Here is a 141382-nt window from a genome sequence, read left to right as displayed (position 1 = left end):
CCCCTCACCCTTCCTCAAAGGAGCCAGGAAAACACATGAGAAGGCTCAGACCATAAACTCAGGGGATAGAGCCAGAATGAGATGGCCACAATGATTCGCCTGCCACCCTCTGTATATTACAAGTCAGGACAAGGAAATGAAAGGTATCAAAGATGGCAGGTAGGCTGTCTTGCTTAAGATTTGGGCGGGGAGGGGTTAGGGGGAGGTTGGATGGAAGGGAAGTGAGCCAACTAACCAGTTTCCCCCCAAACAAGCTCCAAGCCCAGGGCTGGGAATTTCACAAAACATCAGAGCTGTGTGAACATTTCCTGCCCCACCCCAGCTCCCTGACTGTCAGAGTTACCACACTGCTCACCTGTGAAGCAATCTTCCCCGAGATAACCATGTATCTAACAAGGAGCTGCCTATAAATACTGGGCTTACACTGCTCTTACCAACATCTGTGACTCTTTAGCCTTGGTAAGTAAGCTTCATTTTCCGTGGAGAGGAGTCTCCCTACTAGATCTTTTGTTCCTTCCCTTGGCCAACTTTCCTCCAAGCCTTCCTCTTGAAGCCCTCCTAGGTTGATCTATTCATTTTATATCTTCCTTCACTTTTTCTAAGAATGTTGTGCTATAAAATATTTTTGTTTTTTGCATTCCATCAATAGTCAAAATTCTGTTTTGTGTATATGTGGAGGGAAGCTGTCTCTCCATTATGTAGCACCCTACCTGTTCTTTTTATTTTGTGCTCCCCTCCTTATCTTGCCTAACAGTGGCCAGAGACTAGGTCAGGGAAGCTTGGTATCCCATTCTTTTATTTGTAACTTTTGTTTCCCCTATTTTCAAAGAAGAGCAAGAAGATGGCCAACAAAGCACCTTCTCAGATGGAGCGCAGCATAACCACCATCATCGACACCTTCCATCAATACTCTAGGAAGGAAGGACACCCTGACACCCTGAGCAAGAAGGAATTCAGACAAATGGTGGAAGCACAGTTGGCAACCTTTATGAAGGTGAGGCTTGGCTTGTGAGAGAAGAGGGTGCAATCTGCAGCAGTCTGAGAACAAATTCTAGCACCGGGGGCAGTAGGGCTCTGCCATTAGAGGCACTCAAAGTTAGCCATGAGTCAGGAAATGGTTCAGTTGAACATCTGCAATGTGTGGTGCCCTATTTGGGGCAGAGGGCTGCAGAGATGATCTAGGAACCCATATCCCAGTGTTGGTGACACATAACTTTAAGAACACAAGGGAATTCAATGACCTAAGAGTTGGGAGGATGGTGAGACAGTTCTGTGGATAGTCTGGGAATGAGTGACTATGATTTATAGATAGATAGATGAAGAAGAAGAGGAAGAAGAAGAAGAAGAAGAAGAAGAAGAAGAAGAAGAAGAAGAAGAAGAAGAAGAAGAAGAAGAAGAAGAAGAAGAAGAAGAGAAGGAGGAGGAGGAGGAAGATAGATAAATGATAGATTGATAGATAGATAGATAGATAGATAGATAGATAGATAGATAGATAGATAGATAGATGATAGACAGAGAGACGAATAGATATACCGACAGATAAATAAATAATAAATAGATAGTAGGAGCCAGGCAGTGGTGGCACACACCTTTAATCCCAGCACTTGGGAGGCAGAGGCACGAGGATTTCTGAGTTCGAGGCCAGCCTGGTCTACAGCGTGAGTTCCAGGACAGCTGGGACTACACAAAGGAACCCTGTCTTGAAAAATCAAAAAAATTAAAATTAAAAAAATTTTAAACAATAAATAGATAGTAGGTAAGGAGAAAGAGAGAGACAGAGAAAGAGCCTTTGAGGGAGTAATACTTTAAATGAAACCTAGTCCCTGGTTAAAGACTCAAGGGATCTTAAAACAATGAGATGACAGGTTCAGTTAGTTCCTGGAGAAGGAAGTTAAAACCCACTACCCTTCAAGATGGGCTTTATTACAATAGAGATCATCAAGACGATGAAGGCCATAGTCCAGCCTTTAGGTAAAAGAACTTTTATATTCATTGTGAGGACATTAAAGAAAGTAGCATGAAGTGAAAGAATAGCAGAGATGGCCACCATGACCAACATGGAAGGGGACAACTAAAAGGAGGGGGGAGAGTGTCTGTGTGTGTGTGTCAGAGTCAGAGTAAGCCTTTATTTTTTATAACTTTTCCGCAGAGAAGTGTCCATAATATGGCTAGCCTCTGTCGGCTGGTCCCCTGCCCAACTTGGGACCAAGGAAAATCAGAGAATTGTCACTATGGGAGGTATTAGGGGCAGAGATATCTCTTAAGTGAGTACATCAGACAAGCAAGATACTGATTCAGGGTAAACAGAGGTTGCACTTGAAGCTATGTTAGAAGATACCTTCTCTGTGACACCCCCCCATGGGCTTTACTTCCTATATTGACATATTCTACCAGAACCATGGAAACAGGAACCTCAAACGTAAGTTACTCATGAACTACTCAGTTTGTGGAAAGGGGTACTGCTTAGCCAGGGTGTCCCAGCAAGTGAGTGCAAGCCTTGCAGCTAGATGATAGTCAGCAACCACATCTTGATCTTTTCACTTTATCTGAGTCTCCATCAACTGTATCACACCCTTTGTGGTCAGCAGAGCAAACTATGCTCTGCCCCTTTAAGACCCCGTGCTGCCTGGTTTCTTGGGTGCCTCCTCAACTAAGTAGACTGAACAAGCTTTAACAACTAGTTGCCTCCCAGAAAACGACTGGGGTGGGGTATGACTGCAAGAGATACTGAGAAGAGTAGGGGAAGAAAAATCCTCCAGGAGGAAAGAAAAAAAAAAAGAGCCAACAACCTGTGTAGTACTGTGCCTCAAATCAAATCCAGATTTATATCTCCTCTCCTCTACTCCCAGGGCCAACGACCTACAAAAATGACCTACCTTTTAGAAGGTGTTTCCATTTCTATTTGTTAAAGTAATTATAAGGATAAACAATGGATATTTCTATATTTATTAATTGCCTGGCCTTTGAGATGGCAAAGTCCTAGTGCCCACGGCAGAGGGCTCTCTGAGGAAAAAATGAAAAGTGTTTAGCAAATGTTTAGCATCTGCTCCATCATGAGCACTCAGTACGTTATTCTTATTCTCAAATCTAACCCTTTGGAGTAGGTTTTCCTGTGCCTTTGCTATCTAGACACTCCCTGTGCTTCAGAGTTCTCTTCCTTAGCCCTAACAGCCTCCTCTATTTCACCCACAGAAAGAGAAGAGAAATGAAGCCCTCATAAATGACATCATGGAGGACCTGGACACAAACCAGGACAATCAGCTGAGCTTTGAGGAGTGTATGATGCTGATGGCAAAGTTGATCTTTGCCTGTCATGAGAAGCTGCATGAGAACAACCCACGTGGGCATGGCCACAGTCATGGCAAAGGCTGTGGGAAGTAATTAAGAGGTCAGCCATGTGACAGCTGCCCAACCAAGTCTAAAGGGAATGGCTTACTCAATGGCCTTTGTTCTGGGAAATGATAAGATAAATAATAAATAAGTCTTTATCCATTCCATCGTTCTTCATGTCCTTTCTGCCTCCTTTCACACATGTCCTTCCCAGGCTCTGAGTGATAAACAGCCCTGCCCTTTTCTGAAGTGTACGCCTTCCGTTCAGTCATAACAAAAAAGAAAAAGAGCCAGCAGCCTGTGTAGTACTGAGCCTCTAAGGCTTACCTCCTTCACCGTGTCTCTATCCTTGACATTAGGCCTCACCACTCAAATCAAAGTACTTTGTCCAGCTTGTCAATATGTCCCTTGTCACTGCAGAAAACAGAAACATGTTGTCCCTTCCCCAGATCCCCAGATCCCTTCCTACCTTACTATGGGATGGTCTTATTTCACAGTGTTCTCTGTGTGTGTGTCTCTCCCTCTGTCCTTCTCTCTCTGTCTCTCTCTGTCTCTCTCTGTCTCTCTCTGTCTCTCTCTGTCTCTCTCTGTCTCTCTGTCTCTCTGTCTCTCTGTCTCTCTCTCTCTCTCTCTCTCTCTCTCACACACACACACACACACACACACACGCTTCCCCTCCTCTTCCCCGACTTCCCTTTCCCTTTACAAAGTCTTCCCAAAATGGACCTAGAGTGTTCCGTGTCTGGGGAGGTCTACTGAGTAAGGATACATGAAGAATGAACACAAACTCTTTTCTGGATTCAAGAGAGCAGACAACTCTCCCAACAGACTTAGAATCCTAAATGTGTGCTGATGGGTCCCTGTGGTTCTCACATGAATGGGAATGGCAGTTACCCTCAAGTCTACTGGCTGTCCCAGAATGATGGAGTGAAAACATTCACTGGCCTAGTAAAAGGGATGAGCTCTCATCCTGGCTCTGCATTTCAAATTCCCTGAGTCCCATAAAGAGCTTAGACTTAGGTCATAGACCCTCTGGAGCCTGAGGAGTCAAACTGTAAGTTACAAGAACCAGATGGTCTCCATAAGGTGGTAGAAACTCTTCCAGTCCCTAGTCAGTGGATAGGAGCTCAGCCCAGCAGGGACATTTGCTACACTTTGTGAGTCTTGTTCCGCCTCCCTCAGAGCTGCTCCCATCTAAGAAACACCAGTGCAGTTGTTACCAGGGTTAGTGCCTGTCTTCATGCAGCCTAAGAAGCCATGCTCAGCCACCTGTCCCATAAACCAATAAACCAATTACAGAGGCAAATTAATCATGAAGAAGCACAAAAATGGGTTTTATTCAATGTTACCACATTGGAGAAAAGACCAAAGAGATCAAGTGACCCCCCCCCCCCAGAGAGCCTATCTCCAGGGCTGACTTAAGCACAGGGCCAGCTGTAGACACCTGGTGGTCCTAGTCGGACTGTTGTCCTGCCCCTCACTGTCTGGCTCCAATCTCTCCTGCAAAGCCACCTGACCAGCCGCCAGCACTCTGTGCAACTTCTTTCCAGGAGACATGTCCTCCTCTGACTGGCAGCAGAGTTCAACCTTTTTCTTCCCCCTTCATGAAATCCCAGGAGGAGCTTCCAATTCTTCAGGGTGCATTGTTTCAATAGTATGGTGGCCAATGCAAAGGGTACAAATGTCTTTTCAGAATATCCTTGTCCTTCCAGGCATACCAGCTATAGCTCTCCTTTCATCTCTCTGACCTCCAGCCATAGAATCCCTTCCAGACTACAAATGGCTATGGTGGGTCTTCCAAGTACCAGATCTTAAACCAGTATCCTCTAAATACACACCCATGTCCTCAGCAGGGTGGAGAGTTACAGAAGCAGACTCCTAGATGAAGACTGGCAATCATCAGTTCTCTAAAGCAAAAGAAAGCGACTAGCCCAAAGTCATATAGTAGTAGAGGTGGTCAAAATTGTGCAGTGGGAAAGGGACTTGGATTCCACCATTTTCTCTGGCTGGAGTCTCCCAGTCGATCTCCAGGGCCAAGCATGAAACAGCAAACCTGCCAAAGTACGATTTCTACTATTTTCCAAAAGTATTGGGTCTGCCTAAATCTGCCCTCTGCCCTACAAGTCTGTGAGTTTTTAAGTATTAAAGGGCTCAAGAACTAACTTGTTGGAAACTTGAGTAACCAATTTTAGAAGGCTTCAACACTTCTCCAGTGCCTAGTTTGTGCCACATCTCTTCTGAATCAACTTGCTTTTGGGAAAGAGATAATGCCTGAGAGCTGGGAGGCTGGGGGATAACAGGGCAGGCAGTGCTTACTGCATCTCTGCCACGACAGCTCATCACAATGTAGCCTAAATACATCTCTGACTGTCTCCCACAGTGAACTAGAGCCCCCAACATTAGAGCCCAAGTCTCTGCCTTACTCTCAGCTTCATTCCCAACATATATAATCAGATCATGAGCAAATCAGGTTCCCAACAAATGGCAACTTATGAATATTCTAAAACTTTTGCTCATGTTCCATGCTGTTTTCTCAGGGGAAGGTGTGAGAAAGGGGGCCAAGGAGAGTGAGATTTAAAGCCAGCAACTGGAAATCTTCTGAATGGTCACCTCGACACTTGAACATCAAAGTAGGGGACAGCACGGCACTCTCATGGAAATATTAAACTCCTCCCCATTTTGTTTCATCAGTCCAGTTCTACTTTAATGGCACGAGCACTGGAAGTTCAAATTTAAAGAAAGAGATGGGAAAACAGAGACTATTGACTATTTGTCTAACCTGCTCCAGCCTCACCCTTGAGTACTTCACTCCATCATCCCTGCTACATGGTTGAACCAATAGTGCCTGCATTTCTAATGCTCAGAACCTTCACTACACTCAGCCCAAGGTGCCTTCTTATGCCTGTCCTAGATTACTTCTAGTTAGTCTCCCATCATGCCTTATGGAACTCCACCCCACAAATACACTCACTCATGCCCCTCTCTTTAGGTGACTCCTAAATATCTATACCCATCCCTTATCTTTTTAGTATACTCCCCTCTTTTTCTGATCTCTCAACACCCACATTAAAACTAAGCATTCATTATCTCTTCCTTAATAAACTAAAACTTTCAAAAACAATAACCCTGGCCTTCTTCAGCTTCTTCATTGTGCCAGCAATGTTCTTCCTGCTCCTTATACCTCTAATGTGTCCCTTAGAATCCATCAGTTTTCAGCCAGTATCTGCCCCCACAAAGGTGTGCCCAGGCATCCACTTCTCAAGCATATCCAGGCTCCCTCCATCAGGCCTACAAAATCCCAAGGCATTTCTGCCGTTACCCTTAAAGTACTGAATTGTAATCTATGATGGTTGCTTTTGCTTTGATTTGACTTGACTTTTCTTGTCACAAGTCTAGGTCTTATGAAGCACAACTATAAACGTGTTTGTTAGAGTGTTTCTAGAGATGTGTGGCATATGAGGAAGTAACTTGCAGGAAAATTTCCAGCCTAAATGTAGGTAACATCATCTATGGATCTGGAGCCTAAATGGAACAGAATTGAAGGAGGAAGACATCCATGTACCTGTACACTCCATTCCTTCTTAGCAACGTGTCTGCCACCCACAGCTATCAGACCTTAGCTTCTTTAGCCTTTCGACGGGTATTCTCCAAGGATCGGACAGGCCTTCAGCATCAAACTGGGACTCCTGAAGCTTCTACCACTTGGGTTAAGTAGCTATCACTTTCTCAGCCTCTCCAATAGCAAGATAGTATTTTTGGACTACCCAGTAGCCTATCATGTAAGTCAATACAACAAACCCTCTTTCATGGTGTATGTCATTCTATTACTCTAGAGGACCCCAATCAGCAGGTCTGACTGAGTTCCTGAAAGTAGGAACTCTAGTGATCTTTTCCACACCCCTCGATTCCCCCACACAGAAAAAAAGTCTTGGTTATGGCTAAAGAAAAAAGGTAGGAATAGCCTAGAGACATGTGAAGCTGGAGGCAGAGGTTCACACACCAAGGAAACAGCCACTGTGGCAAGTGGCTAGCTGGGACAGCTTTGAAGCTACACCAGCTACCAAAAGGCATGGCATAGGACTTTTTATAAATAGCTAAACAGAGACAATCGTGGTGAATTAGCCCCCTTCTCCCCATTAGGGAAAAAAAATGGTCTGTTTAGTAAAAATCTCAGATCCAAATGTGTGAACACAAGTGTTACTTTTTTTAACATAAAGCCACAGCTCATGTCTTAAAAAACAAGGAAAGGATAGCTTATCATGGGGTCATTTTGATAAATGAATCTTCTTATCAGTTCACTTGGCCACTTGTTTTTCAGAATACATTAATTGGACACTTACCAACTGAAAGACACCACACAATACTCCAAGAAGCCACTGCAGTAAGGCTTGGTCAGGAGTTCCAAAGCCTGCAGAGGAGAACCAAGCAGGTCCTTGGGTCATTCTAGCTTAGAAAGAGGAAAGTAAGGGTTATGATACTAGGTGAGACTTTGAGGCTGAAATTTACCCTTTTGTAGGGCTGTCTCCACAGAAAGGAGATGGCTTTTCTTCAATATCAGATTCTGCTGATACACCTACCACTATCCTTAAAATACTAAAATGCAATCTGAGTTAGTTGGCCTTAGCTGGTGAAGTGCACTTGAATGTATCTGAGGACTGTTTGGTTCCATTTTCACTTTTCCTTTTTCCAACCTTCTTTCTTTAAAAACAAACAAACAACAACAACAAAATCGATATCTTGGTATGTAACCCAGTCAAGCCTCAAACTTGCTGAGTTCCCCCTGCCTTTGCTTTCTGAGCACTGGGAATTACCCCTGAAAGCCACCAAGCCTATTTAGGAAGAGGATAGACCAAACTGCATTGAAACTAAGAGCTGTAGACATCTCAGAACAGACACAAAAAATGCCAGATAGGGGGCCTAGGAATTCACTTTTCACTTGGGAGAGCAAAGGGCAGAGTAGAAAAGGATGCAGGAAATTCTATCATCATATTTGTGCTTTGTACAAATCAACCAGAGGTTTATGGAATAGGCTAGGGGTTTAAAGAGGCCACAGGTACATAACCAGTTAGGAGGTGATGGCAATGGTACCATAGTCCAGGTGAGAACTTAATAGACCTGTTGTGGTGTCAACAGTGCCTGTTAGGTCAGAATATAAAATGTGCCTCAATTAGATGAGGCAACCTGAAGCTCCTATTGTAATGAGCCTGACAGGAATGAAGATATTGGGAAAAGAGACTTGTGTCTCACAGACTACTGAATCAGTGCACCAGACAAAAATGGGAATTTTCCCACACTGGGAGAAGGAAAAGCTCCCAGCCACAGCGGTACTTTAGAAGAGATTTCCCACAATTCTAACACTTTGTCAAACTACCTTACAGGACGAGATTGAAGCAGGACCACATTTCAACCTGTGCTTCTGAGATGTAGACATACATGACCCTTCACATTTCAATCTCACTTCAGGGCCCCAGAAGATGGACTTGGGTGTTCACTAGAGCCCCTTATTCCTCTTTGCACTGTGACCATATCAAACAAATCCCCTCTGTCTGCTTTCCAACATCAAGTTTACCTTTTTGATTGGCTTAAAGAGCATGGGTTGCAGGACCCAGCTTCGGCTCAGATTGTAACCACTAAGTTTGATTCACAGGCATAAATAAATTTCTGTAATTGTGTACTGTTTGCCAAGACCTTGCTAGGAAGAGGCCCCTGTTTTAAGCAGTTCAGTGAGGCAATCTTACACAACCTCAGGACCCAACCTCAGAGTTCTCCTCACCCCACCTCCCCGAGTTCCCTAAAATTTGTATTTTAGAAAGTACTGCATTATGAATTTTGACATTCCAATTACCAAGAGAATAGCATGAATGATGCAATTGTTGCTCAAGCTTCTTGGGCTCATGCTTTGCTCAAGACCAGGTAAATTTCCCAGCTGTATTAGAGGCAGGTCTTCAAGAGACCAAGAAATGGACCCCAGGAGAGAAACCACAAGCCTCTTGCAAGTTTTCTCACTTTCTATTGTGAGTTCTCCATAACTTGCCTTCATAACTTGAAATAGCAGGTGCAGACCTTAGAGTGGAGCTCAGAAAACAGAAGAGCACGGGAAGGAACAATAGAGGTTCAGGATCCCCATGGTCCATAGCCTAAGGCAGCCACACCTTAGTGTTAGTCTCTTTCTCTTCTCTCCTCTTCTCTTCTTCTTTTTCCTATTCCTCCTCCTCTTCTTCCTCCTCTTCCTCCTCCTCTTCCTCCTCCCCTTCCTCCTCCTCCTCCTTGAATTGCTCCTCTCTTTCTCCCTCTATCTTCTCTTGTTTTTCTTGGAGCACTTTCTCACTTAGAGCTTTCTGACCTCCAATACTCCCTATTGAAATGCATCCCTACACTGTTAGGGTGCTGATGTAGGGGTTTTGCAAAGTAATTGTGAGTATATCTAACCATGAAGAAGTCTCCTCATAATATAAGAAGGGGCAAATCACCAGAGGGAAAGACAGTTGTTTGTCACTTAAAAGTTTTGGATGATTTACTACTGTGCAAACATCAAAGGATGTTTGATTTAGAAGAAATTCAAAGTAATAGAATTGATGCTATTTAAGATTTACCAATAGATTTTTCTTAGATTATCATACAATGTAGAATTTAGCTAAAGGAATGATGCCTCCAAAATACCCCAAACATAAATAGAATGCCTGCCAGGCCTGTGAGAGCTAAGCAAAATTCACAGAGCTAGGATGGGAACCTTTGTTCACCAAGATTGAGCAGCCATTAGACCTATCCCCTAATAACACACCACAGACAGGCAGCTCAGGGGGCATCGAAGGTCACAACCACCATCAGGTCCTGCTCTGCCATTTAGTTCCCTGTTCACTCTTATCAAGAAAAGCATAATTCTGACAGGTAAGCAAGATGATCCTGGCTAAAAACTATTGGAAAAGAACAACACTGGTGTGCTTAAGAAATAATTCTGGCAACAGCTTTGCTGTGTAAATTTCTCATCTGTCCAAGTGGCCAGACTTGTAGTCTCCTGTGCATATTTAAATTGTAACCTGGGGCTGGGACCTAATGGAGACTTAAGGATGACAATGCATGTAAAAGGCATAACCATAAGGTGTGTATGTTAGTAAAATCTTCTGTTCAAGGTTGGCTTTTCCTTGGGCATTAGCCACAGTCAGCAGTGATTTAGTTGCTTATTTGTTTCTAAATAGCTTTTCCTTTATTAAGACCTAAGTGTAAGAATGATTTCTCACCACAAAGGCAGGTTACATGCTTACACAGCGCTAGGTGGTACAGGTCAGTCCCCTGACTATGACCTCATTTTGCAGTTGAGAAACTTTCCACACATGAAATGTATGCAGCTATTGCTGGTAAAATACTATTATTTTTCAGTGAACATTTTTTTATCTTTTTCTAATTTTTTTTTATTATTTTACATGTCTGAGTGTTTTTCCTGCAAATATACCTGTATACCACATATGTACCTGGTGCTGTTGAACACCAGAAGAAGGCATCTGAAACTGGAGCTACAGATGGTTGTGAGCTGCCATGTGGGTACTACGAGCCAAACCTGTGTCCTCTGGAACAGCCAGAGCTCTTAACCACTGAGTTATCTCTCCAGCCTCTCAGTAAACCATTTTTATAAATAGGAGGAGCACACTTTTGTTGGGAGCCGCCCTCACATTCGCCGTTGCAAGATGGCGCTGACATCCTGTGTTCTAAGTGGTAAACAAATAATCTGCGCATGTGCCAAGGGTAGTTCTCCACCCCATGTGCTCTGCCTTCCCCGTGACGACAACTCGGCCGATGGGCTGCAGCCAATCAGGGAGCGACACGTCCTAGGCGGAGGATAATTCTCCTTAAAAAGGGACGGGGTTTCGCCACTCTCTCTCTTGCTCTGGCTCTTGCGCTCTTGCTCCTGAAGATGTAAGCAATAAAGCTCTTGCTCTTTCTCTCTTGCTCTTGCTCTCTTGCGCTCTGGCTCCTAAAGATGTAAGCAATAGAGCTCTTGCTCTCTTGCTCTCTGGCTCCTGAAGATGTAAGCAATAAAGCTTTGCCGCAGAAGATTCCGGTTTGTTGCGTCTTTCCTGGCCGGTCGCGAACGCGTGTAAGACACTTTAAACTAGTGAGCAACAATAAATGCATAAACCAGTAACATGGTCATTTGTTAAAATTACCAAGCATTATGTACAGTATATAGGTGACTGTTTTGTCTTCTACATGACTGACATTGTGGTGATTCTTTTTATACCAGTGTCACCAGAAGCATACAAATGAGACCTTGTACCTTATGCACATTACTCGTCACTAAACAATGAATATTTAGCTCCATCATAATCTTATGGGACCACTGTCCTATATGCTATCTGCCATTGACTAGACATCATTATGACTATTCTTGAAAGACTTAGGAGAAGTGGGGTTTTCATAATGACTGCTGGTGACTAGAGAGCAGCCCAGGTTTGCAGGATCTTCTGAGATTTGAGTCACTTGCCGATCATCTCCCACACTCCACAGTACTAACCAAAAGCATCTTTCCTGTATTCAGTATCAGCTGTTACTTCTTTCTGCCAGAGAATAGTGACTCCATTAAAAGAAACTTAACACTCATTGGTTATTCACGCATTCTACAGAGTCACTAAATAGCCACTGATGCAAGATGCTGCTAATGACATTGACGTCAGCAAAGCACATAAGATCCCTGTTCTCTTAGATCTTGCATCATGGGGAGAGTAAAATATCACACAGTGAGAAATATGTACCCTAGACCATCTCAGAAGGTTACAATACCTGCTAAGAAAATAAAGGAGGAAAACATGTTCAAATTACTGCTAGGCAAGACCCACTAAGGAGAAAAGAATTATCATGAACCTTCAGTAAAATCCTGACTGTCTCCATGAGAATGTATTGGGTTGGAAAATGCTTGAAGGGGCTTTCTCAGGCAGATGAAATGATAATTTTTGTGTGGTGCTTCATGAAAGGCAAATTTGGGGATTCCAGAGTAGAGGCGTGGAAGGCACTTAGAAATCTGTTACAGAGGCTCTCTGAGCCTGATCATGGGTCAAACACTACTAGACCCATACCAAACGCTGCTAGAAACCCTTCAACTAATGGAGGGCTGGGGGATGGCAGACAGCTAAAAAGGGATTCTCAACCCTAGCTTATGGGCAAGACATAAGAACGACTGGGTGGCAAACACAAGATGGCCTGGGAACACAGAAGAGGAACATTGCTTCCATCTTCTTGACTGGGATGGGCAAGGTGAAGAAAGGGTTCCTCAGATTGAGTTCTGGAAGGACAGGAGCATCATTTCTGTATTCCCAGTGCCATGCTAGACAATGTGAGAAATCAGAGCCTTCTAATTTCAATAGTCGAGCTTGCTTGCTTTCAACTGTGAAGGCTTCTTGTATTGGCCAAGTCAAAATTATGTGGGCCCCAAGCATTCTCATATCAGGGGGCCTGTGGCAACTGTTTCTCTGACTCTAGATCCTTTTGCTGACTCCCAGGGCTTTGTTATTACTGGTCAGCTTGGCTTATGGTATACAAAAACCTGCCTAAAACATCCCCCTGAAGGGACAAGAGATTAAATAGTTAGCACTGAGAACTGTATGAGTGGCATTGCAATAGCTGATCGACCTCACTCCAGAAGTGCTAGGTTCAGAGATGGACTGTGACTTAACTTTCAGCACTCTCTGATTGCAAAGAGGCCACCTACAGTCACAAGCCTGTGGAACATCAGCCACTAACCAAAGTAAAGGCACTTATTCCTCAACACCCAAATGTGAATTCTGGGAAGAAGCAAGTATTACTGATAGACACTAGGCAAGGAACTTTTCATATGGCTTTAGGTGAAAAAATCTCTTTAATTCATTCTGAAATGATTTAAGGAGCGTGCCAAGAACAACTTCCAATCTGAGGCTCTGATTCAGCAATGGCTGCCCAGGTTTTACTTACCCATGTCTCACAGTCAGAAGCCTCACATATTTCCACTCACCTACACCCAACTTCCCCAAAAGGTTTCAGACATAAGACTGGATCCAGCTTACATGTTCAGCTCCACCCTTGCTTACTAGCAAAGGCCAAGACAGCAAGTCTCACTGCTGGGAAGTTAAGAACAAGGTGAGGCATTTGCTGAATGTTTATGACAATAAAAAATGATGACATCGAAAACATTCAGAGTGAACTTGTAATCCTGGAAGGGCAGAAACTTCAGCTGAAAACTAAGGAAATCTAAATGAAAGGAATTCTTACAATAATGTATCAGTGGTGATTGGTCAACTTTAACAAGCATAATAGATGTTAAATCACACAAGAAACCAAGCACGGGTGTGTGGGAACTGTCTACGGTGCCTTCTCAATTTTTTTATAAATCGGCAAGAATCCCCTTTTGTTAAGAAGTAAAGAGGTCTGGGGCAATTACAACACACCAGACACCACCTTGCAAAAATGCTTTGAGGCAGCCTTGGGGGCTGGGGGCGGTCAGATGACTATTTCACAACGAGGAATGGGTTTAGAGAAGTGAAGTAACTTTTCTGTTTTCTAACTCACCTGTCTCCAAACCCTTTGCTGTTATAAAACTCCCTAAGATCAGGAAACGTTTTTATTTCAGAAAATAAAACCTTCTCAACCTTTTCTTAAAAACGATTTTTGTAAGACGCGTTCTTCTGTCAGGTCCAACCTCTGGTTTTCACCTTGTCTTTACAGTTAATTCCCTATTTTACTTTTAAAACCCCTTTCCTCCTAGACAGGCTTGAGTCGTTGCTCTCTTGCCCACTGGAGATATATAACAAACTCTCGGGCTCTGGTTTACAGCTCTGATAGGTTTTATTTTAGATGTATAAGTTGTTGGCTCCTGAATTCAGTCATATTTCTTCTGGCTGCCTGTTCTAAATCTTTAGAATATGTTCCTGTAAGCTACACTTTGTGAATCAAATGGCACGCATGATTGTGCATTTTGTACATACCTAATTTGATTTAAAAAAAAATATCCTTCTAAGATATCTGTTTTCAGGTCAGAAAATGAGGAAATGTAATTGTGTGACACTCTGAAATATTTTTAAACTGCAAATGAAATTGACTTAACAAAAAAAAAAGTCTATACTCAGGGTCACAGTGTGAAAAGTCCTAGGCTAAGTTCAAGAACAAACTGGCACCAACAGCTGCCCTCTGAGACTTTAGAACTGAACCTTTCATGCACATTTCTCAGCAGTAACACTAAAGTCACTGTGGTGAAGCAGAGCATGGTACAAAGAGCTGCATGGCTCCATTCTGGGGGCAGGGGTACTCAACAAGGTATATGCCCTGTCAATGAGAAGCCATGAGAAAGTAGCTGGGACTAGCTTGCAGCTAGATATTTATGGGGCACCTCTGAAGCTCTGGCTATTTTGCCACTTATAGGAGGCCAGTAAGGCAGGACACTCACACAGGTTTAAGCAGAGTTTAAACAGACAACAGAAAACTAAAATGTGTGGCAAGCCAGTCCCTCAGAACCACCCAAAGCAGATGGAGTTTCATCTATATGTGCCCCCATGATGCAAAGGAACTGAGAGTCTCCAAAAGAACTCCTTGGGTTATATACCAAGGTCAATGAGATCACTGGGTCAGCCAAAGCCATGTGGGACCAATCCCTCAACTCATAGAAAGCAACCTAAGTCCATGTGCCTTCATATTTCCCTAGATCTGATGACCAAGGTTTGTCTCTCAGATCCACAATACACAGGGACTGACACTGTATCACTGTGGAACCAAAGCCAGAATACAACTCACTAGACCAGGAAGATCCTACAACAGACAGGATGATTGGGTCTGAAGCAATGACTCCTTCCAAAATCCCATATATCCAGGAAGGAGAAACTACTACAAAAAGCCAAAGGGGCCCTTTAAGCAGTCCCATTGCTTGCAACTAATAGGGGTCCCCTTTCAAGGTTTCTCCTACTGTTTCTCTACAATACGTGAGAAGTTTACCTATGTACAGCAGGGGGTGTTATAGTAACAAAATGTGACACTCTTCTGCATGAGAGAATCAGAGTTTTCAATAGACCAGGTGGTAGTGTAGATATCCCACTAGGGTCAGTGATAGGTTGGATACTGCTTTCCCAGGGCATATGTGACTATTCCAGATATGATGACACATACAGCAGAATATAGTCATCTGTTGGATTGTGTTCCTGGAAGGATGTTTCAAGCAACCATGTGATGTCAGACGATCTGCCTGACAAATCATTTCAGACAAATGCCTCCTGATGCAAAAATCCCAAGAAACATGTTCTACCTGGGTGTGACAAGCACCCTACAAAGGAATTTATAAGCCAATCCAGTGTTTGTAACTTCAGCCAGGGAAAGCTTGTTTGTAAGAGTCTCTAGTCCAAAGCCATGAATTGGGTAGTGGGTTAAAACTACAAAATATACTTACCTTGCACACCATGGGGATGTGTAAAACCTGTCTAACTTTATGTTTGGGTTTCAGGTAAACTGTACTGAGCTGTCCTTCTTCAATCAGGTTGTAGGATTTGCATCAAACTAATGGTAGGCTGCATGTATGCTGTTGGAGTCTGGGGTGGGGTACTCCAAATGGAGAAAGCTGAGCCAACAATATTTCAGAGCACAGGAAAGACTAGAAGAAAGGTTTGTACATCTGAGGAAGAATAGGGAAATCCCCAAGAACTTAGGGAAATCAAAATGCCAATTTCCTTATTCCGTGTGCGGGAAATTATCCTTGTCTGGAGGATTTCTCACACCAGGAAAGAGTCACCAGGACTTCAGGTCCTGAGGCATCTTGGGTGGAGGCCTGGGCAGAAAAAAAGAGCCTCAGAGACAAGTTCACTGACACCTGCCTGGCACCCTGTGCAGCAGAGGCACTAAAGGGAGAAGATAGGAAAAGGTTAGAGAAGCAAGCATGGAGAGGAGGGAAGCTAGGCCCTGTCCACTCACTAAAATCTAGTGACTAGAAGAAAATAAGCTAGCAGAGAGCACTACACACATTAAGCAGCCTCTTCCACCTGTGGTGAACCTGGGTCTGGTCTGTACTCTGCACTTGGTAGACCAGTTAACAGGTTTTCAAGTTTCTTTACCTCTCTGGATCTCTTCATAAGCAAAATGAAAATCAGGATTCATTCTCTCACAAGGTTGTTATGAGAAATACATGAAATACATTACCACGGTATCTCAAGCAAAAGTGAAAACTTACCAATAAGCATGGGAGGCCTGTGTCAAAATTGTTGTTTAATTCTTAAGTAAAAGAATCATCAAATATTTTCTCCTAAAAGAGTGGCTGGAAGAATATTCAAAGTAAGTAAGGACAAAAAAAAACAAATATCTAAGGTTCTTAAGTGACTCTCCAAGCTTTAAACAAGATGAAGGCCATCACAGTCTGAGGTTCATCATCTTGACCAATACTCTGCTTTGTCCAACAGATAGAAAGCAAGCCCTTATCTGCTGAAACTTTGTAATCAGACACACTTTGCAGTCCACTTTTCTCAAGTATCAAACAATAACAAGGAACAAGACCTACTTTCTTCTAAATAGATGACAGTAAGAAATAAGGAGTCACCATTTGTCTTTTCTCGGGTTGGAAATTATTTTCTTTTTCACACTGCCTCACAGTTGGATCCCAATAAGTCCCAGATTGCCTGGCCCTCTTTAACCATTTGAATTTGGAGGTCAGCAGGTGGGATAAGGTCTGGACCAATATGGTTTCTCCCCCAAGAAGAATGTGTACAGAATCTCCCACTAGACTACCCGCTGTGCTCAGCTGCTTGAGACTTATGGTCCAGTTCCAGACCCTCTCTATGCCCTTTTGGACCATTACAATCAGGAAGATCTTGGCTGAACTCAGCCTTGGGTAGAGAACCTGGATAGACAGGAAAATTGCAAGCCCCGGAAATCTCAGTGGCTGGAGGTTTCTCTGTGGCTCAAGTGTTGCATGAGGTTTCCTGCTGAGCCACTTATCCTCAACTTCCCACTGCATTGTTCTTCTTCCGACTCTGAGGAAACAGGAAACCAAATCACCTTGCACCAGACCACAGTTCCTATCTGACTCTGCCCGTTGGTTCCTATGATGGACACAGTGTTGTCTGTAGTGATAATCCCAGACCACTCCTTCATGGAGCATCAAGGACCTGTCTCTCTCACCTCATTTTTCCCTGCCCAAGCATGAGCTTGGAATCAGTTGTTGGTAACTTGGTAATCTAATTCTTCACAATTGGGGCCCCATTCATAGGGCAATATGGTCCACCTTCCTTAGAGTTCATCTGGGTGAGCTCAGAGAAAGCATAACTCACTAGAATTTCAACTAAAGGTAAGCATTACTAAGAATACATATCCTCCAAAAATCTGGTGACAGCAAGTTCAACAGAGAATTTTAGGAGGAATCCAAACTGCTGAGACATGTCCTCCCAGTCCGAGAGGGAGAGAGAGAGAGAGAGAGAGAGAGAGAGAGAGAGAGAGAGAGAGAGAGAGACCACCAGGACCACCACCACCCAAGTCAAGTAGATAGCTGAGAGGCATAAACAGGCTGCTCTCTTCTGTGCGTTTGGAGCTGTTTTCCATATACCATACTCTCTCAGTATTGAATGAGGTGAGGATGTGGCTTGGTAAATCCAGAAGCTCTCCGATCTTTTCCCTAGGTCACTTTGACATCAGCTGCTCACTTTTGAATTGTGAGTTAGAAAAACGTTAGCAAACAGAAGTCCATCTCCAAGCTGAATTATCCTTGTCTCTGTATTGCACAATGCGTTCCATGCTCCTGCCTTAGGAGGGGGATGAAAGAAGATATCCCTCCGTAAAACTGAAGAAAGCGCTTTACTCACTTCCCTGTTAGGTTTTAGGGAGAGAGTAAAGAGAAGGTTGGGAGAAAGGTAATTGACTCCGCCTTTAGGAAAGGTGTTTATTAATGCCAATAGCATAGAAGAGAGCTGAAGAAAAATCTTAGCTCCCCACCACCACAGAACAAAGCGAGGCGTGTTCTTTTATGTCCTAAGGAGAAGGAGGTGGTAGAGAGTGGTCAAGTCCCTTTGTATGACCAAAATACATTAAAACAACCTATCCACCCTGTGATTTGGGCTAACACTAAGTGCCTAAAAGGTCCAGAGCACATCTGAGAGTAAATGGGCCCTCAAAGCAATGGGCCTGGTTAATATGTGGCACATGGGATGTATAGGACTGGTTAATGCACAATAGTGAGGCATGATAGTCACACTGCCTCTGACATTGGACATTAGGGAGGCTGGTTGTGTTCTTGTCAGTTCCTTTGTTCAGGAACTTAAGGCCTGTTTCTCTATATATGTGACACACATTCCTATTTCCTATTCTGTGACTATATTCCATACCTACTTAGGCCCAATCTTTTAGCAGACTGGCTGTCCACTGGCTGTACAAATATGTTGCTGATAGTCACCTGACGATTGACTGAAACGTTGCTAAATAAAAAGGTGCCACTGTTTCCTCTACATTTGCATTTAGAGTCTACTACAAACATTAACTCTAATGCACAAAAATGAGCCATCCTACTAGGAGCGAGTTAAATATCTGACAGCATTTTATTTGCCTTTAGGGAATTACATATCCTTGTGTATTCCTGTGTCATTAGTCTCTCTTCTCCTTCTCTTGGACATGAAACACATCCATATTCTCCAAAGAATACTCACTCTGACCACCGCAAAGTCAGCTCCTTTCTTCAGCTCAGCTTAGGGATCCAAGGCACAGTAGCTATCCAAGCAAGGGAACAATTGTCCAAGCAATCATACAGTGGCTAGGATACAGACTTCAAGATGCTGTTCACCTCCCAGATCAGGACACCTTAAGCTTCCAGAGCAAGATCATGAAGGGCTGTGGGCAGCAGGTAGACACTGATCCTACCCTTGGAAACACAGGTTCTTCCCAAAGGCTCTAACCACCTATCCAAAATACAGCCCACAGCCGTAATCCACATGCACTACAGAAATCCAACAGCTAGGGTTACTGTTCGCAAACTTTTGAAGGCTTAGACACTTTGTTTAAAATTATTGTTACCATGAGAGTGTGTGGCTGTGTGTGCCACTGTATGCCTGTAGAAGACAACTCAAGGAATCTGTTCTCTCCTTCCACCTTAATGAGTTCTGAGGATCCAACTCAGGTTTTCATGTTTGATGCAGATCCATCTTTGACACTTTTGAGAATGTGGTGACTGCTATGGAGGAACATTATACTCCCATGTATTCCAAATGCAGCATTTCTCTTCAGTTCAACTTCTGAGATACCGTCAAGTATACCATAGACTCTGGCCAAGTCAACAACCCTGGTTTAATGATCATAGTAACAGTTCTCTATCTTCAGCATCACTAACGCACAAATAAGAACAATGCAAAGTTTCCCAAGCCACAGATCAGAAATCCAGACCAAGGGGTCATCTGATCAAGTGCTTGCTGTACAAGTCTGACAACTCAGGTTCAATTTCTGGAACTCATGTAAAGGTGGAAGATGGAAAGGAGACAAAGTTGACCTGTGACCTATATGTATGTTATCATACATACACACACAAATGGTGACCAAAATAATTAATAATAATTTATATTTTTAGTCTTTCCTAACCCCAAGGCTTGACCTTGGTCCTATACCCTGTGTGCCAGCCCAGTTTGGTCAGATTACCTGACATTAACTTACCTGAACCATCTCCAGACCGGAAGTAGGTTACTCATTCTGTGGGCAGGTACAGTCTGGTGACTTTCTCAAACCCTAGGCTTCCTGCACCCTCTCCAATCTCAAGACCTACTTCAGGTCACACTGCACATCACCCTAGTCTGATCAGTCTCATCTACACCATCCCAAACTCCAGGCCTTGATTTAGTTGCACATTGCCCTAGCCTGGAAGAAACAATCAGTCAACTAGAAAGGAAGCCTATGAAATAGAGAAGAACTTTTGCCGGCTATATATCTGATAGTGGATTAATATCCAAAATATAGAAAGAATTAAGAAAACAAATGACCCAATTTTTAAAATGGGCTATGGATCTAAACAAATTATTTTCAAAAAAAATTAAAATGGCTAAGAAATATCTCAAAAAGTGTTTGACATCCTTAACAATTAGGGAAAATGCAAATTAAAACAACTTTGAGATTTCCTCTTACCCTAGTCAGAATGGCAAAGATAAACAAAACAGCTTACAACAAAAGCTGGTGAGGATGTGAGGAAAAGGGAATGCTCCTTCACTGTTGGTGGGAGTACAAACTGGTGCATCATTATAGAAAACAGAGTGGGTAGTTTTCACAAAGCTCAAAGGAGATCTACCATGTAGCCCAGCTACACGACTGTAGGTGGGGAAAGGGGTCCCTGAAGGCTTTCTGGATGGCAGCAAAATGATACATAAAGAGACAAAAATGAAACTCGGCTCATTCCAATTTAGGTAACTGGTGATGGGCCAAAACTTCTAGAGACTGATCTCAGCTTATTTATTTTTGACATATTTAGGCACAGCTCAATTTTAGAAAAAGATTTTCTGATGACAATTAACTCAGTCCCATGAGTACAACAAAGCTTAAGACATGTCTTCATTGAAGCGCTTTGAAAAATCCACATGACTTCTGTAAAGATGGATTCTGCTGACTTAGAAAAATGTTCAACGTAAAGGTCTAAGGAGGATGGCTGATGTAAACACAATGTCTGTAGGAGCCAGGATTTTCTTTTGTAAAGTACCAATGACATCTCTCAAAAGGATGAATTTTATGGCCTACCATAATGTTCAAGATTTTGCAAGTCAAGAGGGTGAAAGTCTGGGATAAGCAAAACATGAAGGAGATATGGACAAAGACTGATTCATCAGAGAACAAAGAATTACCAGGTTGTAAACTACATTCCCAGAATTTCAGGAGGAAGGCAGGTTAAAACCTCTCCTTCCTTTGAAGAATGCCTGTGTATTTAACTGGCTTCTCCAGTGCTTATCTATATGCACAAGGACTTTTTATCATCTACGTACTACTCCTTAGTTTGTGCCCAAAGGACTCCACATCCTACCCAGCATCTACTTGCTCAGCCATGTTCATTTCTATTCTAATCACAATAGCTAAAAAATGGAAACTACCTAAATATCCTTTAACTGATGAATAGATGATGAAAATGTGCTATATACACACTATGGAAAACTATTCAGCTGTAAAGAACGACCAAGTTCACAGGTAAATGCATGTAACTAGAAACTATTATGTTGAGTGAAGAGGCCCACACCCCGAAAGTCAAATGCCACATGCTCTCTCATTTATGGTACCTAGCCCTGAATTTTCCAGTGTGAGTGCATAACCTGAAGTAACCTAAAAAAACAGGAACTATAAGTAGTCAACAAAGTTATTTCACCTGAAATGATAATGATCTCCACAAAAGGCAAAGCTAACTGAAGCCCCTCCTATGCAGGCTAGTTTTGCGTCAACTTCACACAAACTAGAGTCATCTGGGGGGAAAGGAGCCACAGTTTAAAAATACCCCTACCAAATTGTCCTATGGGCAATCTTGTGGGCCATTTTCTTGATTGGTAATTGATGTGGGCAGGCACAGCTCACTAGGTGCTATCCCTGGGCTGGTGATCTGGATGGTATAGGAAAGCAGGCTGAGTAAGCCATGGGGAGCAAGCTAGTAAGCAATGTTCTTCCATGACCTCTGATTTCCTCCTTGCCTCCTGGTTCCTGTCTTGAGTTCCTGCCCTGACTTTCCTGGATAATGGACTACAAGCTGTAAAATATAAAAAAAGAAACTTTTTGTTCCTTAAGTTTCTTTTGGTCATGATGTTTTATCACCACAATAGAAACCTAAATAAAACAGAAATTGGAGTATTGATGTGACAGACCTGGCCATGTTTTGGAGAGGATTGAAGAAGGTCCTTGGAATTTGGAACTAGAAAATCGATTGGGTATTCAAAGCTTAACAGGCTACTGTGGGAACATAATGCCGATAGTGATGCAGAGGATAGAGGCTTGGCTTGTGATGTTGCAAAGAAAAGTGTAAGAGTTTATGAAAAACTCCATTGGCATCATTCAATATTTTGAATTTAGAATAATTAAAATGAAACCTTTGCTTTAGTGGGACAATTGATGTTGGTCAGCTGGGACTGAGAAGTTAGCTGTGATTAAAAAAAGATCAGCATTACTGATGTGAAATCTGGGCAGTGTTTTCTCAGGCTCAACACTCAAACTGCTATCCAGAGAGGGTCAAGACTGTAACTTATGCTGGCAGCTAAACTTGGTAATGTGTAAGAATGTCCCAGCTGGTACTTGTTTTGAAGACATGAAGTGGTCATGGAGAACAGCTTAGGCTTGGCACTTTGAGAATCCATTGGCAAATGTGAAGCTGCAGTTGAAGTAGAAGTTCATGGTGTCTTATTACAGGATTAAAGGGATCAGAGAAAGAAATTGAGACTTGGCACTATGTGGCAGGGTCATAATCCCTTAAGAGAACTAACGATATAGCTGTCTCTTGTGAGACTATGCAGGGGCCTAGCAAACACAGAAGTGGATGCTCACAGTCAGCTATTGGATGGATCACAGGGCTCCCAATGGAGGAGCTAGAGAAAGTACCCAAGGAGCTAAAGGGATCTGCAACCCTATAGGTGGAACAACATTATGAACTAACCAGTACCCCGGAGCTCTTGACTCTAGCTGCATATGTATCAAAAGATGGCCTAGTCGGCCATCGCTGCAAAGAGAGGCCCATTGGACTTGCAAACTTTATATGCCCCAGTACAGGGGAATGCCAGGGCCAAAAAAATGGGAATAGGTGGGTAGGGAAGTGGGAGGGAGGGTATGGGGGACTTTTGGGATAGCATTGGAAATGTAATTGAGGAAAATACGTAATAAAAAATATTAAAAATTAAAAAAAGAGAGAACTAACGAAAGGTTACTGATGAAGGTACAGCCTCATTGTAATAGATACCCCACATTTTGGATAGGGCAGCACTATGGGACAACCATCAAGTTCAGCCAGCCTGAGTCTAGGAGATAAGCTGTGCATGCTGCAGAGGGCAGAGCCAGAGAAGTAACTCCGGTCTTTTGGAGCCCAGTGGGTGAGTGGATCCCAGACATTAAGTAGTGAATTTTTTACACTGTTGGATTTGGGCTTTGCTCTTATTTGATTGAAACTGTACCTTAGTTCTTTGTTCTTGAAATAAGAAAGTGTTTAACTTATTTTCGTTGATGTAACTGTTTTATGAGTCCACAGTTGAGAGCTTTGAAGTTTTAGAGGGACTCTGGATGCTTTTGAGAAGATTCAGAAATTGAAAAGGACTTCGGATGATTTGTAGAGACTAAACTTATAAAGACGGTAGGGCTTTTAATTTTATTTGTTTCATATTGTAATATTGATATTAATATGAGATCTTGGAAATGAACAAGAAAAAAATAGTTATGGTTTAACAGTTATATGTGTGTGTGTTGAATTGGTAAGGAGTCAATGGTATTGGCTAGTTTTATGTCAACTTAACACAAAACTAGAGTTATTTGAGAAGAAGAAACCACAATTGAGAAAATTCCCCAACCAATTAGTCTGAGGGCAAGCTAGTAGGCCACTTTCCTGATTGATGATTGATGTGGAAGGGCAGAACTCAGTGTAAGCAGTGCCCCCCTTCAGCTGGTGGTCCTGGGTGGAATAAAGAAGACTGAGCAAGACCCAAAAAACAAGCCAGTAAGCAGCACTCCTCTGTGGTCCTCTGTGGCCTCTGTATCAGTTTCTGCCACTAGATTCCTACCCTGACTTCTCTCGGTAATGGACTCTTACGTTGAAGTATAAGCAAAATAAACCTTTTCCTCTCCAAGTTGCTTTTGTTCATGGTATCTTAATACAGTGATAGAAACCCTAACTAAACTTCTTCCTTTAGAGTTATTTGATCATGGAAGTCTAAGCAAGTTCCAAAACAATGTACAGTGTTGCTGTTGCCCTTGACTGTCTCCCAGAGACAAATCCCCATTGCTGAAGACATCACACACTCCAAACATAAGAGTTGGAGGAATCAGTCTGAGTCTGACGTATAAGCCTCCTCTCTGAAGATGAGCTTTCATGGTACAGGAAGGCACTATGATAGCGGACAAAGGAGGAAAACAACCAATAGTCCCAACCATATGTGAGGCCTGTGAACTGCAGCAATGACCAGTCTGGTAAGATATCCCCAAAGGTGCAATAGTGGCACTTCTTATCTTGTCAGTGACCAACAATCATCTATTGGTCCACTCAACTGGAGGTAATACATCCTTTATTGTAATCCTAGCCATCTACTTGTGGATGATAAGATCATAGACCCTACAAGAGATCCCACAACTGCCATTTCCTAAAGCCAAAATGATTTCTAAGTATATTCTAGATGCTTATCCTTCTACCCACAGATAAGTGTGGCTCTTATCTCTGCTCATTCAAGAAGCTTGTGTTTGCAGCAGACAGAGAACATTACAGAAGTCACAACTAGTCAAATGCATACAGAGAATAAATGGTGTTAGGGTACCCAGCACCAAATGATACATCTGTAACACAACTCCTACACATAAGGCTCATGAAACATCACAGAAAAGGTTCAGAAATACCGTTAAGAGCCAGAGGATTAAAATGTCTACTGTGGAATTGTGTCTTCTATATATGACAGGGAAACTGCTCCCATAAAATATCAACAATATTTAGGCTGCCTAAACAAGACCTGAACAATTACGATACCAATTGACATGACAACATAAATGGGAGAATAGGTTCCCACCCCTAGATGAAGATCTATAGGCAATTAATAACTGCTAAGAGGGATTACAATAAATCTTCAAAGATGAGTCCACTGAGTGGTTATCTAATACCAAGTGGACAGCCCTAAAAACATATGAGCAATCCTAATTGAATTCATCAGGTTGTATTTATATGTTTATTCTTATATCTATCTGTAACAATTATAATTAAAGAAAAAGAGACCATGTATTTGAGAGGCAGTTGAGAGGAAATGACGTGGAGGAGATTGAAAGGAGCAGAAGGAAGACAGGAATGATATAAATACAGGACACATATAAAATTTAAATGTTTTATTTAAAAAATAATAAATTTTTTTAAATTAAAAAAGAAAATTCAGTTTAATGGCTAAGCTCTGGTGAAAGGTCTCCGAGTTCCTCATTTTACCAGTCCCTAGGAAAAATTCACAGATGTAATGATGGCAAAGGTCAACAGCTAACAGATGACCATAGCTGTCCTTTGAGCTTTATGAGTGCACTGACCTATCTACTCATTCCTGTATCATTTAACTGAGTTGGAAGTTTGGAGTAAAAATGGAAAGATCACTACGATATGGGACCAGATGTCCCTAGGAACCAGATGTACTCCTCTAGTGCCTAAGGTAGGACTAAAAACCATCCACCTACCCCAAGACAGAAAATCACTCCTCTCTCTCTCACCCTCCCTCCTTCTTCCTTTCCTCCCTCCTCCTTCCTCATATACACACCTTTCATACCTATCCTACTAATTTTCAAAAAGTCACATCTAAGACATTTAACTAGAAACTAAGTTATGTGCACAGCATCCGTTTGCCTAGAATCCTCCTGTTTCCAAATCTCCCATTTGGGATAAACCAGTAAAACTACCAAGTCTAAGTTACAAACTTTGGGAAATTCCTAAATCCTAGAACCACTGGTTCAAAGTTCAGGGGCCAGAAGAGACTGAGAACAATCTGGGGGTTGGTGACCAGAGGAGCAGTCATGGGAAAGGACTGGACCATGGAGAACAGTAAGGACCAAAACAAGACAGTTCTTTCCAGTTTTCCATCCCTTCCTTCACCCCCAGGAAAGACAAGAGACTCAAACAGACCTGAGATATGATGACTTTATTCTGTAGACATATCCAGGGACCCAGCCCTAGGCCAGAAGCTCTGCTACTCCTTGTGGCTGTCTTTGTGAGATGCCACACCCACTTTTATCACCATCGCAAGGAACTCCTCGAAGTTAATTGCATTGTCACTATTGATGTCCAATTCTCTGAACAAGTTTTCGATATTTATATTCTGTCAAGAAGAATGGGGGGGGTGAGTTCAGACTGTATCAGAGAAAAGTAAGCGAGGACTATCTGTGGATAAGTATTGGCTAACTGCAGAAAGCAACTTGGAGGGCTAGCCATCCCAGCACCATTAGAAAACCCTGAGAACATAGCACCTCCTCACCTGCACAAACTGAGGACACTCAGTAGTGACCATTTTCTTGAAGTCATTCTTGTAGAGGGCATGGTGATTTCCTTGTATATTGGAATAATTGTGGTAGACATCAATGAGGTTGCTCAAGGCCTTCTCCAGTTCAGACGGCATTGTCACGAAAGATTTCCTTTCAACTGAAAGGAAAAGTCGCAGAGGGATGGGAGCTGCAGTTACTCACGGCAGGGTGACAACTGAGTGGGCATTCAGGTTTTTAACCCAAGAATGGGCTTTGACCTGGCCTGTACCACTCAGATAACTAAACCCAGAAAATGGCTCTATCTCTGATGGGAAGGGGTAGGAGAGAGCATTGGAGAGACTTTAGTACACACACACACAAGTGTAGCAAATTCTCCACACTAAACACTTCCTGCCCTCTTCTGCTAGACACTGCTAGAAGGCTCTACGCCATTCCACTTCCTTTATCCTCAAGCATTTGATCGGTGCTGGAGACTTCCCCACGCTTTCTCGCCCTCTCAGAGGAGGCTACTCTATCCCCCAACCCTCGCTAAGGAGAGCCTACACTGTGAGACAGTCACATAGCCCTACTTACACGATGTCTTGAAGACGGAGCTGACAAAGGATATGTGAGGCTAAGTGTCAGCTGCTTTTATAGAGGAAAGCTTGGCCAGCTGCCCACAGCCTCGGGCTATGGAGACAACGCTCTTCCCTTCCAGAGTTGCCACAGCCTCTGTTTCCTAACCAAGTCCATGTGGCAATCACTGAGTACAGTGAGCATTTCTGAGTCTGAGGAAGTGGGAGTGTTGGAACATTTACCAGACAGGAGTACCCAGCAGGAAGAATCAGGATGGGGCATGGCAATAAGTCCATGTCTAGGCCCCTGGCACCTCATCCCTGCATCTAAACAGACTCTCAATCTTAACCCTCTCCTAATTGGATCCATTGCTGATCCAATGCCTTCATGTCCAGTCTACCTCTGAACTGAACTGAACTGAACTGAACTGAACTGAACTGAACTGAACTGAACTGAACTGAAGGTGTATGCTTCTGTATGAGTGTGGGTGCATAGAAAAGACAACTTCTCCAAGTTCTCAAAGTACCAAAGACCTCAGAAACATTGCTGGTTCTAGCTACTGGATATTAGTAAAGTTTGGAGTACTGCTATGGGGTTCTATTTAGATGGGTAGGTACAGTCTTTGGAGGATAGCTGTATTCCCAAGAGTTGGACAAATTCCTAACCTGCCCGTGACTCTTAATGGTCATTCTGCTCTAAAAGCTAAGGATGTCCTGAGTCTTTGGATGTAATTCCTGGTCTTCATTCTGTCCACCCTCAGCTGCCACTAAGTCACTGCATGATAACAGTAGAGACCCTTTCAGCCTCTCAGAATGGTCACTGTACCTTTGTCCCCAGGAGCCTGGGATGAAGAGAGGAGTGAACTCTAGGATGGTGAGGGGTCAAGTATTTTGGAGAGTCCATGTGAGTCTCATGCCCAAGGGAAAAAGAAGAGGGGCTTATTCCCAGGAATTCATAGGTGCAATCCCCAAGCCCAGTAGAATACCACTCGAATTAACTGGCTGCCAGTTTATAGAGGTCTATGGAGTATTTCTCATATGGGTGGGTTTCATCCACATTATCTTACAAAAGCTTCATAATATGCTTCTCAGGAAGGCAGAGAGCTGAACCAGCCAATGTACAGACGAGGAAGCTGAAGCCCAGAAAGGTGGAGGGAGTCAACCAATTTCCCAGTCCAAGTGTGTCAGAATTGCAGAGTCCCTAGCATGATCTGACAAGAACTAGAGGTGATGGGGAAAACTCATCCCTTCTCTCCTTCAGATACCAATCCTGGTTCTACTTCAGCACCCAGGCCATCAGAGCTGTGGTAGCTGATCTTTCCTATTGGTTCAATGGGATTCAGACTCACCATGAAAACAAATCTCTGGGCATATGTGTGAGGGATTGTCTAAATCAGGTAAACTAAGACAGGAAGATCCACCTTAAACATGGGCAGTACTTTTCACAGGTTGAGGTCCTGTTGGAGAACAGGGTATTTGCCCCCTTGCTCTCTGATTCCTGACTAGAAACACACTGTGACAGCTGCCTCTTTTTCTGTCTGCCATGCATTTCCCATTCTGATAGACTGTATGCTCTGGAATTGCAAGCCAAAATAAAGCCTTCTTTAAGTTGCCTTTGTCTGGTTTGTTGTTGTTGTGGTGGTGGTGGTGGTGGTGGTGGTGGTGGTGGTGGTGGTGGTGGTAGTGGTGGAGGTGGTGGTGGTGGTGGAGGTGGTGGTGGTAGTGGTGGAGGTGGTGGTGGTGGTGGTGGTGGTGGTGGTGGAGGTGGAGGTGGTGGTGGTGGTGGTGGTGGAGGTGGTGGTGGTGGTGGTGGTAGTGGTGGAGGTGGTGGAGGTGGTGGTGGTGGTGGTGGTGGTGGTGGTGGTGGTGGTGGGTTATTACAGTAATGAGCCAAGTAACAGTTTCTTGGGGAAGTGGGTGAATTAACCTCTCTCCTTCCAGTTTCCACTGCCCACTAGATTCCAATAAGCCACTTCCTTCCACTATAGCTGTGTGACCAAAGTTGAGCCAATTAATCATCCTCTTTTGCTTTAATTACATCAAGTATTATATAAAGATTGAAAACATACTATATCTTCAACTCCATGAAAAGAGAGAAGTGTCTTGTATTTTGTATGTGTACTTGTATTTGTATCTCATAATGGATTAATATTTAAAATATTAGAACCCTGAAAATTCAAAAGCAAAAATAAAACCATCCCAAAAAGGAAGTGAAAGGGGGATTAAAGTAGATGTTTCTCCATACTGTATACAAACACCCAACAAGCATTTGAAATAATGCTCAGCACCATAAACTATTAGAAAAAAGCAAGTCAACCTACAGGATATATATATATATCCTGAGAGAGAGAGAGAGAGAGAGAGAGAGAGAGAGAGAGAGAGAGAGAGAGAGAGAGAGAGAGATCACTAGGATGATATATTAAGTAAATAAATAATAAGTTGATAAATAAATAGCAAAAAATCACTGGTGTTACCACAGAAGAGAAATTGGAAGCAAGTTCCCTCTTGGATTTTTATCTAAAATGCAATAGAGAAGCCTTGTGCCCTGTGACAGAAGTGTAGAATATGAAACTGCCATTCCTTGGGCTCCAAATAATTACCACATAATCCAGCAGTTCCACTTGTGAATGTATAGACAAAAGACTGGATAACGGGGCCTCATAAAGATGTTTCTTCACAGCTTGGGGATTCTTATGGAAGAGTAAGTGGGAGGATTATAGGTCCCAAAATGGGTAGGAACTTCAAAGGAAGGCCAACAGATTCAACTAACCTGGACCCTTGGGTCTCTCAGAGATTGAACTACCAACCAAAGAGCATACATGAGCTGGACCTAGGCCTCCCCACTTATATGGAGTAGATGGGCAGCTTGGTCTTTATATGGGTCTGAAACAACTGAAGTGGGGTCTATCCCAAAAGCTGTTGCCTGTATATGCAATATGTTCTTCCAGCTGGGCTGCCTGGTCTGGCCTCAGTGGAAGAGGATGTGCCTAGCCCCACAGAGACTTGATGTGCCAGGGTTGAGGGATACTCAGGGGGCCCCACCCTCTCATATGCTCCTTCACTCAGATCAGCATCATCCAAGAGAGCCCAAGAGGGGAAGCAACAGCAGTGTGCATGGATGGATGAGTGATAAATGTGCTTTGCATACAGCGGAATACTAGTCAGCCTTGGTAAAGGAAGCAAGTTCTGGCACATGATGAAACATGGATGACCTGTAAGGAGAAATCAAGTGTGGTTCCAGTTGTACGAGGTGTTTCTAGTAGTCAAATTTATAGAACCAAAGTTAGAGAGTCTGGGAAGAGGAAAAATGAGCCACAGTTTAATGGGATGCACTGTCAATGTCGAAAGAGGAAGCAAGTTCTGGAGATGAGCTGTCCAACAATGTAAATAACCTTACTGGACTATACACCAGGAGAAGGAAAGGTGACAAAATTGCTGTCACATGTTACTGAACACAATCGAGTGTTATAATTTTCAATGCCTGTACCTATAAAGTTGGCTTCATACTCGGTCTTATGTGGGATGTTTTTGATAAAGCCCTCACCTCAGGCTCAAGGATCTATGCATGCCAAAGAGGAGGCAGGGAGATTGTAAGAGCCAGAGGGGATGGATGACACCAAGGAAACAGTGTCTTTCAGACACAGCAGGGCTGGTGCACATATGAACTCATGGGACCTACAGGACCTGCACAACTTAAACCAGATGGTCCCAGCACTGAGAAAGGGAATAATCAAGAACACATAATCAAGAAGCTATCTGCAATTCACACCCACTGACAAAGGGAAAATAAGTTTTCTCCAATGGTATCTTAACCAGAGGTCAGGGCAGACCCCATGGCCAGGAGCAGTTGGCCAACACAGAATAAACTCACTGGTATTTTTGCTGACTTTATGTCTCATTTTGGGGGGCTCTCTCTCTCTCTCTCTCTCTCTCTCTCTCTCTCTCTCTCTTTCTCTCTCTCATTGGTCTTTTGCTTGTTTGTTATTGTATTGGATTTTGAGTTGTTTCTTTTTCTTGCTCTTATACAATACATCCCAAAAGCAGCTTCCTCTCCCTCCCTTTCTCCCAACTAAGCACCTCCCGTCTTCCCCAGATCCCCTCTCATTTCCCCTCAGAAAAGAGCATGCCTTCTGGGTATTATCAACCAAACTTGACACATCAAGATGCAATAAGGCTCAGCACAGACTCTCGTATCAAGGCTGGACAAAGTGATCTAGTAGGAGAAAAAGGATCCATGAGCAGGCAAAGGAGTCAGAGAAACCTCCACTCCCATTGTTAGGAGTTCAACAAAAACCTCAAACTAAAGAACCACAGCATGTATGCAGAGGGCCTGGTGCAAATCCATGCAGGTTCCGTGGTTGTCACTTCAGTCTCTGTGAGCCCCTATGAGCTCTGCTTAGTTGATTCTGTGAGCCATGTTCTCCAGGTGTCCACAACCCCTCTGGCTCCTAAATCCTTCCTCTCCCACTTCTGTAGGGTTCCCTGAGCTCTGCCTAATATTTGGCTGTTCCTAATATTCCTAATATTCTGCTCCCATTAGGAATCATTTCATTGCTGTTGCTGCTGCTGCTGCTGCTGCTGCTGCTGCTGCTGCTGCTGCTGTTTTGTCAGTCATGTCTGATTCTCCCTAAATCTCTGAGACATCCAGCTTCCAGATCCTGGCCATCTAGGCAGTATCAGACATGGACTCCCTCTAGTGGTTGTAGGTCTCAGGTTAAACCAGTCATTGGTTGGCCACTCCCACAAGTTCTGAGCCACCATTGCTCCAGCACATCCTTCCAGTAGGACAGGTTGTGGGTCATAGATTTTGTTGCTGGGTTGATGTTCCAGACCCACCACTTTGTCGAGCCTTGATACGAGAGTCTGTGCTGAGCCTTATTGCATCTTCTGTAACACTTACCTAGTTACAGAAGTTGACTGGTTCAGGCTCTATATCCTCCACTACTAGGAGTCCTTGCTACAATCAACCTCTTATGTTCCAGGAAGTTTCCACTGCACTAAGTTCCCATATCACCCCCTAAATGCCCACCTATTTCAGTCGTCTCTCCTGTTCTCTCTGCCTCTGTCTCTCCCTCCCCAATCTGATCTCTCCTGTTCCCATCCCTCTCACCCTTATCCACCATGCACCCACAAAATCTACTCTATTTCCCCTTCCCTGGGAGATCTGTGATCCCCACTAGGCCTCTCATCTTTATCTAAATTTTTCTGGGTCTATGGATTATAGTATGATTACTCATTACTTAACAGCTAATATCCACTTATAAGTGACTACATATCATGTTTGTCTTTCTGGGTCTGGATTGCCTTGTTCAGATGGATTTTTTTTCTAGTTCCATCCATTTGCCTGAAAATTTCATGATGTCATTTTTTCTAACAGATGAGTAATACTTCATTATGTAAATATACACATTTTTTATTCATTCTTTGGTTGAGAAATATTTAGGTTGTTTTCAGTTTCTGGCTATTATGAATAAAGCCAATATGAACACAGTTGAGCAAGTGTCCTGGTGGTAGGATAGGAAATCTTTTGAGTGTATGCCCAAGAGTGAATCTTGGGGTAGATCAATTCCCAATTTCCTAAGGAACTGCTATATTGATTTCCACAATGATTGTACAAGTTTGTACTCCCATCAGCAATGAAGAAGTCTTCCCCTTGCTCCACATCCTCAACATAATGAGTTGTCATTTTTGTTGTGGATCTTAGTCATTCTGACATGTGTAAGATGGAATCTCACATAAACAAAGCTGGGTCGATGAGAACTTGTTGGGGGAACGGTCATGATCAAAATATACTATACAAAAATTTGAATTTAAAATAATAGTAAATTAAAAAATCTACTTCATGGGAATCAATACCACATGAATATTTTTTATTTTTTAAAAATTTCATCCACCTATGCAACGTATTTTGATCATATTCACTACCTACTCCCCAATTCAACTCCACCTATATCTCTTCCATGTCCCTCTCCCAACTTCATGCTCCCTTTTCTTATAATGACCCACTAGTATTATACATACACACACACACACACATATATGTATGTGTGTGTGTGTGTGTGTGTGTGTACACATATATGGGTGTGGGGCCATCCATAAAGAGTGGTCAACCTGTCAGAGAGTAACATTTTTATTATACTTTTGAGAATTTCATACACATATACAATGAAATATCATGCACACTCTCCATTTTGCCCCTCCGACTTCCCTCTTATCTCAAAAGCCCTCTCCCACTCAACTTCATGTTGTTTTCTTCCTTTTTTTATAACCCACTAAGTCCAATCAGTGCTGTCCACATGTATAAGAGTGTGAAGAGTGAGAAACCTACCAATGGCCATGCCCTCAAATCACAATAATTCTCTCTTCCAGAGAAGCTATCATCTGACAGTAGCTACTCAGTAAAGATAAAAGGCTGGAAAGCAACCCCTCTCTATCAGTTCAGGGATTTCAGCTGGCTTGCTCTTGTGTGGCTCTTGTGGAAATGACCATGGCTTATACAAGTTTATTAATGTAATATCCATGTTGTGTCCAGAAGATAGCATTTCCTAACACTGCTCCTCACTATCTAGGTCTCAGTTTATGCGTCTATTATTATGATAAAACACCATGAACAAAAGCAACTTGGGAAGGAAAGGGTTTATTTCATCTGACAACTTGTAGTCCATCATTCAGGGAAGTGAGAACTGGAACTCGAAGCAAGGACCTGTAGGCAGGAACTGAAGCAGACAACATGGAGAAGTTCTATTTACTGGCTTGCTCCCTATGGCTTGTTCAGCCTGCTTTCTTATACCCCTCAGGACCACCTGCTCAGGGGTGGCACCCAGTGAGCTGGGCCCTCCCACATCAATCAAGAAAGTGGTCTCAAGTTTTCCCATAGGTTACTCAGTATTCTCCCAACTAAGGTTCCCTCTTCCAAAATGACTCTAGCTTGGACAAGTTTGCATACAATTAACCTGCATGCTCTAATTCTTACTTTCTTTCTGCCTTCTCTAGCGTTGCCTGAGCCTAGAAAGGAATGGAGGTTGATAATAACTAGTACTCCATCACTTATTTTCAATACTTTAGCCAGTTATGCATCTCTCCATTAGCTGCTGCTCACTGTAAAAAGAGGTTTCTCTGGGCACTACTCTTATTGAATAACTAACCACTTTCTGACTGGATTTTGAAGTCTGTGCCACAGGAAAAAAATTAATGTCTAATATATTAACCATGATCAAAATCCCAGGGCTAGGGAGCTCATAGGCCCTCAGGTACAAACCACATTAAAAAAAAAAAAAAAAAAAGCTTGGCATGGTAGCAAATGTGTCTAATTCCAACATTCAGGAAGGTTGAAACAGGAGGGTTGCCATGAGATCAAGGTAACCCTGGGCTGCATAATGAGAGAGAGAGAAAGAGAGAGATCACATACACAGTAAACCATACAAAGTATTACTAGAAATGGAAGAGAGCTGAGGGCAGGGTTGCCATGAATGCGTCTTGATCTGTGATTGATCCTGTAACTGGACACTGAGCCCTCCAGAGTCAGACTGTTAATATCCAAATGAATGAAACAAGTCCCTGCACCTGGCCCAATGTCACTTCAGGCTCTTCAGGTGCTTCAGGAAGTAATACAGGAAGGGGGGCTGTGTGGCTTAAATCTAATGATTTGGTCATATTTCCTCCATGGGACTCCTTGGTCATTTCTTAGTAGTGTTATAGATGCAGGAGCCCAGGTTCCTCAGCCTGTTCTTCCAGAAGGACCAAGGAGGGGCCTTCTGCTTGTCCCATCAAGACATTGTTAGCTGACCACAAGCCAGCACAGTGTCTGACATGCACAAAGGCAGCAGCCACGACTGTAATAGCAGTGAATAATAGAGGCTAATAACTGACAATTACTGGGTGTGTGTTGTGTGTACCATTGTGAGGACTTCCCCAATGCTTTACTTACATAAACCCTCTTAACTCTCAATCCTATGAGGTACATGCATTACAGACCCCATTGTACAGAGGCCCTCCATGAGACACTGGAATAGAGGTGCCTTAAGATGGGATGTGACAACGTCTATTTCCTCCACAGCTTGGAATGCCTCTGTCCTGACAACTTTCTTATTTTAACTACCCAGCTAAGGTCGTATCTACATTCTCCATCCTGCCCTCCATCAATCTCCCCAACAATATATCTAATCCTCTTTCCTCTGTTCCTCACAAGCCCTTATCCACTGTCCAATAAGTCTCTTTTGTAAGAGGGAATGGTATGCATCCACCATGATAAAAGATAACAAAATAGAACTCAATGTTATATCACAAGTTTCTATCCAGTAATCAGCCCATAGTTTATACATATTCTCCACCAGGCATGGTTTTACTTGATTATGCATACATCACCTTACCCCAAAGCAACACATCTCTTTTTAAAGTGTGTTTACATCTGCTGATTCTTTTGATACTCTTGGAAGTCTAGTAGAGTAAACTTTACAAGTAAAATTTTCCCTGTGTAAAGCATAAGGAAACTGAGGCACATATGCCACTTAACACCTCTCCTCGGGCTCACTGAACTTAAAGGTGTTTATGAATGAGGGCTTCCTGCCAGCATCCTTGGTAGAATGAGTAAGGCGTGGGTCCATGAACAATAACCACCAGATAGCAGTCCCTCTAAGTGGGCAGCAGGGTTGTCTGACAGCAGCAGCCACAAGTGTGTGCTGAGAACATAACTGACTCAGCAGAAATGAAGACATTCTAACGAAACATTTTGTGGCTCTCAATTTGACTATCAGACTATTAAAACAATGGACTCCAACGAAATGGAAAGTTCCCCAACGATGTCATGGTGGGAGAAGTGAAAGGCACCAGCCAAAGGGGGACCTGTCTCTAGAAAAAAAGATTTCCCACCATTCTAACAACTTGTCCGACTGCCTTACAGGATCAGTGATGTGCAGGACCACACCTTGACTAGGACTACTTAGACATACATATCCTTGGCCCTCCATGTAAATTTCCATCTTACTTTAGAAACTTGGAGAGTTCATTGGGTCTCTTTGTCCTTCTTCCCAACATGGCCACATGAATAAATCTTTCTCTGATTCCCACTTGTAATTTTGCTCTTTTAATTGACTTACTGGGGATAGGTGGCTAGACCTGACTTGGGGCACTGATTATGACCTCCAAGTTCAGTAACAAGAAATAAATGAGCATGCTAGAGGAAAGGCCAAATTTGTAATTACCTGACAATATGGAGCAATCCAGGATGAGAGTGGCAGGGCTGTGTTTACAGGAAAAGGCTAAGACCCCAGGCTTGTGTCTCAACAGCCAGCTCTGAGGAAACCCAGGCAGAGGAAGCAGCACTGGTGGGGAAATCATCAGGAAGTATTGGGTAGGTGCCAAGTGCTCAGGCTGTCAGGACTTCTGTTACCCTGAAAGGTCAGTGCAACCCACCACCTTGTGTCAGTGTAACCTCTAGGACCTGCCTGGACCCTGGGGGAGAGCAACTGAGTAACTCTGGCTCTTTGATATGAACAAGAAGTCATCAAGAGGTGTCATAGGAGGGACATAGGTCTAAGTCACTAGATTTCAGTTCCATAGGTCCCCTTCCTGATTTCCTTCCTCAAAAACCTGCTGAACCAATCATGTGAGGACACTAGGCCAATTGCATAAAGATAGAGGTATGCCCTTTATGGAACTAGACTTTGGGGGGAAAGGGATACAAGCTTCTGCCCAGTCTACAGAAAAGACAGGCCACCAAGTAGGACACTAACAGTGCCCAAAGAAACTCTTCCTTCAAGAGTCTTCCCTCATTTCTAGGCTCCAGGAAGAAAAGGAAAAATGAAACAGCCAGGCAGCCACAGGGACCAGTCAGGAGGGCAGGGACCACAGGACTGGGCCCACTGAGTCATGAATAGCTCAGAATCATGAGAAATACCAGACAGTGTCATGTTATATTAGTAACAACCACACCCAGCCACTCTTTCCTCCAAGAAGCCTTCCGTGGTTGACAACTCCCAGCTTCTGTTCATCACTCTTCTCATGGCAGGTATCTGCTGCTTGGTTGGGCTAGGTTGCTGGCTTTGCAGGTACTTGCCTTGCCTCTCTGACTCAGCATACAATAAAGCCAGTGAACAGTACTCCCTAGCACACTGGCTTCCATGGTGACATGGGTCATGTCCAGGTCAACAACCAGCATCATCTTCTCCAGGATCAGCAGCAGCAGGTCTGGACCCTTCCCCCAAAAGAAATCTGTCCTTGAGGACTAAGACTTTGACATTTACACATCTCTCCTGTCTCCTCCCTTTCTTCTGTCCCTATGTACAGCTACTGACTTGTCCACACTGCACCTGTCCAGAATGGACAGGAACACCTAAGTGAGTCTCCCATCTCTCCCCACATGATCCATCCTCCAAGGTACCCAAATTCCACTACACCACTTTCAAGGATAAAATCCAAATCTCAGTGTCCTCCTGAATAAATGAAGCTCACATGTTCTCCTTGAACATTTATTTCCAGAGTGCTCTCTGCTGTTTCAGGCATACCATCTGGGTCTCTGGTGCCATTATATCTTCTTGAAACACTTCCTCCTCCCCCTCCTGGTCTTGGGTATCTCCTGTCCTCCCAATCTCCTGTGTGTGCACTCACAAAAGGACTCCTTCTATTCGCCATTATCCATGTGGCTCCCCTCCCCCTATCCCGCATGTGCAGTGAATGATCAGTCAATAGCATCATTGGGATATCTTACTTCCTTCTCAGAGGGGACCCTGGCCCAAAGAAGAGCCCCTTCCTTATAGACTTGAAATCAGACAGCAGGTCATCTCACACCTCAGATAAGATTTCTGTTAGCAAGCCTGGGTCTCTTGCATCAGATAAGGGCACTTTGTTTTGTTTTGTTTTAATGGTTTTTCGAGACAGGGTTTCTCTGTATAGCTCTGGCTGTCCTGGAACTCACTTTGTAGACCAGGCTGGCCTTGAACTCAGAAATCCGCCTGCCTCTGCCTCCCGAGTGCTGGGATTAAAGGCATGAGCCACCGGCTGGCACTTTGGATTCAAGGCCGGTATTCCCCCCGGTATTCAAGCAAGGTATCACTGAAGGCAGGAGCCATGTCTTCTGCCCAAAACGATGTTCCTGATAATAAAAACTAAACTTCTTTTACTGAACATTAAGGGATACCCAGAACCATGACCTGAGTACTTCCCAGAAATATTTGTGATATTGTTTGTATGCATGTGCACACACCTAAGAAGAAATACATTGCTGAGTTCTGTACACTGTTCATGATCAGGCCATGTCTCGGGAGAGGTTCTGGTGATGAGAGACTGCCTGTCCTCCCTCTAGTAGAGGCTGTGCTCAGTACAGTAGTGTGCACACAACTGCCGGTGGAACTGGAGATGGTAGTCCTTCACCAGCTTGCCCAAGATGTACAGGAACTCATCAAAGCAGATCTGGTTGTCCTTGTTTTTGTCAGCTGCCCGGAACAGCTCTGTGATGTAGTATGGCTGCCTGCGGCCCTGCCAAACACAAAGAGGATCATAAACACACACTGTGCATCCTCCAGACTCCTCCTGCTGGGGTTGAAGGGGATTACAGCAGTGTGGTCCCCCTATGACAAAATCACCACGTACTACAAAATCAGGCTGAAGAGGCACTGGTGTTAATGGACACCTTGGGTTACTGAACCTAGAGTGGCATGGGTACAGAAACCAAAAAAAAAAAAAAAAAAAAGTCTTTTCAAAAGAGAACTATAAATAATTACTGAATTGAAGTCCAGCAGCCTGGAGTCCCCAGAACCACTTCACTCACATACAGCCTGTATCTGTGCTGACTTCCCAAATGCACTGTAAGCCTCCATAAGAGATGCTTGTATAGGCTTCCTGAAGGCAAGGCACTGTCTTCTTTCTCCATACCCAGAGCTCCTTAAGGGGAAAGTCTACCTGTTCCCATGCATGCACACATCTCCAGCAGGACCGTCTCCAAGTCAGATAGATATCTGCATGCTTTGCTACCTACCTAGAAACACTACCTGGTTCATCTATTGTATGCGGAAAGTGGACTAGGGCAGAGAAATGGCCACAGAAGCTGCCCAGGATATCCAAGCTGAGAACCCTGAGGCTGAAGATCCAAATGGCAATGGAAAGGACTGTTGGAGATGGGAGAGGAGTGTGAGGACAGCTGGGGTCCTTACAAAGAAGATATGAGACAGGTGGAGATGGAGGACATGGTAGAAAATGAGGGAAGGGCAGGAAAAGCAGGTTTCAGCAAGGTTTTCCTGGTATATGTGGGCATGCTCACGCACAGAATGGAGTATCTGGGAAGTGTTTGTGGGAAGGAAGGTAACACATTTGTAAGTCGCTTTAGACCTAGAGGGCAGCCCCTCATCTCTGTCGGAAATCAGCAGCTTCTCTCCCCTTACCAGCCCCACCATCCTATAACCCCATCACATCCAGAGTACAAGTCTTTCTACATCTGATGGGCTCTCCTCAGCTCCCTTATCAATACTCATCCTCACTAAGTCTACTAGCTATGCCCTTGTCTCTGTCCCCAAGAGCCCTTCAGCAAAGGCAATTCTATGGGTTGTATGATCGCAGGCCTGGGCAATCTAAGGCAGTCCCAAGGAGTTCTTCCCAGAAGGGAAATACTTCCTTAAAACAGTTAGCAAGGAACTCCTATCCTGGCTGTCTTCTAAGCCCTCAGAGGAACATTGCAGAAAGAATGAGGTTGCCTTTATGCTCTTTCTCAAAGCCTGGAAGTAAGTGAAGGAAATATTTTACAGAAATGAGCAGACTCTCACTTCCTCGAAAGGTGGCAAGCCAGAAAGCCTGAGACACCAAAGACTTCAGAAGACAGCATCCTCGCTTTCCTTCAGACATGCAGTCCCTAAGAAGCACAATGGCTGAGGATTAGAACTAATCACAGACTGGATGAACAGGCTCTATAAGGCTAGGCAGGATCTGAAGCTGGCTCCATCTGACTCTAAGAAGCCCTAGGCATGGGAAGGAGAAGAGGTTTTATTTCCCATGACCACCAGATTAGAGCAGTCTCCACAGCCTAAATTACCTACTCTAGACTCATGGCAGACATGCTGGTGAAGAGACTTTTATTCTGAGAACTTATAGAGAGAGTCTGAGTTTGTGGCAATGTCACTAACTAAAGTGGCTAGTGAACAGAAAACAGCTCTGAGCCTGTCATGCTCTCAGGACACAGGAGGCAGAAGAATCCAAAGGTGTGGTGTCAGGCTGTAGTCTCAGAGATTAGCTCTTCATGGTACTGGAGTGAAACTAAGCTGGTGACTTCAGAGGAGAGAAGGACAGGAAATAAAGCAAACCCTGCCCTCTGCATGCCCTCCCTCCTCCATCCTCCTTTCAGGAACAGGAGATTCTCTTGGGAGTCGTCAGTTCCTCCCACCTAACCACCTCACTGCTCACTTCCAATCCAACAAACAGCATTCTCTGGGCACTTTGGTTCTCTCTTCATCTCCCACTCCAGCCCCAGACCCTACATACCAAGGTGTCCATGAAGCGAGGCACACTATCCAAGAGCAGAGCTTTCAACTCCTCCAGGGACAAGGTCTCCTTGTCCCCTTCCCGGGCAGCATAGTGATGGAAGCAGTGTATGATTTGGAAGAGGGAGTCCTCCACTGGTGTGTCTGGCATGACTGATGGACCCTTCAGGGTACAGGCAGATCTGCAGAGCAGAGGAGGAGGCTCTGGGACAGCGGAGAGTCTGTAAGGAGGAAGAAGAATCAGGTCTGCTAACTGGAGGGATTCTTCCTCCTGGAGACATCTCCCCCCACCCCGCGCGCCCACCCACCCACCCACTTCCCTGTGCTGCATCAGAAAGAGGCCTCCTTGGACCCCTGCTGGTCCCATGTGAATTTGGTTCAGTAGCTCTGCCCGCAACAAGCTTTCCTGCCTGAACTAAGAGTGAGTCCCTTCACTGGAACTGAGGGCCTTCCTGGGTCCAGGAGTGGTCTCCTCGTTGCTAATAGTCAAGATCTGAACAAACTAAAGATGGTTTGAAGCAAGGCACTGTTTTGGTTGTGTACAATGACGATGTGGAAATCCTCAAAGAGGCAAGATCCCTTCCCCTACAATAAACTACTTGATGGGACCAGCAGAACATTAAGGTAATTATACTGCGCAGGAGAATCAGACTGGGCATTGTGCTGTTCGTGCGTTTTCTCACTGGAATATACAGACAGACAGCACAGCCATTGGCACCTTTGTCCCCACCACTGACATGTTATCTTCTCTAGGCGTTGACACACACACCCCAGCATAAGTCTATGCTCTTGTGAGCCCTATCCTGTGGCCTACTCACAACTCTATGCACTGTCCATCTGATGCCCATGGCCACTCACTCCATAGAGGTGATAGGAAGTAACAGCCTTCCCTAAACCCTGTGCAAACAACAATCATATCAACCATACATTCCGCTTCTTCTGGACCAGATAGATGATAGGCAAAGTATCAAACCTCATCCCATTTAATCCTCACAGGACCCTGAGGAGTTGATCATCATGACCCTATTCTCCTGGAGGGACAATGAAATCCAAAGAGGCTAGGGAATTTACCAAAATTACACAGCTGCTACACCTAGAATTGGCCTTGAATTCTTGTATTTGTGGACAAGCCCAAAGACACGCTTGTCCTCTGGGATTTTAAACCACTTTGAGGCCACAGTTCTGTTGTTGGAGCACTTGTTCATACTGTGCATGTTCTCCATAACATACAAGCTAAGGGTCTCTGTTCTCTAAGAGCTGCACATACCCAGCACAGCCCATACCACCCCCTGAGATCGTCTTGAAGGAGACACTGACCTGTTGCTCTTGGTGCAGGGCTGCTCAGCATCCACAGCCTGGCCTCTGTACAATCCTGGAAATCAGACAAAAGGCAGACTTCTGAGGAGGGGAACTTCTACCATGCTAGACATCCTGCCCATTCCCTGCCCACCCATTTATGACAGCCAGTGAGTGGCTTTCCACGGGTTCTTCTACAGCAGGACCAAACCTTAACTGCATTCCTGGAATGACATCGTCATACTCCTGGCTTTAGGGACCCACCTCCAGGACCTGAAAAACCTAAGAATCACCAAGGCTTCATTATACATCCACTGCCTCCAATCAGAGCTCACCATCCCACCCCACCTCCTAGCCCCAGGGACATCCTTAAAAACAGCTTCCTTGGACACCCTCCCTCAATTAGTGAACCTCTGAAGTCCACAGTAATGAATCACATTCATCCACTCAATCAACAAATATTTCATGAGTATTTTCAGCATGTCAGGCCCTCTACTAGGCAACATGAATAAGACACTTGGCCAGCTTGCTCACAGGATGGGGTTGAAGAACAGGGCTGACAGTTATACATGGACACCATGTGCCCTAGGCAAGTATAGGACAATCAGGGTACCCATCAAGGGCCACCTCCTCCCAGAAAAAAATAATTGGGGAAGACAACTTAGGGAGGTGTTATTTGAGCAGTGTCTTGAAAATAAATGTTGAGTTGCTCTGGAGAATAGAGTAGCTCTTGGCAGAGGGGACTGTGCAAGCAAAGGCTTGGAGGGATGGAACAGTACGGCCTGCTCTAGACATGGAGTTGACATGGTACACATGCATGCTTAAAAGGGCAAAGCTCTGGGTAGCAAACACATGAAAGGTAAAGGCTCTGTGCACCTAGCCAATGCGGAACCTTGACTTTCTAAGTTTAAAGAGCTAAGATATTGCTTTAGTAGACTGGATGGTGTGTGGAGGTCAAGACCTACTCTCTCTCTCTCTCTCTCTCTCTCTCACACACACACACACACACACACACACACACACACACACACACACAGTGCTAGGATCAGTTTAGACCATTAGGAAATAACGAACTGCAACCTAGAACTAACTCTTAGTAGACCATAACTCTTAGTCCAGACCTGTACATCTGGTCTCTACACAAATGCCACTTAACTATGAAGGGAAAATTAACTCTCCTTCTTCATCTCACCCCAGTACAAGCCTTCTCTCAGTGGCAGCTTCTGTCTGACCATCTCAGCCCAAGTAGCACACAGGACCGCGCAGGCTGATGAGTGTATCTCCCAGAAGGTGGCGCCAAAGATCAAGCAACTGATTGAGAGTCTTCTCTGCATCCCAGAAAGTTCCCCAGAAATTGAAGGTACAGAGTAAGTGTACTAGAGTCCCAGGGCTCAGTCCCAGCACCACAACAACCATAGCATAAAGACACACTTAATAATAGCAAATACTTAACCTAGTACCTTTTCCAGTTTGCATTCCTCTAACGACACAATTTCCTCAACAGACAAGTGGCTTATCAAACCCCTATTGTCTTTCTATGCTAAAAATATGGCTCAATTTTCTCAACTATTTGGAAATGCCAAGCTAGAACCCTAAAAAACTTTATTAAATATCTTTGATTTGTCCATCATTCACTGGTAATTTATCTCAAGAAATAGACTAGCTAACGGTTTTAAGCAATAATTAAGAAAATACTCAAAAAGAAAGAAAATATTCACCACTGTAATGTCTATAATTTAGATGCACAGGTAAATCATGTAATTAACACTTTCAGTATTTATACAAATACTCTATAGTATTTTGTATTTCACCTCTAGTTATCACATGTGGAATGAAGATCCAATAACTAGCTGCTTGCCAGATGCCAGCACCTCTTCCTGACTTGTCTCCCTCCCTGGTCACAACCCACCTCCTCCAGGGACTCTCTGCACCTCCTCCTGGCCTCTCTCTTTATGATCACACCTCACTTCCCCCAGGGACTCTATTCACCTCCCCCTGGCCTGTCTCCCTCCCTGATCACAACCCACCTCCTCCAGGGACTCTCTCTGCACCAAAAGTGATTCAGACACCAGGTTATGCTACCTGCACTTCCTTCCTGGCCCCATCCTCTAAGATCGCACACGCTTAAGGCTGCTTTCAGGGACCACCACCTGCTTCTGGCCCCTTTCCCTACTCTGGAACTCACCATATACCAGCCCCAGGGACTCCCCAGGCACTATGTGTGTATATATACACATAGTGCCTATATATGGAGAGAGAGAGAGAGAGAGAGAGAGAGAGAGAGAGAGAGAGAGAGAGAGAGAGAGAGAGATTTGGAGAACACCATAGAAAAATCTCACCTCTGAGGCATAGAAGGAGATTGCCATAGCAAAGACATAGAAAATATGTTCAGTAAATCATAAAAGAAGGACTTCTAATCGCGTTCTTCCAGTCCTGGCCTTTCTCTTCTCCATTCCTCCGCCATCGTGTGCGCTATTCTTGATTCGGTTTCTCGCCATGTCTTCTCACAAGACTTTCTGAATCAAACGATTCCTGGCCAAGAAACAAAAACAAAATCGCCCTATTCCTCAGTAGATCCAGATGAAAACTGGTAACAAAATCAGGTACAACTCTAAGAGAAGACACTGGAGGAGAACGGAGCTGGGTCTGTAAGGATTCACACAATGGCAAGACTGAGGATTTATACTGAATTGTCATCAATCAGTCCTACCTAGAGACTTTTCGTGTCTTAAATTAGGATGTTTGTCCAGTAATAAAATATAGACCCTTTCAAAATGAAAAAAAAAATCATAAAAGTTCCCAAACCTGGAGTGAGAGCTGTCTATTCAGGAGAAGTCTATAGAACACCAAATAGATAAGACCAAAAAAATAAAATTTTCATGCTGTATTATATTTTAAACATTAGAAACACAGAATGAGAGAGGGTATTGGAGCTGCAATATAAAAAGTCTAATATCTTAAAATTGAAGAAAAGTAAAAATAATTCACGATAAAAACAAATTAAAGGAACCTATGACTCCTAAACCAGTTCTACAGAGGCTTCCAGAAGGAATACTTCAGTATGGAGAGAAGAATAAACACAAATAAACAATGCTAGGATAGAAAAGACCATAAAATTAACAAAACGACAGAAATTAATACACACATTTGTTTGTTTGTTTGTTTGTTTGTTTTTCAAGATAGGGTTTCTCTGTATAGCCCTGGCTGTCCTGGAACTCACTCTGTAGACCAGGCTGGCCTGGAACTCAGAAATACGCCTGCCTCTGCCTTTTGAGTGCTGGGATTAAAGGCGTGCACCACCATGCCTGGCTCACACATTTCTATAATAATTCTAAATACTAATGGCCTCAAAAATATCTTGAAGAAAAATTAGCCAGGAAAATGAAAGACCTGTACAATGAAAAGTTTAAAACACCAAAGAAAATTTGAAAAAGATATCAGGGGATGGAAAGACCTCTCACCCTCATGGATTTATAGTAGGATGATTGTGAAAATGGCCATCCTACCAAAAGCAATTTATATATTCAGATAGGTCCCTATCTCTTATCTTTTCTAACAGTCAGTTATAAAATGAGCCAAAGACATTAATGTAAAACTTGAAACCTTGAAGCTGCAGGAGGAACACATGGAAGAAACACTAGGCAAGAACATTCTCAAAGGGACTCTCATAGCTCAGAAAATAACAGCAAGAAGTCAGAAATGAGATCGTCTGGAATCTAGAGGCCTCTGCCTAGCAAAGGAATAACCAAATAGTGAAGAGACATTGAGATTATATCTAAGATAATTAAGAACCCAAAATTAAATATTAAGAACCTAAATCATCTCATCAATAAAATCTACCAAACAGGTGGTTCTCATAGGAATGATAAATGACTCAGAATAATATGAAAACATATTGTGGAGGGGTGGTACATGCCTGTAATCTCAGCACTCCAGAGGCCAAAGGAAGATGAATCTCTGTGAGATTCCGGGCCAGCCTAGTCTACCTAGTGAATTCCAGACAGCCAAGGCTACACTCAGAAACCCTGTCTTGGGGGTGCAGAAGGGGGCAGAAAAAGAAAACATGTTTTACATTTTTAGTCATGATAGAAAATCAATCAGAACTAAATTGATATTGCATCTCACCTCAATCGGAATGGCTATTGTCAAATATACAAGCAGCAGTACATGCTGAATATGATGCTGAGAAAAGGAATCCTGATATACTGTTGGTGGAAATGTAAATTACAGTATTCATTATTCATGGAGGCTCCTAGAACTACCATATGATCCAGCTCTCCTACTTCTGGGAATAGACCTGAAGGGATCTAAATTAGTATACCCCAGAAATACCCACACAACCATGTGTCCTAACGCACTATTCACAATAGCCACCATACATAGAATCAGCCTGGACACCCATCAGTGGCTAGAGAAGGATAAACAGACAGATATAAGGAAGAAGGAAAATATGTCATTCACAGGAAAATAAATAGCTGTGAAGATCATTGTGCTAAGTAACATAATCTAGACACAGACAATGTTGCAGGTGTCCTCTCATCTGGACAACAAGCAAGTGTAAAGAGAACTGAATGGGGAGGAGAAACAAATGATGGTAGAAGTGATCAGGAAAGAGAAGACACTGAGTGTTGGGAAATTATAATGACATACCTGCACAAAAATGTCATCGTGAAATTCATTAGCGTGTATACTCATTTTAAAATTAAGTAAAAAAGAAACTCCTCTATGGCCCCCAAGAAAAACAACTTCATAGTGTCTGTAGTATAGATACAATAACATTCAATTATTTCTATTTTAATTTTTATTCAAGTTATTTATAGCCCATTGACACAAAGTAGTATTTACATCATGTGGAGAAGTGGGGAAAAAGAAACTGAGGCATTGGTTACAATGGGGGATCCCTTGGGGAGGAAGTTGGAGAAATAAAGTGACTTAAGACAGCAGGCACTACCTCGCTCAATGGAGGCCTAAAATGCCCAAAGGGCTGGACACCAATGGGCCCTGAACTCTCTTGTACCACATGGGGAAATTCAGATGCAGAATAACAGAAAAAGGTCCATTTTCAGTCCCCTACTTTCCTTCCACTGACTTTCCAACTCCACTGACAACCTATTTCTTCTTCCCCCACTTGCACCAGCCTTTTCTGTAACACAGTGGGGGCACATCAGGTTTAGTACCATGACAACCAACTCCTACACAGGCTGCTTTGAGTATATTTAAACTATTTAATCTCCTGCTCTACACTTAGTCTTTTAGTGATCCTTCCATCACTGAATCCAGGCAATAAAGAACAGAAGGAGCACTCTCTTCATGCTCACCAGCATTCTCTTCCCCTCTTCATCAGAACCCTGTGAGCATTTGACTATCCATTGCACTGAAGTGATTCTGCCTCTTTCCCTGGACTGTTAGTTCCCCAAAGGGCAGTTACTGATGAGACCCAGGGCCTTTAGCTTAGGGAACAGGAGTATGGGTTTGAAGTGGGGTTTTCTGCCATTTGTTTGCTGCATGATCTTGTTAAGTTTGCTGAACTCTGTACATGTCAACTTCTCTTTACCTAACATGAAAATAAAGCCTAACTGTTTGGATTATGAGAATTAGGGAGGAATGAAGGTATGGCAGGGCTCTTGATGTCTGGTTCATTAAACACTAATTGTGCAGCTGTTATGACTAGCTGTCAGGACAAATATTTAGAAATCTGTAAGTCAGATGAATAATCAAATAAAACCATATCTCCTCCCAGGCTCAAAAATTCTAGCAACTCATTTGCCCATCCACTGGCCACCCAAGTGCTAAATTGAGTTATGACAAGAGCCTTCTACTCCAAATAAGATCTCTTGGGAGATACAGAACCTAGTCATTGGAAAGGCTGAGCACAGCATGATGTGTCTTACCCACTCGAAGTAGGGCAATGCTGAAGGAAGCTGACCATGGCCTTATGGTTTCCAGTCCCATGACGAGATTGAGTGGTATAAAGGGACTGCTCTATGTTCAGGGCACACATCCACATGTCCTCTTGTTAGGACCTTCCTCAGCTCAGGTAAGTCAGCAAATGACTCTTGTATCCTGGGACTGTTTTACCCTTCTCTTAGCCCATCCTGCTACCTGAAGGTTAGAGAGCATTGTGAGGCCTGAGGCTAGCCACAGCCCTGTCATCAACAGGCCAGAAAGAAGAGAGAAACACGATACTTATAACCACCATGAACAATCTGACCCAAGAGTGTAAGAAACAAAACAGTTGTTTCTGTTCAGCAGGTACTTACTGTAGTCGTCCATCTTTGTTTCCTCATTCCCAGGAATTACTCTAACTAGTCCATAACTGGGCTTTAATATCTGTTCACAGTCTAACTCATGTGCTCACACTTGGAGCCTACACAATATTTCATGAAGATCTTACAAAGGGTAACGATGAGGCCCCCGGGTGCCTTGTCCGTGGTAGAGAACGGGCAGTGAGCAGATGACCAAGGACCCTATCCTGCTTCCATCACTCTAACCTTGACTTTCAAGCTGGAAGAGAAGGTTTTGATGCTTCCTAAAGAGGGGTCTACCAAATACTGGGTGCGGCTGGGTGCACTATCTTAGAGCTCAATCATTGTCTATATCATAACCCCCAGTTCTTCCTGCTTCTGCATCCTGTTCATGGTCCCCACTGCTAGACTTTGGTTCACCTATATTTTCATCTTGGTTCCTGAGTAGATAAACAAATGTCCCAAGCATGTTCCTGCCTTCCTCTTTTTGAACAATAATTATTACATCACATTGAAAGCAATAAGCCCTTTCTGCCCTGCCTTAGTCTTCCTTCCCTCAGGTGACACTTAGCCACATGTGAGGAGGAGGGAAACAGGATCATTATCTTTGCTCCCTACAGACTTGTGAAAACAAACATGACAGCACCAAAGCTGAAAAGTCCATGGTGGGCGGAATCAACTTGTTTCATGAATCCAGGGATAATGACAACATGATCAAGAAGCCAGATGGGAAGAAGATATTGAAGGAGAATTTCCACAACTTCCTCAAAGTCTGTGTGAATAGAAGTATAACTTTTCAGTATTTGTTGGGCTCTGCTGTGAAACTCAGAGGCGTCTAGTTTAACCCTATGCTGAAAAGGTCAAAGATGGAGGGTGTCCTTCTAGGCCACAGAACTCTCAGTGTGGGGTGGTGGGCTGGACTCAAGGGTAAAGCCCAAGTACAGGGTTTGGGATAAGAAGAGGGGTGGCAATGGAAGAGGGAAGTGGGGGAGGGACAAATAATACTAATGATGTTTGGAACAGCCATAGAGAAGCCTATTATTTCATGTTGACTAGAAACTACATATAATGCTCTGCATATGTGTGTGTATACATATGTATATAGTTTAAGTGAAGTTATGTCACTTGAGGGGTGATAATGCCCCTCAAGAGGCATAGACTGTCTAGCAAAAAACAAAAACAAAAAAGCCAGTATCAGACATGGGAGACCTTTTAAATTGTTGGTCAGAGAGTCTTAGAGGCTTCCAGAGCAATGGAGGCTATTGCCATTGTTCCTGGTTGCCTCCCAGAGACTGGGGGTAAGATCATCCTCAGTTATTTTTAAGGTAGATGTTCAGCAATTTAACTAAGGGCTGATTTGTTTACAATCTTCATATTTTTCTCCATCTTCTCTCCTCTCGTACTCTCTATTTTCTACTGAGTTCTAAACATGAATAGAGCAATTTCACGGGCTAAAGACAAGTGGGCAAAGAAGGGAGACAGAGAGGAATAGCAGAACATTGGAGCGTGGGAGGTAAACCCTGAAGGATGCCACGGTGTGGATTCTGGTCTGTAAAGAATTTCCTGCAGAAGAGAGGGAGGGGCAGCTTATAAATAGAGCGCTAAAGGAACAGTATAAGTAGAGAGTGGACATTCCCACAGACAAGTAATACTTTCTTCATAATTTTTATGAGACAGTCACTCATATGGATGTCCTTGAACTCACTATGTACACCAGAGTGGCCTTGAACTCAGAGATCCAACCGCCTTTGTCTCATGCATGTCGGGACTAAAGGTGTACACAACCACACCCAGCTCACTTTTCATATTTCTTGCAGGTGAGACGTAAAGAGATTTGGAGAGCCGGTTTCCTAATTCTTCCAAGGAAAATGTTCACCTTCTGTGTACAGGTCAGTGTTTGGCTACTGAGCTACCCAAAACAAACTTACAGGATGAAGTACTAACTTAGACTTATCGATTCATGGGTATCAGTCTATGGTGGATGTGGTGGTTTGAATGAGAATGGCCTCCATAAATTTGTTTAGCTCAAAATTCTCACTCTTGCCCATCTGCAGTAAAGACCTTCTTTGAACGGCATCACAACGGTGGAAACTCAGGAGGAAAATATTGCATGAGGCAAGAAGACAGAAACCAGAGAGAGGTCAGTCTTGATTTTTTTTTTCTTAATAGCAGCCCACACTTCTGAGAGCTCACTCCAAGAACCCTGCATTCCATCCTTCTGAGGGTGGCACTCAGTGACCTAATCAGCTCAATATAAGCTTCATCTCTGCAAACTCCCAGTACTTCTAGCATCAACACACTGGGAACTAAACTGAAGCATATGGACCCTTAAGGGACACTCAAATGATGTCCCAACCACAATGTGAGCCTTGCTAAGGTACACCGTTCCTGTCCCTCTGCCATTCCTGTGCCTCAGCTGTCTTGATCCATTTTCTACTCCTGAAACTCCTGGGTGGATCCTCCAATCCATTACTTTTCTTGCTCTCTCTATGTTGCTTGTTCGTTTGGTTCTTGGTTCTACCTTTTCCCTAACTTTTATCTTCTAGCACTTATGTTAACTTCTTATTCCTACCAACACTGAACGGAAATTCAGAAGCAAGTCTATTCTGTAGCTTCCAAGATCTTTTTCTTTTAATTCTATTTTGTTAATATTTTTTACATTATATTCCAACTGCAGTTTCCCTCCCACCATTCCTCCAAGTTCTTCCCCCTAAACCTTCCTCTCACCCAGAAGTCAACTCCTCCTGATTCCCTTTAAAACAAACAAAACAAAACAAAGCAAGCCTCCCAGAGATATCCACCAAGCAATAGAGCATGGCCTAACAAGATACAATAAGATTATGCACAACCCCTATCACCACTAGACCTAGCAACCAGCAGGAGGAAAAAGGCTCCAAGGGCAGGCAAAAGAGTCAGAGACAACTCCTATTGTTGGAAGTTCCACAGGTAACCAAGCTATACAACCATACAGTATATTTAGAGGATCTAGTCAGACCCACACAAGGTCTGTGTTGGCCGTTTCCGTTTCTGTGAGCCCCTATGAGCCCTATTTAGTTGATTCTGTGAGTCATGTTCTCGTAGTCTCCTTGACCTCTCTGGTTCCTACAATTCCTCTTCTTCATGGCTCCCCTGGCTTCGCCTAGTGTCTGGATGTACCCATCAGTTGTTGATGACAATTGGACGAGGCACTAATCCAAGATCTTTTACATCTCTGAATGTTCCTTTTTAAATCTTGTTTCAGTGGAAATGTCTTTCATAACTCTAGAATATAAGAGTTTTCTTCTGATGTTCTCTACTTTTTTTTTCCAAGTTTCGTTTGTTTGTTTATTGGTTGTTTGTTTCTTTGTTTGTAAGAATCTTAGTCTTTCATTTTCTTTAACCCTCTGGTCATCTTTAACTATCTATTCCTTTTCAGAATAAGATGCTAAATGAGCGTGAGGAATGGCTCAGTTGGTAAAAGGCCAGCTTGACAAGCATGAGGACACCCCTGTCACACACCCCTGCCCCTCACACGTACTGGATAGAGTGGGAACAGGCAGATCCCTAAAGCTGGCCAGGCTAGAGTGGGAACAGGCAGATCCCTAAAGCTGGCCAGGCTAGCCAAATCCATGAGCATCAATGAAAGATCCTGTCTGTCTCAAAAAACAAAAACAAAAACAAAAACGAAAAGGTGGGGCCTGGGAAGACTCAGCAGCTCACATCTGTCTGTAACTCCAGTCTCAGGTGCGCCCTCTTCTGGCCTCCATGAACACTGCCTGCCTGTGGTGAATGGACATTCAAGCAGGCAAAACACCTAAATACACAAAAATAAATAAGCAAATGAAATTTCAGAATTAATTATTAGAGGCTGTTCAGAAGAGCACAAGTGCTATTCCAGAGGACCTGTTTGGTTCCAGTACCCACATGGTGGCTTTCAACCACCTATAACTCCAGTTCCAGAGGATTTGATGCCCTTTTCTGACCTTCTCAGGCTCCTGCACACATACAGTGCATATACATGCTCTCAGGCATGTGCATATACATACTCTCAGGCATGCGCTCACTCGTGCACACACACATGCACACACACAAATAAAATAAATAAATATTTTGCTGGATATGGTGGCACACACCTTTAATCCCAGCACCTGGGAGGCAGAGGCAGGTAGATCTCAGGGAGTTCAGCCAAAAACTACATAGTGAGAACTTGTCTCAGAAAATCAAAATAAAAGTAAAGAATAGATAAATAAATAAATAAGGAAAGAGACACTATATCATCCCCTGGTCTCTACAATCATCCATACTAATAAATGCATACTCCCCTCAAAATGAGAGAGAAAGAAGGAGAGATGGAGAGACAGAGACAGAGGGAGTGATAGAGGGAGAGTCAGAGATAGCACATGTACAGGTTTCTCGTTTTTGTTTGAATAAAACTTGTGTCACTCAGCTGTGGGTGGTCTGGCCTCCACTGAAGTCTCAGGCCTCAGGTCTCACCTCACCTATCTCCATCTTCTCCAGCCCCTTCCAGCTCCTCCATCATGTCATGATTCCTTCCCTCCCCCCGGAAGTTTCTCTGTGTTATCAATATGCCCAGAACAACTATGCACTCTTCATTCTTCCTGTCAGAATCTTCCCTGAACCCCTAAATAGGATTGTGTGCGCTTCAGTAAGGACTCCAGGGAACTTGGTGAGGAAAGGGATGTTGTTAAGAAGTGTCTGTTCTTAACAACAGTGCTCAGCTGCATCACCAGCATCTAGCACAGAATTTGCCCCACAACAAACTCAGAGTGGCTTTCCCCTAAATTAACTAAGTCATTAATCAGCTGAAACTTGGCGGTAATTAAATATCAGCCTGTTTAAAGCAGAGACCTTGGAAAGACACCAGATCTAGAAGGGATCTGGGTGGAGGTTCTGGAGGGAGCAATGGTGTGCCCTCCCCCCAGCCCCCACCACCAGACTTGAGCAGACTGGCTCAGACCTTGTTTGCCACAGTTGCTAGCCCACCTAGGGTGGAGTCTTCTGACTGAGGTAAAGTCTATTGTCCTGCCACATCTGCTGCTCCCTCCAAAACGCCTGCTGAAAGGCTGAACCTGTTTTCCTGACCAGATCCTGACATAGCAATGAGATCCTGGCAAAGTGGGGGATGGGTTCCCCCCCCCCCTTTTATAAGCTCAGACTCATAAGTAAACATTGGCCTTGACCAGGGAACTTTGTCTTGGCTCGTTATTTTTCTCACCGCCTTTCCCATCCAACCCCAGCTTTCCTTTCAGGAACCCAGGAACCCATGGGCACTGGCGGCTACACAATGGGAGGGGTCCCAATAGCTGATGCACACCAACCTCAACCTTGTGTCACAGGAAGACACCTGAGAAGCAACTGCCAGGCTGAGAATTCCCTTAAAGTCTCCTCACCCTGGGAGTCAGGAGTTTTCGAACCCCAGTTCTCAACTAGCTCTTAGCTATCTGCCTTGCCCAGGTGTGGCCTTACTTGGAAAGTTCCTGAGAAAGATTCACACTTGGATGTTAGCACTGAAACAGAACAACGTTCTATGTACTTACTGTCTGGGTTCAGCATGTGCCCTTGTACTCCCAGTCCTGGCCTCTCCCTACCCACACCCTATCTGCCCCCCACCCCCAGGCCCTACTCAAGCCATCTCCATCTCTGTTGCTACCTCTCTTCCTATCCCATACACTATCCTTACTTGGGCTTGATATCCAGCCCACCCACCACAGCCAAGAGCTCTGTGGCCTAGAAGGACACCGTCCTCATCGCTGGTCTTCTCAGCAAGGACTCGAACTAGACCTCTTGAGGGCCTGAGCTTTCTTCTCTCATCCTAGATAGTCCTCAGGAGCAAGCACTAGCCTCACCTGACAGGTCATGAAGGAGAGGGCACCACTTCCTGACTCAGCTCCCCAGGACTCCCTCCCCACCTCCCGCAGATCTCTAACCACATTCTCTAACTACATTCTCAGGAATGTAGATGAAAGGGTACAGTACTCTTTCAGCCTAGCTTCTTGAAGATCAAAGTCTGGGGATGACAGGTTACCACTATGACATAAAGAAGGAAGAGGAGGGTGGGTTATAAAATGCTGACAAGCCAAAAACTCAGAGAGGTACCCACTGGACTTTGCATATGGGGTTGTTCTGGCAGTACCAATAGTGGCCTCAGGCATAGTGATGTCTGTTGTAGGTGTTCAGGACCATTGTGCCTTCTAGCAAGGCTCTCCCTGAGCCATCTTGGTCTTAACCCAGAGGGTGTTAAGGAGAGCTAGAAATAAACTTGGGTTTACTGTGTGCCAGGCCTTGCATGCACTACCTTACGTTACCCAAAACGTTGGCTGGCTGCTATTTCTGAGTACTCTGCAGTGGTTCCTTAGAGGAAGAGACAACCCAGCTTCCCCATTTTCCAGACAAAAGTCCACCAAGCCCCATCCACCTCCACGAGCACTTTGTCTCTAGCAACCATCCAAAAGCTAATGAGACTGTGATCACACGATCAGTAGTCACTGGCCAGCTACTGGGTACCAGGTCTGAGTCAACTGAGATTGAGTCTTCTCCCCCATCTCCACACTCATCAACTAACCTGGATTTACACATGGTCACAGTCAACGGAGCCATAAATTTAACTATAGTGGCGATGGAGGTTTTCTCAAATGGCTCGCTCAACCTAGGGATTTCATCAGTGCACTGTGTACAATGTCTTTCCCAGAGAGATTTACTGTCCCTCAAGTCAACTATCTTATCACACAAATCTCTCCATCTCTCATCCAATCTTTTCCCTCTATTTTACATCCCCTTTGTCCTTTACCACATTCTCATTCTTCATCAAAGTAGCTCCAGCCGTTGCTATAAGTCCTAGAGCACAGACAGCTAACAGCAACATGGCCTGCCTCCTTCACTCTCTCAAGAAGCACACGCCCATGGCGTCGACAGGGCTCATCATTCTGAAAATTAGCAAGGTGATGAGCTCACTCTACCACAGATTTATTGTGTAACAACACAGAGGCAGAAAGGCCGAGCAAAGCAGAGATGTCAGAAATGCTGGAATCACACGCATATGCAGCAGAAATGGAGCCACACATAAATGAAAACAAGCAATGAGGTTGGTGGGCGCAGGATGTGGGGGTGGGATGGGATGGACTCTGTGGGAAATAGTAGCCTAATGCAGAAGCGTGCTGGGATAATTATCCAGATAGGAGAAAATGGGATTGTGTCTCATTCTGTATCAGATAATATGCAAAAAAAAAATATTTCTAAAACTAGGCACAGAGCCTCATGTCTAAAATCTCAACAGTCAGGAAACAGAGGCAGGAAGATCACCAAAAGTTCAAAAGAAATTTATATTTTCAGCTAAATGTGGGGTACCTGCCTATAACTCCAGCACTCCGGAGGCTGAAGCTGAGAATCTCAAATTCAAGACCAGCCTTAGCCACATAGTAAATTTGAGGCCACCTGAACTACATGAGATCCTATATTAATTTCTTTTTAAATCTCTCCAGATGCACTGACACCTTTAATTCCCACACTCTACATTACAGTCTTAAGAAGCAGGAGGGTCACAAATCCAAAGCCAGCCTGGAGTTATTAAAATAAGGGCTGGAGAGATGGCTCAGCAGTTAAGAGCACTGGTTGTTCTTCTAACAGGACCTGGGTTCGATTTCTAGCACCCACTTGGTGGTTCCCAACCAGCTGTAGCTCTAGTTCCATGGGAACTCACAGCACTGAAAAGGAGAAGTGGACACAAAGTTCCAAAAACTACTTGCAATTGATAACTTCTGGGAAAGGGAAAAATCTGTTTTCCCCAATGGAGAGTAACTGGGTGTATCAATACACTCCAAGGTAGGTCTCGTGCCCAGGAGTAGTTGGCCAACATAAAATCAGGCTTTCCTTTAACGCCCCTTCCAAGGCCCTATCCTGCTTTATACTCTGGCCCCCTCCCTTCTGACCCATTCAGATTTCCATCCCTCTTCTCCAAAGGCCCTGCACAGTAAGCCCCGACCTCCAGCCTCCTACCTTATTGAAACAAGGGCCCCAGCACCCCTCACCCGTGGAAACTCACTCCCAACAGGTATAAGGGAGCACACCTGTAACCTCAGCACTTGAAAGGTGGAGGCAGGAGGAACAGGAGTTCAAGGACTTCCTCCACTACACCACAAGTTCAAGCCTCTGTCTCCTCTGCACTATCTTCTCCCGCCGCTAGGGGCAGAATGCTTGCATGGAGAAGAGCAAGGAAAGAGCTGCCTTCTGAACCCTACCCTCTAGTAGGTCTTCATTTCCACACACTTTCAGAAGTGTTCGGTGTGGGGAACTTTCCACTCATGCCCATGTAGCTGTTTAGATGTGAGGTCAGAGCCACCCCTGTCTCTGTTTTCCTCCTACTAGTTTCAATCCTGAGGACTATGAGTGCTGTGACTGCTGACTGGCCCAGAACTCGCTGTGTAGAGCAGGCTGGCCTCAAACTCCCTGAGATCTGCCTGTTTCTGCCTCCTGGGCACTGGAATTATAGAGGCATGCCACCACCGGCCATTCTTAAAAATCATTCTTTTGAATTTGTTTCTGGCATCTCCTCCCTTAATGTCTTTGGAATCTGTGAGACAATAAACCTTCACAGAAGTTGCCTTGATTTTATGAGTTTGTTTTGTTTTTATTTGGTTTGTTGGTTTTGGTTTTGTTGCTTTCATATTTCCTGTGTTTCTGTTGAGATGTGCATTTCTGTTGAGATGGACAGCCTTACATTAATGTGATAGTCTTCTTAGTAAGTAGCTTTCTCTTGATCATGTGTCTTAGGGTATTAGGATATTCTGCTGTGTTGATTTATTTAGAGCTGGCCATGGTAATATACTCCCCCTTATCCTCTGGCCTTTGGTTGAGAATCATGAGTTTGGGCACAAGGCATGTTATAGCAGATAGTTTTCATGAACATGGTTTTCAGAACAGATCATGCTCTATCAGACACAGAAGTTCCTACAGTCTTTCAAGAGTGGGTACATTGGCTATTCAGGCAGATGTAATGTCAATGGCAGAGTGTGTGGGTTATGTCCTCTATGAATGCTCCCACAGAGTGAGTCATAATCCCTGTCAGACAATGGGAGCTTTGACATGAACTATAGCAACTCTGTTACTTCAAAGTGATTGCTGTCATTGTCATCTTCTTTGATGTTTGCTTGTGTGTGTGTGTGTGTGTGTGTGTGTGTGTGTGTGTGTGTGTGTGTGATGTGTATATGATACTGTTTATATGTATGTGGTTCATTCATGTGAATATCCAGGTATACATACTTATGCATAAGCATGCAGGTCCCAAGGCAAAATGTCTTCCTCTCCCTCTGCCTCATTGCCTTGAGACAGGGTCGTTCACTGAACCAGAAGTTCCCCACTTTAACAAGTCTGGCTTGCCAGTGGACTCTTAGGATCTGCTTGTCTCCACACCCCAACACTGGGATTCTTGCCATGTCTGGCCTTTTCCATGGGTGCTGGAGATTAAACTGTCCTCATTCCTACAGGGTGAGTGCTCTTACCCACTGCACTATCTCCCCAGTGATTCTGGCACTGGCTTCTGTGAGATCAAAACAGGAACAACATACCTTGCAAGTTAATGGGAGATCAAAATGGGAAAAAAAATTGACCTTGCAAGTTAAGGGTTCTGTTTGCAGTTAAGAAAGTCAAGAGTAAGTTCCTATTTGTCCTGTATTAAGCCCTTGCAAGGTAATATTTCTATTTGTAATAAAGAATAAGTTCCTGCTTGTCCTGTTCAGATGTAGTGTGGATTTCTGTTTGTAGTTTAAAATTTGATTCCTGTTTGCCCTGTGTTAAATTCTTGCAAGTTAGTTTCAATTTGTAATTAAGAAATTTTTCTGTTTCTGAGATCTGATGTAAACTACAAAACTTGTTTTCAACCTACACTAAACTTAGTACCCCATTTACATGTTATATATCCTTACCCTTGCTCCCTCCATATCATTGTATTTTTCTAACCGTGTATAATGCTCCCCAACATGCATATATACATATATATGCAAGTACTGTCAGATGAGTGCAGACTATATCCACCAAAGCTTGTTCTCATCCACCCCAAGGAGTCCATCACCTTTACTCCTGTCCCTGGAGTTTTTAGTAGTCACCATTAGTACAACCACCCACAATTCCTCTGTCCTTTCTTCCTGACAAAATCTACCTTCCATGACAAAGGCTGAGAACACAAAGGGCTTGGTTCTAAGCCACCCTTACCATCTAGAAGTGTTCTAGATAGGATCCAGTTCTGGTTAACGATATAAAGAAGTCTTTTGGGGAGCTTAGAGGAGGGTTTTCTGCTTTGACAAGAGAAAAATATTAAAAGAGCAGGTTCCTGCCTCACTTCTTATTCTGGCTGTTATCGTGAAAGGAAGCATGTTATTGCTTCTTGAGGAAAAAGACGTACCTGCAAAGAAATTGGTGTCAGCCAAGTAGTGGTGACACTTGCCTTTAATCCCAGCATTCAGGAAGCAAGGGCAGACAGATCTCTGAGTTCAAGGCCAGCCTGGTCTACAGAGCAAGTTCTAGGAGTATGCAGAGAAACCCTGTCTCAAAGGAAAGAAAGGAAGGAAAGGAAAAGAGAAGAAAAAAGAAAGGGGAACAAAAAATGAAAGAGAGAGAGAGAGAGAGAGAGAGAGAGAGAGAGAGAGAGAAAGGAAGGAAGGAAGGAAGGAAGGAAGGAAGGAAGGAAGGAAGAGGAACAAAAAATGAAAGAAAGAAAGAGAGAGAGAAAGAAAGAAAGAAAGAAAGAAAGAAAGAAAGAAAGAAAGAAAGAAAGAAAGAAAGAAAGAAGGGAGGAAGGAAGAGAGAGATAAAGAGAAGAAGAAGAAGGAGGAGGAGGAGGAGGAGGAGGAGGAGAAGGAGAAGGAGAAGGAAGGAAAGATGGAAGGAAGGAAGACAGTGAGGAAAAGAGAGAGACAGAGAGGAAAGTGCAGAACACATTAACTGCTCCTTGCCTGCTAACATGGTGTCCAGCTTCCCATGACAGCAAATGGCTATGACCTGGGCCAATGGATCTTATTTCCCCAGTATCTATGTGTCACCCAACAACCCACCCATCATCTCTGCCATGTCCTCTGAGCTCTCTAAACAGCATCAAGAACCAATGCACAGACCACAGCAGATACAGACACTAAGAGCCTTAAAGATCCTCAGTGAGACTGGGATCCATCTTGGAGAAGCCAGCCACTGCAAAGCCACTGTTTGGAGCAGTAGAGTTCTGACAGACCTTCAGGGAAGAGACCAAGTCCTTGGCTAACTTAGGCGTGACTGGGACACCTTTGCCTCCCTTCCCCCTAAGGCCTCCTCTCCCAGGCTGTCCTCCGGCACTCAATCCACTCAGCACCTGTTGGGCACCCGGCTTCCCTGAGCATTGGAGAAGGGAAAATACAGAGACACAAAATTCTCACCCTCTCTGAGTATAGTCTGAGAATTATAATATTTTTATGTTTTTATTGTCATATGTAATTATATGTGTGTTCATTATATAAGGATGATTTGTAGGATGTTATATTTGTGTGCATGTGTTGTGTTCATCAGGTGGGCACGCACATGCATCTGGGGCCAGAGGACAGCTTCAGGTGCTGTCCCTCTCAGGCGTGGTCCACTTTGGGCTTTTGGGTTTGGTCTGTTTTGCTCTGTTTTGTTTGTTTTTGTCTCTTCAGACTGAGGAACCTGGGCCTTGCTGTTTAGAGAGGCTGGCTAGCCATCGAGCCCTGGGATTTGCCTGCATCCACCTCCCCAGCACTCCCAGCTTTCAACATAGATGCTGAGACCCAGTGAGACTCAAACTTAGGTCTTTGGGCTCCGACAGTGAGCTCTTACCCTGATTCATCTCCTCAGTCCCAAGATGTCATTTTTTTATCTTTTTTAATTTTTTATTGGTTATTTTACTTATTTACATTTCAAATGTTATCCCCATTCCCAGTTTCCCCTCCACAAGCTCCCTATCCCCTGCTCCCTCCTCCTGCCTCTATGAGGATGCTTCCCCCACGCCCCCACTTCTGCCTCAGCAGCCTAACATTCCCCTATCCTGGGCCATCAAGCCTCCACTGGACCAAGGGGCTCCCATCCCAGTGATGCTAGATAAGGCCATCCTCTGCAACATATGCAGCTGGAGCCATGGGTACCAACCCACTCTGTACCCTTTGGTTGGTGGTTTAGTCCCTGTGACTTTGGGGGGTGGGGTCTGGTTAGTTGATATTGTTGTTCTTCCTATAAGGTTGTAAACCCCTTCGGTTCCTACAGTCCTTGCCCTAACTTCCCCATTGGGGTCCCTGCACTCAGTTCAATGTTTGGCTGTATATATCCACATCTGTATTGGTCAGGAATTGGCAAAGCCTCTCAAGAGACAGCTGCATCAGGCTCCTGTCAGCAAGCACTTCTGGGATTCTGCAATAGTGTCTGGGTTTGGTGTCTGCATGTTGGATGGATCCCCAGATAGGGCAGTCTCCGGATGCCCTTTCCTTCAGTCTCTGCTCCACACTTTGTCCCTGTATTTCTGTGTGTGTTCTTGTTTTAGGATGAAATGTTCTATAGATATCTGTTAAATCCATTTGGTCCATAACTTCTGTTAGTTTCACTGTGTCTCTGTTAGTTTCTGTTTCCATCATCTGTCCATTGATGAGAGTGGGGTCTCCCACTATTATTGTGTGAGGTACTATGTATGCTTTGAGCTTTAGTAAAGTTTCTTTTATGAATGTAGGTGCCCTTGCATTTGAAGCATAGATATTCAGAATTGAGAGTTCATCTTGGTAGATATTTCCTTTGATGAGTATGAGGTGTTCTACCTTATCCTTTGTGATAACTTTTGGTTGAAAGTTAATTTTCTTCGATATTTGAATGACTACTCCAGCTTTTTTCTTGGGACCATTTACTTGGAAAATTGTTTTCCAGCCCTTTACTCTGAGGTAGTTTCTGTCTGACACTGAGGTATATTTCCTGTGTGCAGCAAATACTGGGTCCTGTTTACATATCCAGTCTGTTAGTCTATGTCTTTTTATTGGGGAATTGAGTCAATTGATGTTAAGAGATATTAAGGAATAGTGATTGTTGCTTCCTGTTATTTTTATGTTTGGGTGGCTATCTTCTTTTGGGGTTGTTGTGAGAAGATTATTTTCTTGCTTTTTCTACGGTGTAGTTTCCCTCCTCGGGTTGGCGTTTTTCATCTATTATCCTTTGTAGGACTGGATTTGTGGAAAGATATTTTGTGAATTTGCTTTTATTATGGAATATCTTGGTTTCTCTATCAATGGTAATTGAGAGTTTTGCTGGGTATAGTAGCCTGAGCTGGCATTTGTGTTCTCTTAGGATCTGTATGAGATCTACCCAGGATCTTCTAGCTTTCATAGTCTCTGTTGAGAAGTCTGGATTAATTCTGATAGGTCTGCCTTTATATGTTACTTGACCTTTTTCCCTTACTGCTTTTAATATTCTTACTTTGTTTTATGTATTTGGTGTTTTGACTATTATGTGTTGGGAGGAATTTCTTTTCTGGTCCAGTCTATTTGGAGTTCTGTAGGCTTCTTGTAAGTTTATGGGCATCTCTTTCTTTGGGTTAGGGAAGTTTTCTTCTACAATTTTGTTGAAGATATTTACTAGCTCTTTAAGTTGGGAATCTTCACTCTCTTCTATACCTATTATCCTTAGATTATGTCTTCTCATTGTGTCCTGGATTTCCTGGATGTTTTAGGTTAGGAGCTTTTTGCATTTTGCATTTTCTTTGACTGATGTGTCAATGTTTTCTACGGTATCTTCTGCACCTGAGATTCCCTCTTCTACCTCTTGTATTCTGTTGGTGATACTTCCGTCTATGACTCTTGTTCTCTTTCCTAGGTTTTTTATCTCCAGGGCTGTCTCCCTTTGTGATCTTTTTATTGTTTCTATTTCCATTTTTAGATCCTGGATGGTTTTGTTCAACTCTTTCACCTGTTTGGTTGTGTTTTCTGTAATTCTTTAAGGGATTTTTGTGTTTCCTCTTTAAGGACTTCTACCTGTTTACCTGTGTTCTCCTATATTTCTTTAAGGGAGTTATTTATGTCCTTCTTAAAGCCCTCTATCGTCATCATGAGATGTGATTTTAAATCAGAGTATTGTTTTTCTGGTGTGTTGACGTATTCAGACTCCCGGTTGTGGAAGAACTGTGTTTTGATGATGCCAAGTAGCCTTGGTTTCTGTTGCTTATATGCTTGCCCTTGCCTCTCAACATCTGGTTATCTCTGGTGTTAGCTGGTCTTGCTGTTTCTGACTGTGGCTTTTCCCTCCTGCAAGCCTGTATGTCCGTACTCCTGGGAGACCAGTTCTCCCTGGGAGGAATTTGGGTATGGAGGATTGTGGCACAGGGTCAGCTCTGGGTCCCAGGCTGTTCCTTGGTTCCTGTGTCCTGATGGCAGGTTCCTCTTGGGCCAGGAATTTGAGCAGAAGTGATGGTCTTATCTATGCTCATAGATGTTGGCACTCCTGGGAGACCAGCTCTCTCTGGGCAATATTTGGGTATGGAATGCTTTGGCACAGGATCATCTCTGTGCAGACAGAAACGGGAAGGATCCTTTCTGAGCCTGCTCCTGGGTTCCTGTGTCCTGAGGGCTTCAGGCAGTCCCTCAGAGCCCAAGAAGTCATTTTTAACTTTTCGTTATCATGCTTTTTTCTCTTTTGAATTGTAAAAGTGACCTATCCTCATTACAGAAAAGAAAATGTGACAGTCATTATGCTGTAAATAGTTTTTACTTCACTTTGTTAGTGAATTTTCCTTACTTTTATATTTTCATCAAACCAATGCTTGCATATGCCTTTTTTAAAGATAAATAATTCAGATGTTTATACTACAAAAGCATCTCCCTGGGGTGGCCATTTTAGTGAATCCTCTTCCCCTTGCTCTGCAAACATCATCATCTTAGTAAGGCGACTTACACTTCTGTTTATTTAACTAAGTTACGAGAGTATTACCACTGGCTCCATGCATGTAAGAGATAGACTACTCTCACTGTCTCCCTCCTAAGTGTTATTCTTTTGGCTCTTCTCTTGACAACCATTTTGACTACTTCAAAGACATATTTTTACTTTGTGTGTATGGGTGTTTTGCCTGTATGTACATATGTCTGTATACTGTATGTATGTGGTGCCTCTGGAAGCCAGAAGAGGGCATAGGCTCACTTGGGACTGAAGTTACAGATAGTTGTGAGGCACCCTATGAATGCTGGGAACCAAACTTAGGTCCTCTGGAAGAGGAGACAGTGTTTTTAACAACCAAGCCACCTCACCAGGCCCGCCTTTGTGACTCTTAATCATAACCCCAAGCCTCCTGTGTGGTTCAGACTGTCCGTCTGCACTCCCGATTCTAAGATAAAGTGCATCCCCATCCTCCCCCAGCATCTGCCCACCTGCTCTGTCAGACCTTTGCTTTTACATCTTCAGGCAATCACTGCACACACTTCTGGACCCATGGTTACAGCTCCAGGCTTTTTTAGATTTATCATACACAGCTGAAAACCAAACACTGTGTTTCTGTGATTGTAAAACTGCGTGTGGCAGCCAGCAGCATCATTCTTGCCACATAGCCAGACACCACCCAGATGGCTCTTCATTCTTTGTCTGGTGTCCTAGGATCTCAACCTTGGATCTTTCATGGATTAAGCAAAGAAAACACTTCTTTTTTCATTTTGCTATGACTGGATTAGTGAAGAAACCTCAGTGCTCTTTCATCTTTTATCCATCTATCTATAGATGTGGAAGAACACATCTAAAAAGACCTCTTTCAGACCCGAGTGCTCTGCAGCTGTTTACCTGGACAACACCTGCATATGACTGGACTCATCAACATTTCATTATAGATGTAAGAGGGACCCATGACACCCAGCCCCTCCCTGAGGGTCTATTGTCAGTCAACAGCTGTTAGGGTAGAGGTAGTGTGTTAACTTCTTCTTCCTCTTTCCCACTAGGAACAGTCTTCAGATTGTGGTAATTTTATAACCTTAGGTTTCATTTTCTTTAGTGGTATAGCCACTGACAAGTTCCCTGTGCTCCATCAAATAAGGTCTCACTTGCTCTCCGGAAAGAAACTCTAGTTAAGCTCAGTGGGTCACACAGAAAAGAAGAGGTGAAAATAGGAGGTAGACCTGCTGGGAAGAAAGTTTCAGTGGGAGATGGAGGGGTAAGAGAGGGAACTGAGGGAAACACAACTAAAACCCATTACATAAATATATTGAGTTGTCAAACAACTTAAGGCAACCATCTATGAACCAAGAAGCAGGCCCTCACAAACACTGAAGCTGCTGGCCCTTTTGATCTTGTCCCTCCCAGCTTTTGGCACTGGGAAGTCACCAAGTCTTAGGTATTTTGTTGTCTCAACAGACAAATACCATTAAGACACTAAATGTCATTTGTCCAAAAGCATATTTTCAGTGTGCTTTCTTCCTGGACCATGACTTTCACAGTTTCTCTTTTATCTGGTTTTCAATTGTTTTGTGGAGTTTCTCTAGCTAAGCAAAGAAGCCTATGGAGTCTATATTACTACCTGACAAAAGCTACATGTATCAATTTTCAATGCAAAGGTGTACATATCACTATATAACCCAACTTCGTACTCTGCCCAGTCATGTCCACCAAAATCACTTCCTGAACACATATTCCCCACTCCATCCCAGCTGCCCCTACCTCCCTAAGGATACAGTGTTCTGGCTCCTGACTGCTCCCTTCCTTTTCTTTGATCAGTGGTTATTCTGCATGTTAATCTCTTCTTCCTCTTTCACACTAGGAATATTCTTCATGTTATGATGATTTTATACCCTTAGGAATAAAAAACCAGGTTAATTTACAGCTCTGATTGGCCTGATTCAGGTTACATATGCACCTCTTTCAACAGACACTGTGGCCAGGGTGACATCATCCACTAGAGCTAAATTAAAGGCTTGGAGAAAAGGCCACCCTCTGATGCTTTGTTTGTGAAGAGTTGCTGTTTGTAAAATAGCCAGAGGACTCCATGTCCTCAGAACATTTCAGAGGGTGTCAGCTAGGAGATGTTCACTGACCGATTCCCCTTTCCATGTCCTCAAACTTACCTCCTGAAATTCCAACAGGATTCCAAATCTGCCCCCAAATTAGTCACGTCACCTCACTCTAATCCGAGGTCAGCTACAAGTACCGACTTGTCCAACACCCAAGTGTGCAAAACCACACTGCAGTCATGAGCCACTGTAGGCTGCATTTCAGAGCTTTGAGAAACTGCACACAAGAGCCTTGTCCAGGCCTCATGGCATGAAGGGATGAGGTTCTCAATCATCCAGGTCTGTAGTCACATATCCACAGTGTGAGAAGTAGGTATTAGATTATGAAGAACCACCAGAAGGATATGGAAACAAGAAAGACAGCTAGAAATGAGGGGCAAAGCCTCAGAAAGGTGGTGGTTGGACAGATGAAAATAAACGCAAGGATAATAGCAAGGACCACCTGGCCTCATAGTAGGCCTCTGGGCACTGGGGACTTACTGGCTCATTTTGCAATTACCACACATTCTACACAGAGGACCCAGACCTGAGCCCCCTTTCCACTCCTTTGCCAGCCTCCCTTCCTCTTACTAGTCTTGCTTCTCACCCAGGAAGTCTCCTGAAGGAAGCAACCAAGACCCACCAAATGCAATTCCATCCATTCACTCATTCTCCAGACCCTAAAGTCACAGGAAGTTAAATGTTTCACTGCTTCAATTACAGTGGCTGCACAGTGGATAAAAGGGGTACATTTCTAAGCATTCTGGAGAGGCTCTTGATCCTCCATGGGGAATATTTTGGCAGGAGGCTAGCTCCAACACACGCAATAACCCTATCCTCACCTCAAGAAAAGACAATCTAGGGTTACTCAGAGAGACGACTGGGGTGTTTGGGGGATGCCATTTGTTCCCACTCACCACCAAAGAAGAGGAGAACAGACACTATTCCCCCTAGACCAACTGGGAAGCTCACTAAGAGAATCTCTCAGTTGACTGAAGCAGGAGCCATTTCCTGTATGTTCGTGGAAAATACAGGAAATGGCTCCTGTATGTGTTAAACATTCTGAAGGTAAGAGGCTGCCTGACCCCAAAGTCAATGAGGAAAGATGGCTACAGGGAAGTCAACTGTGCTGCCACTTGATGTCCAGGCAACTATTGAGGTCTCATGATCAGATAAGGATCCCTAAAAAATAGGGTCTGCCTACAGATTAACTTAACCCCAACAGAGTTCTCATGCAGACATTGGCTGGATCCTGGTGAGGACTATCATAGTGATCAGGTGAAAGAGACAGACTCACAGGAGTCAACCCACCTTGAGGGTGATGGTCAGAAAGCTGTGACTCCTCGTGTCTCTATTCCCCCTAATCAGAAGAGAAGGAAGACACAGTGATCATGACAGATGACCAAAAGAGTAAAGAGGCTCCCCACGAGCCTCTTCCCAATTGCAGGGTAGGCCTGGCTGGAGCAGTAGAAACCTTTGAGTGGAACAGGAATGGAGAATTTTAAGTGGACTTTCCACTACCTGTAGTTCATGACCTCAGAGATACTAAAAAGGCTATGAGCCTGCTATGATTTCATCCAGGGTAAGGAATGGTGGCTGAGAGTGTGTTGTTTGAAGAGAACTGGTTTTGTCTGCATTTGCACTTCAAAAAGTTAGTGGTTATGACTCATAGGCACCTGCTGTGCCTGACTCAATGTTGGGCATGTGGAACACAGCGATGAATACAGCATTCAGAACTGAGCCCTCCAGGTATCCCTGAGATGATGACCTAAAGACACCCCTGCCCAGTGCCTGAAGTCTCAGAGACACACACCTACGTGGCCTAGTCTCACATACTTCAACTTTCTGGTCCATCCTCTAAGATGTTCATGACCAGAGCCCTACCTAAAAGCACCTTTCACAGGCTCCTCTCTGAGCCCTTTTCCCTACATCCTTTCTCAGTGTAAGTAATGATTTATTGAGCACCCACCATATGGTAGGCCTTTGAAGAGGACGCGTCCCTATGAGAAGTATCTCAGTTCAGATTCAAGTGAGGGATATGGGGAAAGGGGAAAATGGAGGAAGGACAGGCATGCAAACCAGTGTCATTCTCTTGAAACAAAGACTGTTGCAGAGGAATAATATATCCGGACAGTGGGGGAGACAAAGTGGAAAGCCCAGGACCTAAGATGTCACTGCATACATGTACAGCTGGGTATGGAAGGTTGGAGGGCTGAAGTGTGACAGGAAAGTTGCAAACTTGAGTCACGGAGGTTGGAAGGATGCAGGATCAGAAGAGGGCAGTCCATACTGTTGAGTGAGCCAGGCTCTTTTGCTAGCAGCAGCCTGATCTGAGCTGGGTTCTACAGAGTGAAGCTTTAGTGCTGTGATCACTTTCTTTTAAAATTCCTGTTAGCAAACAAAAATTGTGCCATTTTTTTACCTGCAAGATATATCTTCTCCCATTAATGAGCTATCCTCTTTGTAAAATATTAGCACTGGCTTTAGTATATCCCAGTGTATTTTGCTTGTTTTGAACAGTTAATCTCTCATGGGACTGTAATGTCTTGACCTGCACCATCTGGCAAATGTCACCTTGTCCATACATTCTGTTGTGACCCACACTTCTCCAAGATAACTAAAAGGAAAGTTTTTTATTGGAGGGTGTTTGCTTGGGGTTGGGGGGTCATTTCGGGGGGGGTTGGTATGGTTTGGTTTGGTTTGTGTGTATGTCCAGGAATCTCTGTCCGACTATAAACTTTGACCTGGAGAAAAAAAAAAAGAAGAAGTTGCAGAAAATGAAGCAGAAGAGGCAGAGACACAACTGTGAAAGGCTTGATATGCAAACTCAAGGACCTGGCCCGTGGCTGAAGCCCATAGAGAGTTTGAGGTGCAGGACAAGTTTGGTTTGAAAAAACAAAAGCACTTTCAAGAGCAACATGAGAGATACATGGGCATGTAAAATCTTAGCTCGGCTCTTCCCTTTGGGAGCCTATGCTCTGCTGTGGCCCAGTGACTTAGCCCTGAAGAGGAACAAATGGGTCTAGCTTCTGCTCAAACCGCTATTGTCCAAACAGCAATAGCAACCTAACCACCTCAGACCGATTTCCTTGCAGGACCATAGTGAGTGGGGATGAAGTGGCCAGAAGGAGGTGCCAAAGGATGGGTTATGAGACAGCACAGGCTAGTCAGCTCCCCCTGTCTTTCAGAGAAGATACCTAGTCTCCTGGCCTTATGCAGATAGGCTCCATCATTCCTCAGGCTCTGAGCTCAGAGGGGAGCACAATAGAAAGGGGGCTTTTTTTTTATTCCGACATTTGGAATACACAGTATGAACTGGAGTTCCCAGAAGAGAAGCTACAGCTATGTTACAGATCCACAAGATGGACGGACTGTTTAGAGCTTCGTGGTTAAAGCCCTGGAACCTGGCAGATTCAGAGCCAAAATATCTTGGGTTATCTTGAGTTCCCTTAATAATCATTCATTTCTTCCTCTGTCTCTGACTTAACTTCCTTATGACTGTCACAGTAGTCCTTTTGAAATATAGTGACAAACCACTAGTTCCTATCAAACAAAAGTTAGGCACACTATCGGCCAGCGTCTAGAGGCTACAAGAGATTTGCTGCAACTCGCCTGATGTCCCCACACACCTCACCGCAAATTTTCTGACCCTCTGACTTTTGCAACCTTTCCACCCCATCTTCCACAATGATCTCTAAGCCTTAGGTGTGTTGTGCATGTGTCTGTTAAGACTGGGACTTTTTCTTCTTGATAGAGTTTCTCACTGACCTGGAGCGAGGCTAAGATGTGACCACAGTGGTGGTCAGGGAAGCCCAAGGATCCCTGGGACTAATAATCTCCCCGGTTCTGGGATCATAAGCACTCACCACCACACTCAACTTTTTTTAAGTGGATTTCAGGGACCCCACAGGAGATATCCCCTCCGCTCCATCTTGGGGTAGATTTTACTTACCAAATTCATACATCAACAAGTGGCCACGTCTCAAACAATTAGATGTGAGTGTTCCTGATCTAAGACTGTGGCTCTGCACTGCCAAAATGGCTTGTCAACACAAAATGACATACCAGGGCTCAGTATAAGAGAGATCTGAAAACTACCTTCTGCTCTGGAAAATCACCACCACAGTGAAGCTACCTTCACTGACACGTTCTCCATAAGCAATCCGTAATGCAGGGAAGTGGAACCAGAAACCGTCTCAAGAGTCCAGAAGGAAGGGGCTTTAGCAAACACCGCATACCAGCAGTTTATGTTAACAGTCAGTTAACGCAAACTATGCTTTTTCTAGGAAGACTTGATCAGGAAACACAGTGCTGTGTTCAGGGTGGGGCCGGAGATATGCAGTGAGAGGGCAGGTTGCTGGGGCAAACCCTGAGTCTCTCTCACCAGAGACTAAGAGAAGGCACAAAGAACTTCTTGCTTGATCGGAGATTTGGGTGGATACAGATTTTTTTTTTTTTTGCCTTTTATGTGATGTTTTATAGTATGCTTTTAATTTTTCCCAAAATATACTAAGTAGGTTGTTCCAATCACTTAATAGGTTCTGAAAACTTCTACATAAAATACAAGGAGTATCCATCCATATTTTGAACTGTGTGAAATATAAAACTACAAGTACTGACCTTTGCCTCATGAAACAATCACTAAGAATGGGGCCTCCCAGGCTCAACCGGTTTTTCCATTGCTTTATATTTAAACTTCAGTTAACACTGGGGTTCTGTAGTGGAGGATAAAGGGAACTGGAGGTTGTCAGGAAAAAGGATAAAAGAACCAGGGCATCAGCATTGGGGGGGGGGGGGGGACTTGGAACTTGCAGAGCTGGAGGAATTGTTAAAGAGACACCAGTCACCTTCTGAGGGTGCGGTATACAGGGCAAGAGAAGCCAGACCCTTGGAGGACGTGTACAACTTGGCTTTTCCTGCTGACCCTTCAGTCTTCAACCCTTTGGTCTCTGTTCAAACCCCTTGCTGTTCTGCCCAGTGAGAGCCCTCACAACCAGACACACATACCAGCAGGACAGCTTTCCTGAGGACAACTGTGCAGAAAGGGGCACCCTCAAACTCTAGGTGGGGTAGTGGAAGGGACACCCTACTGCTGTATGCAGAATAAGTTAAGCATGTGGTGGGGACAGTTTATGCCACGGGTCAAGGCGAAAATGTAAAATGCACAATGATGATGTCACCACGTAATGGTGACATAAGTGCCTTGGAACACAATATGAAAACCCATCACGGTTAGGTGGTAGAACCTGGAACATTTAGTTTTATTTTTTTCATCTGTAAAATTGTCTTTTTAAATTTCCTATGAAGTTTACTGCCCCTGCCTTTATTCCTCAGGAAGAGCAGAGCTGACTGTCCACCACAGTCCATATCCACTGTCTATATCCACCTTGGCCACCAGTCCCTCACCCTACAGCCGGTCAGCCTACATTACAATGTCATTCACCCGTAACAGCCTCTTCCTCAGACAGGCCACACGGCCTCTTCCTGGATGCCCGCATCCTCACACACACACCCTCCTGGAAGCTTCTCAGCAGCTTCCCACAGCCTGCTCTCTCCCCACATGCTCCTCATAAGCGGGATCTCCCAATAATGGGGCTCACCCTCCCACCTTGCTCCATCCCAGCTGGCTTCACTCTTTTGATAATTATTGTTCTTATTGTTTGCAGCAAAAACAACAGCCAGTGACAGACTGAGTGGTGAGCTCCCTTCCCCTGAGCCCTGGGCCCTGTGACTGGAATTCTGAGTGGCATTTGTGTTTACTGCCCTGCCACTCCATCCATCAACTTTCTGGTGTTGGTGTTGTGTTCACACGGTTCCAAACAAGGAATACCAGCATCCCTTACAAGGAAGGCGACTTTCCTCACCATGGCCCTAATTCACTTCAGTCACTCCTCACACTTTTACTCACTACTCCTGGTCTAGTCGGTTCCAGTCTCTGTCACTTCCCCTCCCCCTCCCAACCCCCATGCTCACTCACCAGATCCATAGTGGTTCCTCTGCCCACCACCAGGATCTAATTGTGGAATGACATCACTATTATCTTTGAACCTACTCTAACTACTACCTAATAAGTACTTATATACTAAGTAATAACATTTTAATATGCTAATAATAGTTATCATTTACTGTGTTGTAATGCTAAGGATTGTAAATGCATTGTTTCCTTTCATTCTCAAAACATCACTAACAGGAAGCTGAGTGTATCGCAATTTAAAGAGGATCAAATTGAGGCTTCAGGACTTTTTTCCACCTAAGGCAAAGTGAGGGTTTGATAATGGTTTGGTTTGAATCAGGGGTTGTTTTACTTTGTGGGTTTGGTTGGGGAGTGCTTTCTTTTGTTTTCATGTGGTATGGTAGGTTTGGTTTAGTTTGGTTGAGACGGGGTCTCACAGTAGCCCTGTCTTGCCTGGAACTCACCACATAGACCATCCTGGTCTACAACTCCTGGCCCTCCTACCTTGACCTTTGAGTGCTGGATTTCAGGCATGAGCACCACACCAGGCTCACAACAAGGTTTAAACTTGATTCTGCCTATTCCAAAATCTAGGTTCTAGCCACTACCCTTTACAACAGCCCTTCTGAAGCAGTCGACGGAGTCTACCGTCTGTCTCCAACCAGGTTCTTGTCCCACCTTTCTCAAAGAATGAAGTAGGCATACAGTGAAGAGCACAAACTGGGGGTACTTTATTGTTCGTTCCCTTTAAATGAGATAAAAGTTGAAACAGGTGTCCATGCTAACTCTGACCTCAAAGGCTGGAGTCCTTTGAGTGCCAATAAAGAGCAGAGCCTTGCAGAGCAACCCTGCAGGTCAGCAGTGGGAATAACAGAAGCAGCAAGTCTTCTGTCTCCAGAAGGCAGGAGTGGAAGGTCTCTGGAACAACAGGTGTCCAAAGCTGGAGTCACAGGTCTCTCAAGTGTCAAGATCTGAACGTTTGGGGCTTCCAGGCTTAGAAGCCAAGTCTCAGAGAGTACAAACAGTTGCAGAAGAAAATTCCCTTCCATAGCCCACCAGGCAAGGGGAGCCTTGAAGGATGAGATGCGCACAGGTCCCCCACCTGCAGCTGCTCAAGTCCCGGAATCCAGCAAGCTTCCTGCCTAAGACCCAAGGACCTTCCTCTCTGTGTCCCTGGTGATTATGGAAGGCACTCTTCCTTCTTCAATGAGCAAGCCAGCTAAAAGCCAGACACTTAAGTCTTCAGGAAGAACTTCTGAAGAAACCAGGGACATCTGGAGCACAGCTGCAGGCCAGGGCCAGGGAGCAGGCTTTGAAGTCTTCCTTCTGTTCTTCCCTGGTGGGCTCCTACAGCAGCTCTGGAATCGAGGATTCATAGAAGTGCCAGGGTGCCAGCTGGGCCTGACTGGTTGGATGTGGGTATGCCAATAAGGTGAAAAAGATAGCATCAATCAGGGAAAATGTGTCAAACCTGGGAAGAGAGGGCAAGCAACATGAGCAGCCAAGAGCTGCCAAAAGTTCACAATGAGGTCCACGGGTCTTTTATATCTTCAGGGGCAGGGAAACTGTATGAAGGTTCTGTCTGTTTCTGGTTGCTATGGTGACCTTGGCAGCATGCCTACTGCTTTCCAGCTGCTGGGTTCACTAGGGGATTTCACTCAGCAGGTGCTTTTGTTTCTTGAGGCCTTTTGTTTCATTTTGCAGCTACTGTGACTGTTCTAACACAACAAAACCTCTGAGACCCCTTTGCCCTCCCAGCTTCAGAAAATTCTGGGTGTGGGATCAGGTGAACCCACAAAACACTTCTGCTAAGCTAGTAAGGACCGCTGAGCTAGGGGAGGATAACACAAGTACCTGAATCAGTGATCAGGATAAGATAACACATTAGAGACCAACCTAGGCTACATGGTGAATTTCAGGCCAGCCAGGGATATATAATGAGACCCTGCCTCAAAAAGCACCCACAAATCCACAAAATGTCAGAGTTCTACATTTTTAAATCTTTAAAAGTGTGTTTTGCCTATATGTATATCAGTAAGCTACTATCGTGGGTTCTGAGAACCCAACCTGGGTCCTCTCTAAGAGCAGCCAAAGCTCTTAACTGACAAGGCACATCTTTGGCTTCAATTCAAAGGCATTTAATAAACTCAGCATTCTATAACCACTACCATGATTTGATATCAGCCCATTTTAATCCCTTTAGCAACCTCATGCCCACTGACAGTCCTTCCCTCTGTCTCAGACAACCACTAACACACTTTCTGTCTCTGCATTTGTCCACTCTGGGAATTGCATAGACATGAAACCACTCACTAGCCTCTAATGACTGTCTCCTTCACTTGATTTCAGTTCACCTCTGCAGCACACATAAGTACTCAGTTCTTTTTATGGCTAGCATTCCATCAGGTATATACCACATTTTGTTGACACATACAGGAGTTGATGAACACCTGTGTTATTGCTACATTTAAAAAATTACAAATCATACTGTTCTCAGCATGAGTGTTCACACGGCTTTTATAAAGATACATCTTTTAATTAATTCACTCAGGAACATACCAAGACATGGATAGTCTCCTTGTACACAGAAAGCAAACTACATGGCTTTTCATGCCATTCACCTTCTTCTTTGTGAAGTAGTGTGCTGACTTTGTGTCAACTTGACCCATCTAGAGTCATCAAAGAAGGAGCCTCAGTTGAGGCAATGCTTCCATGAGACCCAGCTGTAGGGCATTTTCTCAATTAGTGACCAATGAGGGAGGGCCCAGTTCATTGTGAATGGTGCCATTCCTGGGCTGTGGTCCCTGGTTCTACAAGAAAGCAAGCCATGGGGAACACATACACACACACAAAATAAATATGTGCTGGAAAATGAAATTACAATGACTCATAGGTGTCAATGAGTCCATCTTAGCTTGTTAATGCTTTTCCCAGAGGGGAAAGTGCATGGAGCAGATGGAAGTCAACATGAACCTTCCTCTAGAGCTGTAGTTCTCAACTTTCCTAACGCTGAAACTCTTCAGTACGTTCAATACAGTTCCTCTCGTGTTGTGCTGACCCCAACCATGGAGTTATTTCATCGCTACTTCATAACTGTAATTTTGCTACTGTTATGAATCACAATGTAAATATTTGATATTCAGGATATCTGATATGCAACCCCAAAGGAGTCAGAGGGTTCTTTACAAAGGTTAGGAACTTCTGCTGTAGATAATTCATGAGGAAATCAGTAGCAGCCTTTATACAAAAAGGAAGAAGGGGAATCAGTATCCTGATCATCCTCCCCGCTGGGTCTAGACAAGGAGGCATGGGGAAATTCCCTGAGCTTCATTCTAGCACACCAAGAGGCTCCTGCCGGGATGTCTTTTGTAAGGAGTGAGGCAGAGTGACCCAAGGGAGAACGTGAGCATTCGGAGCTGTAGAGAGAGGAAAGGTGTCACTTCCTCTTCACTAAGCATCATGTGAGATCCTCCCCACATGAAAGTCCTAAATGAGCCTGCAGGCAGGAGAGGGTCCTACTGATAGGTGATTCTTGTTTTCCTCTGGAGGAAGGATGGAAGCAGGAGCCCACGGTCTCTCCACCCCTCCTCCTTCTTCTGGAATCAGAAATGAGTCGAGCTCCCAGAACTCTGAAAAGGCACTGCCGTGGGGTGGGCACTAGGTGACTCTTGACGTACCCCTGAAATATCCAGTGGCTCCCAGGTTCCTCTCTGCTCCCAGTTCACCTGCCACACCCTCAAGAAGAGCTCCACTGCGAGCTTCTTCCCCACCTCCTCTCCCATCTCGGCTCCCCAAGTTCTGCCCCATCCCCCAGCTCTGTCTATGAGGGTTGGGACCGCTTGGCTTTGAGACAGGGATTTTAGATATATATTTGAGACTGGCCTTGAGCTCACTATTTAATCTACAATGGCCTCACACTTGTAGGAGTCCTCCTGCCTCCACCTTTTGAGTGCTAGGGCTACAGGAATGTACCATCACACCAGACTCAAGACACTTTCTAAGGTAAGTGTGTATCGTTTTGAGAAGTGCCACAATTCATGCAGCCCTCTGCCAACTCCCTTTCCTGCTTCATTTTTTCCACCAAAAGTAGTTAATATTTCCACTGAAGTACTTATATATTTACATCTTTAAGGAATGATGCTTTTATTTCAATGATGTGGATCCCACAAGTGAAGATGCTGGATGCTAGGCACATGTATATTTAATTTATATTACTTTCCAAAACAGTAATAACAGTTCACACTTCCATTAGCAGTCAATGAGGACAGCCTTTCCTGGCATCTCTGACATCTATAAAAAGCTTGAGCAACTCAAAGGCACTAATGGAGTTTGAAAGCCCCACTTCCAGGCTGAGGGTGAGGAATAGCTTGGGGGGCTCTTGAAAGATGGGGAAGGCCTGGACAGAAGGATATCTGGGGCCTGAGGAGGGTAGACTGAGGCAAGTGCTGCTGGCTGCTGGTGAGATGCTACCCAACCTGGGTGGACTGGGAAGGTGGGGGCCAGGCAGGGAAGAGGGCAGACACACACTCAAAAGTGAAGAGATGCTTTGCTGGACATAGACCAGAAGGGTGGGGTCTTGGCTGGAGACTAGGATGGTGGGGCTTGGCGCCTGGGAAGACAGAAGACTAGCAGGGATGGTGACATTCCTGAGGACCACACACACCAGTATCCTCTGACCTTGGGTTTTTTTCTATGGACCTAGTACACATTGTACAAGAGACAGACTTACTGGGACCAAATACACAAATATTTTAAACCACAAAATTTGTAGTTTAAGGGTGTGGGAGCTATAGCTCAGTGGTAGAAGAATTGCCTATCACTCAACACACAGGGGGAAAATGTAGAACCTAGTAAGATGTCTTCTTGTCAGTGGAGATATACCCCTAAAGGGGATATTGAGGCCATAGCCCCTTCCTCTTCTCTCTTACATCCAGGCCATGAGGCAAATTATTTCATACATGTTCCCATTACAGTGCACTGCCTCTAGGGTCAACCTACCATGAACTTAAGTCTTTAACACTGTGAACCAAAATTAACCTTTCTTCTTAAGTTTACTGTTTCACATCTTTTGTTACAGTAGCAGAAAGCTAATACAAGTACCTCCTTTAGGTTAGATATGATTCCATGTCATTCAAAGATATTGAAAATAATCCTTTAAGATGAAGAGATGAGCTGGACATGATGGTACATTACTTTAATTCCAGCACTTGAGAGGCAGATACAGACAGATCTCTGAATTTGGGGCTAGCCTGGTCTACAGAACTAGTTCCAGGGGATCCAGGTCTGCACAGAGAAACCCTAACTCAAACAAACGAAAGATAAATCATATTCATGGGTTTCAAGGGTCAACATTCTCTATAAGTCACCCTACAAAATCAAAGCAATGCCAATCAAATTCTAAAAAGTTTTATTGTGGAACATCTCACACTGAAGTATTTTTTTTTAAGATTTATTTAGTTAATATATATGAGTACACTGTAGCTGTCTTCAGACACACCAGAAGAGGGCATCAGATCCCATTACAGATGGTTGTGAGCCACCATGTAGTTGCTGGGAATTGAACTCTAGACCTCTGGAAGAACAATCAGTGCTCTTAACCACTGAGCCATCTGTCCAGCCCCTGAAGTATATTTTTTTTAATATTTATTTACTTGAGGGAGGGTATTTGTTCAGGTTTTATTTTATTTTATTTTGAGACAAGGTCTTCTTTTTTTTTCTGTAAAAAAATATCTTTTTAATTACCAGTAATTGGGGGACCTAAGATTTCCCAATGATGATTTTGTGTTACTTCTTTTTTTTTTTTGATTAATTAGGTATTTTCTTCTTTTACATTTCCAATGCTACCCCATAAGTCCCCCAAACCTTCCCCCGACACACACACTCCCACTTCTTGGCCCTGGTGTTCCCCTGTACTGAGGCATATAAAGTTTGCAAGACCAATGGGCCTCTCTTCCCAATGATGGCTGACTAGGCCACCTTCTGATACATATGCAGCTAGAGACACGAGCTCCGGGGTACTGGTTAGTTCATATTGTTGTTCCACCTATAGGGTTGCAGACCCCTTCAGCTCCTTGGGTACTTTCTCTAGCTCCTCCATTGGGGGCCCTGTGATCCATCCAATAGCTAACTGTGAGCCTCCACTTACATGTTAGCTAGGCCCCAGCATAGCCTCGCAAGAAACAGCTATATCAGGGTCCTTTCAGCAACATCTTGCTAGTGTGTGCAATGGTGTCAGCGTTTGGGGGCTGATTATGGGATGGTCTTCTTAAGTAACCTTGGCTAGCAAGGAACTCATACAGTTCTGCCTGCCTTTAGCTCCAGAGTGCTAGAATTAAAAGTCTGTGGTACCATGCCTGAATTAATCATTTTATGTTATGTATATTGGTGGTTTGTTTGCATGTATGTAAGCGTACCATATGCAAGCCATGCCCATGGAGAAGGCATTTTTCTTAATAAATGATTGATGTGGAAGGGCCCAGCCCACAGAGGTGGAGCTGCCACCCCTGGGCTGGTGGTTCTGGGTTCTATAAGAAAACAGGCTAAGTAAGCCGTGGGAAGCAAGCCAGTAACCAGCACCCCTCCACCACCTCTCCATCAGCTTTTTGCCTCCAGGTTCCTGCCCTGTTGGAGTTCCTGACTTGACTTTCTTCAGTGATGACCTACTATGTAGAAGTATAAGCCAAATAAACCTTTTCCTCCACAACTTGGCCATGGTGTTTCCCCACAGCAACAGTAACCTTAGGACTGTACACTAATGAGATGCCCAGTAGCCCAAGATAAGATGGAGTTGGTCATCAGAAAGACCCGGATGCTCATAATTAACACTTTCATCCTCACATGTCAACCTCCAGGGCTGAAGGCAAACTTGGTCAATGGCTAGGGATGTAATCAATCATGCTTCCTAACGAAGCTTCCATCAATAACCTGAAAGGATCCGGCTCAAGCCAGCTATAGTGTCATGCACCTGTTCTCCCAGCACTCAGCAGTGAGAGGGAAGAGGATCAGGAATTCAAAACGTGCCTCAACCACAAAGCAAGATCAAGGCCTCTGGGACTACATGAGCCTGTATAAAGTAAAATGAATAAGAGGGCTCAGATAGCAGAATATGTAAAGGTTCCTTGAGTGTAAAGTGCTCAGAAAAGGCAGGAGAGTCCTTTACTCCTCACATGCCTGGCCTTGGGCATCTTTATCATCTGGCTGCTAATCTGCTTCCTTCATTAGATCCCTGATGAACCAGTACACCAATGTCTGCCTGGCTCATTGACCCACTCTAGAAAAAGTAATCAACCATATATCTGTTATAGTATCTTTTAAAGATATTTTTTAATTAGATGTATATATGTTTTGGAAAAAATAAAATGTGCAACTGAGTGCACATGGCTGCAGTGACCAGAAGAGGGCACCAGATATTTCTCTTGGATCTGGAGTTCAGGCTGCCCCACGTGGGAACTGTAAACAGTTTCAGTTCCCTGCTGAGCTAACTCTCTAACCCTATTTCTCTCTTTTTTTTTTTTAATTGTATTACATTTATTCATTTCTGTGTGCATATGCATGTGTGCACACATATATAGGCACACATGCCACAGCATGTATGTGGAAGTCAGAGACAACCTACAGGAATTAGTTCTCCCTGTTCACCATGTGGGTCCTAGGGATTAAATTCAGGTCAGCAGGCTTAACACCCGATGTTTTTACCCACTGACTCACCTCAGCAAAATGGTCAGGGGTTGGTTTTTTTGGTTTATTTGGTTGGTTGGTCTTTTGGGGTTTTGTTGTTGTTGTTGTTGTTGTTGTTTTTAGTTTTGTTTGTTTGTGGTTTGGTTTTTTGAGACAAGGTTTCTCTGTGTAGCCCTCGCTGTCCTGGAACTTACTCTGTAGACCAGGCTGGCCTCAAAATCAGGGATCCACCTGCCTCTATCTCCCAACTGCTAGGATTAAAGACATGTGCCTCAATATTTGTTTCTTTGACAAATATTGTTTTGGTTTGCAATTTTTATATTTTTGGTGTAGTCTATAAGCTGTTTGTACATTCTTGATATTTAATTAAAACATTTAAGAGACAGGCATGAAGAAGAAAGAGTGACATTAAATCCTGAAGCAGCAGAGGAAAGCATTGATGAGCTGGCCTGGGTCAGAAGAGTTCATTCCCTCCAAGAACTTCTACTGTCCCTCCTTGGTGGACAACCTGCAACTCTAGCCTTTAGTAACCCACACTACACATAATTCTTTGGGAGATGAGGCCACAGTAACTGTAGTAACACCCTGTACAAATGCAAGTACTGTGGAACACAGACACTGTGGGAAGTGGTGCTGGTGTTCTTGACAGTTTCTGATATCCATGGCAGAGGACAGATAATACATCCCAAGTCAGTCCCATGCCAACAGCCAACCTGGGAGACCACCCAGTTTATGGACCCAGTTGCCACTGTTCCAACCTCCCATGTGTAAGGGTAACTAGATGATAGGGTTAGTGCTACTTAGGCAGGGCAAAGAAAGAATAGAGCTGACTACAGGAAAAGGGAGAGCAGGACCATGCCCTCTGCCCAGCCTCTGGGTATAGTCTTCGGCCATGTACAGGGAAGGAATCCACTACAAAGTCCCCAGCTCCAACCCTCTCCTGGGGACCTAGACGATGCTCAAAAGCCAACCTGAAATCTTTTGGACTAATGAAAGAAGTCAGTCTACACCTGACCACACCCAATTCCACTCCTTGCCTTCTGCCCCCACCAAAATTTCCAGTCAATGGCCCTTTACGTCTCAGTTTTAAACTATACCCCCAACACAGGCAAATGTTTTGCTACTCATTTTATCTCACTTTGTTTTGTTTTGTTCCTTTTTTCAAAGCTTCCCCCTACCACCCACCCCACCCCACCCCACCCCACCACCCACCTCACTTTTTCATTAAGACTGGGTCTCAGTATACAGCCCTGATTGGCCTGCATTTCTCTGTGTAGACCAGGCTAGCCCCAAACTCAACAGAGATCCATTTGCCTGCCTCCTGAGTGCTGGCATTAAAGAAGTGCACCATCATGCCCAGGGAGGTGAAGTTTTATTTAGCAGATGAGCTCTGCACCTTCATCTCCTCTCTAGCCTTGTGATCCTGATACACAGCAAAGCCTGCCTGCCGGCCTCCTAAGGGACCAAGCATCTCCTTCCACCACCAGGCCCTGTACCTAAAAGAAAAAAAAATTCCCCCTTGCCCTCCAAGAGCCTAGATGATTGTCTGACCATCTAACCACAGAAAGAGGAGGGCAGGATGGGACTGGATTCCACCTGTCTTTAACAAAACTTTCCCTCCCTTGACTTGCTTATCATAGATGTACCTCGGATGAAGTAGGGTTGATTGCTGAGAACTAAACGATGGCTCGACTCTTACATTCCCTGAATAGCTAATTCCAACCCCCTCTCACAGCCCAGACCTCTTAAGCTTTGGCTCCCATCCACGGTGCCGCTGGTGCTCCTTCCACAAGGCTCAGAAAATTAACTGACTTTCTTCCTATGCCCACCTGCCAGGCTCCTCCCCCCACCCCCCACTCCTTCTTGACACGCCCCACCACCACCACCAACCGCAGCCTCCCTACCAGTAACCTGCTCTCTGTCCACAAGAGGGCGATCCCTCCACACCCCAAAGTATCAACAACTGGGTGTGGTGTACTTTTCCAGAGCCACTGAATAGAGCCTATACTGAACAGCATGGAATGGGGGTGGCCCACCCGGGGACCCTCTGGCTGTCCAACAACGTGGTAAGACCAGGACACTGCTGGAGAAGAAAGGTTTTTAAGAAATACAGCTGTTGCTGTTTATTTGCCCCACCCAGAGCATGGGAAGACCATTTAACGTCTTAAGTGGATTGGAGAAGGGGTGGGTAGTAAGAAGTGAAAACAGCTATGGTCTCCACATGAAGTCCAGATCTTTGCCCTTCGGGGCTTGGCCAGGATGTTGTCCAACTTGGGTTAGGCCTTCCCTGGAGGAATAGCAACAAATGCTGTCTCCATGACACCCAGACACATCACACACAGCTTCCCCCACACCTATGATTTAACTGTACACAATAGACAGTTACTCCGTTGGCCATCTACTCTGATAGGGATTGAGGGTTCAACTACGTTCCAGGGAAGTAGCCCCATGAGTCATTCTGCAGGGACAGGCTGGGTCAATATTGACAGAAAGGCCTGATGCCGCATCTGGCATGTCTCGGGACCCCAGCCCTGCCCTGTTTGCGAGCACCTCGTGAGTCACATGTGCGTGGAGCTGCCAGCTCCTTAGCTCAACAAAAAGGACCCCATACCTGACACTAGGGACCGTCTCCTACAGTCTCCTCCACCTCCAACTGGAACACAGGCAGCTACGGAAAACTCAGTCATCCTGTGTCCCTCCCTGCTCACCTCAGATGTGCCTCTCCCCACGCCTCCCTCATATAACACACAAACACACAGTGAAAAGGTGGATTGCCCAACGTCAGGGCCCACCTAGTACTCCCTGTTTCACCACACCCAGACCAAAGTGTGTCTGCCAGGAGACTGCTGGGACTACTGCAGACCTGCCTCTAAAGGCCACTTTCTCCTGAAGGTCACTTGATTGAGCCTTTGTTTAGAGTGGCTTTGCCTAGAGGGGCCTCCTCTTCTAATACCCATAAAGATTCCTGGTCAGCTGGCAGACCTGGCCTGGTGGGCCAATGAGCTACTACTCCCAGAGTTTAACTGTGACTAAGACCACTGGATGGTGGGTCCAGCAGCAAGGCAGGAAGCAACTGGAAATCAGTGGGAAGCCAGAACACATGAGTAGGCATAACAAAAACGAAATATTTATTGTATAACTACCCACCACTGGATTTGACCGAGAGAGGCCCCCGGAAGTCATCTCAACGGTCCCATTTTATTTCAGAGCTTCATTGTAGATCAAAGCCAAGGCCCCCAGGAAGGCGACATACTCCTGGAAGTTTACTTCCTGATCCTTGTTACGGTCCAGATCATCCATCAGCCTTGCAATTTCAGCATCCTGCAGCTTCTAATACATTAAGAAGGAGAAGTCCACACTCAGTGGTGGCCAACACCCTAGATTCCTTACCCCTTCCCTGGAAGTCCTCTCTCAAACAAGTGCTCGTTGGGACCAAAGATGGGCCTTCAGCTTGGGTTTACCTTGATTTACTCTCCTCAGCCCCTGCTCCTCCCTCAGGGGACAGGGCAGCATGGAGGCATACGAGCATCCCTCCACAGGAAGTAAGATCAGGAACTGTGATTAAATGCCACTCAGATGAGAGGCAGGAGGGGGAACCGGGACAGGGGCTACTCACGGAGCCAATGGTGAGCTCCTTCTGGATCAACTCCTTCAGCTCCTTCTTGCTCAGGGTGTGCTTGTCACCTTCCTTGCCAGAGTACTTGTGGAAGATGGCCACGAGAAGGCCAATGGCCTGATCCAGAGGGCATGCCATGACTGATCACTGGGCTAGAAGAAGCTGTTTGACAGAGGGGCTAGTCAGTGCTGCTGATAGCAGAGAGTTCTCTCACCACCCCCCTGCCTGAGGCAGTCAGTCTCAAGCCAACACAGGTGGCAGCCGGGGCAACTTAGGTGAGGGATATAAGAATGGAAGGGGCTTTGGGATCTGTGAGCACTGTCCTCCAGGGCTTCCAAGAGAACTAGGGCATATGACTGAGCAAGGAAGAGAATGGAGAGTGCCCCTGGGCACCTCCTGACATAGCCACACACTGGGACGATGACACACCCAGGGCAAACCCTCCTGCACCCCAGAAGAGCAGACTCAGGTTGCCGCCCCATAGGGATGCATTAGCCTCTGGGTTTGCCTGATACAACCCACCTAATCATGGCTCTCCCTGCCTCCCTGGGCTCCGAAAACTTGGATCCCAATGCATTCCACCCACTGAGCCTGCAGAGGCTGACGGGGGAAGGAAGTGGCTTAACCCCTTGCCCAGGAGCAGAAAGACCCTAGAGGGACCCCCCAGCGAGAGCTCACCGCACGGTCGACAGCGAAGCGCCAAAGGAGTGGTCGAGGGGATGGAATGTGTCGCAGTCTGGCCGGCCTTATAGTGGCCAGCATCCGTGAGGTCCGCCCAGGGAGTGCTGGCACGCCCCGACCCCACCCAGCGCCTGAGGCAAGGCAAACGAACATCCCAGCCCCCTCAACTTTCCACGCCCCTGTTGCCTGGACTGTCCAGGATTAGGAGCGGAATGAGGGAGTTTAGCGGGCCCTAACGGGCCCAAAGGAGACCAGTGCAAGCCAGAGGCATCAAGTTTTCTCTAATTCCGTGTTTAGTTTTCCCTTCTGGCACGTGACTCGAAACTCTGGCTTGTGTGCTGAACCTTCTGCCAGCCCGAGAGCAGTGTCCTTAAAGTTAGCATCAGTGTGAGGGGGACTGGGAACCACACTGATGCTGTTGCCCTCTAGTGGCAAGGTCCCCAAGTGAGGGAGGGGAAGCAGTCTGTCTACCACATCCTCTAAGAAATGGTTCTCACTCAACCTGACTAATGCTGCGGCCCTTTAATACTGTTCTTCAAGTTGTGGTGGTCCCCCAATCATAAAGTTATTCTCGTTTCTACTTCATAGCTATAATTTTGCTACTGTTATGAATCTTAATGTGTATATCTGTGTTTTCAGATGGTCTTAGGCAATTCCTGTGAAAGGGGTCTCAACCCACAGGTTGAGAACCACTGGTCTAAATCTTGATATATAGCTAAAGACGTTGATCCCAAAAGGTAGAATTTTGAGCCTTGTATCAAAGGGGGCATGGGGAAAGAACACAGTCTAAAAGATTTTAAACAGCATCCCCCACCAACCATAAATTTCTAGCAACATCACTCGCCTCCTCCCACTCACTGCCTGGATTTTCATCCTTAGAGCAGCTTATGCATGAATGTGCACATAGTAGAGCCAAGCCCAGCGAGCATTCTCAGTTACTCATCTCAAGTGAAAAGTTTTGAACATTTTCTCCTGGGGTGGGGGGGGGTAATGGGGAGGAGTCTTGAGAAGAGGAAGTTGGTAGGGTGTGGGGAGGGATTAGCATCCTGAAGTCACTCTTCAGTGAGTAATGGGAGGGGTGTTCCTGGAAGGGAGAGGAGAAGGGCTCCTGGGGTGGTCTCCTGCGGGCTATCCCCAAGTCAGACCTGCGGGACCATCACTGCTGGGCCACAGCCCATCCCTCTGGCCTCCTAGCTCTCACGGCCTTTTCTCTTGTTTTCTCTGCATCTTTGCTGTCTGGGCAGCTTTGTTATTTTACAGGAGTGCAGAACAAAGTCAGGACACCTCCAACAATGTCCATGATGAAGGACTGCCAGTGAAGAGGGATGAGAGCCCAGCTCCTGCTATCCACAGACCACCTGTGTGTGGCCCAAGGCTTAGTGGTCCAAAATGTCTGTTCTCCCCTGCCTCAGCCAAGACACAAACCACCTTAAAACCAGTGCGTGTAATGGATAAGGCTTTATTTCTCTGCTGGAAGGATCCATCTGGGAGAAAGAGAAGGGCAGGGGCCATAGGAGGGGCAGTTAAAGAGGCTGCAGAGGTCAGGATCAGGAGCTGCCAGTGTCCTGGTCATTTGTTGTCCTCTAGGAAGAAGTCATTGTAGGCCATGCACAGCGTGGTCAGGAACACAGAGTACTCCTTGAAGTCAATCTCCTGGTCGCTGTTTTTGTCCAGGCTCTTCATCAAGTTATCAATGCTGCTCTCCTTCATCTTCTACAAGGGCCCAAGAGGAGGAGACTACTCAGCAGCCCAGCCCCAGCCCACACCTTTACCACAGGACCATATTCCAAATGAATTACAGTAGGAAGGCTTAGTCTAGCCTTTGCTCCTGGGACATCTTCCCATCCAAAGAAATAATAATCTGTAATTCATACCAATTCCTACTGAAAACAGCTTGAGGTCTGGCTATGTGGCCCTGAGCATCATCCTGAGCTAAGTCCTAGACTTATCCTGCTTGCACTGTAAGGCCAAGCTGGTAAAGGATCCAGACATCACCACTCTCTGTAAGATCAGTATACTGGAACTGAGAACCCAGCATGCCCCCTACCCTAAAACCTGGCCTGGCACCAGATGTCCTCCTCCCAGTTTGGTCCCTGCACCCTGGCTCTACTAGGAAGTTGAAGACAGAGCCTTAGGGTAAAACAAGGAGATGCAAATTTGTAGACCCTGCTTTCCCTCCATTGCAATCAGTTCTAGGTCTCCCTTGGATGCAGGATGTTGCTAGTCATGATGCTGGAAACTGCTTCTCTGGAACACGATCCTGGTCCCCAGACTGGGCTCCTCCCCTGGGGCTCTGTCCCCCTAATTAGCACCAGATGAACCAGAGGTCCTCCCCTCTACCTTTATTAGCTCCAGGATAGCAAAACAGTTTCTGGGATTGACTGTGTATGTGCCAGGCCAGGTGTGGGGGCACTCAGAAAGCAGAGGCAAGTGGCTCTCTGTGAGCTAGAGGCTGGCCAGGTAAGAGACTACAGAGTGAGTTCCAGGGCAGCTAAGTCTACACAGAGAAATCCTATCTCAAAAAGAAAAGGAAATGTATATGCTATGGTAAACTTCACATGCCTCAGAGAGAGAGGTCACAGAGGCCTAAGAAGTGTGGCAGCTGCTTCGCCACTGCCCGTGGACATACTCCAGGAACCTTGTCTCCAGGGGGACACTGGTATTTAGGACTTCATTGTAAAAATAAATAAGAGGTTGGTACCCAGGCCTAGAACTCCAGCTCAGTCCCAATGGACAAGGTCTCGGATATTTCCAAGGTTCGGTTATTCTATGGAGTAGACCCTCACATCAGCCTATCATGGCCATCCAATCAGATTCAAAGCTCTCTCCTTCTCACCCCATGTTCACAAATCAGCCTATTAGTCTATTTGTTAGCATCACTTAGGACCTTGGCTCTGCCAGGCATGGAGGATAATCAAGAAGGATCTCTACCCTCCAGTCGTACACAGCCAAACCTAGCACCCCACATCCCTCAGACCCTCAAGATCCCTAACACAGGCTATGCAACCCATCATCAAAGTCTCCTGTATCCGATTCCTTAGCCTCCCATGGGCAGAAGTCCATCCCCAGACTCACCTCCTCCTTTCCAGAACAGAGGTCTAGAGACTCGATAGCCAGGGATTCCCCAGCTCTTTCCTTGTCTCTGGCCCTTCCGCAGTCTGGCACTTAAACTGCTTAAACTACAGTACCCTGAGAGTAGGTGGGTATCTCCCAGAAGGAGTGCTCAGAGCATGTGGTGGGATATGGAAGGATAGTCACCTACCTCTGCAAGACTCAGCTCTGTCTTGATCAACTCCTTCAGTTCTTTCCTACTCAGGGTCAGCTTGCTACCCTCTCTCCCTGAATATTTATGGAAAGTGGTGACCATGGTGGTCAGTGCCTTCTCAAGAGGAGTCTCCATAACGATATGTACCCTGGACTAGGAGAGAGGACAATCACAACACTGGAGAAGCTAAGCTTGCTCCTCACCAGTCATGCATACCCAAAGACCCTCTTGCAAACAAACCACCACTGACAGGAGTCCACAGTGAGACCAAACTCCACCAACAAGGGGAAAAAAATTGTGTGTGTGTGTGTGTGTGTGTGTGTGTGTGTGTGTGTGTGTGTGTGTGTGTGTGTGTTGTAATGAGAGCCATGGCAAACACTATAACAGCTAAAGTTGTAAGTCCAACCCCCAAAGAAGGTGCAGCTTCCCTGATCAAGACATGCTGACAAAGAGAGTATAGGTTCAGGTAGAACAGATGAAAGGGTCAGGATTTGTCTCTTCCCTACTCACTTCCAGCCACAGTTCTCACCTAGTCACCCTCCTTTATCCTGAGGCACCTGAGATGGAGTGTCTCACAGTAAAGGGGGTCAAAAAGAAGTCCAAGGGTCAGAGGGGGCTGGGGCTGAAACTGGGAGATAAGGTCTCAGCAGGAAGTAGGAGAGAGGTGACTGGACTTGCTCAGTAACCTCCAGTCTGGTGCCCAGAGAGCTGTACCCAAAGCCTGGCAGGGGCAGGAGATGAGGGGCAGGGCTATCAGCATGGCCAGGATCTTGTAAGAACTAGTTCTGGAAGTTAGGTTTGATTATTGATGGTCTCAATTCTGTCAGTATAGCCACTCCACCAAAAGAGCAGACAACTGAAGCTTGTGGGACGCAAAACTTAAAACACATTCCCCTTAAAGAGGAAGGAAGCAAAGCCCACAGAACCAGGGGCTTTTGCAGATCCTGTAGAGAACCCGGGCTGGGTGGGAGGGTGGTTGAGAAACTGACAGCCTCTGCCTCCAACCCAAGAAGTTCTTGGAATGGGCAGGACCCATCCTTCATCTCCTGCCACTCAGACTGTCGGCTTCTCACCTCACAGAGGCTCAGCCAGGACCAAAACTCAAGGTAAGGAAGAAACTCTGAGCCTCTGCAGGGACATCTGGCTGGTTTCCCCCACACACACACCTCTGACAGTGTCTCACAATGTATCTTAAGATAGCTGGCCTCAAACCCATGATCATCCTGCCTCATCTTTCCTGCTGCCAAGGTTGGATCTCAGGGTATCTTACAGTCACAATTCCAAGTCCTCTGTCCTGTCCTCCCCGAGCATGCTCCCACTAGCAAGGCCAGACCTTCCTTGTGGAGGGGCTCCATGTCTTGTCACAGTTTTCTCCCCCAGACTGACCCAGCAGAAATGAAGGAGGTCATCTGAAGGAAGGACTCACCAAGGAAGAAGTGAACCTGGAGAATCTATTCTGCAGCCACAGCCTCCCCACTAGTGCCTTTATTCCCTCGTCCCCAGTACCCAGGAGATCAGGATGGGTGGAGCCAATGAGAAGGGTCAGAAATATGAGGGCTTCCAGACAAGGTTGGAGGGAACCTTCGCTGGAAATTTTGACTTGCTATTTACAAACAGAGCTAGATATGGCACATGAAGTTACCCATGACACGTATTTTCAATAACAGAAACCATTTTTCCTATGAAGCCTCACCATCTGGTGAAGTAATAGGCAGAGAAAGGGAAAGTCTCCAGAAAAAAAATGGTAAAAGGTGTGGGTCAAACACAGGGTAACTCCCCATATGCTAGGATAAACGCCACACTGAAGCCTTCCATCTCTGAATCCATTCCAAAAGCAGAAAGGACCCCTCTTGGGATGGGATCAGTGAAGGAAGGTAATTTCTGCCAAGGACATGGCTAAAGTCACTAGCTAACATAAAGTGAAAGATGGAAAATAGTTGTTGGAGACTTCCTAGCTTGGAGAACTAAGAATCCAGGATTGGGGGAGGTCCAAAGGAAGGTTTGGGACTGGAAAAGGGATTGAGAGTATGAACTGGGGAGGAGGCTCAGGTTAAGGTACGATCATTGGCACAGAGGTCAAGACAAGTTGCCTGTGTTCTGCAAACACTCACACTGAATCTAAGAACAGAATTGGGTTAGGGGCATAACACTCATCTTGGCTGAAGTCCCATGCTAGCCTTCCTGTTTTCTCTCTGCTGCCCCCTTTGTCATCCCACCACAACTATTACACTAGTAATACATCTGGGACTTGTCTCTAAGCAACAGGAGTTTCCGAAAGTAGAGTGATGCAGAAGGATGCTCTAGGGAGCACACTCCCAAGATGGGCAAATTGACTGGGAGTGCAAAGAGAGGAGACAGGCTTAGCCTGGACCTAAGTCTCTGTAGTCAAACTCCAAGGGAACATCTGAGTCACCTACCCCAGTCCTCTGAGGCTAGAGAGAAAAGCACAAAATGATGAGAAAGGAAGCCTGAGGTCAAGAGGACCAAACCTGCCAGCCTTGGGACGGCTTCTGTGCACCTTTCATTAGGCATCTCCATATCACCCAGGGAAGAGCTTGGCGTCTAATCTCAGGCCATCCTCTTCACCCCAGAAGCACTGCCCTTAAGCCTATCCCAAAGGGAGGCAACGTTATGTCTTGTGCTCTAGGGTGGGAGGATGAGGAGATGGGGATCTCAATTCTATTTATTAGGTCCTATGGCCAAAATTACGTCTCTAAAACTATGGTCACCTCCCCATCATCTCCTTCCCTCCCACCTAGCTACTACCCCCTGCCTCCTTTACTCTCCCTGAGGTCTCTTGTCTTCCTCTAAGCAACCTGATTCTTAGTAATAGTAGATACTATCATAGAATAGTAGATAACCTGGGCTGGAGAGATGGCTCAGTGGTTAAGAGCACCGACTGCTCTTCCGAAGGTCCTGAGTTCAAATCCCAGCAACCACATGGTGGCTCACAACCATCCGTAATGAGATCTGACACCCTCTTCTGGTGCACCTGAAGACAGCTACAGTGTACTTACATATAATAATAAATAAATCTTAAAAAAATAGTAGATAACATAATAATAGTAATGGTAATCGCTTGTCCTACAGCCTCTATGGGAGACACTATGTTAAGAAAATGACTATTTCAGTCATCCATGGTAGCATATGTCCATAATGCCGGTGCTGAGGAGGCTGGCAAGGAGGATCAGAAGCTCAAGGTGTGAGAGAGAGAGAGAGAGAGAGAGAGAGAGAGAGAGAGAGAGAGAGAGAGAGAGAGAGAGAGAAAGAGAAAGAGAGAAAGAGAGAGATCCTTGTGCTACTACGAATGACCTCCCTCTATATTACCCTTCTTCATCCAACCCTTCATGGACAGGAAAGGATTGATCCAGTGTTTGAAGCCAATGAGCTAGATGGGGTAGCAGGCCAGGACCTGGCCTATAAATGTCAGGGCTGAGTGCCAGTCCACCTCTCCATTCTTCTCTGGCTTCAAGACTCCTTCCTCATGACTCAGGCAGGCCTGTTGTCTTCTCTCCAGACCCCAACCAGCAGCAGATGTGACCTTTAATCCCATCCCAACTTCAGTTTGAGCCCAGAGGCAGTGCTGGAGAGAGGAGGGAGAACTGTGGGCTGGCTAACAGCACACATCTGGAGCCTTTCAAGCTAAGCCTCTGGTGGTTTCTGCCTTTAGTGTTCCCGGAGTTTGCTCTGTTGCATATATAGGAGCACGTAAACACACACAAACACACACGCACGCACACATGCACGCATGCATAAGCACGCACACACAAATACATACTTGCAATGTACTCAAAATAAGCCACCCACCCCTCCCCAACCTTTTTTAGTTTGGCCCCCACAAAGCTCCAGGTCAACTTCCAGCAGTCTCTACCACAGCCCTCAGCCCATAGCCTCCAGTCTCTCAGACAACAGCTAATAGTTTCAAAACCTTTTATTGAATTTGCTCAGCACTGTGCACATGTGCGAAGAAGCCAGAGTAAGGCACTATGCTCACAGCCAACAGGGAAGATCCCCCACTGGCAAACTACACCCCAACACTTCATCTGAGGAGTCTTCACTTCTTCCGGGGCTCCTTATCTGGGCAGCCCTCAAAGAATTCATTGCACATCATGGCAATGCAGGACAGGAAGACACAGTACTCCTGGAAGTCAACTTCATTGTCCCTGTTGCTGTCCAAGTTGCTCATCACCTTCTGGAATGCAGCTTCATCTGTCCTTTTCTGGCAGTAGAAGAGGAGCAATTAGAAGCCAACTCAAACCAGATATTTGCCTCCAGTCAGGAGCTCAGGAAGGTTTGCAAGCACTCCTTGCTAGCCTCGGGGCTAAACTATGGGATGAACACATGGGATAGCTGGGAAAGGATGTGACCACATCTTCCCCGTGCTTGTTTTAATTATCTTAATAGGAAACTGTCATAATAGTGATCCGTTAACTAATATAAGGTGTTATTGAGAGGATAATCTGCAGGCATTTGTGTGCCTCCACGATCATGTCTTCACAAATAAAAACTCGATTTCTAGTGCCCATCTCCGGAAAGACAGCCCTGATCTAGGCTGTGGTTTCAGACACTGACTGCCTAATGTGGTTGTTTTGGTTTTCCTCTGCCTCTTCAGTTATCTTCATCCTAAGCCTGTCTCAGCTGGGGGCTAGTGTGAAGTAGGTGGTTCATTGTGGTTCCGTACCAAGCACCCAGAGCAGGGATATATGCCAGCTATAGCTAAGTACTGCATCAAGACTAGTGCCTACCAGCCCCAGCCTCCTCCTGCAGATGCATCACGTGTGCAATACACAGGCAGGACCCACTTACCCCCAGGAAGCTAGGCAGCTCCCTGGTCAGTAGCTCCTTGAGCTCTGTCTTGTTCAGCTTGAACTTGTCACCCTCTTTGCCTGAGTATTTGTGGAAGGTGGACACAATTACATCCAGGGCCTCCTCCAAGGGTCTTGCCATGGTAACCGTTGAGACCTAAGGGCAGGAGACACAAAAGTAACATTCTCCAACCCACGCCAACAGTGTGTTGAGAACTGGATATGTGTTGCTGAGCATGACCCAAATCACACTCATTCTGTCCCCATTTTAAGTGCTCTATCCCAGCCAACTCTCTAAGAGATGGACCTCACCCCCTGGGGAGATCAGAGGAATGGGACCCATTGATGGCAAGAAGGTCACATGTGCTCTGGGCTCTGAAACCTGCAAAGCCTACCCCTCAAACTCTGGAGATCCATGCCAGCACCTTTCTGTGCCTCTCAGTCCTGGCCTCAACAACAGCAGTTTTCCATCAGCTTACTCACTCCCACAGCTCAACCACAAGCACCAGGCCCTGGCCCATTCTTCTCCCTCCCAGCGTTGGGCGCGGCTGCTGGCTGCCTGCCCAGAGGCAGACAAAAAAAAGTGGAAAAACCCCAGCTGCCTAATAGGAGTAAGATGAAGTGGCAGAGGTAGGGATGCAAGAGGAGAGGGTGGGGAAGCCAGGCTTTCTTGGCCTAGGTGCTATATGTTCATAGGGCTATTAAAAATAAGACACACTACAAACACGAATGCCTGCAGGAGGGTGCTGGAGAGATAGCTCAGTGGGTAGAGGTGCTTGCCACCAAGCTCCAGGGCCTGAGTTTGATCCCCACAGCCCACATGCTAGAAGGAACAGATTGACTCCCACACAAATTGTCCTTTGGCTCCCACAATGTCGCCTTGGCATTTGCTCCAGCCCAACCCATACGCTCATACACACAAATAAAAACTGTAATTTAAATACTGTAAAACAAAAAGGCCTACTGATGCCTTCGCTTTGCTTCCTGTACCCGAGTGTCCACACACTGTCTTGTATTACCCAGCAACACGAGTCAGCATCCTATGCATGACAGTGACTCCCAAGCACCACCAATATACACTATAGCAACATGCAAGCCAGCCTCAGTATCTCAAAACCTCCGGGAGCTCAGATGTAGCCATTTATACACTTTTTTTTTTTTTTTTTTTTTTTTTGGTTTTCATTCTCGTGAAAAACACACACACACACACACATACATGAACCTCCACATCAGAATCTCTCATCTGGATTTATTAAAGACATCTGTTCCCCCAGCAGCCCCCCTTTCTTCTACCCTAGCCTCAGCCTCTAATGCCGCTAGCAGTGCTATCAGACCAACACAACTCACCAGACCAAGAGAGAGGAAGTGCTGAATAGAGAGGTTTGGGGAGAGCCCAACAATCTGACCTATTTATACCCTGCCAGGCCCTGCCCATGCAGAGGATGGGGGAACATGGATACTGTGCTCTTGCTGTTGGTTGATGTAGTAAATGTCATAGCACCCTCGACCAGCCCAGTCTGGGAACCAGGCTTCCTGCTCCCTCCCCAGCAGGCACAATCAAGTAGTGAGTGAGCTCCAGTGGGCACGGCAGAGACTTGGATGGGGTGGACACCACCAAGCAGCCACAGCTCAGCCAGAAGTTTAGGAAGCTTTGAGAACGGGCAACCTGGACATGAGGTGTGGGCCACAGGAAAGGAGATGGAGATGTTATGGGCAAGGGATAAGGAGCTGCCCTGGAAATATGTGGCCCAGGAACGAAGGAGGTGACCCCAGCCAGTGGGACAATGTCAGCACTTCCCTCCAGCCTAAACAGCTTCTTGTCACAATCAGGAAGACCCAGGATAGAGGCTAGCAAGTCAGGAGGGACCTTGGGACCACCCCAGGTATGAAGTAGGAGCTATACCTAGGAGGCCATGATGGAGTTAGGGTGGCAGTGTGGCCTGGAGGTTTTCGAATGGATGGAAGCTGGAGTAAGGATATTGAGGAATGACAGGAGCATTCGGGGTTGAATGTTCAGCTTGAAGAAGAGAGTTAAAGAGGAAATAGGTAAAAGGGGGAGTCAGGATTAATCTCTAAGGATAGGGTACAAATTCGGGGATTGAGTGAAGGTTAGATGGAGGTTTGGCTTTGGGCTCCCACAACCATACTCTCCTTGCAGCATCTGGTCAGAAGTACCTCCCAAGGAGCCCCTTGTCCTCCTTGAAAGTCCAAGATAAGGACTTCTATCTCAAGACAGGGGACAGAGAGAGACAGAGACCCTCCAGTCTCATCTGATAGGACACGTGTTACCCCTACCCTCCTGAAATGTGTGCATTTCTACAGGGCCTGACACCGCTTTGGGGGTCCATGCCTTCCATGGTAAGCCTCCTACCTCCAGTAGTAAGGAGCATAAAGGAACAAGGACTCGGTCCCAAGGCCCAGTGTGTCCCATCAGAAAAAAACAAAAGTAAGCCAAGAAGACATTTCTTTATTGGGAGTTGAGGAGGCCCCTGCCACAGCGGTCCCAGTTGTGTGCACATGGCTGAGCAGAGATGTTCTTCCCTTCCAAGAAGAGAAGCGGCAAAGGCTGGCTACTGTCCCACCCCTCACAAGCTAGACATCCCTAGGAAAGCCTCGAAAGCTCATGGGTAGCTGGGTGGGGTTAGCACATCAAGAACTTGGCAAGTCTAGATTGAAAGGGGTACCACAGAGAGAGTGGGAAGGGTGTGGCTACACACCCAGGACCACCTCAAGGACAAAGATGGAGGACTGGAGCAGACCCTGCCCTTCTGGGATAGCGTACACCTTTGGATCAGAGGCTACTGGGGGCAAGGAGGCTCAGGGGGGCACTCTTTGAAGTACTCGTGGCAGTAGAGACAGAGGCTGGCAAGTGAGCGCACGTACTCCCCAAAGTCCACTTCGCAGTCTTTGTTGGTATCCAGAACACTCATGAATTTATTGTAGTCACACTCCCGGAACTCACTCTGTGGAAGGGATGAGAAGGCAGGGTCAGGAAACCAGAATAAGGAGCCAAAGTAGCTTCCCACACCACTCCCCTCCGATGGTTAGGCTGCCCCATTCCAAACCAAAACCCTCATGGGGCCAACCTCATCCTACCCACCTGATAAGACACCCATTTCAGTCCCCCTTCCCAGCCCTGTGTCTCAGCTCATGTGCTACCCTATGCTGCTGCTTGGCCCTAGGCCACGATTTGCAGAGTCCAAGTGGGGAGAGATATGAGGTGCTCACCGGCGTCCAGGTGGGCAGCTCCTTCTGCAACAACTCCTTGAGCTCCGACTGGCAGATCTTGTATTTATCCCCACAGCGCCCTGCATACTCCTGGAAGGTGCACACGATGGCAGCTACTGCCTGCTCCAGGGGCCGGGTCATCCTCACTGTCACAAAACAAGGGTATGACTCGCAAGGAATCAATTCACCTCCCCGCTGTGCCTGTTGTGATTTTTCTAGACAGAAGTTTCAGTTCCCTGACATCACCATAAATTCCTCAGGAGCAGAATATCTACCACCTTCACCCCAACTGGGAGCCTCCCTCTGACTCTGACTCCCTCCCATCGTTTCCCATCACAACACCTGGGAATTCTCAGTCTTTTATTGGGCACCATTCCATGTGATGCTGCCCTTGATCCTAGAAAGCCTCTGCCTTTTGGAGACCTGGAGCGTCATCCTGTAAGAGCTTGCACAGGAAGCCCTGCCCAGGGCTTCTTTGTCCAGATCCTGGTGAGGCTAATGCCAGAGGCAGTGGTGAGGCCTGACAGGACCCCTCCACCTCACTATGCCTCCTACCCTGAACTCAAAGAAACTGCAATTGAGGACCCTCATTCTATTGTGCACTCTGAAGCCCTGAGCGAACTGTTTCTCTCTGGGTCTCAGTTGTCTTATCTGCAAAGTGGGATAATCTAGCCTCACAGGCCTAGTCAGAAACATGGACCAGGTGGCGTCTGCAGAGTCCACCAGTTCATACATAGATCTACTCATCTATGACCTACTCCATCCTTTAGCTATCCTCCCATCCCCCGGGGGACCTCAGAAGGCTTTGAGAAGAGTCCCCCACTGAGATGGAAGGGAAACACTTCCTAGAATTCCTTCCTTCACCCCACATCTATTGTCCCCTTCCATTGCCCATGCAGCCTGGGCGAACCCTGGGCTGGCAGGGAGGCAATGGAGTTGTTTCCATGTGAGTCCAATGACTCACTCCTGACTCCCTCGGGGGACTAGAGTCCTCCAACACAGGGTAGCCAGAGCCAAGACTCTTCCTGGTGAGTTCCCTCTATGGGGAGCAAATAGCTAGCAAGACTGTAGCTGGCAGGAAAGTAGGAGAATGGGGCTGAAGTGTCAAGCATTATGGGGGTCTAATTCTCTGTGATAGCCTGGCACTGCAGCAAGGATCCATGTTCCCAGAAGAGGAAAGCACCATGATCCTTGGAGAGGAAAGAGGGGTGATCCCAGGAGCTCGGCTCCTCTGAGCCCTTCTGATTCCTCCCAGCCTGCCTGGCGCCACTTCAGTTGCTATTTCAGAAGCACAGGGCTTGAAGACTCAAAGGAATCCTCTCTTCTCCTGCAGCCCTGGCCTGTCCCAACTCGTCCCCAGGAATGAAGCAAAGAGTCAAGGAGCAAAAGCACGGAGCTCACTAAGGGCTACCCCAGAAGCATAGCTGGCTACTGTCCCCCCCACATCAGTACAAGATCGTGGCTGGGCACACTACCCAAAACAAACTTCCTTACAGCTCCTTAGTGTACAAGGGACCCTCTGAGTCCCCATCACCTGCTCACATCAGCTTTCTGCTCCCATATCCAGACCCTGTCTCCAGGAACAGGCTACCTGTTGAGGGCTTTCTGAGCTGCCCCAACTCCGAGCCCAATGCAGTTCCCAAGCAACCATACTCACCACTGCTGCTGTTGCTTCAGCTGTAGGAGCCTACCAACTGGGTGTCCCTATTTGTAGCCTCTCGAGAGATGAAGGGAGCAATTATAAGGACCCAAGTAGGTCAACGCTGAGGCTGCCCTCAGGGTCCCCTGCCTCCATCCCTCAGTAGCCTCTATTACAGGCCCACCGCCCACCTAGCAACGCACACATCAAAGACCCAGTCAGAGTCTCAGGCACCGCTCCCCTACTCATTCCCCCCTCTGCCCTTCCCCAAAGCTGGGAACTGGTAACAGCTTCCTGCTTGCATCTTCCAGCTACACACATCCCTCTACTGAGCTCTTTATTGTGAAGAGACCAAGAATACAAAATGGGGACACATCTTGGGCTCTCTTAGGGTGTACCTCCAGAGAGTATCTGTGCAGGGGAGACCTTGGGAGCATCTGGCTAAGGCTCCTATTTACAGGTGAGGAGTCTGAGGCCATGGAACACCCTCTCTGCCCAGCCTCCAGAGCACTGAGTGTTGGGTGGCCTTTGACTGTGAATTGCTTATTTCGCTGGAGGAAAGGAGGTATTTTTGAAGCCTAGAGAGAAGGCTGTTCTCTGAGGCAGCCACCAGCTGTCAGGGCTTGAACTTTCTTGCCTTTCTGCTCCAAGTGATAATGGATGAACTTGGGTCACAGATTCATGAGAAAGCTGGCATGTCCCCAAGCTCCAGAGCTCACAAGGTTCCACTGTTGTGTTCTGTGCTGGGGCGAGTGACTTTCCAGGCAGTCCTGGGGCAGAGTGTTCGTTTTTTGGCTTAAGCATATTACCCCATGGGGTTCCAGGATCAAGTCTCTACTTATCACCTCTGTGAGCCCTGGGCTTCATCTTGTGTCTTTTCCCCCAAATCATCAAACCCAAATTTGAGAGTGGGTATGGCCAGAGCCCTCAGGGTGCCCGCCCTGCTCAGCTTCACAGACTTTGCCATCACTTGAGGTTTTCGGTTTTGTTTTTGTTTTTTAAACAAGTTTTTATTTGTTTGGTTTGGTTTATTGTTGTTTTAAAGATCTGATTTTATTTTGAAAGATTGTAATTTATTTTCCCTTATGTGTCTGTCTGTGAGTGTTGTCTGTATTAGTGCAGGTACCTATAAAGGCCACAGGCACTGAGTCCCCACAGAGTTGGGGTTACAGATAGTTGTAAGCCCCCTGATGTGGGTGCTGAGAACCAAATCTGGGTCCTCTGCAAGAACAGCAAGTACTCTTAACCTCTGGGCCATCTCTCCAACCACAGAGGAACTCGTTTTGTTTGTTGAGACAGAGTCTCTCTACATAGCTATCTCCTGGCTATCCTGGAACTCACTCTGTAGACCAGGCTGACCTTAAACTCACAGAAATCTGCCTGCCTCTGCCTCCCAAGTTCTGGGGTGAGAGGTGTGCACCACCATGTCTGGGCTTAATTCCTTGTTGGTCTTTGATGTTTGAACTTGATCATTTTAATTCTGCCTGGCATTTCTGGCTATTCTTTGTTTTCCCCTGCCATTCTTAGCTGGCATGGGGGAGACCACCACTGACCAGACATGGAAATACCCTCCTGCTGCTTCTCTGTTCTCTCCCACCCCAAAGCTTCTCCATTCCACAAGAAAAAAAAAAAAAAAAAAAACACAACACCCAGAAGAATACAGGAAGGAGAAGAGAAACCTGGCTTCCTGGCCAGTGACAAAAAACCTCATGCCTGTATGGCCCTCACCCTGGGCTCGGTACCCAGCTTTGTCTGGGACACAATCTCCTCTTCGAGGTTGCCAGGCTGTGGATGAGGGGAGTGGGCAATGGAGGCAGAAGGAAGTATGAGTTGTGATTAACTCTGTTTTATTGGCAAGGAGTTATGAGCAGTCTGAGACACAGGACGGAGAGGGTCACATGGCCGCAGAAGGAGGGGCCAGAGTAGACCAACAATTAATTTGCTTCTAGGTCAATGACTTAATCTCATCTGTGTTAAGCCTCTGCTACCAGCTACCTTAAGCATGTCATCTCTGCTCTTGTGACCTGATTTTCCTCATTGATGGAAATAAAAATAGTAACCATCTCATAAGGCTCTTGTGGAGTTTGAGTTAGCACAAGCAAGGCTCATGGAATAAACACTGCTAAAATACAGTGAAGGCTTGGTAAATGTTAACTCCGAGAGGTAACAACTTGCCCGGAATCATATGACTAATGAGTGGCAGGCTTGCTAGTCACTGTTTATACAAGTAATTAGAGGCACTGATACTAGGCATCGGGGGTATAGCATAAACAAAACAGACACAGTCCCTCTCAAGGGAGATGACAATCTAGTGGGAGAAACAGACAATAACAAAGGAATGTTTAATAGGCTGGACGAGCCCAGCAGCCTGGCTCCTGAGCCCACTTTCTTATCCAACAGCCCTTCACGTTTTTGGGCACAGCCACAGCCCCTGAGAACACAGCTTCTCTGTCCACCGAGAGAAAGCTGGGAGAGGCCTAGAGGCATGCCTTGTTGGAGACATGGAGTTGGAGAATGCACATGGAAAGAATGCTTAATTGGGCCTTCACTTAGAACTCCACCCCACCTCAGCACCTAACTTCACCATGTCTGCACTTTACCTTGTTAGAGACTTAATTTCCTATCTCAAAGATTCCTACCGTAAGAATCCTAAGTATTGCCATATATGGGGGAACATGTATTTTATCCCAGCACTTAAAAGGCAGAGGCAAGCAGATCTTGGTGAGTTCAAGTCCAGCCTAGTCTACATAGCAAGTTTCAGGCCAGTAAGAGCTATGTAGTAAGACCTTGTCTCAGAATTTTTTTTTTTTTTGCAAATACATTTTGCTACTAGTTATTGTGGCAATGTGAGTGCTCTGGACTCTGAGTTCAATTTAATATGAGTTTCCCTGGATTACTGGGGGGAAGGGGTTAGACCCCATCCTTCCTCACCAGGTCATCTTGCCCACTTTTGCCTCCATAAAGATGATAGCAATGACTCTAAACTCTCTTCCCTTGTACCAACCCCACCCCCCCCAAAAAAAGAACAAAGTTTCTGGAATCTTCCTGCCCTATTGAAGTTTCCAGACTCTTCCCTAAATCCTTTTTCTGCAGTGGTCCCAGTGCACAGCAGAGGACCCCAGTTCCAAGGCCTGGACTAGAGCTATCTTCCATCTTTCTTGCTCTTTCCTGTCCACATGCTCCATTCCCACCCTTAGGCTGAGCCTAGGACCATGGCTTCTCACTTTGCATAACTAACTCCCTGAGGACAGGAGAGCTGACCGCTGGAAAATGTGTCGTGGCTGGAGACTGAGAAGCTTGGCCTCAAGTGTGCAAAGGGTGAGCACAGATGCTAGCCGATCTGGCCGGACTTCTTACAAGCTAAAGCTCTGACTCTCCTCACTATCACCACCATCGCCTACGATCCCTGGAAAATACATCACCCTTCTAAAGGACAGCATCTGCTCTTGCACCTCAAGGGGAAAAATAAGATAGGGTGTCCCAAGGATCTGGACACACTATTTACTTCTGGCAAAAGGTCCTAAGCCCTTTGTCTAGAGTAACCACCCATATCCAATAGCCCCAGGAGGCTAAATTAACTTAACTGAAACAATAGACATCCTTTCTGATCTTCTGAGCCATGTATGGAGAACATTTGGAAAGGGGTATCTGATTACTGAGGCCAGTGAGGAAGCTAGAGTCAGAACTGAAGCTACAGTATTGGAACTGGGAGGTGAAGAGAGAATCTAAACCAAGAGCCTGCAGAGGTTAGACCTATCACTTGCTTTGACAACCAAGCTGTGTCCATTGCACAGATGAGAAGAGTGGGTTGGTGGAGAGATGAAGTGTCCCACATGGGAACTGTAGGGTACCAGCTCACTCCATCTTCTCAGAACCCATGACTGAGTGCCGTGTGGGTTATGAGAACCGAGCTCAGTTCCTCTGCACAAACAGTACATGCTCTTAAGTGTGGCGCCATTTAATTCTAGCTTTGCTGGCTCCTAGTTGACTTTGAACATCAGTAGCTCTGGAGGTGATGAGCTGGGCAGGTCTTGTGCTAGTGCGACTGACATCTCTGATGTTTGGTTTAAAATGATAGAAGCCACATAGGGTACTTTTCAAGGTCTTACTTGAAAGCCACTTTACTGACCTTCCAGCCCACAAGAGTGTCTAATGGATAGCTAAAACACGATGAGATTGAGCTTGGCACTGCTTGCCTGTTCTCTTAGAACAAGGAAAGCTGAACCAGGGTGATTGCTGAAGATTTGAGCACAACCTAGGTTTCATAGCACAACCCTGGGCTCTAGCAATAACTACGAGTAAAAACGCTAGGGATTTCCACCATTTGTGCTTGTCTCCTTTGCTACCTTAACCTTTGGGTCAGTTTCTGCTGAACTCTGCACAGAGGCACATTAGTCATTTAATAAATGTTTGTCTGGGGCTTCTAGTAGGAGACCAGCTTACCCTAACCTCTGTCCTTGCCCTTCGAGGCTAAAGCCACCAAGATAAGAGTAACTCAGATAGTTTCAAAATTCACAGTCATATCACCACCTTGTGACCACACTCATACCAACCACGTTTCTTGGTGTCCTATTCCATCTAGATCACAGAAAAAAAGGCACAGTCCATCCCTAGCCCGGGGTGGAGCCATACAATAAAACGCTGATACGACAGGAGGTGGGGTTTCTGTGTTTCTCATCCCAACAGCAATTTCAGGAGACTAGGGGAGATCTGGCCACAGATCCTTGACAAGCAGAGTGATGTCCAGACCCTCCTCTGCCTCAGCACAGAGAATAGGGAAGCTCCTTAGTCAGGATTCAACAGTCTGGTGACAGTCTGACAGATACCAGAAGGAACGAATAGCCTCTTTAGAACGTCTCCAAGTGGGGGAAACCTCAGAGACAGCAAGGTAAGTCTGGCCCCAATAGCCCAACTGACTGTCCAAATCCAAAACTGAGAAGCCCTGCACCTATGGCACACCAAAAGAAATCAGAGGTCACTAGCCAACCACCTGAATGGGGGTCTCATCTCCCTGTGATTCAGGATGATGGGACAGGTACCTCTGAACCCTGTTCAGTTGGGTCCCCTCCAGGTCACACAAAGATGGTTTCTGGATATGGTTTCAGAAAGAGGAACAAGGCCCAGCCCACCATCCCAGTGTCCCAAAGGGATGGGGAGTTTTCTTATAAATGTGGGTCATGCTCTGACACTATTCCTTATTTTATGAATCCCAGCCTCTGTTTCCTCATCTGCAAAGGGCAGGATCACTGAAGATTAAATGGCCAGTGCTTTAGTATCTCGAGCACCTGGTCAGAAGCAGGGATCACAAATGGCTAAAGCTGCCTCTCTCAGCTTTCCCATCTGTAAAAAGGTTAATGACAGCCCCTTTGGGGTTACCATGAAGCTAAAATAACAGTGTGCTCATCAAGAGCTTTGAAAACTTCCCCGAGAATGTTAATTACTGGCATCATGATTTCCTGACCTGTACTTACCAGGTCCCTCTCCAACAGAGTGTTAAGAAGGTGGGCTTCTCTCTTTTTATTACCATGAATAGAAACTATTTGTCCCAGAGGCCTGCCTGGCCTTATCTCCCAGCCCTATATGAATGAAGGCAGATGCACTGAGAGCAAGTGGCTGTCACATGGCCTCTCAGTGGCTCCTTCCTCCTCTGCAGAGCTCTGCCTGATGTGCTCTACAAATGAGCCATACACACATCAGAGTTTCCTAGGAGGAAGCTGTGTCCCCACACAGCTTGGGCTTCTCAGAGCATGGCCCCTAGCTTCTGAGATGCCTTAGAGAGAGCAGTACAAGAGGCTAAACTGGAAGCTGAAACATTCTTAAGATGTAGTTCAGAATTCCCAGGAGCATGCTTGTGGGCAAACACACACACACACACACACACACACACACACACACTCATGCTCTTCGAGTTGTGTCCAGGCCCCATCTGAAATCCAGCATCCTTTTATTGTTTTGTTCTTTAAACCTACAGCACACCATCCACTACACTATATTCATTGATTCCTGATCACACATGGCTGTTATACTCAGTGACCATACTCTAGTTAGAAGGCAGAGTGAAGATGAGACGTGAAAAGCTTTTTCCTCAAGAGCCTTTGTCTTATTGATATGGCAGTAGTGACCTCTCTATGCAGGGTTTTACCTGTATCTTTGAGAGCTTAGCTATGTAATATGGCTACTTTAGCTGGGTATGTTAACAACTTGGAGGAAAAAAAGGTTGGTTTTTTTTTTTAAGTAAAATAATAGATGGTGATGGTGATGGTGATGGTGGTGGTGGTGATGATGATGATGATGATGAAAGTCGGTGCTTTTCTGATTATTTTTTTTTCTTCCCAAGAAAGCTCTGATGTATGTGAAGGTCATTTGTAGAGTACATCAGACAGAGCTCTGCAGAGGAGGAAGGAGCCACTGAGAGGCTACAAGACAGCCTCTTGCTCTCAGGTGGTGCTCTGTCTTTATTGCACATATATGGCTGGCAGACAAGGCCAAGGCAGGGTCTATCCAGGACAAAGGGTCTTTTTCATGGTGATAAAAGAGAGAAGCCCACATTCTTGACACCCTGTTGGAGGGAGATCCAGTAAGCTAAATGTCTTAGCTAGGATTTCTATTGCTGCGATGGAACACCATGACTGAAAAGCAAGTTAAGGAGGAAAGGGTTTATTGGGCTTACACTTCCACATCATAGTCCATCACTGAAGAAAACTAGAACAGGAACTCAAACAGGACAGGATCCTGGAGGCAGGAGTTGATGAAGAAGTCATGGAGGGGCGCTGCTTACTGGCTCATTTCACATAGCCTGCTCAGCCAGCTTCTTATAAAACCTAGGACCACCAACCCAGAAGAGGGCCCACTCACATGAGCTGGGCCCTCCCCCATCAATCACTAATTAAGAAAATGCCCTGCAGGCCTGCCCACAGCCTGATCTTATGGAGATGTTTTCTCAATCAAGGCTCCTTCCTCTCTGATGACTACAGTTTGTATCAAGTTGACATAAATCTAGCCAGCACACTGACAGTTCTGAGCTCCAGGAAAACAACCAGCACCAAGTGCAAAGCTGACAGAGCACCCTTGAGTAACTGTAGCCTCAATTTCCATCTACAACTGCCTGAGACACCCCAAGTAAGATTCCCCAAACTCTTCCCAACCTACCCACAGAACCATGAGAGATATAAATGTATGTTTCCAGCCACCATATTTTGGAGTGGTTCATTATACAGCAACAGACAGCTAGTAGGGCATCTATAAGTCACTGAACCAAACTTGAACTGTCCACCAAGAAGTCTAACCACATGGACATTCAAATGTTAATTTAGTTAAGGTATTGCAGGTCAAGCCTCGATTAACTTCTGAATGCTGTGTAAGTGGTAGAAAAGCCAGTAGCTATAAAGATCAATCAAGAGTAATAACTTAAAAGATGAAATTGGATGGAGGTAAAAGTGAAATATAGGGCTTAGAGTCTATAGGATGGAAAGCTGGTGGCCCTTGTCACGGTACAGCAAGCCATGTGTTCAAACTGTCACCTGATATACTTTAGAATGCAGAATATGTGGCAACTTAAGTGACAGCCTTAGGAAAAAAACGGTAGAAACCATAAGGATTTTTGGTTTGAGCCTGGCTCCTAAGGGGTTTTATCAGAGATCGAGAAGGAGGGAGTAAACTCAAAACTGAGCTAACCCACTTGAAAGCAGATAGGAAAAAAGGTTTTCTAAAAACAAGCACAGTGCCTAGGGCCTGTGATCTGCAAATGAATCCTAAGGAAACTGCAGAGCAGGTGAGGGTAACAACTCCTTCCCCACCCCTACCCCCATCCCCACCCCCACCCCCACCCCCACCCCAAGTAGCTCTCAGGATCTCTGGCCCTTTACAGCCTTCAGTGTCAGGGTTTGTGCTATGTTCTGGGATTGTATCCTCCCTTCTGTGAAGTTAGAATTAGTGGAGGGGTAGATAAAATGATTGTAGTTGTAGGTGGGTTTTATATTTTTTGTGTGTGCTGCCCCTGCCCCTGCCCCTGCCCCTGCCCCTGCCCCTGCCCCTGCCCCTGCCCCTGCCCCTGCCCCTGCCCCTGCCCCTGCCTCCTGAGTACTGGGATAAAGGTTGCACCACCATGCCACCAACCTTCCTTTGTCTTGTTTTGTCTTGTCTTGTCTTGTCTTGTCTTGTCTTGTCTTGTCTTGTCTTGTCTTGTCTTGTCTTGTTTTGTTTTGTTTTGAGTCAGGGTATCTCTGTGTAACAGCCCTGGCTGTTCTAGAGTTTGCTTTATATACCACACTGGCCTTGAACTCACAGCGATCCACCTGCTTCTGCCACCCTAGTGCTGGGATTAAAAATCTGCACTGCCACACCCAGCTCCCAATCTTCCTTTTTAAAATACCTTTCTTAACCAAATAAAATGTTACCAGCCTACCTCAATTCCCAAAATTTCATTCATGTGAAATCCCAAAGAGTAGAACCTTTGAGGCCAAGCAGTAGTGGCACACGCCTTTAATCCCAGCACTTGGGAGGCAGAGGCAGGCGGATTTCTGAGTTCAAGGCCAGCCTGGTCTACAGAGTACTTTCCAGGACAGCCAGGGCTACATAGAGAAACCCTGCCTCCAAAAACCTAAAAAAAAAAAAAAAAAAAAGAGTAGAACCTTTGGCCTCAGAAAGTTGGGGTACAGTACGGAAGGTGTTAGAAACCAGGATCTCCTCTGTTCCCAGGCCTTTAACTGACCCAGTCAAGGCACAAGGCATCACTGAGCCATTATAATACTCTCCACCAGCAAACTAACAAAAGTTTATTTAATACAAACTTAAAAAGATAGAGAGTTGTTTCAACCAAGAGATCCACGGCAGGTAGTGGAGCGCTGGGGACCCCTCAAGGAAGTTATTAAACCAGATAGCAGAATCCACCAGAACCAGGGCATACATCCGGAAGTCCACCTGCTGGTCACTGTCCTTATCGAGGTTGTTCATTTCCTTCTTCACCTTCTCATCATCTACGTTATCCTGAAGGTGACAGGGACAGGAGTCATCACGGAGTGGGGCACTGCCCAACCCACCTCCAACACCTTCCCTGACATCAGCGTGCAGCTTTTATTTCCAAGATGGGCAGCCAGGTCTACCGTGGGCGGGAAACCCTTGTGAGGTACCAAGAAGGTCAGTAAGGAAGGACAGATAGACTTATGATGTAAGTGTCTCCAATAGGCCTACTGGAGTGTGTGTGCGTGTGTGTGTGGGGGGGGGGGGGTTCCTGGGTATTCCTCAGAGTATGAAGAAACTAATCTTTGCTAGGCCCCAGCTTCATCTTGATAATGAGAAAATCAGAGCTTCACTGCCCTCCCTACCCCCCATCAGTAGGATGAATTCAAACAAGACAAACCTTTCCATACCAGCCAAAACAATGAAAAAGAATTAACCCAAAATGAAGAAGGGGGGGGGCAAGACCTGCCTCATACATTAAGTTCTGAGACCTAGCTCTATAATTACCCATTAGTCTGTACAGGGCAGGAGACAAATTGAGAGGTCACAGCGCTTCTCTGGCAAATGCCCCAGGGTGTATGTCTTGGCTAGAATCCACTCTCTCTATATACATTCTTGGTTTGGCATATAAATGTGTAAAATAAAAAGAGAAATTAATGCCCACCAATAATGTCCTTGTGTGACCCATGGCCAGCTGCTACCTTTCTCTGAGTTTGGGACCATTCAACTAGCCAATTACAGGATTAGACAGATAGACTCTGGAGCCCCCAATAGCATTGTGCTCAAGAATGCTGAAGCCATCAATAGCCCTTTCACATATAGACCTAATGGGCACCCCAGGGACTGTGAAATGAGGGCTGATGGGAAATCCTCAGTGCCACCCTGGCACTGGCACTAGCAGGCACCTTGGAAATGAAAGCAGGAACAGACTTGCCCTACCTAGCCCAGGCTCCCCTCCTGGCCTGCCTCACTACCCCCACATAGCTCAGCAGCTCCTTACGCAAAAGCTCCTTTATCTCCCCTTTGTTGTGTTTGAGCCTCTCGTCCTCTTGACTGGCGTACTTGTGGAAGGTATAGACCATCACATCCACAACCTATTGCAGGTCACTAGACGCCTTAAGTCCAGTCTCCAAGGCCTGCTTCTGTGTCACCAAGCCCCTCCAGGAATGACAAGTCACCGCCTGCCTGCATTCTGCCCTGCAAGTATGGCTGTCTAAGGACGAGGGTCCACACTTCCACTTTACACTGTAACCAGACGTTAAACTTTCCTGTGCTGTGCGAGTCATCTAGAGCAGAACCTTGTGTCCTGAAGACCTATCTCTGAAGGTAGATCTTCCAGCCTGAGTGTCCAATGGGAGATGAGGAGAGGCATGAGAAGGGGAGGGGTTGCAGGATATCTAGAGTCTCAGTTGGATTCCTATCTGTGCCAGGAATGCAGAGCACAGATGTGTCCATGGGCTCCCAGAATCACCTGGCAATAATCATCAGAACAGCCCAGGAGTATAAGACTCCATGACGGGATCAAACCGTTCACAAACTCTAGGTCAGAGTCTCTGCCATCTTAAGCTCCCGTAAGCAAGAGTGCTTCCTTCTTCATACCAGGGACGCTCGTAGAGTGACAGGTGTGCCTGCTACCAGGCTGAGCTTTAGCTGTGTGCACAGTGCTGGTTCTTTGCAGTCAGGGCCTAGGCAGGATGTAAGTGACTCAACATCCTCTCCAACAGGAAGGATTCGGCTGAAGTTAGAACTGAAGAAATTAAATGGCCAGTGTCTTGTGGTCAGGCTAGAAGCTGAAGAGATACGGTCAGAAGTCAGGGGTCACCTCTTCCAAATTCCTCTAAGAATATTGAGTGGGTTCCAGAGTAAGGCCAGAGGAGGCAGTGTTGGAGTCAGGAAAGCCTCCAGCCTGCGCTGCCAGCCCTGCTCTGCTAGTCCCACCCTCATCTACTTAGAAAAGCACAGGAGGTAGCCTTGGGCATGGCTCTGCCACTACAGACAGGACTAGGGACCCAGGCAGGGCTAAGCACTGAGAGCCTGTCTCTCTGCCTTCTTAGTCCTAAAAGAATCCGAGACGTTGCAAAAGCAAGAACAACTCAGTATTGATTGTGACATGTCACTGTACAACCTAGTGTGACCTTGACCTCATGACTTTACTGCCTCAGTCTCCTGAGAGTGGGATTACCGGCCGGCTCCATTGTATCTGCCTCAAATTGGGGATTCTTATAGTTTTTTAATATTTTTTTATTTTTTTTAAGATTTATTTATTTATTATATGTAAGTACACTGTAGCTGTCTTCAGACACCCCAGAAGAAGGCATCAGATCTCATTACAGGTGATTGTGAGCCACCATGTGGTTACTGGAATTTGAACTCAGGACTTTCGGAGGGCAGTCAGTGCTTTTACCCGCTGAGCCATCTCACCAACCCCAGGATTCTTATAAAAACACCGCTCACATATCCATGACCTATTCCTAGGCCTAACCACCCCCCCCCAAAAAAAGTTCCCTAAATAGTCATATCTAAACTGAGAGACACAGAGACCTCAGACACAGAGACTGGAGAACAAGCAACAGAGTAAGCCCCTAAGCCCTCAAAGGAGAATGTGGGAAAGACCCTTCCACCTGAATCTTCACTGAGAGGATCCCTTCAAATGAGAGATCCCACCAGCAAGTCAAAGAAAATCTACAAGGACCAGGATCAAGATGGAACGAAGATAGAAACCCAAGTCCTCTACAGGACAGAGGTACTCACCAGATCAGATAGCAGAGAGACCCAGGAGGAATTAAAATGGTCAAGACACCCAGGGTAGAGATTTATATGCCAGCCCAACTGACCTCCAATTTGTCATTTTGGAGAAACAGAACTTGTCCTAACCTGTTCTTGGCAAAATCTGGCCTCCTTCCACCCCATATATTCCCTCCCAGGTAGCACTGGTCTCAGCACCAGCTGGAGGAACCTCCAGGCCCAACCAAGAGCATACCTGAGCTCATCTAGGCCCCAGCAAGAAAACAGAGGTGTGGTGGGAATGGGGAGTGTACTGGCTAGTTGTGTGTGTCAACTTAACACAAACTGGAGTTATCACAGAGAAAGGAGACTCCCTTGAGGAAATGCCTCTATGAGATCTAGCTGTAAGGCATTTTCTCACTTGGTGATCAAGGTAGAAGGGCCCATTGTGAGTGGTGCCATCACTAGGCTGGTAGTTCTGGGTTCTATTAGAAAGCAAGCTGAGCAAGCCAGGGGAAGCAAGAGAGTAAGCAACACTCCTCCATGGCCTCTGCATCAGCTCCTGCCTCCAAGTTCCTCTGGTGATGAACAGCGATGTGGGAGTGCAAGCTGTTTTGTGCAGGAGTACAAACCCTGACTAAGATAGGGAGCCTGGTCAGGGATGAGAGGAGACAGCTCCTATTCTGGAGCCTAGACACTCATTCCAAGCCTGGTTTTCATGTTATGCCTGTGAGTCACAGTTCCTTCCAGTGTCAGAGAATGCAGTGACACAGAGTGGGTGGGAACTTCACAGCCTGTGCTCACTCGTGTGTGTGTGTGTGTGTGTGTGTGTGTGTGTGTGTGTGTGTGTGCGCGCGCGCGCGCGCGCGCGTGCATGTGGAAAGAGAGAAAAACAGTCCTGACCACCCTTAGAAAACTGGCGTCCAAAAATACAGCTGGGGCATCCAGAAGAGGATGCCAGGAAGTCAAAGAAATCTTTTCTTATTGTTTTGTTTTGCTGTAAATGCCTGGCACCAGAACACCTCTTAAAGAGGTATTGAGGTGACTGGATCTGGTTAAAACTGCTTCAAAAGGAGCAATGGAGGTTGCTCTGCATCAGACACAGCTGCAGTGAGCAAGAGTCTGTGCAGAATGCAAGAGAGCACCAAAGAGGAGGAAAGGGAGACATGAGCTTCCTCTTCTTCGTTTTCCATAGAAGTGAGTGGCTAGGAAAGACTGCCCTGCCCAGAGTTGAAAACAGGGGCCTGGACCCAGCCATGCCCTCCCTCAGGCCCTCACCGGTCCCCAGAGTGTCTTCTCCATGGAGAAAAACAAACACTGTGTCCTTTAGCTGGGCCCAAGGGAGGGGTCTTCAAGGAGGAGCTGACTTTAAGACTTCGGACTCCGTACTGCCCCCTTCCGCTCCTTACCCCATCCCCAGTTGGGCACCGCCCTTCCTGTGGACCCAGCTCTCTTCCCCCTCCAGACACCAAGCAGCTTCTCTCAGCTCCCCCAGGGCAGGGTGACTCACCCGTGGTTCCAAGCCCAGATACCCAGGTGGTGAGTCAGCGGCACACCCTGCTCCCCGGGGCCAGAGCAGCAGCCGGAAACCCCAACCCACAAGCACCAGAGTGCAGCCCCTCACCTGGCAGCACCTAGGGAGACGCTGGTGTTGACGCTGCTGAAATCTGAAAGGTAGCAGAGTCAGACTCCCAGGCCTTTGCCTAGGGCTCACATGGCAACCAGCCTGCACAGCACAGTTAAAGTAGGTCTTGGGTCCTCCAGTGTCCTCTTCTAAACCTTTGCAAAGCCACTCAGTGTACCTCTCCTCCCCGGGGCCTGGGAGCTCCTCACCAACCTACTTTAGGTAGAACTCAACAGAAACTCTCTGGTGCTCACAGTGACTACCTCCACCAGCTGAACCAGCATCAGCCAGGTTCCTCTCAGAAACTACGTGTGTCTCTTCCATAAGGTGCACAGTAAAATACTCCATACTCTAATACCCACTGATTTCCAACCTCCCTCCCATCTCCCACCGTCTGAACACGGGTACAAGCACGCGGTGCAACCAAGGCCCTTGGCTTCACTGATCATCCTGGTGAGAACGTGCCCACACCCCCACATGGCGTCTCCTTCTGCTGAGATCCCATCTATGCTTTGAAGGCCACATAAAAGGCCTTCTCTAACCCAGCTAGAGTCAGTTTCTACCTGCCCTGGCACATACGAAGCACTCCTCGTGCCCTCCCTTCTGTCTTAACGTCTTCCTATTTAGGCAGATTCGCTGCCTACTTGCTTTCTCTTGCCCTCACTGCCTCACGGTGAGCTCACCGATGAATACTGAGTCTTGTTCATTTCTGCATGAGCACAAGACCTCACCCACGCCAGGTGCCTACCAGCGTCTATGACTGCTGACTGGCAGCAGGGGTCACTGGGGCTAGTGGGTAGGTAGGAGCCAGGGGGTCCCTTTTCTCGCTGCCTGAGAGCACACCACTAATAAATAAGTAAATAATAACTTCTCTTCTGAGTCCCAGGAGTGGCAATGAGAAGGGCTTGGAAAACAGAGCCTTGGAGAACTACAAACCCCTGAGGAGTGACTACAGGAAACTTCCTGCCACAGGGACCCAGAAAAGGAGCAAAGTTCCCAGAGGGCAAGGATGGAGATTAGAGGCTGACAAAGAGATTCAGCCTCACATTCCATCCACCCACTCCCAAACTCTGAATGCCACAAGTTTTACTGCAGTGGTTGGCTCGGTTTTGCCTATCCGGCTTCTGCCCCCTGGTGGTTGAGATGTATCATTGCAATTTAGTTCTTCGCTCTCCCTCCTGTCCACCAGCTAGCTGTTCCCAAGCCCCAGCCATGATTCACCAAGGAGGAGGCAGTGGTGATTCATCTCCAAAGAGCCTTCCCACACCCACACCTGCTTCACACAAAAGGGGTTTCCTGGACAGTCCCTGCTGAGAAGCCTAGGTGAACTGAACGGGAAGCCAGATACTGGGAACCTGTTTCAACGCCTAGTCTAGGATAGGGGAAATAGGAGGTGAGTGTCAGAAATGAGAGCCCGATGACTGCCCAGATCGGCTCACTGGCCCCTTTTCAGGGGTAGGACAGAGAAAAGAGGAATGGTCTCACTATCAGCACCCCAAGTGTAAGTCCGTGTGCTGTCGCTGACTCACCTTGCAATGTCGAGTAAATAGCACCACACCTCGGAGCCTACACCTTTTTGCCACAAGGATCATTTTTAGTATCCCCTGTACCCTAAAATAAGTTTTAAAGTTCTTTTTCTTCTTTTTCTTTTTTGTATATATTTTTCCAGCCTCGCTCACTCCAGCCATATTTATTTCATATATATGAGTACACTGTCACTGTCTTCAGACACAGCAGAAGACGGCATCAGATACCCATTACAGATGGTTGTGAGCCACCATGTGGTTGCTGGGAATTGAACTCAGGACCTCTGGGAGAGCAGTCGGTGCTCTTAACCGCTGAGCCATCTCTCCAGCCCCATGAAGTTCTTTTTCTTATCAAGTTGCATTAAGCCATTCATGATCCTACCCATGACTCTTCGGATGGTAGCATGGTCAGCGTAAGGGAACCCATGCCTTGCATTCTTGATTGCTATTCCCAAGAGGTGTGAGTATTCCTGTAGCTGGGGACTACTGTGTGCCAAGTGCTTTCCATAGGTTATCCCACCTAGCTCAGAAGACAACCCCCGGAAGGTGGAAAAACTCACCCTACTTGATAGAAAAGAAAGTTAGGGCTCACGGAAATGTTCCCACCCAACGAATAAGAGAGGGGAGAAGATTTAAAGATGACCTATTTAGTGGCGTTGATCTCCTGTGCGCTCCAACCGCCAGTGACCCCAGGAGTCCTCAAGGGTAGTTACTGCTGAGACCAACCTCCACCTGCCCAGCAAATTAGCCTCAGGTCTCAGCCACACTGGGGTCCAGAAGCCTGTCTTCTCAGCATTGCTGCTTCTGGCACCTTCTCCTGTGGCCTACAAATGTACTGTGGCCTGGACTTGAAATAAACTCAAAAGAAGCCTTTGTCAGCTCCCACACACACACACTCCCACCTTTCAGTAAAAAAGGTCTTATTCACTTCTTCATGAGCACAGGATCTCACCCACGCCAGGTGCCTACCAGTGTGCTCATGGCTGCTGAGTGACAGCACGAGTCACTGGGGGTAGGAGCCAGAGGGTCAGGGATCCCTCTCTTATCTCTATGCCTGAAAGCACATCACTGGTTACACTAGCAAATAATAACTTCTCTTCTGAGCCCCAGGAGTAACAATGAGAGCTTGGAGGACAGGCTTGGAAAACAGAGCCTTCAAACCCCTGAGGAGTGAACACAGGAAACAGCTCGCCACTGGGACCCAGAAAAGGAACTGAGCAAAGTCCCCAGAGGGCCATGATGGAGACTGAAGATGGATGAACCAGGCTTCCCCTGTGCCACAAAGAACACTACCATCCACCCAATGGTCCAAACCAGACACTTGGCTTCTGCCCAGTCTCCTGCTTCCTGCCCGCTAACCAGATGTCTGGTCAGTCTGCTTATTGTCTCTAAACAGGTCTGGACCCTGTCCATGCTGCTTTAGGCCTCTTCCAATTCATCTGGCCCTGCTGCAGGCACACCCAGATGCTCCTCCCACCCCTGCTCCTGGGCCTCACTCTAAACCCTCCTCGGCTCTGCCACCAGGGTACCTATTTAAAACCTCAGATCTCTCCAGATTAAAGGACATGGTGAATTAGAAGGTCAAGGGAATGCATACTATCCTAGGCACACTACCTTGCTGAGGCATAGGTCATACTCTTTCATGCCCCCAAACCTCTGCCCGTGCCCTGTACTCTTATGCAAAGCCCTTCCTCGGTGGAGCTATCCACCAGCCTCTTGGTTTATTCTATTTTTGGAAATTTTGTTTATTTACTGTTTTAGTTGATGTGTATGTCTGTGTGCCATATACATATGGTGCCCAAGACAACCAGAAAATGCTGTCAGATCTCCAGGGACTAGAGTTACAAATTGTTGTAAACCATTGAACCTGGATCCTCTAGAAGAGCAGCCAGGTGCTCTTAATCACTAAGACATCACTCCAGCCTCACCCCCTGCCTCTTAATCACCCTTTCTGCTCAGCTCAAAGGTCATTTCCTCTGAGTATTGTTCTGTCTCTATTTCCCAGGTCTCCTGCAAATCTGAGCACACTTATGCATGCAGTTAGCTGCTTCTCAGTGCCCTTCTGAAGCCTCTTACCCACAGATCTATAACAACATTTTATTAATGTTATAATGAACAGATAGATGGATAGATAGATAGTGATACAGATAGATATAGATCACTAGAAATATTCACAAAACCCTCCATCCCTTAGTGCATAGCACAAAGCAAGCGTTTGGTGGATGGTGAATGGAGGCTCAGGTGCTGTCCCTCACAGCCAATATCTTTTTTTTCCCCCTGAAATACCCTATCTCCTGATACACTCAATCCTCTATCCCAGGTCTGAACCTTCTGAAAACTGACTCCTTACCATTCTATGGAATTAGCTCTCTTCAGTGCTATGGGAAACTCCCTTCTTGCTGTGGAGTAGGAGCAGTTTAATACCCACCTCTTCAGAGTTCTTCAGAGGGAGCTACTGAAGACCCAGGATCCAGAACTCACTCCATGCCCTCTCTCCATCTCTCTGAGAAGACTGTGTTCTCTTCGTCCTCTCTTCACCCCTGACGCTGCTCCTTCCTGTCCTTCTGTGTTTTCTTCTTCTGCTAATGGTCCACCACCCCCATGAGGCCTGTTGTTGGGCAGCTCCCATCTATGAGGAGGTGTAAGATGTCACACCTCATGCTGTGTGATTTTTTTCCTTGGAGAGACATGAGTGAAGTGGTGAGTTTGTTAAGGTTACTCACTGGAACATGGATAGTCAAAGGCATTACCAAAAAGTCCACCCCCGCATGGGTGACAACTTGTGAAACTGCATCCTTGGCACCCCTTGCTCTGCTTGCAGGCAACTCAGCAAATCAACAGGTCTCCTCTCCCCACAAATCTTTCCCGATTCTACACCTCAGGGAGGCACCTTGTGAATCTTGTTTTAGGAACTTCCTGAGACATGAAAGTCTTGTGTACTGCTTTGGAGAGATGTTTCAATGCTGAGGAAACAGCTACACAGCTATCCATGATGAAGACATCAAGATCTTGGGGCTGGGAAGGTAGTTCAGCAGTTGAGAGCACTGGCACTCTTCCAGAAGACCCAGGATCCAGAACCCATATAATTTTCCAGGGGATCCACTGCCCTCTTCTGGCCTCCTTGAGCACTGCATGCACAGAATGCAGAGCCATACCTACAGGCAAAACACGCATACACATAAAATAATGTAAAGATCCTATTGGCCTGCACTAGTTACTTTTCCCATCACTGTTATTAAAATACCTAAGAAAAATTTAAGAGAAGAAAAATTTATTTTTGGCTAGTGATTCAAGGTAGAATAGTCCATTATGATGGGGAAAGCCATAGAAGCAAGAGCAACTCGGTGAAGATAGAAGGACCATTGGACACTGCTTACATCGTGTCATCAGCCAGGAAGCAAAGAGGTCAAACAGAAGCTGGGCTGGGCTATAAATCCTTAAGGCCTGCCTCCCTCCAGCTTGGTCCCACATTCTAAAGCTTTCTTAATTTCCTGAAGCAGCACTACCTGCTATGGACCAAGTTTGCAAACACATGAGCCTGTGGAGGACAGTTCCCATCCAAACCATTACATTCTGCATCAAGCTAGGTGGTCTCACGGCCACCCCATAATGTAGGACGCATTCACACATTCAGGACAACTTTAAAAGTCACCAGAGTTGCTGGAGGAATGGCTCGGCCCACAGAGTGGTTGTTGCTCAAACATGAGAAGCAAGTTTGGATTGCCAGAACTCATAAATTGCTGGGCACGGCAGCACACACATGTAACGCTAGTGCTGGGAGACAGAAGACAGGATTCTTGGGGCTCACTAGTCAGCTAGTCTGTCTAGTTGATGAGCTCTAGGTTCAATATGACAGCCTGCCCTGGATAATGAGTTAGACAGCGATTCAGGAAAACATTCAGACCTAGCCTCTGGCCTCTACATGTGTGCAAATGTGCACACACACACACAAGTATATACATACATGCAAACATATTTACAGTATATATACATATATACATTTTGTACATACATATATTATATGCACATATATTTGTGTATTATGTATATACTACTGTGGGGCAATGGGCTATGCACAGACGGCCTAGTCTCCAGTCGAGCTGAGGTTGTGATACCCGGTGAAACCTAGTGGTGGTAATCCCACCTACATGGGACAGAAGGCATTCCCTCACCTGGACCCCTGTCTCCTGTCAAAGTTACTGCTCCCACAGCCCCCACAGGAGAGGCTCGTGGCTAGTAGTCATGTAGACAATGTCCCAAACTTCTGACCTTCAGGCTAGACTCCTCCCAGTTACGTAGCTCTCTCTTTTTTTTAAGATTTATTTACATTTATTTATTTATTTATTTATTTATTTATTTATTTATTTATTTATTACATGTAAGTACACTGTAGCTGACTTCAGATGCTCCAGAAGAGGGAGTCAGATCTCATTACGGGTGGTTGTGAGCCACCATGTGGTTGCTGGGATTTGAACTCTGGACCTTCGGAAAAGCAGTCAGGTGCTCTTACCCACTGAGCCATCTCACCAGCCCTATGTAGCTCTCTTAAGCTTTTACTTTCCTTACTCTTCCTCTTACTCTCTCTCTCTCTCTCTCTTACTCTCTAAGCCTTTACCTCTCTCCCTTTAAGCTTTCTTACTCTCTAGCCTTTCTTCTCTCTCTCCTTTTCCCCCTTCTCTCCTCTTGACCATGGCTGCTCTCTCTCTCTCTCTCTCCCTCTCCCTCTCCCTCTCCCTCTCTCTCTCTCTCTCTCTCTCTCTTTCTCTCTCTTTCTACCTTCTCTCTTTCCCCCTGCCTTTCTACAATAAAGCTCTAAAACCATGGACTGTCTCTGTTCATCAAGGCCTGCTGTGCTTGGACGATGGGATAGGCTTTCTCCTAATGAGCAGTGCATAATCTCCCAACCTGATGGAAGGCCTTCCTGTGCAGTCAAGTCAAGGCCTGGACTAAGGACTCTCGCCTGCATGGGAACCTCTCTCCATTTGCCCTCTTGTATCTCCGGAGCCGAGAGTGTCGCTCCGGGGCCCCTGGTACCAGGAGCTGCCCCTTGTCCACCCCACCCCCAACCCTGTGTGGGGTCAGAGGCTTAACACAGCCAGATGCCCACCCGGGGCCAAGTGGAAAGTGTCTGGCAGTCCTCCGGAGTCCGCCTGCCCAGAGCACAGGAACTCTGGCCAGACGTGGGCTCTCTCCCTCCCCACTCTTCCCCTATACTCACAGCCCCACACACTACGAAAAATGAAAATAATAAAACAGAATAAAATAAAGATTGAAAAGTCCCTCTTAAACTCTTAAAGTTCCAACACTTTTCAGAAGTCCAAAGTCTCTTCTGAGACTCAAAACAAACCCTTACCTAAGAACTACCCCCCAAAAAACAAGTTACATACTTCCAGCAGACAATGATACAAACATACCCATTCCTAAAGGAAGAGATGGGAAAACGTCAAAAGAATAGCAGACTAAAGAAAGACCAGAATTCACACAGACAGATACCAAACCTTGAAACAAATGCACAACCCGTATCTGGGACTCATGACAGTGTCGTCTGGCCTCCAACAGGTTTGGACAGTCCTGTCACTCAAGACCTGCAACCTGTAGCATATGTGTGATCTCCCTTGGCCTGGCTCTTCTCAGTGCCTGCAGAAGTCCAAATTAGTGGCATCTCAAACATCCCGTAATCTCCATTGAAACTTGAGCTTCAACTTTATGCACAGCCCACTCAAGGGCTGCGTGCAGAGACTGTAACGTTGCTACACATTCCCTGACCTCAGCAGCTTTGTAGAATCTTGGTGCAAATTTCCATCGGCCCATGAATCTTGAGGTTTGTTTGCCTGCCAAGCCGTACTACATGGGAAATAGCACCACGTTTTTACTGCCAACTTGAAAAGTAGCCTGACCCACTTGGACTATGGCTGCAGTATCCAAGTACCTATATGACTTAGTCTGTGAAAATTTCCCTAGCCAGCCATTTTCAAGCAAAAAGCACCCTGAGGGGGCGCTTTCCTTTGCAGACCCTCTCCTTTCAAATGAATGTTTTCAAATAGGTTTTTAGTTTCATGCCCTGAACCCTTCAGTGAGTAAGGTCTTGCCTTTAAGGCACCATTTCTATTGTCCCAAAAGCAAGCTGCATGGTTTACCCTTAATTGTGCGTTTTGTCTTTATAATTGCAGCTACTTTGTCTGCAAAATCCTTATCTGCCCCTTCTGCAACTTTATCTTGGCTCGTGCTCCTGTGCACATTAAAACTGTTCATTTTCTGCATTTTTCACTCCAGAAATTTTTACCGGAAACCTAGCTAAAGACAGTGATCAATAACCATGTGACAACCTGAATGCTGCTCTGTCTGGAAATGTTCTCTACCAAGCAAAGTAGTCTATTGCTTCTGAATCCAACTTCACTCAAACTCTTAAGACTTCAGCCAATTCCTTTACCTGGGTGTATCATAAACAGCACCAAGCCCAGTGTCTGCTATAATCCTTGCTTTTTTTTTAAGGTATATGTTAGTTTGATTTGTTTTTCTTTGTTGTTCTTTGTTTTGCCTATTTTGAGAAATTTCATGTGTAGTCCAATCTGGCCTCAAACTTGCTCTGTAGCTAAGGATGATCTTGGGCTCCCAATTCTGGTGCCTCCACCTTCCAAGAACTGCCATTCCTAGCCATTCCTTCCCCTCTGAATCCTCATGAATCTAAATAGTGTCCATCTATCTATCTATCAATAGTATGCTCTGAGCACTTACCAGAATTGCTCAGTAAGCTCTGACTACAGAGTTCTAGGGCCTCTCTAAACCACAATTCTAAACTCTTCCACATTCCTCTTACAAACCACCACCAAAGACTTACAAACAATATAGTCAGTTTCATAACAGCAACAGCTTTCTGTATTAGTTATTTCCTCATCACTGACCAACCCCTGACAATTTCAAAGAGAAAGGATTCATTTTGGTTCATGATTTGGGTGGGTCTAATCCAGCAAGGAAGAAAGCATGGCTGTAGATGGCTTCAGGGCAGGAGGAACATGAGGCAGTTCCTTGCTACAGCGCGCCATCTAGAAGATGAGAGTTCATGCTGTCACTGTGGATGGGCTATAACTCTTAAGGCCCAGTCCTGTAGCCTCAAGTCCCCAAATAGACTCCAGGTCCAAAAGGTCTTGCAATCTCCCAAAATAGTGCCACCATCTAAGAACCAACTATTCAAATATAGGAGCCTGTGGGAGAGGATTACCATTCAAACCACAACATGGCCTCAGCTCCAAATTGCATTATCTGGTCCATGGTTGTGTTTGGGAGCCCTCCTTGAGTCTTTCTCTGAGCTTCAAAGGGAAGAAGGTGGGAATAATTAACACTCTCCAAAACCTCAACACCCAGATCTTTACCTTCTCAGCCTCTCTGTAGCCTTTTACACCATTCACCAGAGTCATTCTTCAGAGGAATGTGGTCAGAAAAAGAAAAACACTGTTTCCCCAACCTCTAACCACCAAGACCACCATTGCATCTCAGTGAAAACCAATTAGAAGGACAATGAAATGGACCACGTGAAAGTACTGGAGGGTGGCACACTCAGAGCCACTTTCCCTGTGCTTAACACAATGCATCTCTTCATCAACAATAAACAAGCAAACTAAGACATAAGATAATTGGAGAAGTAAATAACCTTGAAAATATAAAGGAAGAATGGGGTCGCTGTGGTTCAGTGGGAGAGCACCTGCCTGGAAAAAGCAAGAACCTAGATTTCATCCACAAAAGGAGCGATTGTGACCCAGGCTCTGATAACCAACGCCTTCTTGGTAATCAATAAACAAATCCTTAATATTTCATGAACAGCCTTTTTGAAGAAGCTCAGATGGTGTCAAATGCTTGCTTTTCACTGAAGAGCAGAAACAGATTAAGTATATAAAATTATGGAAAAGCAGGGCCAGTGAAAATGTTTAGCAGGTAAGATGCTCGCTGTCAACTTGAAGGTCCCACACAGTGGAAAAAGAGAGGTGTCCATGTGCACCATGCACACATGTGTGTACACAAATATATAAGTAAGTAAAGCAACAGGTTAAGTAATGCTAAAGATGGGAAGAACTCCTCCCCCACCCCTGCCACCAGGCCTCCCCCTCCTCAGGTCTCTCAAGGATTAGGTGAATCCAATCTTCTCTCACTGAAACCAGACCAGGCAGTCCTCTGTTATATATGGTGAGGGAGCATCCTCTTAGAGACAGGGGGCAGGAGAAATGGGATGAGGAACTGTGGGAATGGGGAGCAGGAGGGAGGCAACAGCTGGGTTGTAAATAATTTTTTAAAAAGAATGAAATATTTTAAAATGAGAAAAAGTAAAAGAATGCATGTAAAAATTAAATGTCAGTTTTATTTGTTAGAGAGAGAGAGAGAAACTACAGAGACAACTTTTCCCAGGATAGTTGCAGGCTGGAAGTGTTACTTAGAAAATCGTTCCTGAAATTGAAGATAATGTTGATGTCTTACTACTCAATTTGTTTGATCGTCTTGCTCTGTTCTGTCTTGTTTCATTTTGTTTTCCTTCTCCTTTCTTTCTTCCTCCCTTCCTCTTTACTTAGTAACAGGACCTCACTATGCATTGGGTAGCCTCCAATGCAAGCTCCTTCTGCCTCAGACTCCCAAGTGATGGGGTTGCTGGCACGTGTCGCCACATGCAACTGTCATTTAACAGCTTAACCATCACTCACACGAAGCTCCAGTTAGTCAGAGGTAAGTGATCATCTAGGAATGTGGTATGTCTCCGAGTATTAGGCTTTCATATTCTCTTCTCACTGTACTCCAAGTCAGAGACTCATCAGCAAATACCACATCTCAAAAAAACATTTCTCCCTGGCAACAGCTCTTCTTCCCCTTAAAGTGCTAAGGAAAACATCCTACAAGGAAACAGGCTTATAGACTGCTGTGACATTTGAGGGACTCCAACTGCTGCGGAAGCATCCAAACAACTTTTTTTTTTCCAAACAACTTTTAAAGCATCAGACTAACTGGAAATTTTGCAGAGAAGCAGTGAATGTGAGGAGGGGAAGCCAGAGACTCTGAACGCTTGTTAAAAATGCTAATCGATCTCTCCCAATGAGATCTTTACGTGAATTTCCTAATACTCGCAGCATGTTCAATGCACTTTTTTTGCAAGGATCCCCAGAAAGAATAGTAGACTTACTTTCTAATACCAATGAGTCAATATAACCTATGTTAAATGGCTGTCTCATTAGGATCTTCAAAAAATATAGATTAGCAAATGCTTTCACAGCATGAATTATTCAAACATCATTCCCCCCTCTGTCTCTGTCTCTCTCGATTTTCCATCCCCCCTCCAATGCTAGAGATAAAGCCCAGAGCCTTACACATTCTAAGCAGACATTCTACCACTGCCCTACATCATTGCCAAATAGTACAAATGTGCTTAGATGTCAGAGTTTTAAATGGCAATACATTTTAATTATACATAGCAAATTAAATAAGCCATGTGATTACTTCATAGCAGTTACCATCACATTGCTAGAAGGGCCTGCTTCCTCCACAGCTATGCCTAAACTTCCAAGTGTTCTCTGTGTTCATTTTGTAGTGGCAAGATAGACTGCAATTCTAACCTAGGTGGAACAGGTAACACACACTTCCTTTCTTTCTATGTTTGTTTGGTTTGTGGTATAAGTCATGGAACCCAGGGTCTCACACATGCTGGGTAAAAGCTCTACCACTGAGCCACTCCCTCAGCCTGCATTTTCATTTAAGAATCAAGTTGGTGGCTTAGTATATCAGCTGTTCCTAACCTGCCAACTCACATTTATGCAGTTCTAGAACTATGCATATTTTTCGAGTCTTTCTCCAAGAATTCCAGATCGGCTCCTTTCTATTTTATTTTTCTTTTAGAGTCTGTTTGTTCTTGGGTAATATTTGATTACTCATCCACTTGTAAATCCAGAGCTATGCCTAAACCTCCAGTGTCCTCATTTTTCAGTTTGTCATGTCAAGATAGACTCCAATATTAAACTGGGTGGAGCATCTGAGTTGTACTTCCTCCCAGCTAAGGTCATGATACCACATCACCAAGTAATGAAAATTCTTTAACTGTGCCCCACAAAATGCGGTTTTCTATGTCATATATCAGAGTCAACCTGTGTACACATAAAAGGATGATTTATTACATTCTAAGATCACAAAGAGGAGCATTTTGTTAGTTTAAATTAAATCAAATTAGACCTCTGTATCTCACTGTTGTTTTAAGTGTCCTACCTGTGAAAAGAAAGAAGAAAAGACCCACTGTCTGGACCATCATCCCTCCACACTGTAGCTAAAAGGACTGGAGCCAGGCTTCCACATCCCACAGCTCCTCACAGCCAGGCTGCAGAGGGCCTATAGCTCCAGAGTCCTGCCACCTGATGCCTGAATCCAGAGCTCAGAACATCTGTACCCTGGCTGCCAACTCCTGGGACCTTCCCTAGCCAGAGGCTGGCTGCTGTCCCAGCAAGTGCATAAGCCTCATGTCAGGCAGGTTTGAGACTGAAGCTAGGCTCCACCGCTTGCCAGAAGAGAGGGCCAACAATGGACAGTGTTGCTTGGTGGAACTGGTGCTGAGAGGAATCCAAAGTGATTAGCAACCCTCTCGGAAGCACCTAACTTGAGAGCTATGTCCTGGTGTGTTCCGATGAACTCAGAGAAGTTCCTCGTTCCAGAAAGGGATGGTAGCCAGTTTCAGAAGGGAAACAAGTGACTCAGCGGGAGCAGTGATTTTAAACCTAGGGTGTTACTCATGAGAAAGTGGTTTCAGAGATCAGTTATGGAAAAAGAGTTAAGACTCTGGGATCCGTACTTGAATCTCGACCCAGTAATTAACATTAATTCTATTACTTAAGTCCTGTCAGGGGCTGAAGAGATGGCACAGTGGTTACGAGTCTGTGTTGTTCTCGCAGAGGTCTAGAGTTCAGGTCCCCCACCTACACCTAGTGGCTCACAACTGCTTATAAGTCCAGCTTTAGGGGGCCAGAAGATCTTTTCTGGAAGGTACTCACACGCATGTGCACACTTAAATACACAGAAGTAAAAATATTATATTTTATTTTAATTGTTTACTCTTATTTTTTTGTTTGTTGTTTGTTTCTTGAGACAAAGTCTCACTGTATAGCCTTGGCTGACCAGCTACTGACTATGTAGACCAACCTGGCTTCAGATTCAGAGATCTACCTGCCTCTGCCTCACAAATGCTGAGGTTGAAGGTGTGCACCACCACACCCAGCAATAATCTTTCTTAATCTTCCGGGAGCTGCAGAGATGACTTATTAAGAGCTCATACTGTGCTTGTAGAGGACTGGAGTTCAGTTCCCAGCACCTATGTCAGGCATCTTACAACCACCAGTTCCAGGGGGAACCCATGCTGCCTCTTCTGACCAACCACAGTGTGCGTGTACACACACACAAACACACACACACACACACACACACACACACACACACACACACACATACTTTAAAATAAGATGAGTCTCATTTTAAATCTTTCATCAAGGCCTGATTGGGGGGAAAAAAGCTAAGATTCTATTTAACTTTAATTCTTTAAAGCCTACTTTAAAAAAAATTATTTATTCATCTTTGTGAGTACACAGTCACTGTCTTCAGACACATCAGAAGATCCCATTACAGATGGTTGTCAGCCACCATGTGGGTGCTGGGAATTGAACTCAGGACCTCTGGAAAACCAGTCAGTGCTCTTAACCTCTGAGCCATCTCTCCAGCCCTAAAGCCTACTTTTAAAGATGGTTTTTAAACATTTTAACCTCCCTTCTAGCCCACCACTCACCAGAGGTAGTGGAGAAGAAAGGATACAGGGGAAGTGGACCAGTTTAGAAATGGTTCTTTGAAGCAAATCTCATCTGGGTTATCAGGAAATTAGTAGTTTAGTTCACAGGTCAGAAGCTTTATCCATTTGCAAACACTTTATGGATATATCAGCAGTCCAGTTCAGTAGAGTTGGGTTAGCAAACATGAATCAGCAGCAGTAGCACTACCTAGTAGAGACAGCCAGTCCTCAACCTCGGCATGAGTCAGCAGAAGGGACCAGGAGGTACACCAGGAGTTCTCAGCTGTGCCTCTCTCAGTGAAGCGAAGATCATCGAAGATTCGGGACCAACAAACATTGCACAGCTCGCTCTATACGCAAGCCTAGCTCAGCCTCTTTCACTATCCGTCGAGTTCTACTTATACACTCCTCAAACATCACGTGTCCCTCACAGGTCTTGTCTCAGCATGTGTCTTGCCTCAGTATATGAGTCTGCCTCAGCTGACATCACTCCGCCAATCAGCCTGAGTCCACTGAAGTGACAAGAAGCCACAGCACATCAGCAGAAGTGCTCAACTACACAATGTAAGGCAGACCAATGCATGTGTGTCAGTAGCAAAGAATCCTTCACCACGTGTCCTTTCATGTATTTGCTTTAACAGAATGTCCTTTTGCCTGTGTCTGCTTCAGCAAAAACATTCATTCACATGTTTGCTCAGCAAAACATCCTTTCACTTGTGTCCACTTAGGGAAGACACTCTTTCTTATGTTTGCCCCAGCAAAACACCATCCAACACAACTGACTTTCCAACGAACCCCTAAATTTCCACTCCAAATCTATCTCTGTGGTTGAATACTTGCCCCATGAATACAAGGCCTGCCTAGGTTTAATCCTCAGTGTTATGACAGAAAACGTCCCCATTGATCCCAAGCTGGTTGCTCTGTTTTGAAAACTGTACAGCTTTTAGGATATGAGGCCCAACCTGAGGAAGTAGGGCAGGCTTTGAGGGTTAGAGCCCGGCCCAGTGTCCCATTCACACCTCTGCTTCAGAACTTGCTGACAGAGTGTAAGCTTTCTGCAGATTTAGCACTGCTTCCTCCCGCTTTCCGGGGATGATTGACTGTGCCCTCTCAAACCTCAAGCCAAAATGAAGCTTTTCAACTTTAAGTTGCTACCCAGGTTTTTTATGTAAAGTAACAAAAGGCGGAGCTGCTGGCTATACTCAGTGTTTCGGCTAAGTGACAAGCTCAGGTAGAGCTCACAGATCACTAAAGGTAGAAAAGTGTTGGGAAGTGGTGGCACAGGCCTTTAATCCTAGCACTCTAGACCAAGCTGGAGGCAGAGGCCAGCCTGGTCTACAGAGGGAGTTCCAGGACAGCCAAGGTTACACAGAGAGACCTTATTTTTAAAAAGGAGGGGGGAGTTGGTAGCCTGCTTACCTAGCATTCAAGAAATCTTGGGTTTAGTTTCTAGCATCCCATAAATTGATGCAGTGGTATACTCCTTACACAGGGGAAGTAGAGGCAGGAGGATTAGGACTTCAAGATAATCCTCAACTACGTAGTAAGTTTGAGGCCAATTTGGGATGCATAAATCTCAAAATAAATAAATAAACTTATCTTTACAGCCATTCGTTGATCCAGCCTCAAGGGCCACAAGGAATTAAATATCATCCATTCATTCATCCACTTGCCAGGTGTTCTTCCAACCTAGGTGTGATGGTTTGTATATCCTTGGCCTAGGGAGTGTCACTATTAGAAGGTGTGGCCTTGTTGGAGTAGGTGTGTCACCCTAGCTACCTAGAAGCCAGTATTCTGCTAGAAGCTTCAGATGAAGAGGTAAAACTCTCAGCTCCTCTTGCACCATGCCTGCCTGCCTAGATGCTGCCACCTTGATGATAATGAACTGAACCTCTGAACCTGTAAGCCAGCCCCAATTAAATGTTGTCTTTATAAGAGTTGCCTTGTTCATGGTGTCTGTTCACAGAAGTAAAACCCTAAGACTAACTAGGATCTGCAGGAATTCAAGGCCCATACCTAAACATAATAAAAGCAATATACAGCAAACCAGTAACCAACATCAAACTAAATAGAGAGAAACTCGAAGCAATCCCACTAAAATCAGGGACTAGACAAGGCTGCCCACTTTCTCCCCACCTACTCAATATAGTACTTGAAGTCCTAGCCAGAGCAATTCGACAACAAAAGGAGATCAGGGGATATAAATTGGAAAGGAAGAAGTCAAAATTTCACTACTTACAGATAATATGATAATATATATAAATGATCCTAAAAATTCCACCAGAGAACTCCTAAACCTGATAAACAGCTTCAGTGAAGTAGCTGAATATAAAATTAACTCAAACAAATCAGTGGCCTTTTACACAAAGGATAAACAGGATGAGAAAGATATTAGGGAAACAACACCCTTCACAATAGTCACAAAAATATAAAATACCTTGGTGTGACTCTAACTAAGGAAGTGAAAGATCTATTTGACAAGAACTTCAAGTCTCTGAAGAAAGAAATTAAAGAAGATCTCAGAAGATGGAAAGATCTCCCATGCTCATGAATTGGCAGGATTAATATAGTAAAAATGGCTATCCTGCCGAAAGCAATCTACACATTCAATGCAATCCCATTCAAAATTCCAACTCAATTCTTCACTGAGTTAGAAAGGGCAATTTTCAAATTCATCTGGAATAACAAAAAACCTAGGATAGCAAAAACTATTCTCAACAATAAAAGAACCTCTGGTGGAATCACCATGCCTGACCTCAAGCAGTACTACAGAGCAATTATGATAAAAACTGCATGGTACTGGTATAGTGACAGACAGGTAGATGAATGGAATAGAATTGAAGACCCAGAAATGAACCCACACACCTATGGTCACTTGATCTTTGACAAGGGAGATAAAACCATCCAGTGGAAAAAAGACAACATTTTCAATAAATGGTGCTGGCACAACTGGCGGTTATCATGTAGAAGAATGTGAATTGATCCGTTTTTATCTCCGTGTACAAAGCTCAAGTCTAAGCAGGTCAAAGTACTCTACATAAAACCAGAGACACTGAAACTTATAGAGGAGAAAGTAGGGAAAAGCCTCGAAGATATGGGTACAGGGGAAAAGTTCCTGAACAGAACAGCAATGGCTTGTGCTGTAAGATCAAGAATTGACAATTGGGACCTCATAAAATTGCAAAGCTTCTGTAAGGCAAAAGATACTGCCAATAAAGACAAAAAGGCCAACAACAGATTGGGAAAGAATTTTTACCAATCCTAATTCTAATAGGGGACTAATATCCAATATATATAAAGGGCTCAAGAAACTGGACTCCAGAAATTCAAATAACCACATTAAAAAATGGGGTACAAAAAAAATTTAAAAAATGGGTTACAGAGCTAAGCAAAGAATTCTCAACTGAGGAATACCTAAGGGCTGAGAAGCACCTGAAAAAAATGTTCAACATCCTTAATCATCAGGGAAATGCAGATCAAAACAACCCTGAGATTCCACCTCACACCAGTCAGAATGGCTAAGATCAAAAATTCGGGTGACAGCAGATGCTGGCAAGGATGTGGAGAAAGAGGAACACTCCTCCTTTGCTGGTGGGATTGCAAGCTGGTATAACCACTCTGGAAAATAATCTAGCTGTTCCTCAGAAAATTGGACATAATACTACCGGAAGATCCAGCAATACCTCTCCTGGGCATAAACCCAGAATATGTTCCAACTGGTAAGAAGGACACATGCTCCACTATGTTCATAGCAGCCTTGTTTATAATAGCCAAAATCTGGAAAGAACCCAGATGCCCCTCAACAGAGGAATGGTTACTGAAAATGTGGTACATTTACACAAAGGAGTACTACTCAGCTATTAAAAACAATGAATTTATGAAATTCTTGGGCAAATGGACATATCTGGAGGATGTCATCGTGAGTGAGGCAACCCAATCACAAAAGAAGTCACTTGATATGCACTCACTGATAAGTGGATATTAGCCCAGAAGCTTAGAATAACCAAGATATAATTTGCAAAACACAAGAAAATCAAGAAGAAGGAAAACCAACGTGAGGATACTTCATTCCTTCTTAGAATAGGGAACAAAATACCCATGGAAGGAGTTATAGAGACAAAGTTTGGAGCTAAGACAAAAGGATGGACCATCCAGAGACTACCCCACCTGGGGATTCATCCCATAATCAGCCACCAAACGCAGACACTGACACTATTGCATATGCCAGCAAGATTTTGCTGAAAGGACCCTGATATAGCTGTCTCTTGTGAGGCTATGCCAGTGCCTGGCAAATACAGAAGTGGATGCTCACAGTCAGCTATTGGATGGAACACAAGGCCCCCAATGGAGGAGCTAGAGAAAGTACCCAAGGGGCTGAAAGGGTCTGCAACCCTATAGGTGGAACAACAATATGAACTAACCAGTACCCCCAGAGCTCGTGTCTCTAGCTGCATATATAGCAGAAGATGGCCTAGTCGTCCAGCATTGGGAAGAGAGGCCCCTTAGTCTTACAAACTTTATATGCCCCAGTACAGTGGAAAGCCAGGGCCAAGAAGTGGGAATGGGTGGGTAGAGGAGCAGGGCGGGGCGGGGGGTGGGTAATAGGGGACTTTCAGGATAGCATTTGAAATGTAAATGAAGAAAGTATCTAATAAAAATCGAAAAAAAAAAAAAAAGACACTAGGATCTGCTTATTAATGCAGGAGAAAGCCCTGATTGGCCCTGCTTGGTTCATATGTTCTGCCATTGGCCAATCGCTGTTGCCAGGGAGACAGAGTGCTATGATTGGCCAGGTTAAGGTCAAATACTCAGTTATTAGGGTCTTTTACTAAAGCAAGCAAGCAAGTTGTCAAAATAACTACATTCACTATGTGCTCTCGCAAATAGGTAACTCTCTGCAATCTATGCTCCCCTCCTCTGTAACAGACAAATACTATCCCAGCCACAGATCAAATGAGATAGTACATGTGACATACACAAGAATTCAGTGCACTCAAAAGGAAACCAGAGCTGCAGAGATGGCCCAGTGGTTAAGAGCATTGACTGCTCTTGCAAAGGACTTGTGTTCAATTTCCAGCACGCACATTGTGGCTCACAACTGACTGTCTCCAGTTCTAAGGGATATAGCTGCATATCCCTTTACTGACCTCCACAGTCACCATACACATAGGCATGTAGAAAAACACTCATATGCATAAAAATTTAAGGTATAACTCAATATTTAAAAAATAAAAGAAGAAAAATGAATCCGTTATATTCGCTACAAGGAGAGACATACACCCAAATATGGCCATTTAAGATCATTCACATCTCTGGATGTATTGGTGGAGACCTGTAATCCCAGCACGAGGTAGGAAGGTCAGAGGTTCAAGGCCAACTTCAACTACACAGCATGTTTAAAACTAGCCTGGTGGCATAAGACTGAGAGAGAGAGAGAGAGAGAGAGAGAGAGAGAGAGAGAGAGCGCATTAAAGCATTATGCCCACCCAGTTATTCACCACTGGCTCTGGATTCATAGAGGGACTTTCCCTTTCCTTCTGGGAAGAAATGAAGCTGATTCCTGGAATCCTGGGATAGACACTGACCTCACCATCCCAGGCTGAAGAGTCAGGCTCTTAGGACAAGACCATCCCTGAATGAAGTGATGAACAACAACACAAACCTGCCCAGCTTTAAAACAGAGAATATGTCCTTCTGAGAAGGAAAAAGGACAGTCAGCAGGTAAGTGAAAAGAAACTAAATTTACTAAACAGTGTACACATATATTACCTGTGTTTTCAAGCTCTGAGTTACAATCCTATCTACATAGGGATATATGAATTCAGTCACAACTGAAATGGGGGGTGGGGATGTCACAAAAACTTTGGCAATAGTAAAAGATTTTGGAACAAACATCCAGAGGTTAATTCAAAAGCTAACATACAATGAATCAGAGTGTGGGATCACACAGCTTCACTGTAGACTTAGGGGCTCCAAGCACAAACAAATGCTCTGTGGTATGCAAGACTTCACCGCACCAATGAATGCTAACACACTGCTCAGACCTGAGACTAGCTTAAGTTATGCTTGCAATGTTTTTGCTGTATGTACAAGGTTTTCTACTTTTACAGAAACATAATTTTAAGATTTATTTTTATTGTCTTTAACTATGTTTAAGTACAGGGAAGGGTGTGTGCAGGTGCTCTTGGAGACCAGAGGAAAGTTAGATCTCCTGGAACTAGAGTTACGGATGGTTGTGAACTGTATATGGGTGCTGGAAACCAAACCTAACTCCTCTGTAAGAGCAACCAGTGCTCTTAACTGCTGAGCCAGATCTTCAGCCTAGAAAACAAAGACTTTAATATTTTCCTGTCATCATCCATCAGCAAATTAGCAACAAATTAGTGTGTTATTATTATGGATATTATTATGGTTGGATGTTTGATTTTAAGAATTGTTGCTTGAGGCCAGGTGTGGTGGTCCACTCCCTTAATCCCATTACTCAAGAGACAGAGGAAGCTGATTTCTGAATTTGAGGTCAGGCTCAGAACAAGTTCCAGGACAGCGAGGGCTCCATAGCGAAACCCTGCCTCAAATTTTAAAAACGAAATAATAATTGCTATTTGAGGACCCTGGAAATGTAGTTTAGTTGGCAGAGTGTTTGTTTAGCATGCACAGTCTTGGTTTTAGTTCCTGACACTATATAAGCCTGGCATAGTAGCACAAGCCTGTAATCCTAGCACTCAAGGGGTAGAGGCAGGAGGCTTAGAAGTTCAAGTGGTTAAGTGGTACTGACTGCTCTTCCAAAGGTCCTGAGTTCAAATCCCAGCAACCACATGGTGGCTCATAACCATCCATAATGAGATCCGATGCCCTCTTCTGTTGTGTCTGAAGACAGCTACAGTGTACTTAGATATAATAATAAATAAAACTGAAGAAGAAGGAGAAGAAGAAGAAAGAAGAAGAAGGAGGAGAAGGAGAAGGAGAAGGAGAAGGAAAAGGAGAAGGAGACGTTGTTGTTGTTGTTCAAGGTCTCCCTAAGCTACACAGTAAGTTCAAGGCTAAACTAAAATATATGAGAGCCTGTCCCTCTAAAAATGTGGAAGGCAGAGGGAAACAGAGGAAATGGCTTAGCAGGAAAAGGTTCTTGCTGACATATGTGTGTATAAGTGTGTGTGTGTGTGTGTGTGTGTGTGTGTGTGTGTGTGTGTGCCTTATGGAAACTATGAAAGCTTGGGAGTGATGGCACACATCCGTAAGGCAATTGGATCTCTATAATTTTAAAGCCATCCTGGTCTACATAGTAAGTTCCAGGTTAGCTAGGGCTACCTAGTAAAACCCTGACTCAAAAAAAAAAAAAAAGCTTATGGAAACTCACTGGTATGTAAGCTATTTTTTCTCAACTTCAACTTTAAGAGGAGTTTGAACACAGGTGTTCTCCAGCACCATGTTTGTCTAGACACATGGGTGGAGAGTGCTTCCCCTAGAAGTCATGAGTTACGGACAATCTCAATACCAAGTATAGGATATGTCCCTGTGGTTACTGATCAGGGAAACTTCAGAGCCCCCCTAAAACAGCACAGACTATTGCCGTTGCTCTTATCTCCCTACCCCAGCTAGATGGTAAGATGTTATCGATGAAGATACTATACACTAGTTCAAACATAGAGAAACCAATTGGAACATGTAGTAGTTTGAACAATAATGGCCCCATAAGCTCATATGGAGTGGCATTATTAGGAAGTGTGGCCTTGTTGGAGTAGATATGGCCTTGTTGGAGGAAGTTATGTCACTAGAAAGTAGACTCTGAGGTCTCAGAAGCTCAAGCCAGGTCTAGTTGTTCACTGTCACTTCCTGCTGCCTGCAGATCAAAGTGTAGAACTTTTAGCACCTTCTTTAGCACCATGCCTGCCTGGATGCTGCCATGCTTCCCACCATGACGATTATAGACTGAACCCTGAAACTATAAGCCAGCCCCCAATTAAATGTTGTCTCTCATTAAAATTGCCTTGGTCATATTGTCTCTTTACAGCAATAGAAACCCTAACTAAGACAGAAGTGATCTAGAAGTTTCTTCCCTATTAGCTAGCTTTCAGAGTGACAGGGTGTGCTATACAGGCCACTGAGAAAGAAAAGACACCAATGGTCTTACTCATCATAGGATCATTCATGCTATGATAATCAACTGCCTAACAAGATGTACCCTACTGGCATGACAGATCTAGAAGTAACCAGTCAGTTGCTAATTGGGCTCAAGCCCTTGTCCATGGGAGGAATTTATACTCAGTATTGTATACCTAGTCAAAAGCCCATGTCTAGGAAAGTTATAAGCCCTGGAGTAGGAGCAGGGGGAGCTACTATTTTTGCTAAATTGGTATATTTAACTACCTTCAAAATATTTATGTTCACAATCATAGATTAGCGCTGATCTCAGCCTTACTCAGAAAAACTTCACTTTTCATTGGTGAGCAAACTTGTAATCAGTGAAAGAGCTAATAATAAATCTCCCAGCCCTAACTGGGACATTTACATCAATTATAACTCTTCCTTTCCCCTCACCAAAGCTCAGAAAACATAAAGGAAGGGAATAAATAATGTAAGAGCAGGAGGAGCCAGAAGCACTGTGGAATGCTGTCTTCCAGACATGACATGGCTTTTGCACTCCTGAACTCACAACTATGATTACCTGCAGAACATCAAGCCAGTCAACATTCCAGCATGGATGCAAGAGAAACTCATGAAGCTTCACCCCAACTGTGGATCTTTTTACAATGACTGCTGGAGGAGGAAGAGTCCTATTTCTTCAGGGCAGGTGGCTGCTGGTAAGCTGCACATGCTACTGTAGATAATCCCCCACCCATGAGCATGCAAGCAGCACTAATTAGACTAAGTGGGTTATTTAGAAGAGGAAGAGGAGGAGATGAGGATATGAGGAGGAAGGGGAAGGAGGAGGACATGACATAGGAGGGGAAAGTATGGAAGGATCTGAGGGAATAGAGTAGGTGATTTGAGATGGATATGATAAAAATACAATGTACGCATATATGAAGAAATAAAATGAAGATTGAATAGAATATTCTAAAAATAAATAAATAAATAAAATATTTAAAAATAAAGAAGATTGCTGGTTGAGTTGCTGACTTGATCCTGCAGTATACTCAGCCAAGATTGACTGAGCACAGTGACACATACGTTTTAATCTCAGCACTTGGGAGGCAGAGGCAGATAAATCTCTGTGAGTTCCAGGCCAGTCTGATCTACAGGTAGTGAGTTCCAGGACAGCCAGTGATATATAAGTGAGATCCTGTCTCAGAGAGAGAGAGAGAGAGAGAGAGAGAGAGAGAGAGAGAGAGAGAGAGAGATTTAATTCCTTATGTAAGACTAAACAAGCATGTTACCCTTGGTTATCCCCCAGAGGTGGAAGGTAAATCCCTATTGCCGAAGACATCAAACACTTCAGAAACAGAGACTGGAACTAACCTAAATGTCCCCTCCTTGAGGACTGGCTTTCATGGTACCAGAAGGCACCATACAACCTTCCAAAGGAGGGAGGCAACCAACAATCCTACACAGCTATGATGAAAGGAGGGAGGTAGCCAACAATCTCACCCAGCTATAATGCCTATGAGCCACATCAATGACCAGCATGGCATGATAACTCATGGGTGCAGTAGTGGCACACATACCTTGGTGGGAATCAACAGCTCTCCAATTGGACTTAAGACCTGTTCAACAAGAAGGAAATCATGCTTGATACTAGAAACCTAGCTAACTATTCAATGGTAGTGAAATCATGGTTATTGGTGGAAAATCTATAACCACTAACTTACTAAGCCAGCATAATCCCTAAAGCAACCTATAAACATTTGTCCATATACCCACAAATAAGTGTAGTCTTCATCCCTCATCAAGAAAACTTCTCTTTGCAACAGACACAGCAGAAAACTACAGCCAAACAAGATGCAGAGTTGCAGAGCTCAGTCCTGGTGGAAAAAGCTACAAAGGTCCCCTGCATCTAAAACTCAGAGAAAATTGCAGGAGAGGGAACTGAAAGATTGTAAGAGCCAGAGGGTCAGGGAGTTTGCTGTGAGATTGTGTCTCCTAGTAACATCAGAAGCTATATCTGTAAAGTCTCACCAACATGACCTCCCAAACAAGAGCTGAACAGATTTGACACAATACACACGCCAAACTGGATGGGGATAATCCCACTAGGTCTCAGCCCTACACAAAGAACTAAAGGCAATTGAGGAAAGCTGGGAGCAGGTGGTCCTCCCCGGGGAAGAGCACACCAATTGGTTGCCCAGTGCCAAACGGTCAGTCCTGAAATCATACGTACAAGTAACATTATATGGCTTCAATAGGTTATATTTAGGAATATATATGTATAAGCAAATACATACATACATGCAATAACCATTAATGAAAAAAGAGGCCAAGAATTTGAAGGAAAAGTGGAGAGGAGACTATGAAAGAGGTGAAGGGAGGAAAGGGAAGGGAGAAATGTGATTAAATTACAGTCTCATAAAGAAACATTTTTAAATAAAAAACTAAACAAGCACACCCATCTCATTAGTGTTCAATTTTTCTTTCACGTTAATAAAATTATATACATGCCAAAATATTATTTTAAAATAAATATCTTTACAATTTATCATCAGCAAACATTTGACTTTATATCTACCTGCACAGGGTCTTTTATAAATTCCTCAGGCAAAAATAGCTGAGAAAGAAAAAAGTTAAAGAAGCCCTGGTCTAATTTAATCCTCTCACCCATGCTTACAACAAGAACTGTGTCCATGATGAGCAGATCTGGAAACAAAAGCCTGTGGATTGAGAGTAGACCTGGACTTGAACTCACACTGGCCAGGCTGTAAAGCACCACCCCTCAAACACACTTGCTCTGCAGCTTTGCCCAATTTCCTGCAGCTTCCTGGATTCTCTTCCTAGCCCAGATGGTAAGGCTAATGTTGGCCCTTCCTCCACATCTCTCTCTTGCTCATTTCTCTCTGGTCTCTTTTTCTCTCCCTCTTTCTCATCAGCCCACAGTTTAGACAGCTCCAAAAAGTCAGAGGGCCAGAATGTATACTAAACCAGCTCCCAACCCCTGTCCCAGGTCTCTTGGAGTCTCCACTGTTCCTGTTTCCACACTGTAAGCCACAATGTGGGATCATCTCTGCCTGGCGGGTAGAACTCCAAGCTGACCTATCACCATAACAACCACAGTCTTCACTGGGTACATATCACATGCTGCTGCGCTTTCCTTGGAACCTCATCCAGCTGAGCTCTGTGCCTGTGGCTACTGCCTCACACCAGCCTGTCCTGGGAGAGCATCCTCCCCGTGGCTGGATCTTCTTGGACGCTCTAGTTCTGCAGTCATTACAGAATTGTGATTCTGCCATTCACTTGCTCAGAAGCCTTCTGGGTCTTTCTGTCAACCTTTACATGATTTAAGCCCTTAAGCATGTCGTATATAATCATAAATTATAACAAGTACTGTGAACCAAGACTGAAGAGGTCCTTCAGCAGTGTTCACCTGGCACATCTGGGGCCCTGGGTTCAGTCCCCAGTACTGCAGGACAAGTGCTGTGAATGAAACATATAAGTGCAACGCCAATCACAGGTGCTTGCATCCACCAGGTGCCATGGTCCAGAAAGAACATGCTAATGTTTGTGGAGTTTCTTGCATTGGAAGTGGAACACATGAACATACCAGGCAGTGGCCCAGAGATGAGTATTCTAGGTATAAAGGGGTCAAGGAGAGTCACTGTGGTGGCCACGGATGGCAATGGAGGGAATAGCAGATATGGAACTGAAGGTCAACAGGACCAACACAGAACCTGTGGACATCACGAAGAGCTCAGATTCTATTCTAAATCCAGACTGAAGGGACTGGAGGCTTTTAAATAATGGAGTGACATAATCTGATTTAGAGCTTTAAAGTTACCCTGGGAACGCCAGGAAACATGGCAGAGCTGGGTGTGGGGGCACACACCTGTAATCCCAGCATCTGGGAGGCAGAGGCGGGAGGATCAGATGTGCAAAGCCACTCTTGGTTACTTGGCAAGTTCAAGGCCAGCGTGAGCTGCATGAGACCCAAGAAAAAAGACCTTCAAGGATGCAACAGTCAGAATAAAATATCATAAAAATTAAATGGGGAGAAATACAGTTGATGCTGCTCAGTGAAAATGTGCTTAGATATACAAAGCACTGGGTTTGACACCATTACCACCAAAAAGAATTAATATTCAGGTAGACCCGGGCATGCCTATAATTCCTGCACTCAGAAGACAAAGGCAGAAAAATGGAGAATTTCAGGCTAGCCTGGGCTACATACAGAAAAGAGTTTGAGGCCAAACTAGAATACAGAGAAAATGTCATGAAGAAAAGAAAAAAAAAAGAGTGAGAAGAAAGGGAAAAGGAGAATGAAGGATCAAGGGAGGGAGGAGGGAGGAAGGAAAGAAATTAATAACTTCTAGCCCAGATGGTGGCTCACACTTCGGATCCCAGCTCTCAGAAGCCTGAAGCAGGAGGAGTGATAGTTTCAGGTTAGCCTGGGCTACCCAGTTCCCTAGACCTGTCTCAAAAAAAAAAAATCAAATGATATATAACTTATATTCCTGAAAACAAATAAGAGTAATAATCTAAAATAAATTCTTCACTATCCATATTTAATGAGTATATCATAGTCCACGCATACAAAAAAATCCAAATTCTTATGATAAGAAAAAAAGCTAGGCTCTAGAAAAGTAACTGCATAGTTAAGAGCAGGTATTGCTCTTGCAGGGGACATGAGTTCAGTTCCCAGCACCCACAGCAGGCACATTGCAACCACCTGTAACTCTGCTCCAGGGGACCCAATGCCCTCTTCTGGCCTCCAAGGGCCGCTCCCACACTCCCACACGAATACCAACACGCAGTCACACATTCATATCCATGGTGAATAATAGAGTCTTTAAAGTAAAAAAAGGAAAAAGAAGAACGTACCTGGCAGGGAGAAATCATTCTCAGGAAGGTGGTTTTCCAGGATGAGGCTCCTCCTGTGCTGACCCTGCAACTTCCCCAAAGGTAAGGAAATTCAGCTGCATAATTGTGTTGTAGGGGACGGCGTGAGCACTCTCCCCTGTAATAAAAGGGAGAAGATAGATTGCCATTTCCATGTGGTTAAAGCATAACAGTAATACCTTTCTTAGTCTGTCGCTAAACTCAGATGAAAGTAAATTATTCCAGGTCCACATCAAAGGGGAGCTATAAGGCCCAGTTGTATGAGAGGTGAACACTACAGCTGTTCCTGGGGAGACGTGGGTTTAGCTTTGGAGGACAGAAGGCTGCAGTTAGAGCTACAAGCAGCTGGGAAATGAAAAACCCCTTACATGATACAAGAATCCCCAAACCCTCAGCTGTCCTTCGGGAAGTGTGTTTCTAGCTTTGCAGGACAGAGGGCTTCAGTTACGCTTGCAAGCAGCTGAAAAATGGAAAGCCCCCTACATGATACAAGAGTCCCCAAACCCTTCAGCTGTCCTTGGGGATGGGTGGCCCTAGCTCTGGGGGACAGAGGGCTTCAGTTATGTTTGCAAGCAGCTGGGAAATGGAAAGCCCCCTCCATGATACAAGAATCCTTGTCCCTATGAGAGACACTGAGCTAAAAAAAATCAACAGCAAGGAAGTCTGTACACTTGCTTGCATTCTAACTGGGAGAAAAATAGCTTTCCTAGAGAAAGTTTAGCATCGACCCACCTCTTAAGGTACTTGAGTTTTGCTTGCAAGGCTGGTGTAGCTCAGACAAGCCAAGAACCCAGTGTAGAAGGTGACTGGTGATGTGACTCAGTGATAGGGTGCTCCCCTGGCATGCCCTAGGTTTAACCTAGAGAGACAGAAAGAGACAAAGGGGAAGATGCAAAGACAGAGAGACAGGGAAACATGGAGAGAGAAAGAGAGACAGGGAGAATACAAGGATTTTGAGCTTAGTATGGTTATGTACTCATGTCATCTCAGGCCTAGTACTTAGGAGGCAAAGGCAGGAGGACCAAGAGTTCAAATCCAGCCTCAGCTACATAGAAAGTTTGAGGCCAGGCCCCAGCTATATGAGACACTATCTTACAATTTTTAAATACTAAAGTTAATTGTATTAAGTGGTGCCAAACTGGTAATGGCCTTGGGCATTTTAAACTAGACTAACCAGTTTTCCCTAAAAGCTGAGACTGAGTTTCTTAATTACCTAAAATCGATGTCTCTACAAAGAAAACATATCTCACTGGCCAGGACCAAAGGCTCATGACCATAGAGAAATCAACCAGCCACAGAAACCTACCTGAGGAAGATTTTTAAAAATAAATAAATAAATAAACGAGGTTAGGGGATTGATCAGTGGTTCAAAGCCCTTGCTTCTTTTGCAGAGAACCCTTGGTTGGGTTCCCAGCACCCACAGAGCAGCTGAGGACTGTCTGTAATTCTAATTCCAGGGGATCTGATACCCCACTTCTGCTCTCCAGAGGCACCAGGCATCCTCTTGATGCACAGACATTCACGCAGACAAAGCACCCATACATATAAGTAGGTAAGAAAGACAAGCACTGAAGCTAACAAGGCAAGGTAGCACAGGACTGTAATCTGAGCACTTGGGTGACATCCTGGAATTATCTGCTCAGCTTTCAGTTCAGAAGCAGCCTGGGAGAGGGCACATGCCTCAGGGTCACCCTCCCACTGTGCAGTCACCAGCTTCTTATCCTGAGAACACTGGTGTTGGCGTGGAAACTTAAGGGTTCTTTGGAGAGTCAGTTGTGTTGGATGGTGTTTTGCTGGGGTAAACACATGAAGGAGTGTTTTCCTGAAGTGGACACAGGTGAAAGGCTAAGGCAGACTCATGACTGAAGCAGACAAAGGAGAGAGGATGTTCTGCTAAAACAAGCATGTGAAAGGACACATGATGAAAGTTTCTTTGCTAACAACACCCATGTATTGGTCCAACATACACTGTGTAGTTGAGCTGCATTTTGTCAGGATTCCATAGAGAGAAACACACCAAAAAACTTCTGGTGGTGTGCTGCAGTTTCTTGCTGCTTCCTTGAACTCAGACTGATTGGATGCGTGTGCTGAGGCCAGACCCCTGCTGAAACAAAGCCCAGGATGAGGCAAGGCACATGGAAGACACATGGTGTTTGGGGGGTTTGACAGAGCTTGACTTGCTAGTACAGCTAGCTGTGCAAGGTTTGTGGGTCCCGTGTCTTCACTAATCTTCGCTTCCCTGAGAGAGGCACAGGCAAGAACTTCTCCTAGTATTCCTGTTGGTCCCCCCTGCTTACTTGAGCTGAGGGTGAACCTGGCTGTCTCTGCTAGGTCATGTCACCACTGTTGCTAACTGGATTCTATGGAACTGGACTGCTAGTGTAACTGTGAAGTGTTTGCAATTCTTTATTAGCTGGTCAGCTACTACACTGGGTGTTCCGGGATCTCAGTGTAGCCCTGAGCCTTTCAGGGTGAGCATTTCTTTTTTAACTTTTATTGATTCTTTTTCTGAGATTCACATCATGCACCCCAATTGCAATCATCTCCCTGTCCCTTTATATCCATCCTCTGCCCTTGTAATCTCCCCCAAAAATAAAAACAAAAATAAACAAAACATAAAAAGCATATCATTGTGGAAGCTGTAGTGTTTCCCTGTGTGTCCCACGGTATACTCACGGTGAGATTTTTAAGCACAAAAACTGTGTCCTGGATTAAAAGTTTAAAAAGTACAGTTTGCCAGTAGCAGAACTACAGAAGCTAAAAAGCAAGGATAGTAAATTTAGAGACTTTCCCAGAACTCTGGACTTTGATGGATTCGGTCTTTGTTTTGGTCTTGACAGGCAGTGCTGAGTTTCACAGCCTAAAAGGTTCTTCTACCATGGAGTCAGGTGTGCCAATGTCTAGGGCTTAACCAGGTCTTGGACCCTATTACACTAGTGTGCAAGCATACGCGCAAATAAATGTAAATTTTTTTAATAAAGTGAACATATTAGGGATTAAAATTACATTAGTTGGCATAAAGAACACAGTGAGGGTGGGGGTGGGGGTGGGGGGGAATTTAAGAGATGGCTCCGCAGTTAAGAGCACTGGCTGTTCTTCCAGAAGTCCTGAGTTCAATTCCCAGCAAACTCTAAATACTTCTACAAGCAACAAATGTCCTACAGAGGAACTCTGAAGCAGATTCATTGTGCATCAGCTTGTCCCAGTGAGATGGAACACTCAAACCCAGGCTGCATAGCGATGGATTAGAGAGGCCAAGGATGGAAAAGCCTGAGATTGATGGCAGGCAGGTTCCCCACAGCTCCAGAGGCTGCTCTACTGAGTTTAGGAGCCCCAGAAAGTATTATGCATAGTCTTAAGCATCCTCTTGGCACTTACAGAGTTCTTATAGGCACTGAGCCACAGGTAATTTACAATGCATGTGGAAGCTAAAGTAACACTTTCAGCAGGGTGCCTCCTGCCAGCAGGGTCCCTTGAGTAAGAGCCATCCCAAACCTTCCATGAGGTCCAACAGATTTGGGGTGTGACCAGAGGTCGGATAACATTACACTCTGTGAAGTGATGAGACAGGACAGACTTGCAAATGCATTTGTCTAATTAAGTCCAAGTTAAAGAAGTAGAAAATGGGCTCTCATAATTCAATGATATTACTATGAAATAATAGTGGAAGAATCATTTCTAAAGCCACCAGTGAACTAGCTCCTGTCAACCATTGTTTTCCTGCTTCCCAGCAGCTATGGAACAGGGTAGTTCACTGAGATGGTATAAAATCTGAGGCTGAGTCTCACCCCAGGCTATCCTTGAACTCACTATGTAGCTAAGGTGACCTTGAACTTCTGATCCCCAGTCTCCATCAAGTGCTGGAGTTGTAAGCACACAACACCACACTTGTTTAATAATACCATTCATGTAAAGTACAAAAATATGCAATGTAAAGATGGTATATTGTTAGGAATATGTATGTGTGTGCTCCAATTATTCTTTTCAAAGATAGAACACTTGCCTTACATGTTCAGGTCCTGAGTTCTATCCCTAGCACTACAATTAAATTTTTCCATAATGGGATCATATTCATATTGTAATTCAGGATAATGGCCACAGATGTGGGACACATGTACATGGGTATATACAACAAAAGCTTTTAGTTGGATCTGTGAGCTTTAGTTACTTTAAGGAATTTGAAGCAAACACAGAAAAAAAATGTTCAAATTCAACAAAACATATTTGAATATTTTTTATTTTCTTACTTTTCTGTACAACTGAAATATTCCAACACTAAAATGGTTGAAAAAAGAAAAGAATTTAAGAAGAGAGAGAATCCGAGAAGAGGAAGCCAGCTGCTTACAGGAAAGGAAACTGGGTTAGTGTGAGCCTTTCCCAGGAAAACGGCTGAGGGCCACAGACAGTGTAGCAGTGTCTCTGGGGCTCAGAGAGAATGAATGACCCAAGAGCTGCATTCACTGCCAAGCAGCAACAGCCTCAAGCTGAAAGAATGCTGAAATTCATGAGCCAAGAGCCTTTGAAATCCTACCAACTAAATAATGAATCAAATAAAGGCTGCAGGGATGAGGCCAAGCTAAGGGGCCTGCTTGTGAACCCTGAATTCAGAGAACTGAGGCTCAACACCCAGGCACATCACCGTGGCAAACAGAATGTGAATAGTGAACGCACCAACACTCTAGTATTAATGGGCACAGTCATCAGAATACGGCAGATAGAGGCGGGGAAACAGGAGTAAAAGTGAATCTACTATTTTCCCCCATCTTCTTGGAAGAGCCCCAGTGTAATTATATAAAATGAAATATGCTAAAGACTTGAGGTTTTTTTTAAGAATTAATATCTTCAACATCCGAAGTTCAGTCATTTGTTCATTTTTCTCTCCAGGTACATACAGGTAAAATTTAAATGGAGCTTTTATAAATAGTGCATATCACGGTCCCATGTTTGTACCTTTAGTTTTGTGGATACATCTCACAGTCTACTTAACTGTACTCTCATCTCTTGGTATCCTCAAGACACTGGTTCTTAGGCCCTTGAAGAAACCAAAACCCACACCACTCCTTTCTGTGAAATGGTGCAGCGTTCGCATATATGCTCCATATGCATGCTCATGTATGCTATAGGTAACCACTAAAGTGCTCATAATACTTAGTACAATATAATTTCCACATAAATGGTCATTTACAGTACTGTTTGAGGGATAATAATAATAATAATAATAATAATGGAAATTTGATATTCCATATAGGAAAAAATGCTTAACATTTCAATCTATGGTTAGTTGAATCTGAGGATGAAGAGCCCTCTGTTGTAGAGGACCAAATACCCACTCAGAGAGAAACTCAAACGATGTTCATCAAGTGTTTGTTTCTGGATGCTGAGACAGTGCGAAGAGACACCATGACCTTAGCAACGCTGGCTTCTCCAACAATTTGGGGATCTCCAAGACAATCCAATCTTCATGAAAAGACCACTCTGGGCCTCTACACAGGAAACTCCCTGACATATACCTGGCCTTGGTAGCCTTTCTTAGCCATAGAGGGAGACTCCACAACCCCTTTCTTGAATCTTTATAAAGTCATGTGGCCAAAGCTAACAAGTTCTTCTGCTTGCTAGAGCTGGAACATGCCCCCCTCATTCAAAGAAAACACCAGCTTTCTGTTTTTAATGTTTTCCTTCACGGCCTAAGCTTGACTCTCCTGCAACTAGCTCTGTAGACCAGGCTGGCCACCTGAGATATTCCTACCTCTGCCTCCCGGATGCTGGAATCAAGGGTGTGCGCCACCACACCTGGCCTTAAACTTTTTTTTAATTCCTTTTTACAAGTTGGAAGCTAAGCTGGGTGGGGTCTTGCCCTAAGGTCCCTTTATCCCATCTAGCAACAGCATTTTTTTCCCTTGAGCACGGGACTTAGCTCCGTTACACTTCCTGG

The 141382-nt window shown here is 45.1% G+C and overlaps 8 protein-coding genes and 2 pseudogenes across 26 annotated transcripts; 3 read left to right on the top strand and 7 right to left on the bottom strand.

The window, feature by feature from the left end:
- Positions 1-405: 405 nt before the first annotated feature.
- S100a9 (S100 calcium binding protein A9 (calgranulin B)) lies at positions 406-3497 on the top strand. 2 transcript variants are annotated; one of them, NM_009114.3, is made up of 3 exons: positions 406-459; positions 833-994; positions 3193-3497. In NM_009114.3, exons 2-3 carry the CDS (start codon positions 842-844, stop codon positions 3379-3381), a joined length of 342 nt encoding a protein of 113 aa, NP_033140.1. In that variant the 5' UTR covers positions 406-459; positions 833-841; the 3' UTR covers positions 3382-3497. The 2 variants fall into 2 exon arrangements, with proteins under 2 accessions (NP_033140.1, NP_001268781.1); NM_001281852.1 differs by having other exon boundaries at positions 830-994.
- A 22595-nt stretch (positions 3498-26092) lies between these two features.
- On the bottom strand, positions 26093-27056 carry S100a8 (S100 calcium binding protein A8 (calgranulin A)). The gene is made up of 3 exons (NM_013650.2): positions 27025-27056; positions 26445-26608; positions 26093-26288 (listed from the first exon to the last, which is right to left on the bottom strand). The coding sequence occupies exons 2-3, from the start codon at positions 26583-26585 to the stop codon at positions 26160-26162; spliced, it is 270 nt and encodes an 89-aa protein (NP_038678.1). The 5' UTR covers positions 26586-26608; positions 27025-27056; the 3' UTR covers positions 26093-26159.
- Positions 27057-37996: 10940 nt separating this feature from the next.
- On the bottom strand, positions 37997-44202 carry S100a7a (S100 calcium binding protein A7A). 5 transcript variants are annotated; one of them, XM_006501631.4, is made up of 5 exons: positions 44104-44202; positions 42957-43092; positions 41786-41840; positions 40470-40689; positions 38099-38477 (listed from the first exon to the last, which is right to left on the bottom strand). In XM_006501631.4, exons 1-5 carry the CDS (start codon positions 44128-44130, stop codon positions 38301-38303), a joined length of 615 nt encoding a protein of 204 aa, XP_006501694.1. In that variant the 5' UTR covers positions 44131-44202; the 3' UTR covers positions 38099-38300. The 5 variants fall into 5 exon arrangements, with proteins under 5 accessions (NP_955454.1, XP_006501694.1, XP_006501698.1 ...); XM_006501635.4 differs by lacking the exon at positions 42957-43092; XM_006501633.3 differs by lacking the exon at positions 44104-44202 and having other exon boundaries at positions 41976-44031.
- A 58-nt stretch (positions 44203-44260) lies between these two features.
- On the top strand, positions 44261-44432 carry Gm19739 (annotated as a pseudogene).
- Positions 44433-81712: 37280 nt separating this feature from the next.
- On the bottom strand, positions 81713-83233 carry S100a6 (S100 calcium binding protein A6 (calcyclin)). Its single transcript, NM_011313.2, has 3 exons — positions 82901-83233; positions 82223-82384; positions 81713-81936 (listed from the first exon to the last, which is right to left on the bottom strand). Exons 2-3 carry the CDS (start codon positions 82358-82360, stop codon positions 81805-81807), a joined length of 270 nt encoding a protein of 89 aa, NP_035443.1. The 5' UTR covers positions 82361-82384; positions 82901-83233; the 3' UTR covers positions 81713-81804.
- Positions 83234-84342: 1109 nt separating this feature from the next.
- On the bottom strand, positions 84343-89647 carry S100a5 (S100 calcium binding protein A5). 4 transcript variants are annotated; one of them, XM_006501180.3, is made up of 3 exons: positions 89496-89647; positions 86166-86321; positions 84343-84616 (listed from the first exon to the last, which is right to left on the bottom strand). In XM_006501180.3, the coding sequence occupies exons 2-3, from the start codon at positions 86301-86303 to the stop codon at positions 84473-84475; spliced, it is 282 nt and encodes a 93-aa protein (XP_006501243.1). In that variant the 5' UTR covers positions 86304-86321; positions 89496-89647; the 3' UTR covers positions 84343-84472. The 4 variants fall into 4 exon arrangements, with proteins under 4 accessions (XP_006501243.1, XP_006501242.1, XP_006501244.1 ...); XM_006501179.1 differs by lacking the exon at positions 89496-89647 and adding an exon at positions 87595-87698; XM_006501181.2 differs by lacking the exon at positions 89496-89647 and adding an exon at positions 86698-86756.
- A 434-nt stretch (positions 89648-90081) lies between these two features.
- Positions 90082-92357, bottom strand: S100a4 (S100 calcium binding protein A4). Of its 3 annotated transcripts, none has more exons than NM_011311.2 (3): positions 92321-92357; positions 90975-91130; positions 90082-90387 (listed from the first exon to the last, which is right to left on the bottom strand). In NM_011311.2, exons 2-3 carry the CDS (start codon positions 91113-91115, stop codon positions 90223-90225), a joined length of 306 nt encoding a protein of 101 aa, NP_035441.1. In that variant the 5' UTR covers positions 91116-91130; positions 92321-92357; the 3' UTR covers positions 90082-90222. The 3 variants fall into 3 exon arrangements, with proteins under 3 accessions (NP_035441.1, XP_006501240.1, XP_006501241.1); XM_006501177.3 differs by lacking the exon at positions 92321-92357 and adding an exon at positions 91399-91496; XM_006501178.3 differs by lacking the exon at positions 92321-92357 and adding an exon at positions 91369-91466.
- Positions 92358-93420: 1063 nt separating this feature from the next.
- Positions 93421-135771, bottom strand: S100a3 (S100 calcium binding protein A3). 9 transcript variants are annotated; one of them, XM_017319509.1, is made up of 4 exons: positions 135433-135771; positions 113101-113827; positions 94202-94347; positions 93421-93936 (listed from the first exon to the last, which is right to left on the bottom strand). In XM_017319509.1, the coding sequence occupies exons 3-4, from the start codon at positions 94340-94342 to the stop codon at positions 93772-93774; spliced, it is 306 nt and encodes a 101-aa protein (XP_017174998.1). In that variant the 5' UTR covers positions 94343-94347; positions 113101-113827; positions 135433-135771; the 3' UTR covers positions 93421-93771. The 9 variants fall into 9 exon arrangements, with proteins under 9 accessions (XP_017174998.1, XP_030108342.1, XP_011238349.1 ...); XM_030252482.1 differs by lacking the exon at positions 135433-135771 and adding an exon at positions 116171-116386; XM_011240047.1 differs by lacking the exon at positions 113101-113827.
- Positions 104619-105880, bottom strand: S100a2 (S100 calcium binding protein A2). The gene is made up of 2 exons (NM_001195760.1): positions 105773-105880; positions 104619-104825 (listed from the first exon to the last, which is right to left on the bottom strand). The coding sequence occupies exons 1-2, from the start codon at positions 105878-105880 to the stop codon at positions 104619-104621; spliced, it is 315 nt and encodes a 104-aa protein (NP_001182689.1).
- Gm23464 lies at positions 135425-135571 on the top strand (annotated as a pseudogene).
- Positions 135772-141382: the final 5611 nt, after the last annotated feature.

The sequence above is a fragment of the Mus musculus genome, chromosome 3 (assembly GCF_000001635.26).
Source record: "Mus musculus strain C57BL/6J chromosome 3, GRCm38.p6 C57BL/6J".
Classification (NCBI taxonomy): domain Eukaryota; kingdom Metazoa; phylum Chordata; class Mammalia; order Rodentia; family Muridae; genus Mus; species Mus musculus.
Note: the sequence above shows the minus strand (reverse complement) of the source record. Positions and strands in the feature narration are given on the sequence as shown.

What these genes read in the sequence shown, in the direction of transcription:
- S100a5 (XM_006501180.3), bottom strand. Translation starts at nt 86,303, where the DNA reads ATGGAGACTCCTCTTGAGAAGGCACTGACCACCATGGTCACCACTTTC. An exon ending in CAGAGCTGAGTCTTGCAGAG is followed by an intron (nt 84,617 to 86,165) that starts GTAGGTGACTAT and finishes GGGCCCTTGTAG; the next exon opens with AAGATGAAGGAGAGCAGCAT.
- S100a7a (XM_006501631.4), bottom strand. Translation starts at nt 44,130, where the DNA reads ATGGCAATCTCCTTCTATGCCTCAGAG. An exon ending in CCCTGCACCAAGAGCAACAG is followed by an intron (nt 40,690 to 41,785) that starts GTCAGTGTCTCC and finishes TCCTCCTTACAG; the next exon opens with ACTCTCCGCTGTCCCAGAGC. An exon ending in CTCGCTTCATGGACACCTTG is followed by an intron (nt 38,478 to 40,469) that starts GTATGTAGGGTC and finishes TGTGTTTGGCAG; the next exon opens with GGCCGCAGGCAGCCATACTA.
- S100a4 (NM_011311.2), bottom strand. Translation starts at nt 91,115, where the DNA reads ATGGCAAGACCCTTGGAGGAGGCCCTGGATGTAATTGTGTCCACCTTC. An exon ending in AGCTGCCTAGCTTCCTGGGG is followed by an intron (nt 90,388 to 90,974) that starts GTAAGTGGGTCC and finishes TTCTACTGCCAG; the next exon opens with AAAAGGACAGATGAAGCTGC.
- S100a6 (NM_011313.2), bottom strand. Translation starts at nt 82,360, where the DNA reads ATGGCATGCCCTCTGGATCAGGCCATTGGCCTTCTCGTGGCCATCTTC. An exon ending in AGGAGCTCACCATTGGCTCC is followed by an intron (nt 81,937 to 82,222) that starts GTGAGTAGCCCC and finishes TTAATGTATTAG; the next exon opens with AAGCTGCAGGATGCTGAAAT.
- S100a2 (NM_001195760.1), bottom strand. Translation starts at nt 105,880, where the DNA reads ATGGTCTATACCTTCCACAAGTACGCCAGTCAAGAGGACGAGAGGCTC. An exon ending in AGCTGCTGAGCTATGTGGGG is followed by an intron (nt 104,826 to 105,772) that starts GTAGTGAGGCAG and finishes TGTCACCTTCAG; the next exon opens with GATAACGTAGATGATGAGAA.
- S100a8 (NM_013650.2), bottom strand. Translation starts at nt 26,585, where the DNA reads ATGCCGTCTGAACTGGAGAAGGCCTTGAGCAACCTCATTGATGTCTAC. An exon ending in AGTGTCCTCAGTTTGTGCAG is followed by an intron (nt 26,289 to 26,444) that starts GTGAGGAGGTGC and finishes TCTTCTTGACAG; the next exon opens with AATATAAATATCGAAAACTT.
- S100a3 (XM_017319509.1), bottom strand. Translation starts at nt 94,342, where the DNA reads ATGACCCGGCCCCTGGAGCAGGCAGTAGCTGCCATCGTGTGCACCTTC. An exon ending in AGCTGCCCACCTGGACGCCG is followed by an intron (nt 93,937 to 94,201) that starts GTGAGCACCTCA and finishes TCCCTTCCACAG; the next exon opens with AGTGAGTTCCGGGAGTGTGA.
- S100a9 (NM_009114.3), top strand. Translation starts at nt 842, where the DNA reads ATGGCCAACAAAGCACCTTCTCAGATGGAGCGCAGCATAACCACCATC. An exon ending in AGTTGGCAACCTTTATGAAG is followed by an intron (nt 995 to 3,192) that starts GTGAGGCTTGGC and finishes TTTCACCCACAG; the next exon opens with AAAGAGAAGAGAAATGAAGC.